We start from the raw sequence: 130,665 nt of genomic DNA on the forward strand, positions 1-130,665 counted from the left end.
TCAGGGTCTTTTCGGAACTATTAGGTGATCATTTGAGGACATTTCCGGCATCATTTCTGGATAGTTTTCGGGATCCTTTCGGGGTCCAGTCAGGGTAATTTCGGGACTTTTTCGGGATCGTTTAGAGATGGCTTTCAAGATTCGTCCGGGACCCGTCAGGGTAATTTCTGAACTTTTCCGAGACTATTTCGGGATAATTTTGGGACCTTCCCAAGATCATTTCTGGATGGATTTTGGGATCAGTCCGGGATGCCGTCAGGGTCATTTTGGTATTAGGTGATCATTTGAGGACCTTTCCGGCATCGCTTCTGGATGGTTTTCGGTATCCGATCAGGATCCCCTCGGAATCATTGCGGGACTTTTTCGGGATCATTTGGGGTCCCTCCCAAGATCATTTCTGGATGGATTTCGGTATCTGTCCGGGATCCCGTCAGGGTCATTTAGGGGTGCGTTCGAGATCCCGTCAGGGTCATTTCGGGACTTCTTCGGGACTATATCGGGATCATTTCTGGATGGTTTATGGGATCCGTCCATGACCCCTTAAGGGTCATTTCGGGACTATTAGGTGATCATTTGAGGACCTTTCCGGCATCACTTCTGGATGATTTTCTGTATCCGTTCGGGATCCCGTCGGAATCAATGCGGGACTTTTACGGAATCATTTGGGATTCCTTCCGGCATCATTTCTGGATGGTTTTCGGGGTTTGTCCGGGATCCCGTCGGGGTTATTTCGGGACCTTTTCGGGGCTAATACGGGATCATTTGGGGATCCTCTAGGGGTCGTTTCGTGACTTTTTCTGTATTATTTCGGGATCATTTTGGGACCCTTTCGGCATAATTTCTTAATGGTTTGCCGGATCCATCAGGGTCATTTCGGGACCATTTTGGGATCATTTGGGGACCCTTCCGAGATCATTTCTGGATCCGTCCGGGATGCCGTAGGAGCCATTTCGGGATTTTTTGTTACTTTTCCGGGATAGTTTTTGCACCCTTCCGGGATCATTTCTGGATCTGTGCGGGATCCCATCTGGGTCAATTCCGTACTATTTCGGGATCATTTTGGAATCCTTCCGGAATCATTTCTGTATGGTTTTCGCGATCCATCGTGGATCCCCTCGGAGCCATTTCGGAACTTTTTCTGGAGTTAGTCGGGATAATTTAGGGACCCTTCCTGGATATTTTCTGGATGGTTTTTGAGATCCGCCCGGGAGCCCGTCAGGGTCATTTTTTCGGGATCATTTTGGAACACCTTCAGGGATCATTTCTGTGTGGTTCTCTGGATACGTCTAGAATCGTGTCGCTCTCATTTCGAGTTTTTTTGGGACTATTCGGGGAACTTTTGGAGACCCTTTCGGGGCATTTATGGATGGTTTTCGGGATCCGTCCGCGATAGCGTTGGCGTCATATCGTAGCTTTTTCTGGATAATTTCGGGATCATTTGGGATCCTATCAGGTTATCAGCTCATTTAGTTCTTTTTTTTACTCAATTACAAAAATAAAATGCATTAGACAGAAAACAAAATTTTAAACAGATAATAAGCAGGCTAACGCGAATAGCCCATATATTTAAAATTTTCCTTGCGGACGGGGCCGCGGGTAAAGGCTAGTACTATATATATATACTATATATACCACGATATATATACTATATATACCACCGACCTTTATGATTTTTTCAGACAACAATATATGCTATATATGTAAGCATTCATTGAAATTTGAAGCCTCTAGCTCTTAAAATGGGGCAGTAATTACGAAAAGTTCCTTATCTGAACAATCGGTTGTGGGGGATATATACTATATATACGACCGATCTCATACATTTTTTCAGGCAACAATATGTGCAATATACGAAAGTATATGGTGAAGTTTGAAGCTTCAATCTGTTAAATTGGGTAAGATATTACAAAAATCCTCTTTTTCTGAAAAATCGGTTGTATGGAGGATATATGCTATAGTGGTCCGATCCGGTCGGTTCCGACAAATGTCTAATCGGACACCCAAATACACCCGCTCACCAAATTTTATCAAGATATTTAAAAAATTGAGGGACTAGTTTGCATACAAACAGACAGACGGACAGACGGACATGGCTAAATCAACTCAGCTCTTCAACCTGATTATTTCGGTATACTTAATGGTGGGTCTATCTATTTTCCTTTAAGGACTTACAATTTTCGGTTTCGTGACGAAATTAATATACCATTTCATTTTCATGAAAGGTATAAAAAGTAACGAATAGAAAGTCATTAAAAATTTTGTCTACTCAAAATTAATAGCTCAGTTGGGTTGAGGCAAGACAGCAACTAAAAGTGTGAGGTGATAGGTAGATAGGTATGTATAAGAGCTGTGACCCTGGTCAGCTCCAAGTGGGGACGCTCCTACAAGTAGCTGTTAAAGCTCAACAGACATCTCCATCGTGAGGGCCGAACTTGTTAACTGCGTCAATTGGCAGCCGATAGCAATTTTGGAATTCGAACATCTTATACTACTTTCGCTCTAGCGATCAGACGAATTTATCATTTTCATTACGCATTTTCATAAACTTCAAAAATGGAAAGTGGGAAAATTACAAAAAATGTACAGACAACCGCTTTGCTGGCCTCCCAAACCCGGCTGATGCCCTTAAATGGAAGCGTGCTTTCCGTAAAATCATTAAATTCGCGTCGGCTCATTTTATTCCCGTTGGACGAATGCCAGCAATGCAGCCACACTTTCCAGCAGAGACCCCAACTTAAGCGAGAGAGCGTGACAGCAGGATGCTGGCAACTTCCAAATAAGGGACATAAACCAGCGCATCACACAGCTTGTAGATAAACACAAGAGGGTGCAATGGGAGAAGCATTTAATTAATTGTAACATCTCTGACGGGGTAGGTAAACGATGGCCTACGGTTAAGTTCCTAATTAAACCCGATTATGCACAACGACAAAATATCCATCGCCGTTGTGATAAAGTACTGTCGTATGCGAGAAAATGCGTAAGCGCTTTCTGCCTACAATACGTTATAGAATGCAGTACACAAAGCTAGATGGCGGGCCAACACACGTGCACACAAGTATTAACACAGCACGTCCCTTATTACCATCAACGCCAAAGAGGTTGCTAAATCATCTAAGGCAGTTGGCTCAGGCGGTATAGCCATGCCGTTGCTTGAAGACCTGGGCAAAGAAGGGTTTGAATATCTAGCACATGTCTTCAACCTGTATTTGTTAACCTTCATGATACCCGAAAAATGTAAAATAGTGAGTAGAAAATTATCTGTCTGTTCGGTAGGCATCGGTGCAACGCAGGAACGTAACATCTAAACACAGAAGTATTGAACAAGGGGTACCACAGGGTAGTGTCCTATCCCCGCGTATGCATATCGAAGCTGCCTTCGCCACCTGAAAGATTCACCATTGTATCCTACTCCGATGACTACGCGATAATGGCTGTTTCCAATTTGATATCGCCGTATTATCGATAACGCATCTGTAACCCGTCGATAAGAAAGCAATAATGTGTCGATGACTCAGCGATAACAAGCCGATAACTAACTGAATACTCATGATGGTAATTCGCAATTCAGGCGCATACTTGTATGTGTACTCAACAAAATTTACGAGTACTTAGTACTCGCTCCTCTTTTTCAAGCACGTTTGCCAGCCTTTCATTAAAATTCTGCAATGTGAGTACATAAAACCGCAGAAACTCAGTTCTAGATACGAAAAATTTGTGAAATACCAGAAAATATTTCTAGTTTATGTAATTCCAATTAATTTTGGGCTCTCCTACATATTACGTTTCTTTTAAAGTATGCTCACACGAACATAAAAGCAAATTACAGCATACTTACTGGAATACTTAAATGAAATACGAATCAAAAATAGGGGGGTAGGTAGGTATCTAAAGCAAAGTCAGCCACAGCAGCGTCGTAAGAGCACTTCACTCATACTTGACACATATGACAAATGGTTGAAGTGCATTATGCGATTTATGCAGTGATGGGCACAAGCACACATATAAAAAGGATGAATGTGATAACAGCTCCCGAAATATTCCTTTTGATACTTCTCTCAAAATTTTTTAGTGAGTAAACAAACATCTTTGCTCCCGGTATGGGGTACTCCAGAACTGCGAGTTATGGATAAGTAATTTATTTGTTATCGTAAACAAAGGGTTTCTATGACTTATAAATTAATAATCGAACTTATTTGTTTGTGATCGATAAGTTATCGAAAAGCTTTCGATACGTTACGAGAATGTTATCGATTTATAATCGGAGTGTTACTAATTAGTTACCGACGTGCACTGGCTATATTTGGGAAATTTTATCGATTTTTTATCAAAATTTATAGATTTGTTATCGAAAGGTTATACATTTGCTAACAAAACGTTGTACATTTCCGGTCGATAAGATACCGACTTATAATCCAAAAGTTATAGGTTTGTTAATAAAAATCTCTCGATGTTTTATTAAAAATATATCGATTTGTTATTAAAAAAGTGATCGATATGTTATGGACTTGGTAACGAAAAGTTATCGATTTCTTATAAGAGTGACACCAATTTTTTCGGGGCATGTTATCTATATGTTAAAGACGGCGCATTGTGTTCTTATGAAACAGACATCAATAAAAATCCATAAAAAAATTGGTGCAACTTCTGTAAATTGACGAAAATAAGCCGATAAAAACGAGCCAAAACAAACCGATAACCCACTGATCCTAATTCCTTATCGAATATAAGACAGTCTCTTGTCGGTATTGGTCAATAAGCCTAAAGCTATTTTACTCACCGGACTTCATGGGTTTTAGAATTCACGTCTTATTTTTCGGATGGGCTGAGATATGGCTCGACCTCCAAGTAAAAGAAGGACTGTGCAAAGGAAGTCGGTAATCAGAAATTTTCAAACAAATAAGCCTCTGATCCATACCTTCAACGAACAATGTTTACAGATTTGTACGTCTTACAGATAATGGCCTAGCCAAATATTTAGAAAGGGATGCTTTGGTATATGAAGAAATTTGGAGGGGCGTCTTCCATATAAAATCATGTATAAATCTCTTGTGGTACACCAGGTAGACAGGAGTAAATTATGAGGAGATAACACTATAAGTCCATTCAAAAGTTCCTCGGCAAACCAGAGCGAATAGATGATGGAATTCGTTTAAGACAACCATGATGTGAATTGGGCATTATTGGCTGAAGGGACTTTTCTTTACGGAAGGCGTAAGGCGAAAATCGATGCTGCTTGCTCTAGCTGGTATCAGGAGGTGCTAGTACTAGTGCGTACCGTATCCAGATAAGAAATTTCCACATCCTTAAAATTGACGTTAACCCTGTGGGAGGCTTAAGGTGTCGAAGCGGCAGGTAGTCATTTGAAGTAGAGATTGCTGGCAGCAAAATGAATTTTTCGAGACAGACTCATGTCTTCAGAGAGGCAGAGCTGTATGTTAGGAACCTGGAATTGTATTGGATAACAATTTTCGGTCGTTGAACAAAGGAAGGTAGGGTTAATCACATTGTTGACGAAGATCAAGACATACAGTCGTTCAAAGAAAATGATCTCAATATAGCACTGCTTAGCATAAAGCAGTTGAAGGTACTACGATATGGCGGAATATCTGCAGAACTAATTAAGCTTACTGCATACTTGAAATATGATGACATATATGCCAAACAACGCCCGATATCAGCTAAATAAGATAGTTTGACTAGTATCATCGACACATTTTTGGACCCAACCCACTCAGTATCAACCCAGAGAGCATTAGCCCCAATCAAGAGCGATGGTCTTAAAGGTTGCGCATCACGTTTAAAATGTCTTCCATTTTCTCAGATCGGATGTACTGCACAGCGGAAAAAGCACTTTTTATATTATATTAACTTTGATTGGATAACGGTTGATTGTACAGGTATAATGGAATCGAGATAGATATAGACTTCCATATATCAAAATCATCAGTATCGAAAAAAAATTTGATTGAGCCATGTCCGTCCGTCCGTTACACGATAACTTGAGTAAATTTTGAGGTATCTTGACGAAATTTGGTATGTATGTTCCTGGGCACTCATCTCAGATCGCTATTTAAAAGGAATTATATCGCACTATAACCACGCCCACTTTTTCGATATCGAAAATTCCGAAAAATCGAAAAAGTGCGATAAATTATTACCAAAGACGGATAAAGCGATGAAACTTGGTAGGTGGGTTGAACTTATGACGCAGAATTGAAAATAAGTAAAATTTTGGACAATGGGCGTGGCACCGCCCACTTTTAAAAGATGGTAATTTAGAAGTTTTGCAAGCTGTAATTTGGCAGTCGTTGAAGATATCATGATGAAATTTGGCAGGAACGTTACTTGTATTACTATATAAAATTACCAAAATCGGAGAACGAACACGCCCACTTAAAAAAAATGTTTAAAGTGAAATTTTTACAAAAAATTTTATATCTTTACAGTATATAAGTAAATTATGTCAACATTCAACTCCAGTAATGATGTGGTGCGAAAAAGTACAAAAACAAAAGAAAATTTCAAAATGGGCGTGGCTCCGCCCTTTTTCATTTGATTTGTCAAGGATACATTTAATGCCATAAGTCGAACAAATATTTAGCAATCCTTGTGAAATTTGGTAGGCGCTTAGATACTAAGACGATAACTGTTTTCTGTGAAAAAGGGCGAAATCGGTTGAAGCCACGCCCAGTTTTTATACACAGTAGATCGTCTGTCCTTCCGCTTGGCCGTTAACACGATAACTTGAGCAAAAATCGATATATCTTTACCAAACTCAGTTCACATAATTACCTGAACACACTTTGTATTCGTATAAAAAATGGCCGAAATCCAACTATGACCACGCCCACTTTTTCGATTTCGAAAATTACGAAAAATGAAAAAATTCCATAATTCTATACCAAATACGAAAAAAGGGATGAAACAGGGTAATTGCATTGGTTTATTGACGCAAAATATAACTTTAGAAATAAACTTTGTAAAATGGGTGTGATACCTACCATATTAAGTAGAAGAAAATGAAGAAGTTCTGCAGGGTGAAATCGAAAGCCCTTGGAATCATGGCAGGAATACTGTTCGTGGTATTACATATATACATAAAGTAGCGGTACCCGACAGATGATATTCTGGGTCACCCTGGTCCACATTTTGTTCGAAATCTCGAAAACTCCTTCACATATACAACTACCACAATTCCCTTTTAAAATTCTTATTAATAATTTTAATTTGACACCCATATTTTACAAACACATTACAGAGTCACCCCTGGTCCACCTTTATGGCGATATATCGAAAAGGCGCCCACCTATAGAACTAAGGGCCACTCCCTTTTAAAATACTCATTATCACCTTTCGTTTGATACTCATAATGTACAAACGCAGTCTAGAGTCAACCCTGGTCCACCTTTATAACGATATCCCGAAAAGGCGTCCACCTATAGAACTAAGGCCCACTCCCTTTTAAAATACTCATTAACACCTTTAATTTGATACCCATATCGTAAACAAATTCTAAAGTCACCCCTGGTCCACCTTTATGGCGATATCTCGAAAAGGCGTCCACCTATAGAACTAAGGACCACTCCCTTTTAAAATACTCATTAACACCTTTCATTTGATACCCATATTGTATAAACGCATTCTAGAGTCATCCCTGGTCCACCTTTATGGCGATATCTCGAAAAGGCGTCCACCTATAAAACTAAGGCCCACTCCCTTTTAAAATACTCATTAACACCTTTCATTTGGTACCCATATCGTACAAACAAATTCTAAAGTCACCCCTGGTCCACCTTTATGGCGATATCTCGAAAATGCGTTCACCTATAGAGCTAAGGCCCACTCCCTTTTAAAATACTCATTAACACCTTTCATTTGATACCCATATCGTACAAACAAATTCTAGAGTCACCCCTGGTCCACCTTTATGGCGATATCTCGAAAATGCGTCCACCTATAGAACTAAGGCCCACTCCCTTTTAAAACACTCATTAGCACCTTTCATTTGATACCCATATAGTACAAACAAATTCTAGTGTGACCCCTGGTCCACCTTTATGGCGATATCTCGAAAAGACGTTAACCTATAGAACTAAGGCCCACCCCTTTTAAAATACTCATTAACACGTTTCATTTGATACCCATATTGTACAAACAAATTCTAGAGTCACCCCTGGTCCACCTTTATGGCGATTTATCGAAAATGCGTCCACCTATAGAACAAAGGCCCACTCCCTTTTAAAACACCCATTATCACCTTTCATTTGATACCCATATCGTACAAACAAATTCTAGTGTGGCCCCTGGTCCACCTTTATGGCGATATCTCGAAAAGGCGTCCACCTATAGAGCTAAGGCCAACCCCCTTTTAAAATACTCATTAACGCCTTTCATTTGATACCCATATCGTACAAACAACACATTCCAGGGTTACCCTAGGTTCATTTTCCTACATGGTGATTTTCCCTATTTTGTCTACATAGCTCTCAACTGAGTATGTAATGTTCGGTTACACCCGAACTTAGCCTTCCTTACTTGTTCAAGGTTGTTTTATTGTAGCTTTGCAGAGATCAAGGCAGGGGTAAAAGCGAAGCACATCGAGAACAACTGCCGAGGACCAAAAAGCATACATAAAAGCAGCTACCTTATATGCCTAGTAATAAAATGTTTTGGGTATTATTTAACGAAGTTGGTGGTCCATAGCGCGCTTCAGATCCGGTACCTCCCGGAAATGTCCACTTTGAGTTTTCTAGGTCATCAAACCCCTCCTTCCGAGAGGAATTTGGTGTTGACAGAGCATCGCATGCTAAATGCACAAGATTCTCTAACTGAAGTTGACAATTGAGTTGGAGAAGCTACAATTGCTCGCAGAACCCCTTGTAAGGGTTACTCTACACACTCTTTTGAATCACTCGGTTCGCGTACCAGTATAATTTCTACCATAACGGTTCCCACCACTGAACTGGCGCTTATTAAATTATTTTGTAGACCCGATTAAAACAATGCTTAATTGGCTTATATATACCCTCATCTGTAGGTGTTTTTGTTTTTATTAAACAAGTATAAAATGCACCTTTCCCAATAGCAGGAGCGAAGTCGCTAACAGCTCGTCAAAAAATGCAATCAATTCATACGTGACGTGATTATTATACGTTTAAATTGACGCGACGATGAGTCGCAATTCATTGTATGTATGTGTATATGTAGGTATATATAGTTGGATTTTGGGTAAAGCCTGCAAGGCCAATTTTATTCTATCTGGCTTATAAAGTTGTTGAAACTTCAGTAGTGCTCGATGGTAAAAGTGCGTTATATCCAATCCCCTTAAACATACAAACATACGTTCATACATAGTATATACGAATAGCTACAGCTGCGTACAGGAAAATAGCAGTGTCATTTTTTTAAAATTAAATTTCCTTAATTAATTTCTTATTTAGTTTTCGTTAATTTAAAAGAAAGTTTCATAAATTCTTGAATTGAAACTATGTGAACCAATCTCAAAAACATTTTCGAAAAAGTTCGAAATAGTTATACGAAAATTGCGAAATATTTATTTAGAGTTGTCTGAATCTTTTTAAAAATCATGCAATCCAGGCTCAACCACGTTTTTAAAAAAATACTAAGAAAAAAATTTCGAACTTTTGATTTGGAGTTTTCTGAAGTTTTTGAGAATGCAGGTTTATAGCCCAATCAATTTTAGTGTAGCGAAATACTATTTTAATTTTTGACAGTTTTTTCCGAAGGGTGTTTTAAAGTTTCCTCGCTGCGAAAGGCGCATTAATAGCTCTATTTTCTACAAATCTGAAGCACGAGTTTTGAGAGACTTATAACTCGTATTTTGTTAGATTGATTAGGCTATAAATCTGCATTCTCAAAACTTCAGAAAATTCCAAATTAAAAGCTCGAAATTTCGAAATTTTTTTATGGACTTTTTCGAAAACGTTTTTGAAATTGGGGTTTTTTTTGAATAACAAAGTTCATGGACGTTTTTTGTTTAAATAACCGAAAATAAAAAGAGCGTGAGGGCCAAATACTCGTGAATTTCGATATGTTAAGATTCAGGTAACAGAAGTAATTTACCCAGAAATATATAACTTCGGGCTTTTTGAGAAGAGCTTCAGTCGGCTTCTTATCGGTAACACCGATTGCCTTATTATTGAAAACGAATTATTGACGTCGAGCAATCGGCTTCTTATCGGCTTGTTATCTAGAGGTAAAAGATGTGCTATCGATTTTATATGGATGCCATACCGGCCTCTGTTTTATAAAAAGTCGACGAGTCGTCGGTAACAAATACTAAGACGATAACTGTTTTCTGTGAAAAAGGGCGAAATCGGTTGAAGCCACGCCCAGTTTTTATACACAGTAGATCGTCTGTCCTTCCGCTTGGCCGTTAACACGATAACTTGAGCAAAAATCGATATATCTTTACCAAACTCAGTTCACATAATTACCTGAACACACTTTGTATTCGTATAAAAAATGGCCGAAATCCATCTATGACCACGCCCACTTTTTCGATTTCGAAAATTACGAAAAATGAAAAAATTCCATAATTCTATACCAAATACGAAAAAAGGGATGAAACAGGGTAATTGCATTGGTTTATTGACGCAAAATATAACTTTAGAAATAAACTTTGTAAAATGGGTGTGATACCTACCATATTAAGTAGAAGAAAATGAAGAAGTTCTGCAGGGTGAAATCGAAAGCCCTTGGAATCATGGCAGGAATACTGTTCGTGGTATTACATATATACATAAAGTAGCGGTACCCGACAGATGATATTCTGGGTCACCCTGGTCCACATTTTGTTCGAAATCTCGAAAACTCCTTCACATATACAACTACCACAATTCCCTTTTAAAATTCTTATTAATAATTTTAATTTGACACCCATATTTTACAAACACATTACAGAGTCACCCCTGGTCCACCTTTATGGCGATATATCGAAAAGGCGCCCACCTATAGAACTAAGGGCCACTCCCTTTTAAAATACTCATTATCACCTTTCGTTTGATACTCATAATGTACAAACGCAGTCTAGAGTCAACCCTGGTCCACCTTTATAACGATATCCCGAAAAGGCGTCCACCTATAGAACTAAGGCCCACTCCCTTTTAAAATACTCATTAACACCTTTAATTTGATACCCATATCGTAAACAAATTCTAAAGTCACCCCTGGTCCACCTTTATGGCGATATCTCGAAAAGGCGTTCACCTATAGAACTAAGGACCACTCCCTTTTAAAATACTCATTAACACCTTTCATTTGATACCCATATTGTATAAACGCATTCTAGAGTCATCCCTGGTCCACCTTTATGGCGATATCTCGAAAAGGCGTCCACCTATAAAACTAAGGCCCACTCCCTTTTAAAATACTCATTAACACCTTTCATTTGGTACCCATATCGTACAAACAAATTCTAAAGTCACCCCTGGTCCACCTTTATGGCGATATCTCGAAAATGCGTCCACCTATAGAGCTAAGGCCCACTCCCTGTTAAAATACTCATTAACACCTTTCATTTGATACCCATATCGTACAAACAAATTCTAGAGTCACCCCTGGTCCACCTTTATGGCGATATCTCGAAAATGCGTCCACCTATAGAACTAAGGCCCACTCCCTTTTAAAATACTCATTAGCACCTTTCATTTGATACCCATATAGTACAAACAAATTCTAGTGTGACCCCTGGTCCACCTTTATGGCGATATCTCGAAAAGGCGTTAACCTATAGAACTAAGGCCCACCCCTTTTAAAATACTCATTAACACGTTTCATTTGATACCCATATTGTACAAACAAATTCTAGAGTCACCCCTGGTCCACCTTTATGGCGATTTATCGAAAATGCGTCCACCTATAGAACAAAGGCCCACTCCCTTTTAAAACACTCATTATCACCTTTCATTTGATACCCATATCGTACAAACAAATTCTAGTGTGGCCCCTGGTCCACCTTTATGGCGATATCTCGAAAAGGCGTCCACCTATAGAGCTAAGGCCAACCCCCTTTTAAAATACTCATTAACACCTTTCATTTGATACCCATATCGTACAAACAACACATTCCAGGGTTACCCTAGGTTCATTTTCCTACATGGTGATTTTCCCTATTTTGTCTACATAGCTCTCAACTGAGTATGTAATGTTCGGTTACACCCGAACTTAGCCTTCCTTACTTGTTCAAGGTTGTTTTATTGTAGCTTTGCAGAGATCAAGGCAGGGGTAAAAGCGAAGCACATCGAGAACAACTGCCGAGGACCAAAAAGCATACATAAAAGCAGCTACCTTATATGCCTAGTAATAAAATGTTTTGGGTATTATTTAACGAAGTTGGTGGTCCATAGCGCGCTTCAGATCCGGTACCTCCCGGAAATGTCCACTTTGAGTTTTCTAGGTCATCAAACCCCTCCTTCCGAGAGGAATTTGGTGTTGACAGAGCATCGCATGCTAAATGCACAAGATTCTCTAACTGAAGTTGACAATTGAGTTGGAGAAGCTACAATTGCTCGCAGAACCCCTTGTAAGGGTTACTCTACACACTCTTTTGAATCACTCGGTTCGCGTACCAGTATAATTTCTACCATAACGGTTCCCACCACTGAACTGGCGCTTATTAAATTATTTTGTAGACCCGATTAAAACAATGCTTAATTGGCTTATATATACCCTCATCTGTAGGTGTTTTTGTTTTTATTAAACAAGTATAAAATGCACCTTTCCCAATAGCAGGAGCGAAGTCGCTAACAGCTCGTCAGAAACACACAAAAAATGCAATCAATTCATACGTGACGTGATTATTATACGTTTAAATTGACGCGACGATGAGTCGCAATTCATTGTATGTATGTGTATATGTAGGTATATATAGTTGGATTTTGGGTAAAGCCTGCAAGGCCAATTTTATTCTATCTGGCTTATAAAGTTGTTGAAACTTCAGTAGTGCTCGATGGTAAAAGTGCGTTATATCCAATCCCCTTAAACATACAAACATACGTTTATACATAGTATATACGAATAGCTACAGCTGCGTACAGGAAAATAGCAGTGTCATTTTTTTAAAATAAAATTTCCTTAATTAATTTCTTATTTAGTTTTCGTTAATTTAAAAGAAAGTTTCATAAATTCTTGAATTGAAACTATGTGAACCAATCTCAAAAACATTTTCGAAAAAGTTCGAAATAGTTATACGAAAATTGCGAAATATTTATTTAGAGTTGTCTGAATCTTTTTAAAAATCATGCAATCCAGGCTCAACCACGTTTTTAAAAAAATACTAAGAAAAAAATTTCGAACTTTTGATTTGGAGTTTTCTGAAGTTTTTGAGAATGCAGGTTTATAGCCCAATCAATTTTAGTGTAGCGAAATACCATTTTAATTTTTGACAGTTTTTTCCGAAGGGTGTTTTAAAGTTTCCTCGCTGCGAAAGGCGCATTAATAGCTCTATTTTCTACAAATCTGAAGCACGAGTTTTGAGAGACTTATAACTCGTATTTTGTTAGATTGATTAGGCTATAAATCTGCATTCTCAAAACTTCAGAAAATTCCAAATTAAAAGCTCGAAATTTCGAAATTTTTTTATGGACTTTTTCGAAAACGTTTTTGAAATTGGGGTTTTTTTTGAATAACAAAGTTCATGGACGTTTTTTGTTTAAATAACCGAAAATAAAAAGAGCGTGAGGGCCAAATACTCGTGAATTTCGATATGTTAAGATTCAGGTAACAGAAGTAATTTACCCAGAAATATATAACTTCGGGCTTTTTGAGAAGAGCTTCAGTCGGCTTCTTATCGGTAACACCGATTGCCTTATTATTGAAAACGAATTATTGACGTCGAGCAATCGGCTTCTTATCGGCTTGTTATCTAGAGGTAAAAGATGTGCTATCGATTTTATATGGATGCCATACCGGCCTCTGTTTTATAAAAAGTCGACGAGTCGTCGGTAACAAATCGTTGGCAACAGTCCGATAGCAAATTGATAACTTTCCACAACAAATCGAGAACTTTTTAATAGAAAACCGATAATTTTTCGACAAAAAATTATATTTTTTCGGAACCAAACAAATTGATAATAAATCGATATTTACGATAAATAATCTATATCTTTTTGATAGTGTGTCTATAAACTTTTCAATGCAAGTCGATAACTTTGCGAAAATAAATCGATATGTTTTATATCAGAAATCGATATCTTTTTGATAACAAAACGATAATACTGTGTAAACAAACGGGTAAAACCCCGATAATAAATCGACAAATTTTCGATAGAAAATCGATAACTGTTTGATGATATATTGATAACTTTTCCATAAATAGTCGGTCTCTTTTCGATAACATGACGGTTTTTTTGTTATCATATCGACAACTTTTTGATAACAAATTGATAACTTTTTAATAAAACATCTGTAAGTTTTCAATAAAAATCGATTAATTTTTCACAGCATATGGATATATTTTAGACTACCAACTGATAACTCGTCTATGAAAAATCGGTAACTCCTTGATAACCTTTTCTATAGATAGCAAGTTTAAACACTTCGATAATAAATCGATAACTCATCTTTACCTCCCAAGTAACACACATATATTTATATGTACATATGTTGATAAACTCGATCATGTACATTGTTGCCACATTATGCTACAGCGAGCATACTGACTACATTTAAGCTTAAATCCTATATTCGGAGATAATTCCTACGTTTACACTTGCCCTGTGCTTACATTCTGGATTTTTGAATACCGTTAGAAAGAAAAAGGAAGAATTTAAGAGACGAAATTTGATAAAACTTTGATAAAACTTCATACTGCTTTTTTCGTGCTCGCAACTGCGTATAAGGGCAGCACATAAATGCTAACAACGTTGACAACACTTAGGTGGGCTTTAAATGTGCCCGGTTAACTTACAAATGGATTTTGCCTGCATATGTATGTGTTTTAATACACACATATATATAGGTAGAGTTGTACATTGTTGAATGTGTAAGTACGTGCCACTTCGCCATCATGCACCTCCATTTACAATTCAATTTCATCTACATAGCCATAGTGTACCTCACCACAATTCGTCCCCACCATAAGCACCAGCACCCTCTTTATTTTAAGCATCCAGGCGGCATTGTAGCTTTACGTTGCTAGGAAAAGTTTCTTTTCGTGTATTAAGCTTTTATAGTTTTGCGGAATATTCTTTGTCAATGCAAGGGGCATTTATTCAATTCAATTTGAAATTTACGACTGTGCAAATAATTTTATTCATTGTCTGTTGGCTTTAAAAAAATTTTTACTCTTTTACATTTGCATTACTGCAAAAACGTCACATGCACTTAAATCTTTATATGGGTAATATGCAAGTGAAAGTTGTGTGTGTGTGTGGGTGCGCGAATGGAAATTAAATCTGTTTTTTTAACGTTCTTGCATTCCACCTCCCTTTTTGATAATGAAGTCAAATCAGTTTTAGTTCGCATTTCGCCTCAGATTTGGGGTAGGTTGAACTGCAATGGGGGCAGACATTCACAATCATATGGGGACCACCGAATCAGCGTTTTATTATTGTTTTCGGAATGAGTTCGGACGATTTCTGGATTATATCAAGATTATTTCGCGATATTTGAAGAAGAATTTCCAGATATTTTCTCGATCGTTTAGATGCAGTCTCAGGATATTTCGGGATATTTGCGAGCTTATTTCCGAATTGTTTTCACGAATTATTAGGGACTTTTTCCGAATCATTTTAGAACTATATTCAGTACCTTTTCGCGATTGTTTTGGGGCATTTCGTTTGAATTCATTATGAAACTTTTCTGTAATTATTTCAATATTACCTTGTAGTTGATTACGGGTTAGTTTCGGGACTACTTTTGAGCTATTTCGGAACAATCGCCGAATCGTTTCGGAATCATATGGGCACCACATGTCTTTTCGGATTGAGTTGCGAGACTAAATCCAGATCATTTTCGAAAAGCTTGCCAAACTATTTCCAGATACATTTTTTTTGCAACCTCTCAATAGTTCTAATGTTATATCAGTATATCTGCGGGAAATTTGTTTGATAATTTGGAGATCATTTTGCGATTGTTTTCGGATTCTACTCTGAATTGCTCCACCTTTTATGGGCGGCAGAGTTGCCAGATCTCGAGGCAGCTAGGTAATAAAAAACTTCTAGTATTTGGCAAGTGCACGGAGTTTTACTATAACATAAGCTTTGGCACCTGATTGGGGTTCTTCTGTTTGGTCGTCAAACGAATTATAGTAACAATATGGACACATTCAGTTTATGTGAGATCTTATTGAATGGCCGGCTCAAACTAACCTAAGCTATTCTGTAGAACTTCGGAACCGTTTCTAACTTATTTTGAAATTGTTTTCAGAATCATTACGGAATTAATATCGGATCGCTTAGGGGTTATGTGTGGATTTTTACGTCATTATTTTTTACTGTTTTCACTGTCATTACTGAACATTCCACTACAGTTAATTGATCATACACTTTTTGATTTCAGGACTCAGCCTGCATTAAAAACAAGTAAGGAAGGCTAAGTTCGGTTGTAACCGAACATTACATACTCAGCTGAGACCTTTGGAGACTTATGGCATTAAAAGTATTCTAGAACAATTAAATTTAAAAGGGCGGAGCCACGCCCATTTTGAAATTTTCTTTTATTTTTGTGTTTTGTTGCACCATATCCTTACTGGAGTTGAATTTTGGCATAATTTACTAATATACTGTAGAGATTTTAAATTTTTTGTTAAAATTTGTCTTAAAAAAATTTTTTTTAAAAGTGGGCGTGTTCGTCATCTGATTTTGCTAATTATTATTTGGCACACATATAGTATTACGAGTAACGTGCCTACCAAATTTCATCATGATTTCTTCAACGACTGCCAAATTACAGCTTACAAAAGTTTTAAATTATCTTCTTTTAAAAGTGGGCGTTGCCACGCCCATTGTCCACAATTTTTCTAGTTTTCTATTTTGCGTCATAAGGTCAACGCACCTACCAAGTTTCAAGGCTTTATCCATCTTTGGTAATGAATTATCGCACTTTTTCTGTTGTTCGAAATTTTCGATATCGAAAAAGTGGGCGTGGTTGTAGTCCGATTTCGTTAATTTTAAATAGCGATCTGAGATTTCATCAAGAAACCTCAAAACTTACTCAAGTTATCGTGTTTATAGACGGACGGACAGACGGACATGGCTAAATGAATTTCTTTTTTCACCCAGATCATTTTAATATATAGAACTCTATGTCTATCTCGATTAGTTTATGCCGTTACGGATTACAGTTATGCGAACAAAGTTAATATACTCTGTGAGCTCTGCTCAGCTGAGTAAAAAAAAAATTGGTATATATACAATGATTTCGCGATTGCTTTAAGGAATATTTCGAAATAGTTTTTAAATTATCTCGGGATCACTTAAAGGAATTTGGGGACTAAATCTTTTTACATGAACATATCTTAAAATCTTCAAGATATTTTTGAGAGGAATTTCAGGGTCACTTTAAAAACTAGGTTGTTTTTTAAACAAATTTTGACGTGGGGCGTTATTCAAAGTTTTCTGAGATAGGATGTTTTCGATACTGCAGCCGATATAGTTTGATATTCCACTTAGCAGTCGCTTTATTGCTAGCAGCTATTAAATATTAAGTTACTTTATCTATTTTTCACATATACATACTCTTATATATGTACGCATGTGTGGCTTTAACAGCAACTGTGCTTCATTGCTTCACTTAAATCACATGATTAAGCTAATATTAAATTACAGACCTTAGCAAATAGTGACATATGTCAACGTTTGTATTAATGTCGAAGCAGCCAAAGGCAATATGTAAACTGCATTTGATATCTAAATGACAAGTTCGACGTAAAAGTGTCTTTGAACCATCTACATATGTATGTATATATGACAGCTGAGCAAAGGAAATTTTATGAAATTTGAATGTCACTTATCTTTTTTTCTTACCCCAAATAACTGTGAAACTACAAAAGTAAACTTGTGTGCTCTTGATATAAAATAGTGTATGTTCTTATTGCATATCACTTTGGCGCATAGTACCTGTACAAGTGCTGTTTTCCAAGCATTTTATTTGGTATATATCTATTACGTATTTTGTTTATTAGATTTGAGCGGAAATTGAATACGAAATTTCCGGTAGACTTTGTTGCTTTGAAATTGAAAGTTATTAGCGATCAAGTAGAGAAACATTTTGCATACAATATGAGTTTTAGTTGTATGTAATTCTTCATGATTTTTAATAGGACGTCAGGAAGATATATAGGTTTTATTTATAAAGAATTCAGTGACAGCAGATCTAGCAAGTGCGGGTTTGAGGAGGAAAGGATAGAGCATGTTTTGTGGTCGTGTTCTGCGCTCACAAAGAGTATAACTCCGTCCGTACGTTATAACACGGGTCCTGGATGACGAAATATTTGAGTTTACAGCTCTATCCAGCCAGAACTCGTAGGCAAATTTGTACGAGATTAGAAACACATCAGCCAGTTGGTTTTAAGGATCTACTTTATATACTTGGTTTCCCACTCAAACGAGAAACAAAAATTTGTTGTTGATTGATCTAGATGGGAAAACAGCAAGTATTTGCCAAGACGACGGAGTTATTATATAAGATATGTCCTGGCACCTGATTGCGATTCCTCCGTTTGGTGATCAAACAAATTCTGGTAACCATATGGACACATTAAATCTATGTGAGGTCTTTATCGACTGGCCAGTTCAACCTAACCAAACCTAGATGAATGAAATTGAGAAAAGTAGACGGTGGCTGCCTCTCCCCCTGAAAAAACTGTTTTAATCCAATAACGCTAAGAAAATTTAACACAGTCCAAAACACCAACTCACCAGACCTTGATCATATAGATCGATATCGAATTAATTTGTTGAAAAGTAACCAAGTCATACAGACTATGTACTCATTCAGCATATATAAGGTCCTTACACACCATCCAATTCAATCTAACCAAAATTATTCACGTTTTTTTCGTTTTATAGTTGAAATAGAAGCACTGCCGGATTAACTAGAGAAAAAGCTCTAGCTCCAAATAAATAGAAAAATTTGGTTGTTTTAGGCCTGTAGATCTGAGGATGACGAAATGCTTGAGTTTATAGCTATATCCAACCAGAACTCGTAGACAAATTTGCACGAGATTAGAAACACATCAGCCAATTGGTTTTAAGGATCTACTTTATATACTTGGGTTCCCACTCAAACGAGAAACAAAAATTTGTTGTTGATTGATCTAGATGGGAAAACAGCAAGTATTTGCCAAGAGGACGGAGTTATTATATAGGATATGTCCTGGCACCTGATTGCGATTCTTCCGTTTGGTGGTCAAACAAATTCTGGTAACACTATGGACACAGTAAGTCTATGTGAGGTCTTTATTGACTGACCAGTTCAACCTAACCAAACCTAGATGAATGAAATTGAGTAAAGTAGACGGTGGCTGCCTCTCCCCCTGAGAAAACTGTTTTAATCCAATAACGCTAAGAAAATTTAACACACCAAACAATTCACCAGACCTTGATCATATAGACCAATATCGAATTAATTTGTTGAAAAGTAACCAAGTCATATAGACCGAGGTCTAAAAATTTTTATAATGTCAGGATTTAATTGTCAGGTTTTAATTGGGTTTCAGTTCTTGTGGGTGAGGAAGTATGCAGAAACTATTTAAGTGAACTCATGGGCTTACACCGTAACTGTTTCAAGTTCATTATGAAAAGTACTTGAGCTCACTTCAAGATCACTTCAAAATAGTTTTCGGTATAATTTCAGTACTATCTCTATATCATTTTAAGATTTTATGGAACCATTTCGTAATTATTTCGCAATAAACTCGGCCTATTTCGGCACTATCTCTGGAGTATATCGGGATTGTGTCGGCTAAAATTTTGATATAATTTTGGTACGTTACTATTTTAACTTCAGGATCATTTCGAATCTGTGTTTGGTAGATTTTTGCGATGATGTGGAGACCATTTTGAGGTCAAGTTGAGACCATTTCGGGCTTCATTCGACATTATTTTCAATATATGTAATTCGAGATTGTATTCAGCATCTATTTAATAATTTTGGGAAAATTTAAACAACGCGACATCAGGACGGACAAGGCTACAGCTGTTTCGATTATACCTTGTAAATCTCTTCAAATCCTTTCTCCCGGGAGTGGGATTCGACCACCCACTCCTATGATGGTTGAAGTGTAACATACACATTCAGCCATGTCATGCCTTGGTTATTGTAAACTTATCCCAATTGCCTTCCTTGCATGTTTTATTTTTGTACAGTATATACTTTATCGTGTTCAGAATCGTTTTGGAGTTGTTTTCGAATAATTTGGGGCTATTTTTGCAATATCTTTTGACTATTTCTAGAGAAGCTATTGACCAATTCTGGACGACTTGAGGATCGTTTTTCTATTGCTTCGAGATTTTTTCCGTACTATCGCTGAATAATATATAGGGATCATTACATCGTGTATAACTGCGCATGAATGCAGGATTGTTTTTGGATACGTTCGAGATTGATTCGGGGCAATTTCCAGATTGCTTCGAAGCTACCGACGAAATGTTGTGAGAGACATATTGAAACAATTTCCTGTTTGATTTCTGGGTCTTTAGACGACCTCTTCGTGTCAGCTCGGGATCTCTTCTGGCGTCTTTAGTACCGAGTTATATCAGGCTGTTATGTGGATAGCCTCGAGATTGGTTTAAAGACCACGATTTGGTCAGCCAATATTCCGCGTTTGATTTACCAGAAACTTTTTTAATATATGGGGCTTGTGTTCAGGATCAGCTCGATAATATTTTAGAGGTTTTTACGAAACTAATTCGAAACATTTTAAGATAATTTGGAAATGAATGTTGGATCGTTTCTGGAGTAATTTTGGAAACATTTCTTTACTGTCTTTGCATAGCCTCGAAAATGTGTTTGGTCCCATTAAGCTACTATTTCGAGTAATTTTGTAACATTGAATATATCCCCGGATCATTTGTGGGACTATACCTACAAAATATTTGGTTACTTGTGAGGTTGGGTCGGTATCGTTTCGAGATTGTTGTTGGGTACTTACGTGATTATTCTGGGATACTATCGGCATTGTTTAGGATTCATTTTGATAGTAGTCCTGTATCATTGCGGGATAAAATTGAACTGGCCAGTCCATGAGGACCGCACATAGACTGAATGAGTCCTAAAAGTCCTTAATGACTGCTTTGGGATTGCGTTTAGGTGCATTTTCGAAAACGTTTTAGAGATTATTGATATTAGCTAAAAATTACAAAATTTGCACACGGCGATGGTACTGGAACATGTGTCCGCATTTCGCTTCTTCATCAGCTATCTTTTCGGATGCTGACTTCCTCCATCCACTCAACAATTTTAAGATAGATTTTGTATAGTTTCTCTCAGGGCATATGAGAATAGATGGGAATGAAAAAGCGGATAAAGTAGCTAAAAAGGGCGCATCCCTTGAAGCTTGCTCCATGGACGTCCCAATTAGACTGGGCGAAATTAAGCGAAGGCGGGAGGTGCACATGATCGACCAAGCAGGAAAGGCGTGGGTTCAAGCGCGGGGCTGTAAAGTGTCGAAGGTTATGTGCAGGTCTTACAATCTAAGACTAACAAAGTTGCTTCTATCATTAAAAAGAGAGGACTGTAGACTCACGACGAGTATTCTGACTGGACAGACTGGACTGTCAGATCTAGAAGCAGCAAATGACTTAAATCCTAGGAAGCTTCTAGTATTTGCCAAAAGGACGGAGTTATTTTATAACATAGGTCCTGGTTTTTGATAGGATTTTTCAGTTTGGTCGTTAAAACAAACTTCTGGTAACACTACGGGCTTATTGAGTCTATGTGAGGTCCTCATGGACCGGCCAGTTCAACCTAACCTAACCTTCCATAGTTTCAGTTACAAAATTCATAAAAGTTTGCTGCTGTTTCTCTGTCCTTCTACATCTTTTTATCTAACTCGCTCCCGTTTATATACCAAACATCGCACACTTGCTCACAGTAAAAAATTAATTATACATTAAAAATCAATTATTTTGCAATAACTCATAACTTTTATCGTTAAAATGATACAATCATTTCGGCTCTAAGTATCAATGACGATGCTGAAATTGTTTCATATTTCATATTTCAAAGTTGTGTTGCCAACTCGAAGGTGTATTTCCTTGCGCCACCAGGTCGTATACGTAACTAATAACTTATTTATGTTTTTCGCTTATGCTCAAAGCGCGTGGCTGCCCAAATGTTGCTCATACGCCGTGGTGTCAATGCTGCAGACATGAAAATAGAAATAAAGAGAAAATATGTAATTGCATTGCCCTTGAGACATTGGACGGATGTTGTGTGCTTAGGAACACAGTTTTTTTGCCTATTCAAGAGTTTATTACTTAACTTAATGGAAAAATATCGATACATTTTTTAGAGTTTTATTTCAATTTCATTAATTTGAGTAAAAGTCTTTTAATATGGCTTTGTTTTTATTTTGTGCAATATCATTCACTACCGCTCTTCAGCAGAAAAAACGAGAGACAGTAATTGAAAGTAACAGCTCGCGCTTACAAATTAAGACTACCACCAAACTGACGCTAATCACGCACATTGAGTCAGTTGGCGGCAAAAATTCATCAAAAATTCCTGATAATTATGCACCTTCTGCTAACTTTCGAGTCGCTGAACCGTCGAATAAGTAACTCCAATATTCAGTATTAAAAATGGTCTTTGTTTGGACTACTTTGCGAGTACTTCACAATTACAATTATGTTTCAATACTAGCGTGTTTAAATCAGGCGTCAGCAAATAGTGAAACAATTGTTCGCACTCAATTCACACGTATTCTTATTCTCTTTAGTTTATTAGTCGCTGAACATTTGGCGCAGTAACATCGATTGTGCGCATCACTCGCAATGTTGACGAACGTTGTCCAGCTGTATATTTCGAGGTGTTTATTCTGCAAAATAATGTATCTTGGGATAAAGGATTATTTTACTGAGTTGAATTGGCAAAATTGCAAAAAAAAAAGAAAAATAATAAACGTTTTCCTTTGTTGCTTGCTAATTAGCGAATGAGCAACGCAACGCGCTCGCACTAACATATCTGCATTTTCATTTTTCCGACGTCTGGTTTAAATCAAACTGTTAAGTTATTCCTCAGCTTGCGCTGCTTTTATACTCTCTGTTTCCTCCCTCACATATTTCCCCTAAACGAGGTCTAGACTTTTGGAACAGTTGTATCTCATACTTGGTTATTTAGCTATTTGCGTGTTTATGTGTGAGTAACAACTTCTACTCTTAGTTGATGGCTACATGTGAGATAAACTCTTTTTGCTTTAAGCTGCTTGTTATGTGTGTGAAATATTCTTCCATGCAAATACGTGTAAGAGTATGCCAAAATGGGTGTAACCGAGACATAATTTAGAATTTAGTAGAAATATTTTCTAGATAGGGTTGCCACCTTACCTTATTATATTATTTATATATCCACTCCATTTTCAGAAACGGCTTAATTGATTACGATCGCGTTTAGTACATGGAAATTGTATAAAAATCTGAAACTTTTTACCTAGGTGTTGTTATAACAAATATGCCAAAAAGATTTCCACTTATTTCGAACAAAAGGTACTTTACTCCGTATTTAAATAAAAATAATTTCAAAGAAGATTCAGCGGTTGTGTAGCGTAATCATTTCAGGCGGTTGACATGCAACTTATAGCTTCTTCAACCTTACCTACACGTGACGCATCCTGTTTATTTAGCAGATTAAGTTGATAATGCAACGTGCTCAAGTCACACCGTTTCCGAGATGGTAAGGTCAGTAAAGTCGTTCAAATTCGCCAAAACCTCCAAAAAGAAGAAGAAGAGAAACATAATTTCAGTTATCATTTTCACCAGCTGTCGATTTTCTTAGAAAATTTCGAAATCGGCTAGTATAGCTATATTATCCAGGTACCATACTAAATTTTAGTTCAAATTCTTTTTTAAACGTCACTTGAAGTAAAAGCAGTGACCATCTCAGAATCCCCTACATCTGAGACAGTTAAGGATGCCATATATACATACGTGGTTGGTCCTTTTCCTTGTCCTTATCCTTATCCTTATCATTATCCATATCCTTATTCTTATCCTTATTCTTATCCTTATCCTTATCCTTATCCTTATCCTTATCCTTATCCTTATCCTTATCCTTATCCTTATCCTTATCCTTATCCTTATCCTTATCCTTATCCATATCCTTATCCTTATCCTTATCCTTATTCTTATCCTTATCCTCAGCCTCATCCTTATCCTTATCCTTATTCTTATCCTTATCCTTATCCCTATCCTTATCCCTATCATTATCCTTATCCCTATCCTTATCCTTATCATTATCCTTATCCTTATCCTTATCCTTATCCTTATCCTTATCCTTATCCTTATCCTTATCCTTATCCTTATCCTTATCCTTATCCTTATCCTTATCCTTATCCTTATCCTTATCCTTATCCTTCTCCTTATCCTTATCCTTATCCCTATCCCTATCCCTATCCTTATCCCTATCCTTACCCCTATCATTATCCTTATCCCTATCCTTATCCTTATTCTTATCCTTACCCTTATCCTTATCCTTATCCTTATCCTTATCCTTATCCTTATCCTTATCCTTATCCTTATCCTTATCCTTATCCTTATCCTTATCCTTATCCTTATCCTTATCCTTATCCTTATCCTTATCCTTATCCTTATCCTTATCCTTATCTGCATCCTTATCCTTATCCTTATCCTTATCCTTATCCTTATTCTTATTCTTATTCTTATCCTTATCCTTATCCTTATCCTTATTCTTATCCTTATCCTTATCCTTATCCTTATCCTTAACATTAACCTTACCTTCTCCTTATCCTTAGCCTCATCCTAATCCTTATCCGTATCCTTATCCTTATCCTTATCCTTATCCTTATCTTTATCCTTATCCTTATCCTTATCCTTATCCTTATCCTTATCATTATCCTTATCCTTATCCTTATCCTTATCCCTAACCTTATCCTTATCCCTGTCCTTATCCTTATCATTATCCTTATCCTTATCTTTATCCTTATCGTTATCCTTATCTTTATCCTTATCCTTATCCTTGTCATTATCCTTATCCTAATCCTAATCCTAATCCTAATCCTAATCCTTATCCTTATCCTTATCCTTATTCTTATCCTTATCCTTATCCTTATACTTATCTTTATACTTATCCTTATTCTTATCCCTATCCTTATCCTTATCCTTAGCCTCATCCTTATCCTTATCCTTATCCTTATCCTTATCCTTATCCTTATCCTTATCCTTATCCTTATCCTTATCCTTATCCTTATCCTTATCCTTATCCTTCTCCTTATCCTTATCCTTATCCTTATCCTTATCCTTATCCCTATCCTTATCCTTATCCTTATCCTTATCCTTATCCTTACCCCTATCATTATCCTTATCCTTATCCTTATCCTTATCCTTATCCTTATCCTTATCCTTATCCTTACCCCTATCCTTATCCTTATCCTTATCCTGAGTTGGCAACACTCGTACTTGTCAGACGTGTTTTCTTTCATATCCAAAGTCGAGATAAAATTTCTAAAGTTTAAAAAGTTTACAAGGTGTAAAAAGTGATTTTGTTACATATATCGAGACTGTTCTTGTCCCAGCTCTAGTGGTAAGCGAATTCAACTAAATAAGTGCAAAATAAAACATTTCTATAAAAAGAAGCCCATATAAAAGTCACATTTATACAAACAACAACACAAATTGTCGCCCACATATTTTTACGCGCCTTCGCCAAATCAGCTGATAGAGTTAGCCATGGAACAGGAAAACTGTCAGAAATAGAAGTGTGGAGGCTCTGTTTCGCGTCAGCTGGAAAGGGTGTAGAAGTTAAGTTCAGCTTTTCAAGTTCGCCGAGATCGATGTGGAACGTAAGCTTATTTATTTTAGCTAGATAGTAGTGTTGTGGAAAGTAAGCTCGTTACTTGCAGACAACAAGAACACAATCCAAAATTATGAGTTCCACAGCAACTATAATAAGAGCTATCAGCGACATCTCAAAGGAAATACAGCGTCTAATTCAAGATTCCGGCAATGTTAAGAGAGAAATAAAAACTGGCGTAATCAATCAAACAACGAAACTCATGGCTCTCATCCCCAACATTGAAGCACTTTTGCTAAATGAAAAAAATGATGATCCTGCTAACACCTCGGTCAATATACGTGCCACAATAAGAGAGGAGTTCTCTCTGCTAATACAATCTTTGAATTCAAACAATGAGTCCCCTAATGCAAGTTATGCAAATGTAGCCAAATCAGGAGATAAAAAATGCAATCCAGCAATTGTAATCAGCTCAACTAAGAATAATCAAAATCACTCGGCTTTGTTAAATAGTTTTAAAAAAAGTGTATCATTTAAAGATACCAATTTTGCTCCATTAAAAATAGCCCCTGTGTCAAATAACAAAGTTAGAATCGAGTTCGACAACTTAGAGCAACGCGATACAACAATGAATAAGTTATCAAATGTATCTGACATTAGAGCAGAGAATGCAAAAACTAGAAGGCCATTAGTGATTATAAAAGGAATATCGAAAGAAGTGCAAGTAGAGGAACTCGTGCCGATTATCAGAAACCAAAACCCCAATGTAGGCTCAGCCATGATGGAAGACAGCGATATAAAACTGCGCTTTGTGAAGCGAAATCGCCGAAACCCAGATTTTATGTTCAATGCTGTCCTTGAAGTAAGTCCCCTAGTCCGGAAAACAATGCTTGTGTCTGAGCGGCTTAACATAGACTATCAGCGTGTTAACGTATCCGACTTTAGTGCCTTTCTGCAATGTTTCCAATGTCTCCAATTTGGACACACCAAGAGTAAATGTACTTCTCAAAGCGCACCCTGCTCCCACTGCGCAAGCAAGGAACACCAATTCGGGAATTGCCCCTTTAAAAAAGATTGCGAAAAGCTAAAGTGTTTCAATTGCTTAGAGCGAAATGAATCATCAAACACAAAAGTCGATGTAAAGCATTCCGCGACCAGCGTTAAATACTGCCCGCAACTTAAAGCAATTCAACAGCGTATTAACGCACGGACCGAGTATGGGTGTTAAGCCCCTAAAATGCATACAAGTCAATGTTAACCACTGCTATACTGCATACAAAGAGCTACTACAATATTTTACGTCCCACTCTATAGATATAGCATTATGTAGCGAACCGCCAATGTACAAAGATACTACAATTAGCTCCACAAGTGGTATCTTAACTTTCCAATTTCCTGCAGAGAACAGAAGAGTCAAAGCTTGCATTTTAGTTAAAGAGTCTATAGGTACATCTTTGGGCATGTCACAGTTTTCAACGCCAAATTTAAGTGTCATAAGGCTTCATATTGACAATCGCCAGTTATTCGTTGGTACTTTGTTAGCAAGCATGATTTCGTCTAGAAGTATGGCAGTCTGTAACGAGGGTAACGTAGCCACATTCAACGCTATCCGTCATGGCATATCTGCCACGTCAATTGTAGACATAACCATTGCCTCAGAGAGCCTTGTACAGCGTATTGTTGACTGGCGCGTCGATGTCGAAGCAATGCAAAATTCAGACCACAACGCCATAACATTTAAAATCATAAAAAATTATAAGACTCAAGCATCAACAAGCAATTCGACTTATAAGTATAATACTAAATCCGCCCATTGGGATCAATTTAATGCCACCTTGAAAAGTTGCGTTGAAGAATCAAATATACTTAACACCGATTTTCAAAACTGCACCTACCACGTAATAGATAACGTTGTAACAAGTCTAACCAATAGTATAAAATTTGCATGCGATAACTCAATGAAGATAAGGCGCGGTTCTAAACCATACAACCCTTGGTGGAACAAAGACCTACAAGCGCTTAAAGAAAAGTGCATAAAACTTCACCACAGACTGAATAGGCTGTCCAAGCAAGGTAGGCCATTAGAAGAAACTGCTAAAATGCACTCCGATGCAAAGCGCGAGTATGCAGCAACACTGAAGGCAGCTTCAATACAACATTTCAGGGATTTTTGCAAAAACCAGGGTAAAGAAGATGTTTGGTCGGTCACAAATAGAATTATAAAAGATGCACCCGTACAGCGTCCGCCCACGACACTTCACCATGCAGGAAGTACCACAGAGACCAGTATCGAAACAGCAAATGTTCTACTGCAGCACTTCTACCCAGACGATTGTGAAGACATAACCATAAGCCAGCGTGAAATCCGCAGTCAGGTAAAAAATAGCATAAGTGCACCTGACGACAAAGACTTCACAGAAGCCGAGGTCGTCGAGGCTATTAATACAATGAACCCTAATAGAGCTCCTGGATTAGATCACCTGACATCGGATATATGCTTGGAGGTAATCAAAGATTATCCTGGTTTAATAACTAAACTATACAACGCTTGTTTAAAAATTGGTTACTTTCCGAAGGCATGGAAAGAAGCGTATGTCAAAGTGATACCAAAAACCAATAAAGTGGCTGGAGATGTATCATCATATAGGCCAATAGGGCTTTTACCAATATTAGGCAAAGTGTTGGAAAAACTACTCACTAAGCGTTTAAATTTCCACTTAGAAAGCAATAATTTGTGGTCTAATAAGCAATTTGGCTTTAAACAGCAAACGTCGACAACCGACGCGTTATACAACGCAATCCATCATATAAAAGAAAGAAGAAGCAGGAAATACCAGGTGATTTGCGTCTCTCTTGATATTAAAGCCACTTTTGATAATGCTTGGTGGCCCATACTTTTTAAACAGCTGGAATGCCAACGTACTCCATCAAATATTTATAACTTAATTAAAAGCTATCTAGATAACGGATCGGTTAGATTAGAATATGCTGATGCTACTGCTAAAAAATCAATGTCAAAAGGGTGTATCCAAGGTTCCATATGTGGCCCTACATTTTGGAACATAATTTTAGATAGCCTATTTACCATGCCACTACCAAATGGATGCCAAATTCAAGCATTTGCCGATGATGTGCTCCTTACCGTGGCCGCAAAAACACGCGCGGAGCTCGAATGTATAGCTAATGCTGCTTTATGCCAAATACATCAATGGGGAAACGATGTCAAACTACAATTTGGTGATGATAAAACGAAGGCAATAGCGTTTACACAAAAATCAAGAATAGCAAAAATTTACTTAAATGGAACTAACTTGCCGTTCGTAGAGTCTATAAAACTTCTCGGAGTTATAATAGATAACAATTTAAATTTTATCAGCCATGCACGCTATATCATTGGAAAAACGCAACGAATTTTTAATAATATATGCAAATATGTGAGACCTACATGGGGAATTCATGCCAAAAATGTTGCGATAATATACAGACAAGTTGTCGAGCCCATGATTACTTACGCATCAAGTGTCTGGGGAGGAGCAACTAACTACTACTGCGTCCGTAAGCTTCTCCGATCTTTTCAAAGAAATTTTGCTATAAGAGCGATACGTGGCTTTCACACTGTGTCTGCAACTTCTGCACTAGCACTAGCTGCGTTCACGTCACTCCATCTTAAAGTTGCAGAAATAAGAGGTCAGAAAACAAGGCGGAAAACCTGGGTTACCAGTAGAAGTTGATTTAGATAGAGATATACATCCGAAAGACTTGCTACACCCAGCCCATCGACAAACCATTGAATATAGCAAAATCAGTAGACAGGTCGAAATTGATAGCTTAATAGCACATCATACCACACAGATCTTTACAGACGGAAGCAAACTAGAAACGGGAGAATGCGGATCGGCCTTTGTTATCATCCATCCAGATGGAACTTCTGAAAAAGAAATATTTAAGCTTCACAATGTATGCAGCGTGTTCCAAGCTGAAGCGTACGCAATCGATTCTGCGCTGTTCTGGGCTCAAAGGTACTTGGCAACACAAAACCTACACATTATTAGTGATAGCCAATCATGTCTTGAAGCTATCAAAAATAGAAGCAGTACGACGCCATTAATAGTGTCAATACATAAGCGGTTGTTCTTTCTACGTCAAAAAAAACAAAATTAATTTCTCTTGGGTAAAAGCTCATACCGGTATTGACGGAAATGAGCAAGCAGATAAAGCAGCCAAAGAAGCGGGAGGTCTGACAACAAGTCCTGTTTACAAAAAGTTTCCAATGAGATATACTAAAGCAATTATACAACAAGAAACGTAAGAAGCATGGCGTCGTGAATACACAGATGAATCGACAGGCAGTACCACAAAAATGTTCTTCAAGGTGCCAAAAGAAGCAGAGATATATAGTGAAAGATTTGGAATTTCATTCGAAATGACGCAGTGCTTAACTGGTCACAGTTTCTGCAAAGCCTACTTGAAGCGCTTCCATATTATTGATACAGACTTATGTCCATGCAACGAAGGAGAAGCACAGTCAATTAGTCACTTAATCTACTCGTGTCCCAGGTACCAGAATGCGAGAAGAATTCATGAAACCCTTTGCAAGGAGCTCAACATACAACCATACAACATAATAGATATTTCACGGAATCAAGAATTGATCGAGCCTTTCAAGAAATTTATTAGTAATATATTTAGTACACTAAAAATCTTTAATTCATTGCAATAACAAGTATTCATTACTGTATGCTAAGTTAAATACCTGAAATTTAAACTCACGTCTGTATCCAGTTGCAGACAGTATTGTTTCATAAAATCATATCACCAACTATACTCACATGCATGTATATATTAAGTTATAATAATTTTAAATTCAAGTTATGTACATGAAAAGATACAAGAAAAGAAATAATACATTTGCTCGAAGCGCGGCTAGCGTGTAGAGACCTAGGAAAAAAAAAAAAAACCTTACCTTATCCTTATCCTTATCCCTATACTTATCCTTATCCCTATCCTTATCCTTATCCTTATCCGTATCCTTATCCTTATCGTTATCGTTATCCTTATCCTTATCCTTATCCTTATCTTTATGCTTATAATTATCCTTATCGTAATCCTAATCCTAATCCTAATCCTAATCCTTATCCTTATCCTTATTCTTATCCTTATCCTTATCCTTATCCTTATACTTATCTTTATACTTATCCTTATTCTTATCCCTATCCTTATCCTTATCCTTATCTTTATCCTTATACTTATTCTTTTCCTTATCCTTATCCTTATCCTTATCCTTAGCCTCATCCTTATCCTTATCCTTATCCTTATCCTTATCCTTATCCTTCTCCTTATCTTTATCCTTATCCTTATCCTTATCCTTATTCTTATCCTTATTATTATCCTTATCCTTATCCTTATCCCTATCCTTACCCCTATCATTATCCTTATCCTTATCCTTATCCTTATCCTTATTCTTATCCTTATCCTTATCCTTATCCTTAACCTTAACCTTACCTTATCCTTATCCTTAGCCTCATCCTTATCCTTATCCTTATCCTTATCCTTATCCTTATCCTTATCCTTATCCTTATCCCTGTCCTTATCCTTATCCTTATCCTTATCCTTATACTTATCCTTATTCGTATCCTTATCCTTATCGTTATCCTTATACTTATCCTTATCCTTATCCTTATCTTTATCCTTATCATTATCCTTATCCTAATCCTAATCCTTATCCTAATCCTTATCCTCATCCTTATCCTTATCCGTATTCTTATCCTTTTCCTTATCCTAATCCTTATCCTATATCTTTATACTTATCCTTATTCTTATCCCTATCCTTATTCTTATCCTTATCCTTATACTTATTCTTATCCTTATCCTTATCCTTATCCTTATCCTTATCCTTATCCTTATCCTTATCCCTATCCTTATCCTTATCCTTATCGAGAGTCTTCGTGCTCTCCATCTCCCTTATTCTATCCTTCTACTTCCCGTCCTATAAAGCGCGATTTTCTGTAGCGTATCTCACATTGTTTACTCACTAGGCAATCATCTTCAAATGCAAAATTCCTTCTATTATAAACCCATCCAACTTGTAGCTTGTTAAGACTTTTACCTTTTCTTAGTTATTCTTTGATTGAATTACCTGCATAGTTTCCGAAGAAATAAAGTAAGGCAAAGGTTGTGAAAATTAACATGTATGTTTACACAGAAACATTTACATATGCATGTTAGCTTATTGATAAATGTACAAAGATCTTAGTTCTGTGGACACTCTCATAAAACTTTTTAATTGAAATATAAAATAACATTTAGTCCTTGAATGCTTTACTTGGAATTTTTGTGAGTAATATCGTTATGTTTTTGATTATTAGCAAGAGAAATTTTCTGTTAGCAATATAAGCTGTAGTAAAGTTGATAGTGTACTATTGGACAATTGTATCAGTTTTGAAGGATACTGGGACGACACTTTTATAACTGTGCACAGAGCATACGGTCTAGTGAGCCTTGTACGAATAGCTTTAATTAGCGTAATGCTTGTCAAAGCTTTGACTTCAATTTATTATCGGTAAAAAAGGTTTAATGTGGTCATATTAAATCGTTCCCGAGCTGGTCTGGTTAGTACTTTAACGGTGGTTCTTACCGGAGCGTATCGGATCTATATCTGGCAAAAGACCATCAACATTGATAGCACTCCTTATCGCTACAAAAAACACAACAACATGCTACTGGTCGTACAAATAAACCCTAAAGTCACATGTAATCAACTACACCTCCATGGCTTTTGTCGGCAGGAAAATTTTCTGGGTTCATAGTGAGAGTATTTTTGATACTCTTTTGAGAAGAAGTCCCGTGTATCAGGTCATTCTTCGCTTCCTTTTCAACGGGTTACTTTCTAAGAACAGGGTAAGATTTCCGGATACTTTTTTTTAGAACTAGGTACTTATTAGCGCCGGGTACTTTTAAGAAACCCGGAATTTTTAATATCCGTTTTTTTATAACCGGCTACTTGTTTGATCCACCTACCTTTATAAATCGGGTTATTCTACAGAACCGGGTGCTTTTTTTTAAAACCGCCCACTTTTTCTAACCTAGCACTGTTTTAGAATCGGGATATTTTTTTAAAAGTACATATATATATTATCTTAAACCGGTACTTTTATAGAGCCAGGACCAACAAAAAAAGTATAGGGTACTTTTAGAGACGGTGTACTCCTCCAGAGCCGGATACCTCTAAGTAACCAGGTACTTTTCCATGCGAAGTCCTTTTTTGAGCTGGATGCTTCATTAGAACCAGATACTTTTTAATATGGCACCGTGTTCAGATCCGTTTCCAGATCGGGTTTTATTGAACTAGGTATTTTTTTGCATGGGGTAGTTTTTTGAACAGGTTTTCTTTATAAACCTGGTACCTTCTAATAACCGGATCTTTTTTTAAAACCGGCTATTTTTGTGAACCGGATAATTTTTTCGAATCGAGTACTTTTTTAAACTGATAGGAGTTAGGTACTTTTTTCCATGGTGCACTGTTTTGAATAGGTTACTTTTTAATCCGGATACTCTTTCCAGAAGCGGGAACTTTTTAAAGGCGTTACTTTGTGCATCTCAAGTATCTTTAAGAACTAGATCTGTTTTTATAACTGGGTACTATTAAGAAAGGGTAGCTTTTTGAACCAGATGCTTTTTTTAAAATCTGGTACTTTTTGGGCCTGTTACATTTTCAGAACAGCGGTTTTTAAGAACCGGGTAGTTTCTAGAGTAGGGCACTTTTTCAGAAGTGGGTCCACTTTAAGTACCGGGAGATTTTTTGAAACCGCTAATTTTTCAAACGGGTAATTTTTTAGAACCAGGTAAATTTGTAGAACAGCGTACTTTCCAAAAAGGGATAACTTTTTGAACAGAGGCCTTTTTTACAACCGTGTGCTTTGTTAAGAGCCAAGTTTTATTTTAGAACCGGGTACTTTTTTCAGCGGGTACTTTTTTTAAAACTCGGCAATTTTTGAGACGGTTACTTTTTTAGAACCGGGTACCTTCAAGAACTGGGTACTTCTTAGAGCAGGGTACTTTTTCATGAGTGGGTTCAATTTGGGTACCGAGTACTTTATTGAAAGGGGACTTTTTCAAACGGGTACCTTTTTAGAACCAAGTAAATTTGTAGAACGGTGTACTTTTTAAAAACGAATAGTTTTTTGAACCTGGTCCTCTTTTTACAACCGTGTCCTTTGTTGAGAGCCGAGTTTTATTTTAGAACCTGGTAATTTTTTAAGCGGGTATTTTTATTAGAACCCGGTACTTTTTAAAAACGGGTGAACCAAGTTCTTTTTTGAATCGCACACTTTCCTAAAGCTTGGTGTCCCACACGAACGCATCTAAAGTGGTTTTACTGTATACCAACAGTAGTAACAGTTACCACTAACTTTTAGTGTTACATGCAAAGATACAAGTGAAGCTAATATGTATAGGTGTGCTAAAAAGGGTTCTAAAAGGAAACTTTTGTTACTCTTTTAACCAATAATTAAGAGGAGCCACAGGCGTTGCTTTAATAGTAAAAAATCAATCGCTAATCGGAGCAGTAACGTAAGAGATCATATCACAAGGATAAAGTATTTATGCGCATGAAAGTAGAACAAGGCAAAATTTAAATTCTTTGCAAAAATGAATTGAACGATGTTAACATAAGAAATTGAAAATAAAATATATCATGGCTAATTCAATAAATTTTTTTGTTGAGGTTGAATTCCAAACCAAACTGGGGGTCCCGCAAAATTTAACTGGCGTCTCAAGTGATGCTTAGGGTTCAAGTGGGTGATAAGGTCATTGGTTGCTTGAGTGAACGTAAGGACCTTTTTCCCTACAATAATGTTTCGTATTTTTCCTCGCTTTTGTGAGTTTTATGTTGTCGTACCTGCTGGTGTTCTAAATGTTTTGTTGGCAATAATTTAGTCGTCAATAAAATTTTACAATCAAAAAATAAACGAGAAAGTAAACAAATTTCAAAATTGAAAATACATTCACGTAATTGTAATAGCAGTGACCGGCAGCAGTTGTCGCAAATGTGACTATAAATACCAGAAATGATGCTGATTTTTTGTTTAAGTATTTGTACCTTTGATAGCGCCTCAAGGGATTCGTTTAGCAAAAAAGCTTAAAGCGTGTTTTAAACAAACTACACGAAAAAGGTGAATGCCGTGGTGTGTTGGTAGCATGTTCCGTCTACCACACCGAAGATCCTGGGTTCACGCCCCGGGCAAAGCAACATCAAAATTTTAGAAACAACTTTTTCAATTAGAAGACAATTTTTCTAAGCGGTGTTGCTCCTCAGTGTTTGGCAAGCACTCCGATTGTATTTCTGCAATGAAAAGCTTTTCAGTGAAAACTCATCTGTCTTGCAGATGCCCTTCGGAGTCGGCATACAACAAGTAGGTGCCGTTCCGCCAATTTGTAGACAAAAAGCAAGTTGTAGGCAAAAGGAGCACGACGCAAATCGGAAGAGAAGTTCGGCCTTAAATCTCTTGGGAGATTATCGCGCTTTTTATTAATTTTTTTTTTTTTTTATACAAAAAAAACAAAAAAAAAAAAAAAAATGTGCTGAAAAAGGTACCTAATAGCTACTATATTTAGGGTTATTGGAAATGCTTTTCAATTTCATTTGAATTGGTCAATAGGTCAATAGACTTCATGGCCATTTAAGGTTGTTATAATTAATTGACCTTATGGCCGTTGACCTTATATCACAAGCAAAATATTTATCAGATGAAAGAAAATTAGTGTAACGCTTTTGTTCTTCCAATAAATATTTTGCTTGTGACGTAAGGTCAACGGCCATAAGGTCAATTAAATTTACAACAATCTTAAACGGCTATAAGGTCAATTGGCTTTATGATACAGTCTATTGACTTTAAGACCTTTTTTTTTTAAATTTGACGTGATTACCACTTAAGAAATTTCCGTTTGATCTTGCGACCATTTCGAGTTAGGGGGATTAGAAGAAAACACATGACAGGTATGCCTGTTGTAAGAGGCGACCAAAACATCCAAATGATTCAAAGGGATCCGGCTCGATGGATCAAAAAATGTTGAGGCGGTTTACCTGATGCAGTGGACTGTATGCGGGTAGCGGCTTTCCAATTCCAATTGAATAAAATAAATGCGGAAATGAACTTGATGTGCATTTAATTGTACTAACTAATTATATTTATTAAGATTTATCAAAACTGGTTAGAGCACAGAATTTTCGCTGGCGGTAGTTGCACGGATGTAAGAAGTAATAATAATGACAACGAACAAAGATATAAAGCAAATGTCAAACATATGATTTCATGCTTGCGCATTAACCCCTGTAGGAACTAAAATATAACATTATAGATATGCAGTTATGAACTCAACAGGTTGTGTAGCGCAACCCTTTGAAGGGGCTGCCGTCGCAGTTTATTGTTTCTCCAAATCAACTCTCAACCTTACCTATCCGTGGCAAATCCTAATGAAAGTAGGGGGTGGGGGCGGGATGGCTAAAAGATTCAATGTGGTCATACTAAATCGTTCCTGAGATGGTCAGTATTCTACCTTTATGGTGCTTGTTACCATAACCTAACGGATCTATATTCAGCAAATGTCCATCAACATCGATAACACTCTCCAAACCTTCCGAAAGTGTCTTTATCGCTACAACAACAAAAATTTCGTGAAACATGCCATAACCATATTTTAACTGTGTTACGGCGGCAAGACCACAGATAGGGCGCGCTCGCAATAATGGTGGGGAGAAAAGAAAGGAGAAAACACAAACGAATTCGTTATAAAAAGATACACAAGAATGTTTATCGAAGTGAAAGTAAATGCAATTGTAGAATTAATCCAATTAGTAACAATTCAAGATTTCCGATTGCGGATTGTATAATGAATTTTATAATTTTGATTGACAAAGGACTTACCTTCGGTGGCTTGGCTGCTGGCGTTTCTTAAACGTTCGCAAAAGAAGTGAAAGAGGTAAAAAAGACTTTAGTTCGCGGTCACCGCAGAATCCTAGGCTTACCTATTATCCGGCGGGGTAAACGGTTATCGGTATAAACCGATATGAATAAATGAAAAAGAAAAGTAAAGCGATACGAGGGTGCACCCCCATATTTAGGCCTGTGGCCTAAACATGCCGGCCCCCTTGCGGCGAGCAACTTCGAAACGATCGTAACACCCCCAACAACCAAGTTCCAAAGGGCTCGCGAGAATCTCAGCTTAAAATTAACGAATCTCAACTTAAATTTAGACCCTGCAGTAAATGCGTATGGAAGAAAAAATAGTATGACCAGGATACATAATTCAACCGACGCCAGACGCTTCCTGTGAATAAAGAGATGTTAATAGAAATAGACGTGGGTTGATTTTAGTGCACTTTACTTATTGAATGGACAGGTGCATGATTATTGCTGGTGGGCTCCAGACACTACCAACCCGAATATGGTGGCTTGAGCCAGCAGCCCGCCTACGTTCGACGGTGGTGTGCCGCTAACCATTAGGCTGGCGTAGACATCGGCACCTAGTGTGAGCCGGACAGGTGTAGACCGGTGGAAAGCTGGATCCGCCAGCTTCATAAATTGGAATGGCGTGGCTACCGATGGATCCAGAGTTCCTGTCGGACTAAGCCGTGAATATCGTGACACCACTGTGGTTTGGGTCGTCACTGCTCCCGTTACCCCGTATTTCCCTAGCAGAACAAGCGTGCACTTCACGTGATAGGACGTGCCGGTACGCTTTAACCCGAGGTCCCTTGCGAGGTTTGCATCGATGATGGAATTCGGAGCGCACGGATCGATAAGGGCGCGTACTGAGTGAAGCTTCCCTCCTGCTGCTATCCGAACGACCGCCGTTGGAGCTATGGCTACAAATGCGCATGTAATGATCGTTGCTAGAGGCGTTTCCCGGAGGCGTCCCGTTCTGAAGCCGGCTGGCGTTGTTGGTTGGCGCGCGAGCGTGGTTACTTGGGCACGAGCGTTATACGGGGCCGCCCTACCAACTGAGCGTCGTGACGAGCGGGACGGACACGGTTCCACGTCGTCACGGCGCCCCCTGGTAGAGCAGTGCGATGGGGGAAAGGACGTGTCTCCCCGCCACGTCCTTTCATAATAGTTACTGACTGAATTGTCTGTCGGGTGGACACACCGTGACACGATGCACTAGCCAATTCAATTGCAGCACGTGCCACGCAAGGCACAACACCTTGCTCCATCTTCCGACAGCACAACCAAAGACAACTCCTCAAAGGTGGACTCAAAACGCCACCGACAATACACCTGCAACCTCACAGCAGGCTAGGGCAAGGATGGAGTCTGAAAAAAGACAAGATAATGCTAATAACCTTAAGCCTGTGGCCTAAACAAACTGAATTAAGATTAGCACAAGCACAAAAAGCTCCAAAGAATGATTAAGAAGATAAGATAATATAATAATAATAAATAATCCTTATTTCAAAATAATCTTCGCCGGACCAGTTTCTGTTCTTCTACTTCTACTGGAATGAAACTATTTTTATAAGAAAAAGCCGCTGCAAATTTACTCTGCTGTCCGACTACTATAGTATCGAGCCCAAGTAGCTCACGGGTGTCATTTTGATAATTCTTCTCTTGAAAAAATTGTTGATGTTTTAAGTAGGGGTAGTCTGTCGTATCCGTTCAAACCATTCGGTTCGGTCCATGAAACTGCTGATACCTTTAAAGAGTATTTGGCAACTTTCTGAAGTTCTGATAGTATTCATAAGAGCCCTTCTTTACAGATAGTGTGTAACAGTATGTTTGCTGCCCCCTTCGCCACAGTTACTGCAAATGTTGTTAAAAGGGATTCCGTGATTGTGATAGTGATTTTAAAGATTTCTTTTTTTTACCTCTTTAGAAGGTCATATGTTTTCCTATTATCATAATTCGTCCAAGTTTGCTTTGTTATCTTGCAAGTTTCCGAGGAGTGTCAGCTGGAAGCGGCCATCTCCTGGAAACTGCTATATACATACATTAATATTGATTGATGTGAGTTGATGATGCATCTCGATCGTCTCCGTGGCATCGAAAGTATCTTCTGCCTTTGGAAGTGCGTCTGCCTTCTTGTTGCCCTTAATAATCCTGTAACCCATACAAATAAGCTGCGACATGAAGCGCCCTAATGCAGCTAGTAGACAAAGTGATGGGGAATCTTAGCACCATGAATGCTGTTTGACTATATGAGAAAATGCATACATCGCGATTTTTCACCGAGTCTGCCGAAAGGAGTTCTAAACCCAGAACTTTCGCTTGTAACATAATAGCTGAGACAGGAAACGGAATGACAGTGAGACCCAAAGTTGCTCACAAAAAACACCATATCTCATACCGCAGTCCATTTTGGACCATTGTAAAGCAAAATTGCGTCTCCCCTATTGAAGCTACCTTGAACTTTTCAAAATTTAGCGTTTTGATATTCTGATGATGGCTCAGAGTCAGACTCACGAAGCTTACTGCAGAACAAGTTAAGGTTTGACACACACGAACGTTCTGAGGTGGTTGGTTAAAGAGTAAACTTCGTGCGTAAATTGGACACGACCTTAACGCACCTGTTACTCCTCCGAAGGCTGTTCACTCTATTCATCACTTTAATACTGTATTGTTGCATTGTCGCAACTGTCCGTTTTTTTTGTTGAAATGAAGCATGTAGATAGAAAAAAGGTGGGGTGACATAAGGTCAATGGCCAGAAGGTCAATTGACGGTATGGCCAATTTCTGAGCTTTTAGTTGCACAAGTTCTTCTAATCTCAGTGAGTCTCATTGGGCCAGTTTTTTTATCCGATTTTACTTTGGAATTGGAAAAAATATAGGAGAAGGGCGCAGCATCCGAAAACTTTAAATAAAAAAATAAATTTTTTCATTCGACGTAACTGTAATTCAACACTTGTTAACAGTTTAATACGTGTAGTTGCGAAACAAAATAATTGACCTTATGGCCACTTGAGAAAAAATAGTTGATTTTATTACCTTGTCGAAAAAGCAAGAGGGTCATAATGTCAGTATCGTTTAAATTATAACCAATTGAATGTTGAAATGGTCATAACTTCAATTTATTTTGTTTCATTTGAAGTAGTCATAAGGTCAATTGACGTTATGGTCGTTGCCCTTATGACACCCTTCCAAGATTTTCGCTCCCCTAATTAGTATTTTGTTTGTGACATACTCCTCCAAGCTTTCCGTTCTTCTAATTAACTTTTTGTTTGTGACATAAGGTCAACGCCAAGAAATCAATTGACCTTCTGGCCACTGCAAAAGACCATAAGACCAATGGGCTTCTTCACCATTTCAAATAGCGATAAGGTCCATTGACTTTATTACTTTTAATCTGACGTAATGAGCACAACGGCAATAATGTCAATCATTGACAATGTAAATGTAAAATTTGACGTTGTGACCACTTTATATGGCCATCACTTCAATTGATCTTTTGACCATTTGAAGTGGCCATAAGGTCAATAGACATTAAAGCCGCGGACCCTATGCCACTTCTCTTTATTTAATATTGTAAAAGCGGAATTACTTGAAAAGAGCTCCCATTTGAAACAACACTACACAATTACTACAATCGCCACTTAGCTATAGCCTGATTTTTGTATTAAAAGTAACCATGCGGCTGCTGGTGACGTTTGTCAATCAATTCAGCCAAAACGCTACAATAACTCAGCCACAGCTGCACAAATGATTTTATTAATTCGTTGGGAAGGCAACCAAAATAATTCCGTACTGTATATACACACATACATACAAAAAGTTGGTAAGCCGCAAGGGGCGGCGGAATAAAAAGTAGCTATTGGAATTGGTTAAAATGTACTTCCTGGCAATTTGTTGCCAACTAATGAATGGAGAAAGCACGACAGCTTTTTCGAACAATCGGTTTATGCAAATAAATTTGTTGGTTGTGGTGATGAGTGGCATGTGGTGCGGTGCAATTAGCTCTGTGCTCTGTTCGAGTACGAACTACTTCATATTTTGTGATGGGATTGTTAAAAGTAGAGTTGAGCACAGTACAACAAGAAGCATGTTCTTCAAACAGATCTGTTTGATAAAACTGTGGACGATATATGAATTTGGTGAGCTTTTCGATTTTTTTCATAATCACGAACTTTATGGAAAAAGAGACAGCAATATAACTCGAATTGGAAATGCCCTCTATTTAGTTTAAAACATCATAACGACTTAGCGTTTAACTCGCCTAGGCAATTGTGGAGATATTCACATCAGTCCTCTCTACTTCGCTTTAACTGACGAGCACCACTGAAGATTAAGTCTTCTTTCACTTATCTCCCAAAACTCAGTGAATACCGCTTCTCTCTTCTGCTGTTAGGTACCCACGTTGGTAGGAATACTTACTAGGTAGGAGCACCTTCATTCATTCACACATGATGAATATGTGTGGACTGTCTTCGCTAGTACCCGATGGGGATTCAAATTAAAATAAGCGGCCTCGAACCATCTAAACAGCCTTGGTTTATCCCTAGAATCAAACATATCTCCTTTGTGAAAGCTCAAACCAATTGTTTAAAATTTAGTCAAACTTCTTTTTTTTTTCCAACGCTCTACGAGTTTCACCAACAGGATCGTTTCTCTCTATTCGCAGATATCGTAGCCAACGTAGTAGTTGAGCTTTTATTCGCTGCACTATGCTCATGTCAGTATAAAGCTCACTACACCTCTTTCAATACAAGTTGTTGGCATACCAGGCAAATTCACAAATCTTGCCCTAAATTTTTCACTTGAAATCTCTAACGCTCGTCCTATTTTGGAAAGGTACAGTATCAGACTTGTAGAATGTGATTTCAGTTCGCTGAAAGAGGATTCTTATTCTCATTTGATCTGAGAGAATTTACATGACTCTTGGTTGGAAAGAGACTCCTGTAATTGCTTCACATATGTAGTGATCAGTCAGTGGTATGTTGTATATCGTAATGAGAGCCTCTGCTAGAAAAGATCTTATCGTCTTTATGATCTGACCGCAGGCAGCTCGTTGAATTCTCCTCGTCTTTTATTGTTGTCTCGTCAAAATGCGTAGACAGTTTGGTGTTTTTTAAGGGATTTAAGAGATCTCCGTCCACCCTCTCGGCTTCCTCAGTTCTCTTTCCGCTATCCCGTTTATCATGTTAGGGCATAGACCAAATGACAGCACTAAAAGCTACACTTCTGCTACCGGTAACCTTTTTGTAGCTGGTTATTTTTTTTGGAAATTTTACTTTTTGGAACTGGTTTTTGTTTAAAAAAATAAAAATGTAAGCCGCGATAACCTCCGAAGAGATTTTAGGCCGAGCCTCTCTTCCAATTTGCGTCGTGCTCCTCTTGATTTCTCCTACAAATTGGCCGGACCTGTAGGTCCCAGGTTTTATGCCGACTCCGAACGGCATCTGCAAGGCAGATGAGTTTTCACTGAGAGCTTTTCATGCAGAAATACACTCGGAGCGCTTGCCAAACACTGCCGAGGGGCGACCCCGCTTAGAAAAATTTGATTCTAATTGAAAAACCTTATTTCTAAAATTTTTATGTTGCTCTGCCCGGGGTGTGAACCCAGGGCATTCGGTGTGGTAGGCGGAGCGCGCTACCATCACACCACAGTGGTGGTTTTTTTTAGTACCGGTTATTTCACTGAAAGTGGTTACTCTTTCCAAATCGGCTAAAATGTTTGAACGGGTTACTTTCAAAGAGTCCGTTGCTTTTTTTAAACCGGTTAGTTCTTTGAAACCCCAAACCCATAACTTCTTGCAAACCGTCCAAACTACTACTTTAGGGTTACTTTACTTGAAACGGTTACTCTACTGGAAAAGGTAACTTTATGGTAACGTTTACCTTACTGAAAGCGGGTACTTTCTTAGCAACTGTGCTTTACTGGAAAGGGTAACTTTACTGGACACGATTACGTTGCTGAAAACGATTACTTTAATGTAATGGCTATTTTACTAAAAACGGTTAATAACTGAAATGTTTACTTTACTGGAAACAATTACTTTATTGGAAACGGCTATTTTAGTAGAGGTGGTTACTTTGCTGAGAACGGCAACTTTCCTAAAAATGGTTACGTTACTTGAAGTGATTACTTTTCATGAAACGGTAACTTTACTACAAAGTGTTGCTTCATTGGAGAGGGTTACTTTGCCGGAAAGGGTTACTTTTTGGTAACCTGCTACCTTATTGGAAATTGTTACTTTACTGGAAAGAGTTCCTTTATTGGAAGCGATTATTTGCTAGTCAATATTATTCTTCTTTAACCGGTTGCTTTACTAGAAATGGAAATAGTTCGAATCATTTGTTTCACTAGCTTTACTAGACAGTTATTTTTTTGAAACCGCTCTAGCTCAACTAGAAACAGTTATTTTTTTGATATCGATAGCTTCACTAGAACCTGTTATTTTTTTTTTTTTTAGAAATTGGCACTTTTTATACTCAGTTGAGCAGAGCTCACAGAGTATATTAAATTTGATTGGATAACGGTTGGTTGTACAGGTATAAAGGAATCAGATAGATATAGACTTCCATATATCAAAATCATCAGGATCGAAAAAAAATTTGATTGAGCCATGTCCGTCCGTCCGTCTGTTAACACGATAACTTGAGTAAATTTTGAGGTATCTTGATGAAATTTGGTAGGTAGGTTCCTGAGCACTCATCTCAGATCGCTATTTAAAATGAACGATATCAGACTATAACCACGCCCACTTTTTCGATATCGAAAATTTCGAAAAACCGAAAAAGTGCGATAGTTCATTACCAAAGACGGATAAAGCGATGGAACTTGGTAGGTGAGTTGAACTTATGGCGCAGATAAGAAAATTTTTAAAATTTTGGACAGTGGACGTGGCACCGCCCCAGTTTTGCAAGCTGTAATATGGCAGTCGTTGAAGATATCATGATGAAATTTGGCAGGAACTATATGTATGCTTAATAAAGATTAGTAAAATCGGAGAAGGACCACGACCACTTTTTAAAAAAAAATTTTTTTAAAGTCAAATTTTAAAGGAAAAGTTAATATCTTTACAGTATATAAGTAAATTATGTCAACATTCAACTCCAGTAATGATAAGGTGCAACAAAATACGAAAATAAAAGAAATTTTCAAAATGGGCGTGGCTCCGCCCTTTTTCATTTAATTTGTCTAGGATACTTTTAATACCATATGTCGAACAAAACATTACCAATCCTTGTGAAATTTGGTAGAGGCTTAGATTCTAGGACGATAACTGTTTTCTGTGAAAAAGAGCGAAATCGGTTGAAGCCACGCCCAGTTTTTATACACAGTCGACCGTCTGTCCTTCCGCTCGGCCGTTAACATGATAACTTGAGCAAAAATCGATATATCTTTACTAAACTCAGTTCACGTACTTATCTGAACTCACTTTATATTGGTGTAAAAAATGGCCGAAATCCGACTTTGACCACGCCCACTTTTTCGATATCGAAAACTACTAAAAATGAAAAAAATGCCTTAATTCTATAGCAAATACGAAAAAAGGGATGAAACATGGTAATTGGATTGGTCTATTGACGCAAAATATAACTTTAGAAAAAAACTTTGTAAAATGGGTGTGACACCTACCATATTAAGTAGAAGAAAATGAAAAAGTTTTGCAGGGCGAAATCAAAAGCCCTTGGAATCTTGGAAGGATAATTGTTCGTGGTATTACATATAGAAATAAATTAGCGGTACCCGACAGATGAAGTTCTGGGTCACCCTTGTCCACATTTTGTCGATATCTCGAAAACTCCTTCACATATACAACTACCACCACTCCCTTTTAAAACCCTCATTAATACCTTTAATTTGATACCCATATCTTACAAACAAATTCTAGAGTCACCCCTGGTCCATCTTTATGGCGATATCTCGAAAAGGCGACCACCTATAGAGCTAAGCCCCACTCCCTTTTAAAATACTTATTAACACCTTTCATTTGATACCCATATCTTACAAACAAATTCTAGAGTCACCCGTGGTCCACCTTTATTGCGATATCTCGAAAAGGCGTCCTCCTATAGAACTTAGGCCTACTCCCTTTTAAAATACTCTTTAATGCCTTCCATTTGATACACATGTCATACAAAGGCATTCCAGGGTTACCCTAGATTCATTTTACTACGAGGTGATTTTCCCTTATTTTGTCCCCATAGCTCTCAACTGAGTATGTAATGTTCGGTTACACCCGAACTTAGCCTTCCTTACTTGTTAAGAATCAGTTACGTTTTGAAATCAGTAACATTGAGAAAATTGTTTTTTTTTTTTTGCATTCAGGATTGATGAATGTTGTTAAAATTACAATCAGTGAGAGAAACATTTTCTGAAATCTGCTTCCTTTGAGATTAGTAGTTTTTTTAAACGGATTTTTTTTTGATTGAGTCCGGTTCCGCTTTAGATACGAATTTCCTGGCAGGTTCCAGTTACTATTTTAGAAGTTTTTGTTTAGATAAACGATTACGCTTTTTGGTTTCGACTCCTTCTTTGGAACTAATTTCCGTTTCAAAGTGGTCGTGGCTACGTTTCGGGAAAAGGTCACTCCTTAGGAACAGGTGAGGTTTTCAGAACAGGATACTTTGTTGGCAGCGGTTCTGCTTTTGGAACGTGTAACTCTTCTGCAGCCTGTTATCTTTTCGGAACAGGTAATTTTTTTCGGAGCTACGTTATACTTTCATTTAATTCAATTGTTCGGATTTCATCACCACCTCCTCTCGTTCGGGATGAATAGTTATATAACTTCGGGATCAGCATCGTTATTAAATTAATAAGTATTTAACATTTCGTCACAGCTGTCACTTTTGTATATTATGATTGGCTTATGGATTGTCTCTGTTTGTCGTAGATAGCTTGATTTTTCTTGTTGCTATTTTACTTTGTTTGTATGTATTTGTACGTGTATGCCGCACACTTGACTCGCTTGACGCGTGTCTTTAATGGCTCAATAATTTGTTAGTTACTACTTAAATGTTATGAATGCATTAAAAATTATGGCTTTTTCGCTCGAAATTAAGTAAATTCATTAGTAATAGCTGTCATGCTTTTGATCTGGCAAGACCTCATTTATTTCAATTTATTTAATTCTCCAAAGTTTCTTAGCCCAATTTGAGAAGCCATGAATGGCAGCGGTTTTTGGCTCACTGTACGCAAAATAACTTTCAATTGTCAATTCATCCACTTTAAATTGCTGTTGGTACACCAATGTTTATTCACTTTCCTTTTGCGTTTTCTCTTGTGGTTTACTTAATTATTTTAAAATGTGAATATTACATCGTCTATAAATTTAAGTTGTGAATATAAGCGAGCTTTGAGGGTGGTGGTGAGGTAATGAAATTTTAAGTTATTTATTACGTGTTCTGACTTTGTTTGAATTTCAACGCAAAAATAATTTTCAATTAATTCCGCTCTACAAGAGATAGTACAATCTGTTGGGCTAGATTGGCTCTGGGAAAAAATTCTGTTCACTTAAGTGTAATCGGAAGCTTAGTAGGGATATTTCGAAATCATCAGCGATTATAGGACATAGAAACGAGGAGTAAATAATCAACTATTCGGGAAAGCTATTCGCGAAAAGTCTAGACCGTGGGACAAAAAAAAAAAAACTACGAACCAACTTATGGTTAGCAGCGAAGTCTAATAGTAAATCAGTATGATTTTAACACATTGTAAGTGTAGTACGAGAGTACTTTGAATTCTGAAGTTCTACTACCATAGTAGTGCTGTGAGTAAAAAGTATTTGAATATACCTAATATTGGAGTCTCTTTTAATTTAGGGTTCAATGATTCGAGCCGATAACAGAATGCCACGAATAATCGAGAATTGTCAAGCAACTTTATCGTTGGTGATTCTTTCCCCGGCTCAGGGTACTTTTATTGTAGTGGTGATTTTTGGAACGAATTGAATTTATGAATCACACTTTTTCAATTAATATTGATGTGCTTTTTCAATACCACTTTGAAATAAAGGCTATTTCTTCTATACTGGCTTCTCTTTCAATTACAGTTACTTCTTCAATAGCGGTTTAGCACCCGTTACATTTTTAGTACGATTTTTCTATTCCAGTTAATACTTCAATAGCTGTATTTCTTTCAATATCGGTTATTTCTTTGAAGGGCTCAATAGACCAATGGTCGCAGTGCAATGCTCAATACATTTTCTACTTCTTGGAAATAGGTTAGATTTTCAATACCAAGTTTTTTTTAATATTGAAGGGGAAGGCTATTCGCGAAAAGTCTAGACCGTGGAAGAAAAAAAAAACTATGAACCAACTTATGGTAAGCAGCGAAGTATAATAGTCAATCAGTATGATTTTAACACATTGTAATTGTAGTACGAGAATACTTTGAATTCTGAACTTCTACTACCATAGTAGTGCTGTGAGTAAAAAGTATTTGAATATACTTAGTATTGGAGTCTCTTTTAATTGAGGGTTCAATGTCTCGAGCCGATAACAGAATGCTACGAATAATCGAGAATTGTCAAGCAACTCTATCGTTGGTGATTCTTTCCCCGGCTCAGGGTACTTTTATTGTAGTGGTGATTTTTGGAACGAATTGTATTTATGAATTACAATTTTTTCAATTAATATTTATGTGCTTTTTCAATACCACTTTTAAATAAAGGCTATTTCTTCTATACTGGCTTTTCTTTCAATTACAGTTACTTCTTCAATAGCGGTTTACTACCCGTTACATTTTCAGTACGAGTTTTCAACTCCAGTTACTATTTCAATAGCTGTTACTTTTTCAATATCGGTTATTTCTTTGAAGGGCACAAAAGACCAATGGTCGCAGTGCAATGCTCAATACATTTTCTACTTCTTGGAAATAGGTTAGATTTTCAATACCAAGTTTTCTTTAAATATTGGTTTCATTCTTAATATTGGTTACTTTTCCAATACCGGTTCCTTTTTTAATACCGTTTATTTTCTAAAATCTCTTTAATTTTTAATACTGGTTACCTGTTCAATATCGGTCCTTTTTTTAATCCGGTTACACCGGCAAGTTTTCCAACATCAACGTTCAATTCTTTTATACAAGCTACTTTTTCAATACGGTTTATTTTCTTAACACCGGTTTCTTTTTTAATGCCATTAGGGTAGCAGGTTGGACTCTTTTACGTTTATGAAAGGGGTAGCGGTAATTTTTCGAAACGATTACTTTATCGGTATAGAAATAGCATCACATAATTTTCAGTACCGTTGACATTTGCTACCAAAAAGTCTTGGAACTGATTACTTTTCCATTACGAACTTTTTAATTAATTTATTGAAAATATTACTTAAATGAAAACTGTTATTTTTGAAGATGATTAATCATTTTATAAGAAGCGGTGACAATTTTTAAAACAGCTACATAATCGAATATGATTTCTTTTCGAAAACGTTAACTTTTCTGAAGGCGTTACTTTACCGAAAGCGGTTACTTTATTGAAGACGGCCACATTTTCGTAAGCGGTGACGTTAACGAAGGCGGCTACTTTTTCGAAAACGGTTACATTTGAAAAGCGACTATTTTTTCGAAAACCGTTACTTTTTCCAAAACGGTTACTTTTTCAAAAATGGTTACTATTGCGCAAACGGTTACTTTTTCGAATACGATAACTTTTTTCGAAACCGGTTACCTTTTCGAAAAGGTTTACATTTGCGTAAACGGTTACATTTTCCAAAGCGATTACTTTTTCGAAAATGGTTACTTTTTCGAAAACGGTTACTTTTTCGAAAATGGTTATTTTTTTGAAAATTGTTACTTTTTCGATAACGTTTACTTTTTCGAATACGGTTATATTTTAAAGACGGCTACTTTCTCGAAAACGGTTACTTTTTCAAACAAGATTATTTTTTTTAGATAAAATTTTTGAAAACGGTTACCTTTTTGAATTGGTTCCCATTTGCGAAACGGTTACATTTTCAAACACGGTTACTTTTTCGAAAATGGTTACTATTTTGAAAACGGTTACTTTTTCTGTAACGCTTACTTTTTGGAAAATGATTATATTTTAAGGACGGTTACTTTCTCGAAAACGGTTACTTTTTCAAACAAGGTTCCTTTTTTTAGATTACTGGTTACCGTTTTGAATTGGTTTACATTTTCCAAAACGGTTAGTTAGATAAATGAAAATATGGTGGATTTCACATTACAAAAGTAAGTACGCAGGCAGTTAAAACTTAGAAAAAAGTGTGTTTAATATTTTGTTGGGTATACTTTTGATTTCTTAACTGCGTGAAGTCGGGCTGGCATTGATTTCACTAGGTTTTTAGTCGTCTCTGAGGTAATTTTGTTCCACTCTTCCTTAAGCACTCGCTGTAAATCCGTTTTGTTCCTATTTTCATGTTTGCGTATTTGCCGGTCTAAATGCTCCCACAAGTGCTCGATGGGGTTGAGGTCAGGCTATTGGGGTGGAGTTTTGAGCTGTTTTGGCACATTATATAGAAGCCATTCACGAACAGTAAGGGCAGTGTGTTTGGGGTCGTTATCCTGCTGAAATATAAACGATACTTCAATGTCCAACTTTACAGCACTTTGCTTTAAATTTTCTTTCAAAATACGCAAATATGCATACTTGTCCATTATCCCTTCAATTATGACCAAGTTCCCCACTCCATTTGCCGCCATACATCCCCAAACCATCACACAACCACCACCATGTTTAACCGTACCAGCCATGTTGTTTGGATTCAGCTCTTCATTCTTTTTTCTCCCAACTTTTGCGCGCCCATCAGACCCACAGATGTTAAATTTGCTTTCGTCAGTAAAAATAACATTATTACAAAAGCTTTCGTCATATTTTTGGTGGTTTGTTGCAAACTCTATACGTTTGCGTCGATTGATTTCATTCACATATGGCTTTTTTCGTATTTTTCGGCAATGATAACCAGCATCATATAGAATGCGGCGGATGGTTTGGGGGTTAAAATCTTTTCCAAACTGATTTTGAACTTCGGTCTTAATTTTAGGAACACTTTTCTTCGGATCTTGCTGTATTTTTCGAACAATTAAGCGACTTTCAGTGTTCGTAAATATTTTTGGGCGACCAAAACGCTCCTTATTAGTAACTGAACCCCATGATTCAATCAGAAGAGGTTTGCTCGACAGACGAATTTTTTGACAATTGCAGCCATTTTGCTCCCAAATCGAATTGACATCCGTTAACAGTGTTGTTTCTTTGCAATTTTTCGAAAAATATTAGTATTAGACATAGGAAGCAATCAGTTTACAAATTCCCGATAAGTACTGAAGTGCATAATTCCTTAGAACATTTATTTTAATTTTATGATGAATTTATTAACTATGCCATGATCTATTAGTGTGGCTGAACATAGGTAATTTTTTGAAAAGTACGGACATCAAGGAATCGTGCACTTTCGTAAACCTATGAACAGACGAAGCCTAAACCACCTCAAAATTCATCGTTCAACGTCAAAAACTCGACTAGTAAATCGTTTTACGTAAAAATGTAATTAGTAAATATCGGAGATGCTATAACGAAATGTACTCATTGAGCATGTTAACTTATTCATTCCGTACGTTCGGAAAATTCGTCACCATTTAAGAATTTGGGGAATCGGTTTATATTTGGAATATTATGTAGTATATACTTATTTGATATATTCGGACTTCGTGAGGTAGTATGAAACGAACGTGTTCCGAATATTCTAAATTAACGGAAGACATGAATACTCAACGTAAAGGAGCTTTCCGAAATTTCAGAGTAAAAAGGTGAATACTCCCTGTGCAGCAGGACCGCATAAAAGCTGAACTCTTCTGTCAAAGTCAAGACCGGAATATAAAGTTCTAAGAGAATAAGCCATTTTCTTTTACATTTTTTTTTGGCAGACCATGTCGGCTGCCTTTTAAATATAGTCCTATCTCAAAACATTTTTCAAAAACTTCCCATTTCATGATTTGTCACAAAAACGCCCTATTTTAGAATTAGATTGAAGAACGCCTTAGAATGATTTTCATAACTCCCCCTTATGTTAAAATGCATTGAACTTATGCTCACATAGGGAGTTTTTGAAACAAATTGTGATAGTGTATTTTTGAATAAAATTCTAAACCAACATAGCTCTTTATAAATTCATGAAATATTTAGTAGAAAATTAATTATTTCCTCCAAAACCTGTTGCCATTCACAAATTTTTTATCACTACTAATATACTACTAAAGGTACTTTTGTACTACAATTTTCGCTAAAGGGTATTGAATTATTACCCGTTTTCCTTACTTCGTAAAAGCAACCCGTCCAGATTTTTCAATTTGGGAGTGTCAAAGTTCTCCCGTCATTGAAGAACAAACCTCTAGTAATTGAATCATGACTGAACCCGACGTTTTATATTTTTTTATTATTTTTTGCACTGTCTTGTGACTTTTTTCAACAATTCTGCCAATTTCTCTAACAGATTTATTGTTTTTATAATATTTTATAATAACTTCTTTCATTTCTCTTGAAATTTCTTTTCCTCTCGGAGTCATTATCAAAATATGTATTTGCCTATCTTCAATAGCGGTTTACTACCCGTTACATTTTCAGTAGGAGTTTTCAACTCCAGTTACTATTTCAATAGCTGTTACTCTTTCAATATCAGTTATTTCTTTGAAGGACACAATAGATCAATGGTCACAGTGCAATGCTCAATACATTTTCTACTTCTTGGAAATAGGTTAGATTTTCAATACCAAGTTTTTTTTAATATTGGTTTCATTTTTAATATTGGTTACTTTTCCAATACCGGTTCCTTTTTTAATACCGTTTATTTTCTAAAATCTCTTTAATTTTTAATACTGGTTACCTGTTCAATACCGGTTCCTTTTTTTAATCCGGTTACTTTTTCAATACCGGTTCTTTATTTTTATGCAAGTTACTTTTTCAATACAAGTTACTTTCTTAAAACCAGTTTCCTATTTTTTGTTACATTTTAAATACTGGTTACTTCTTAAACACCGTTTAGTTTTCTAACACCAGCTACTTTTTCATTAAACTTCACTTCTTCTATACGAGCCATCAGCGGTTACTTTTTAGTACCCGTTACTTTTTCAATACGAGTTACTCTTTCAATTCCAGTTAATTTTTCAATAGCTGTTACTTTTTCAGTGTCGGTTAATTCTTTGATATGGGTTAGATTTTTAATGCCGGTTTCTTTTTCAATACTGGTTACTTTTACAAAACCGGTTTCCTTTTTATAACGTTTACTTTATACCAATGGTTACTTTTTCGGTACCGATTTCTCTTTAAATTGCTGTTTCATTTTTAAACACCGGCAAATTTTCCAACATCAACGTTCACTTCTTTTATACCAGCTATTTTTTCAATACGGCTTATTTTTTTAACACTCTTTTACGTTTATGAAATAAGTAGCGGTAATATTTCGAAACGATTACTGCATCGGTATAGAAATAGCATCACATAATTTTCAGCAGTGTTGACATTTGGTACCAAAAAGTCTTGGAACTGATTACTTTCCCATTACTTGCGAACTTTTTAATTAATTTATTGAAAATATTACTCAAATGAAAACTGTTATTTTTGAAAATGATTAATCATTTTATAAGAAGCGGTGACAATTTTTAAAACGGCTACATAATCGAATATGATTTCTTTTCGAAAACGTTAACTTTTCTGAAGGCGTTACTTTACCGAAATCGGTTACTTTATTGAAGACGGCCACCTTTCCGTAAGCGGTGACGTTAACGAAGGCGGTTACATTTGAAAAGCGACTATTTTTTCGAAAACCGTTAGTTTTTCGAAAACGCTTCCATTTTCGAAAACGGTGGGATTTTTTAAAAGGTTTACATTTTCGAGAACGGTTACATTTTCCAAAACGATTACTTTTTTCAAAACGGTTACTTTTTCAAAAACGATTACTTTTTTCAAAACGGTTACATTTCAAAAATAATTACTTTTTTCAAAACGGTAACTTTTTCAAAAGTGGTTACTATTGCGCAAACGGTTACTTTTTCGAATACGATAACTTTTTCGAAACCGGTTACCTTTTCGAAAAGGTTTACATTTGCGTAAACAGTTACATGTTCCAAAACGCTTACTTTACTTTACTGTTACTTTTTCGAAAATGGTTACTTTTTTGAAAATTGTTACTTTTTCGATAACGTTTACTTTTACGAATACGGTTATATTTTAAAGACGGCTACTTTCTCGAAAACGGTTACTTTTTCAAACAAGATTACTTTTTTTAGATAAAATTTTTGAAAACGGTTACCTTTTTGAATTGGTTTCCATTTTCGAAAACGGTTACATTTTCAAAAATGGTTACTTTTTCGAAAATGGTTACTATTTTGAAAATGGGTACTATTTTGAAAACGTTTACTTTTTCTGTAACGCTTACTTTTTCGAAAATGATTATATTTTAAGGACGGTTACTTTCTCGAAAACGGTTACTTTTTCAAACAAGGTTACTTTTTTTAGATTACCTTTTTTTAGATTACTGGTTACCTTTTTGAATTGGTTTACATTTTCCAAAACGGTTACTTTTTCGAAAACGGTGACATTTTCCAAAACGACAACTTCTTACGGTTACTACTTTTAAAAAAGTTAGTTTTTCAAAAACGGTTACTTCTTGATTATTTGTTCACAATCGTTTATTAACTCGGGTGTAATTGGGATGTAAACCCGTAAACTGTGTTTGAAACAAAGGAGAGAGCGATCCTAAGTAAATCCACTGTTGAGAAAGCAATAGCATATTCCCGGCCCTGGTGCCAAGATCTAGCCTGGCTTAATAACATCTGTCGTGAAGTTGCCATCTCACTGATTTCAACATTAGTTATAACAGAGCATACCGGTAAGGATGTACCTAACTAGATTTGTGAGGTATATACTGTTAGTTAAAAGTAAAAAATTTGCGATACTTCCTGTCCCAAAATATTTGTATTTGATTTTTTAAATATACACAATCCAAAAAGATTGTTAGGTTTAAACAAACCCCTGTCATCGACCTACTAAAAAGGTCTTCATATAAACGCACTGATGTTCGCAAGTGGAGCAAGAGCAATTCACTCAAATACAATTTGTGTGTGTGTCATAAACGAAAGTGAGTTGGAAATTTTGTAATTTAGATGCAAATCGACGGACAAATAACAAACATGATAATTAATGTGAAAATGCATGGATAGACGGTGCGTGGGTGTGTGTACGAGACTGTGTAGGCGTAGTTTACAAATGGAAAAGCAGCAGGTAATTTTCTTGATGATGACTAAAACTTGTCCGACATTTGTGTTGGGTGACAAGTTGAGTTCATCCATTTGTTTAAGTGCTTGACTAACATAACACGAAAAACGATTGAAGAAAAAAATTTAATTAAATCAACAGAATGAATAAGTGCTGAAACTCAGCCGAAGCTGGAGTAATGTGGCACATATGGAGATATTGTAATACAGATGAAACCAAGTATCGCACATCACTATAAAATTTTAACTCCCATTGGTATATAACGCTGCTGCAACAACAACGACAATGCAAGCAAAAGATAACGAAAGCCACGCTTACATATTTCTGCCTTCTGACTAGTTCTGACCTATTCAGTGTAGCCTTTGGGCTTTTATTCGTTGCAGTATCTTCATATCTGTGTGAAACCCATACAACTGATTATTTTACCTACGTCGAAACTCATCATCGGCATCACGGGCAGAACCATAAATAGTTCAAAAACTTTTCTCGCGGACACTCCAAGAGCCAACTCATCTTCTATCGACACCGGAGCCCGAGCCATACATCTGTACAGATATCATGAGGACTTGTAGCGCATGAGTTTTGTTCGTCGAGCGTGGACCTTGCATTTCCATTGCCTGCTCACTACAAATTAGCACTTGTTGGCTAGAGTTATTATTCATTTGATATCTTGAGTTCGCAGACGATTCACATATTATTTATATTTTTGCCAGTAAGCCATATTCTATACTATGGAGTTCTTGTCAGGTGGAAAGCCAGACAAAAAACAACATACCTCAAAAAATTAGAGGGGGTGTGCAGACTATCGATGCTTAGCATTACGGGAGCCCTGAAAACAACCCCGACGGCTGCACTATATGCCATTTTGCACTTCCCACCTGTAGACCTAGTAGCAAAGAACAAAGCGTTAACGACCGCAACCAGGCTCGGTGCTTCGGGGCAGCTTGAGCGCCGACCATATGGCCATAGTAGTATAGCGTCATCAATCACAAGACGAACATACTACCTGATTCCATATCTGCGCTTCGAGAGCGATCTTAAGGCCACAATAGAGGTGGACGGTTGGCTCAAGGGTGCTCAAATAGCGGGAAGGGGTATAGTGTGCGGTAAACTGTGCTGATCCGGAAATAAACAGATCCTACAGGCTGCCGGATTACTGTTGTTTTTTCGAAGCGGAAACAGTAGCCGTAACCAAAGCGGTAGAAACCCTTAACTTAAGCTGCAACCGTGTTAACTTTTATATTGACAGTCAAGCAGCAATAAAGGCAATAATCTCGCATAATACAGCATCTAAATGCGTGTTAGAGTGTAAGCAGTCCCTGGAGAGAATCGGGACAGGGAGAAGCATACATCTATATTGGGTCCCAGGGCATATGGGAATAGATGGGAATGAAAAAGCGGATGTACTAGCTAAAAAGGGCGCATCTCTTGAAGCTTGCTCCGTAGACGTCCCAATTAGCCTGGCCGAATTAAGCGAAGGCGAGAGGTGCACATAATCGACCAAGCAGGAAAGGCGTGGGTTCAAGCGCGGGCCTGTAAATTGTCGAAGATTATGTTCAGGTCTTACAACCTTAGTCTAACAAAGTTGCTTCTGTCATTAAAAAGAGAGGACTGCAGACCCATGATGGGTATTCTGACTGAACACTGCCTTCTGGCGTCACATGCCTTTAAATTAGGCTTGGTCAGTGATAGCAGATGTAGGAAGTGCGGGGTGGAGGAGGAAGCGATCGTGCACGTTCTGTGCTCGTGCCCTGCGCTTGCCAGGCTAAGAATTCAGCTATTAGGAGTGATACAGCTGTCAGACCTAGAAGCAGCAAGTGGCTTAAGTCCTAGGAAGCTTCTAGTATTTGCCAAGAGAACGGAGTTATTTTTTAGCATAGGTCCTAGTTTCTGATAGGGGTTTTCAGTTTGGTCGTTGCAAACTTCTGGTAACACTACGGACTCATTCAGTATATGTGGGGTCCTCATGGACCGGCTAGTTCAACCTAACCTAACCTAACCAATATTTTTGCAAAAACTATGGACTTACTTTGCCATGAGCGCGGGCTCCCTCCGACAAGTGCGAAGCTAAACTCTAATGACGGCTCTGTTTTCGTTCCCAAAATGCTATTGTTTTAGCGACGAAGACACTCGCCGAAGTTGTTGGGGAGTGTCACCGATATTGATGGCACTTTGCCGGATATAGATCCGGTACGTAGCGGTAGCAAGCACCATTAAGGTATAACCTTGACCAAATCAGAAATGATTTTATACGACCACATTTATTCTTCTAGGCCCTCCACCTCCTAATTCCATGAGGAACTTGAAGTCACCAGAACTTCGGCTGCTAAAGAAACATGATTAGTTACGCGTAGATGAGGTGAAAAATTTCGTTGGAGAAACTATGAATTTCGCTGGCACTCTCTTAAAGGGTTGCGCTACAAAACCTGGAAACAGTTGGGTATATTCTAAGCCCCCTAGCACGTTGGGGGTATAGATTACGTATCGTACTCATCGAATATTATCATATGCGCTTGTGGGATTATTTAAATTTCACTTTGCATTGTTTTGAACAAATCGATGTATATGAAAATCCTGACTACACTTGCTGACTTTGATGTAACGAGGCGCTTGAGCATTTTTTGTATATGGCCCCGTTCTAATCAATACTATATACTAGGCTATTAATATAGTGGTGTTAGGGGACGAACTTCCTTTTCTCTTAGTAAGCTATCTATCTAATGAAATGGCTCCATTGAGTTGAAGAGTTAAAATGAAGACGAAATTTAGTTTGTGCACCAGATAATTTCCTTGGTCATATGAAATAATCACCTAAGTCATATATAAAATAATATGGCTTAAGCTATTACTCCACATTTCGACAATCACACCTTTATTGTTAACAAATATTTCAGACAGGAGTTCCATATGACCATCAAGCTGGAAAGTCGTGTACAAAAGCGCCGTGCTGCAAAATTTCTAAGACAAAGGGGCTCATATGTCTAAAGAGAGAAGACTTGAGGGTCACGATGAGCATACTAACTAGATACTGCCATCTGGTGTCACATACTTATAAGTAAGGCCTCGTCAGTAAAAGCAGATGTAGAAATTTCGAGCTGCAGGAGGAAACGTTTGAGCACGTTTTGTGTTCATAACCTGCGCACGCCCGGTCAAGGCTCCTGCTATTCGGGGCGGCAGAGTTGCCAGGTCTCGAGGAAGCAATTAAGGTGGGTCCTAGAATACTTTTATTATTTACCAAGAGGACGGCGTTAATTTATAACATAGGTCCTGGCACCTGAGTGGGGTTATTACGTTTGGTCTCCAAACAATTAATGGTAACACTATGAAAACAATCAGTCTATGTGCGGTCTTTATTGACCGGCTAGTTCAACCTTACTTAAGCTGTGTTACACAGCCTTACAAAGGCCAGTGCCGAGTACGAGGACTTGATATCAAATACTCATCACTTTGATGTGTCATGGGCTTATTTTGGTTTAGGCAAACATAACCCGTTCTATTAGAAATATTTCCTGCTATAAAGAAATTATCCCCAACTTTATTACGATATCTTAATATTTCTTCAAGTTATGGCTCCCAAACATAGAAAATTTTTTAGTCAAAAAAAGGGGCAGTGCCACGCCCATTTTCAAAAATTTTAAATTTTTCTAACTTTTTGTTATAACTCCACTTGGGAAAAGAAATGCAATTGTTATAAAGCTCGTTTGTGCAAAGATATAGCTTATTTTATTCGTCCACGACCCTTTCAAAAATCTTTTATAAAAAAGTGGGCGTGGTTCTAGACCGATTCTTTTAATTTTTTTAAAACATTCCTTACAACCTCTGCCGAATTTTGTTTCGACAGGCTTTACGTTTTTTGATTTATATTTATGAATATTTGTAAATTTGATTTTATCAGAAGTGGGCGGTGCCACGCCCGTTTTCAAATTTCTTTTCGAATCAAGAGTATCAATTTCAGTCTAACATTCCAGGAGTATTACCTACTAAATAAAAAGTGTTTATGTTTTCCAAAATGTTATAGTACCTGGGTGACCGAGCTTTGCTCGGCAACGTTTCGTTGTGCTGGCAATGTTTCCTTTTTTAATTCCGAATAGGTGGCAACCTTAAATGTCAACCCTACTCACAAATGTCCCTATTGTAATGCGGAGTGAAATACCTTGCGTTTGATACCCATATCGGCATATCTCATGCAATTTTTTTTAATTTCGAATAGGTGGCAACCCTAAATTGCAACCCTACTCAAAAATGTTCTTATTGTAATGCGGAGTAAAATACCTTTCGTTTGATACCCATATCGGCAATCTCATGCAATTTTTTTAATTTCGAATAGGTGGCAACCCCAAAAGGCAACCCTGCTAAAAAATGTCCCTATTGCAATGCGGAATGAAATACCTTTCGTTTGATACCCATATCGGCATATCTCATGCAATTTTTTTTTTTAATTTAGAATAGGAAGCAATCCTAAATGGCAACCCTAACCAAAAATGCCCCTATTGTAGTGCGGAGTGAAATACCTTTCGTTTGATGCTCATATCGGCATATCTCATGCAATTGTTTTTAAATTTAAAATAGGTGGCAACCATAAATGGCAACCCTACTCAAAAATGTCCTTTTTGTAATGCGGAGTGAAATACCTTTCGTTTGATACCCATATCGGCATATCTCATTCAATTTTTTTTATTTCGAATAGGTAACAACCTTAAAGGACAACCCTACTCTATTGTAGTGCGGAGTGAAATACCTTTCGTTTGAGACCCATATCAGTATATCTTATGCAATTGCTTTTAATTTGGAATAGTTGGCAACCCCAAATGGCAACCCTACTCAAAAATATCCCTATTGTAATGCGGAGTGAAATACCTTTCGTTTGATACTCATATCGGCATATCCCATGCAATTTTTTTTAAATTTCGAATATGTGGCAACCCCAAATGGCAACCTTACTCAAAAATGTCCCTATTGTAATGCGGAGTGAAATACCTTTCGTCTGATGCTCATATCGGCATATCTCATGAATTTTTTTTATTTGGAATAGGTGGCAACCCTAAATGGCAACCCTACTCAAAAATGTCCCTATTGTAATGCGGAGTGAAATGCCTTTCGTTTGATACCCATATCGGCATATCTCATGCAATTTTTTTTTAATTTCGAATAGGTGGCAACCTTGTGAAACATTCTGAGTGGCAATACCTAGGTAGATAGTCTTAGAAGGTGATACATTATCTCTGTGCAAATTTCATTTAAATCGGTTGAGCCGTTCCCGAGATCGTTCGGCTATACAAACAAGCAAGAATTGCTCGTTTAATGTTATAAGATATGTAAAAAGTGGACGTGGTTATCATCCGATTTCACTCATTTTAAGTTGCGATGGGAGATAAGTGCCAAGGAACCAATATACCAAACTTCAATAAGATGTCTCAATATTTAATCGTTATAGTTATCGTGACGACGCATAGACGGACATGGCTTAATCAATTCCATTTTTCATCCTGGGCATTTATATATGCGGAAGTCTTTATATTCTCCATTCGTTTATGCCGTTACGATCAACCGCTATGTGCAAGGCACACTGAGTATAAAAATATATGTTCACATGTACGTACAAATGTATATACGTATTTTTGAGGGATTTAGATAATGACTTTAATCGATGGGCTCGTATGGAACCTAACAATAAATTTTTGAGAGACTTGCCATTGTGATAAAAGTTTAATCCTTTAGAGTAGTTGAAAACCAGATCAAATAACTTTAAGAAGAGGGAGAGGTTTTCATAAGTGCTGCCAGGGGCAGGATATTTGTAAACTTTGTACCATACGGAGGAATCTCATGATCAAATTTTAAGAAACCTGTCCTTTCAAGCTACAAATTTACAACCCCCCACATAGAGCAGAGGACTGCCACAATGCAGGAACATGAGAAAAGATTCGGCTAAGTGGCGCCAAAGGGAGTGCAGCAGCTCTTGCAAAAAGTTTAGCTGGGAGGTGCAAGGAACAAGGTATTAAGAAAAATCGTACCGCATAGGAAGAAAATTCTGCTATTAACTTTTAAAAGAATTAACACTTAAATAAAAAGATGATAAAAAAATTTGAAGGACTACCTTTATATAAATGGACAAAAAAATAGAAGGCAATTTTTCCTTTAATACAGACATAGTCTTGTTATACCTTTCATGAAAATGAAATGGTATATTAATTTCGTTACGAAACCGAAAATTGTAAGTCCTTAAAGGAAAATAGATAGACCCACCATTAAGTATACCGAAATAATCAGGTTGAAGAGCTGAGTTGATTTAGCCATGTCCGTCTGTCCGTCCGTCTGTTTGTATGCAAACTAGTCCCTCAATTTTTGAGATATCTTGATAAAATTTGGTGAGCGGATGTATTTGGGTGTCCGATTAGACATTTGTCGGAACCGACCGGATCGGATCACTATAGCATATATCCTCCATACAACCGATTTTTCAGAAAAAGAGGATTTTTGTAATATCTTACCCAATTTAACAGATTGAAGCTTCAAACTTCACCATATACTTTCGTATATTGCACATATTGTTGCCTGAAAAAATTGATGAGATCGGTCGTATATATAGTATATATCCCCCACAACCGATTGTTCAGATAAGGAACTTTTCGTAATTACTGCCCCATTTTAAGAGCTAGAGGCTTCAAATTTCAACGAATGCTTAGGTATATAGCATATATTGTTGTCTGAAAAAATCATAAAGATCGGTGGTATATATAGTATATATATGGTGGTATATATAGTATATATATATATGTAGTATATATATATATATATATTTTCGCAAAATTTAGCCCCATTTTAACAGCTAGAAGCTTCAAATTTCACCGAATACTTACGTATATAGCATATATTGTTGTCTGAAAAAATCATAGAGATCGGTTGTATATATAGTATATATCTCATACAACCGATTGTTCAGATAAGAAACTATTCGCAATATCTACCCCATTTTAACAGCTATAAGCTTCAAATTTCACCGATTGCTTTCGTATATATCATATATTGTTGTCTGAAAAAATCATAGAGATCGGTTGTATATATAGTATATATCTCATACAACCGATTGTTCAGATAAGAAACTTTTCGCAATTTCTCCCCATTTTAACAGCTATAAGCTTCAAATTTCACCGATTGCTTACGTATATAGCATATATTGTTGTCTGAAAAAATCATAGAGATCGGTTATATATATAGTATATATCTCATACAACCGATTGTTCAGATAAGAAACTTTTCGCAATTTCTACCCCATTTTAACAGCTATAAGCTTCAAATTTCACCGATTGCTTACGTATATAGCATATATTGTTGTCTGAAAAAATCATAGAGATCGGTTGTATATATAGTATATATCTCATACAACCGATTGTTCAGATAAGAAACTTTTCGCAATTTCTACCCCATTTTAACAGCTATAAGCTTCAAATTTCACCGATTGCTTACGCATATAGCATATATTGTTGTCTGAAAAACTCAAAGAGATCGGTTGTATATATAGTATATATCTCATACAACCGATTGTTCAGATAAGAAACTTTTCGCAATTTCTCCCCATTTTAACAGCTATAAGCTTCAAATTTCACCGATTGCTTACGTATATAGCATATATTGTTGTCTGAAAAAATCATAGAGATCGGTTGTATATATAGTATATATCTCATACAACCGATTGTTCAGATAAGAAACTTTTCGCAATTTCTCCCCATTTTAACAGCTATAAGCTTCAAATTTCACCGATTGCTTACGTATATAGCATATATTGTTGTCTGAAAAAATCATAGAGATCGGTTGTATATATAGTATATATCTCATACAACCGATTGTTCAGATAAGAAACTTTTCGCAATATCTACCCCATTTTAACAGCTATAGGCTTCAAATTTCACCGATTGCTTTCGTATATAGCATATATTGTTGTCTGAAAAAATCATAGAGATCGGTTGTATATATAGTATATATCTCATACAACCGATTGTTCAGATAAGAAACTGTTCGCAATTTCTACCCCATTTTAACAGCTATAAGCTTCAAATTTCACCGACTGCTTACGTATATAGGATATATTGTTGCCTGAAAAAATCATAGAGATCGGTTGTATATATAGTATATATCTCATACAACCGATTGTTCAGATAAGAAACTTTTCGCAATATCTACCCCATTTTAACAGCTATAAGCTTCAAATTTCACCGATTGCTTACGTATATAGCATATATTGTTGTTTGAAAAAATCATAGAGATCGGTTGTATATATAGTATATATCTCATACAACCGATTGTTCAGATAAGAAACTTTTCGCAATATCTACCCCATTTTAACAGCTATAAGCTTCAAATTTCACCGATTGCTTACGTATACAGCATATATTGTTGTTTGAAAAAATCATAGAGATCGGTTGTATATATAGTATATATCTCATACAACCGATTGTTCAGATAAGAAACTTTTCGCAATATCTACCCCATTTTAACAGCTATAAGCTTCAAATTTCACCGATTGCTTACGTATATAGCATATATTGTTGTTTGAAAAAATCATAGAGATCGGTTGTATATATAGTATATATCTCATACAACCGATTGTTCAGATAAGAAACTGTTCGCAATTTCTACCCCATTTTAACAGCTATAAGCTTCAAATTTCACCGATTGCTTTCGTATACAGCATATATTGTTGTCTGAAAAAATCATAGATATCGGTTGTATATATAGTATATATCTCATACAACCGATTGTTCAGATAAGAAACTTTGCGCAATTTCTGCCCCGTTTTAACAAAAATTTCACAAAATGCTTACGTATATAGCATATATTGTTGTCTGAAAAAATCATAGGGATCGGTGGTATATATATTATATACTTCATATAAACTGTCATTTTTGCCCCTTTTTTACGGCTAGAAGCTTCAAAATTCATCAAATTTCATCAAATAGTTACGTTTACGTCATATATTTTTGAAATACGTGATTCGTAGTCATAGTTTTTACATGCAGACCACAAAAAACGTGAAGCTTTGCATCCTCACACAGATTACCTACCTATTGTCACGGATATTAGCATCACTAAATTATCCCATCACTAAGGCGATGCTAAGGCCATGCCAAGCAGTATTTACGTTAATAATCAAATCAAGTATACACATATATAGGCAGCCCAGAGAGATGTCACACACAGATGCATTTACTTATATGCCTATGTGCGCGCGAGAGACTGTAAACTACAAACATTCACATCAATAATTCAATCTTTATGTATCTACATAAACGAATAAATAATTGCCTCTACACATATGTACGTATACGAGCAGCGGAGCGGCAATGCACAAACACATGCATATATCTTATCTGAGTTGTCACAAGAGTGAGCAATAATTTGTGCACGTAGTTGTGGCTGGCGATTTTGTAGCCGAAACAACTAGTAAGTTCTGGAAATCGAAGAGCCTAGAAGTATGCAGCGTAAACTATAAAAGCGGCGCCAGCGAGTAAGAAGTAATTCAGTTTGATTTGAATTGTCAAGCAGTTACGAGTAAGACGATATCTAGCGAGCAATAGCACTATTATTTTGAAAGTCAGTTTCCTTTAAGATATCAGTTTGGTTATTAAGCTATTCGTTGCACAGTTTGAGTGTTATTGTGAAGTACTTAATAAAGGCCATTTTTCCATCATTCAATATTGGAGTTATTTATTCAACAGTTTAGTGATTCGAACTTAGCAGAGGATTGCAAATAAGAGGATTTGCAAGTAAATTCGTTACAATTGGTGTCAGAAGAGGAATTGTTGAATAAATTCCGAAGATTGGGAATACAACTTGGACATGGCAAAGTTCAGTGAATTGAAGATCCAGCAACTGAAAAAGGAGTTGGAAAACCGTGGATTAAATACAACTGGCAATAAGATCGAACTTCAAGCACGGCTACGAGAGGTAATGGAGTCGCAAGGAATTGATGTCGACGAGTTTGTCTTTTATCCTGATGGGGACGAAACAACAACAAAAATGGAAGAGAAAAACGAAACATCGCAGACAGTTACGAGCACAGACTTGAACATGATATTGGCTGCAATAACTGCTCAAACATCGACAGTGGCATCTCAGCTGGAATCGCAGGAGACACGTTTAACATCCAAGATGGAAGAACAGAAAACGTATATGTCATCTCAACTAGAAGAACAGAAAACGTATATGTCATCTCAACTAGAAGAACAGAAAACGTATATGTCATCACAGATGGAATCCCAAGAGACACGTATAACATCAAAGATTGAAGCACAAGAAACGCGTATTTCGGAAATGTCAGCACAAATTTCAGCACAGATATCATCTCAGATCTCCACACAACTAGAAGAGCAGGAAGCCCGTATATCATCTAAACTGGAAGCGCATATGGAAGAAAAACTAACCCAGTTTCATGAAGGCTTCAGTGGTCGACAGGATAAAATCGAGGCCGAGGTGGATGCTTTGAGAGGACGTATCGAGCAGTTACAACTAAATCGTCCAGCAGTTTCAGCGAGTAATCCAAAGGTAAAAACACCATCCTTTGACGGTTCTGTTCCTTTCCAGGTCTTTAAGCTACAGTTTGAGAAGACCGCAGCAGTGAACAACTGGAATGTGGAAGATAAAGTTGCAGCTCTGTTCGTGGCATTGAAAGGGCCAGCAGCCGAAATCCTACAGACGATTCCCGAAGGAGAGCGGAACAACTATGAAGCATTGATGGCTGCTGTAGAACGACGTTACGGAAGCGAGCATAGAAAACAGATATTCCAAATTGAGTTGCAAAACCGCTACCAAAAAGCAAATGAGACATTGCAGGAGTTTGCTTCAGATGTTGAAAGGTTGGCTCATCTCGCAAATGCGGACGCACCCGTGGAATACACCGAGAGGGTAAAAATCCAGAGTTTTATAAATGGCATACGAGACGTGGAAACGAAGCGAGCTACATACGCGAACCCAAAACTGACATTTGCTGAAACGGTATCACATGCATTGACTCAGGAAACTGCCGCCCTATTGAGTAAACCAGCATATAAGGCTCATCGTGTAGAAGTAGAAAGGCCAGAATGGGTAGACACAATTTTGGAAGCACTGAAGGGATCACAACAGAAAAATGCCGGAGTTATTAAATGTTTCAAGTGCGGCAACCCAGGTCATATTGCACGACATTGCAGCACCGGTGCCAATAGCTCCAACAATGTGGGTGGCCGTAAACGCAGAGCTGAAGGAGATGAGCAAATCTCCAAGTCCACTCAATCGTTAAACTAAAGCGAGTCAGCCGCAAGGGGCGACAGCTGGCTCCCTCAATTGAATGCCCCATAATCTCTATCTCACAAATTGGAAGAAGGTCAAACAATCTTACGGTCGGAGGACATGTGGATGGAAAGAAACGTTTACTGACTGTAGATACGGGTGCATCTCATTCCATCATTCGAGCGGATTTAGTCAACAAGGAGATAACACCATTGCATGGAGCAAGATTGCGTACAGCCACTGGAGAAGACAGCACGGTTCTAGGAAAAGTATCATGTGAAGTCGCAATTGGGAACGCCACGGTAGTACACAATTTTATAGTGGCAGAGATTGTTGACGAAATCATAATTGGAGTGGACTTCTTAATCGACCAGGGCATCAAGATCGACATGCAAAGCAAGACGATGCGATATAAGAACATGGATGTATCACTTAATTTCGGCTACGAGAGAGGCTACAGCAGTAAACGAGTGCTGGTAGAAGAGAGTCAGCGAATACCACCAAAATCCGAAGCAGTCATCTGGGCAAAGGTTGATGGAGATTGTGGGACAAACAAATTGTGGGTTGTCGAAGCAGCAAACAAATCAGCACTGAACATACTTGTAGGAAAAACCCTGGCTATGACAAAACAAGATGGACGTATTCCGGTAAGAGTACTCAATGAGTTCAATTCACCACTCAAACTGACTAAAGGAGCTATTTTGGGAAGATGCCAAGAGGCTGAAGTAGTTATTAACTGTGAACAGCTCCAGGAACACGTTTCAGCTAGTAATACTAATCTTTCAAATGACATCACGGCATGGACGCAGGGGCTAGGGGAAGCATATCAGAGTAAGGCAAAGCAACTGCTCCTAAAGTACGCGAACATATTTGACCAGGATGGTTCTAAACCAGGCCGCACCAACGTTGTGAAACATCAAATTGACACTGGAGATGCGAGGCCGATCCGTCAAGCTCCACGTAGTGTTCCACTGGCGAAGCGGGAAGTTGTGAGTCAAATTATACAAGAATTGAGCGACAGCGGCGTCATCGAACCATCAGCTAGTCCCTGGAGCTCACCGGTAGTACTTGTAAAGAAAAAGGATGGAAAAATGAGGTTTTGCGTGGACTACCGGAAGTTGAATGACGTTACGAAAAAGGATAGCTACCCATTGCCAAGAATTGACGACACTCTGGACTCGCTCTCTGGTACGAAATGGTTTTCCACACTGGACTTGAAAAGCGGCTACTGGCAAGTGGAGGTAAATGAGGAAGACAAAGAGAAAACAGCCTTCAGCGTCGGAGATGGTCTTTGGCAATTTACAGTAATGCCCTTTGGACTATGTAATGCACCAGCTACTTTCGAGAGACTCATGGATCAGGTATTGAAAGGACTACATTGGAAAACATGCTTGGTGTACCTGGACGACATCATCGTATTGGGCAAGAATTTCGATGAACATCTTAAGAACTTGGAGGAAGTTTTCCAAAGAATAGCTGGCGCTGGTCTGAAGTTAAGTCCCAAAAAGTGTGCGCTGTTTAAAAAGGAAGTAAATTATTTGGGTCACACGGTAACGACAGAGGGCATATGCACTGCGAACGAAAAGATAGAGGCTGTAAAGGATTGGCCAAGACCACAGAACCTACATGAATTAAGAAGTTTCCTTGGGCTGTGCACATATTACCGCCGATTTGTACAAAATTTTTCCAGCGTAGCCCATAGCCTCCATGAGCTTACAAGAAAAAATAAAGCTTTTGAATGGAAGAAGGAGCAAGAAGTGGCTTTCCAAACATTGAAGGAGCGTTTGTGCACTGCCCCAATGTTAGCATATCCGATTCCAGGAGCAACATTTATTCTAGATACAGATGCGAGTGGATATGCTATAGGAGGCGTTTTATCACAACTGGTCGATGGACAGGAGAAGGTAGTTGCATATTACAGCCGTTCGATTGGAAAACCAGAGAGGAACTACTGCGTTACGCGGAGAGAGCTGTTGGCATTGGTAGAGTGCGTTAAACATTTTCACAAATACCTCTACGGCCAGCGATTCCGTGTCAGGACAGATCACGCAGCTTTAAAATGGCTACTGCAGTTCCGTAATCCGGAAGGACAATTGGCACGGTGGATCGAGCGACTACAAAGCTATAACTTTTCCATTGAGCATCGAAAAGGTAGTACCCATGGAAATGCCGATGCAATGTCACGAAGACCATGTAGTTTGGAATGCAAGCACTGTTCAAAAGCCGAGGCTAAAGAAGAAATTATAGACGTCCGGCTAATGACTATAACATGTACAGATGAATGGGACAAGGAACAGCTAAGAAAGTGCCAGCTAGAAGATGCAGATCTGTCACGTGTTATGCAAGGTCTCGAACGAAATGAAAGACCAAACAGAGAAGAGATGTCAGCAGAGAGTCCCATTGCGAAGTCATATTGGGCACAGTGGAACAGTTTAGAATTGATATCCGGTTGCCTTCATCGAGTATGGGAGAGTGAGGATGGTAAATACAATAATAAACTGATTGTTGTTCCCAGAAAGAGGATTCCTGATGTGCTCAGCGAGCTGCATAATGGTCCAAGCGGAGGTCATCTTGGAATCACGAAGACGCTCGAGAAGATTAAACAGAGATTCTATTGGGTTGGTTGCCGTCAGTCGGTCACTGAGTGGATTGCGAACTGCGAGGTTTGCAGCAGAGCGAAAGGGCCCAGAACACGAAGTCATGGCCAGATGAAGCAATATAACTCAGGCGCGCCATTTGAAAGGATCGCCATGGATGTCGCAAGTCCATTTCCTACTAGCAACCGCGGAAACAAATACGTACTGGTGGTTATGGATTATTTCAGTAAATGGCCAGAGGTATACCCAATCCCAAACCAAGAAGCAGAAACAGTAGCAGAAGTGGTTAAAAACGAATGGGTTGCAAGGTATGGTGTACCAATGGAGTTACATTCTGACCAAGGCAGGAATTTTGAATCAGCTGTGTTCCAAGAAATGTGCAAGAAGCTGGGCATTCGGAAAACACGGACAACTGCATTGCATCCTCAGTCCGATGGTATGGTGGAACGTTTCAATAGAACATTGGAGGAGCATTTAAGGAAAGTAGTAGACAAGTACCATAAGGACTGGGATACACACATATCATTATTCTTGATGGCCTACCGATCGGCAGTACATGACACAACGGGCCAAACTCCCGCAAAGGTAATTTTTGGCAATGACCTTCGACTGCCAGCTGATTTGAAGTATGGGATAGATGTCGATGCGGAGAGGAATGTCAAGAAATCCACTGGTGTTTTGGAAGAAGAGCTGAGAGAGATACACAATCTGGTAAGGCAACGAGCAAAGATTATGAGTGACAAGATGAAAGCAAGGTACGATAAAGCAATTAATTCGGAAGGGTTTCAGGAAGGAGATTTGGTGCTGCTATACAACCCACAACGAAAAAAAGGTTTGTCCCCAAAATTGCAGTGTAACTGGGAAGGTCCATACAAAGTTGTAAAACGAATCAACGATGTAGTGTACCGCATACAAACCATCGGTAAACCACGAACCAAAATGAAGGTGGTCCATTTGGAAAGGCTAGCAACGTTTAGATCGAGAGATTTGTCTGATCGGGACGATCAGACTTAGGTGGAGGGCAGTGTCACGGATATTAGCATCACTAAATTATCCCATCACTAAGGCGATGCTAAGGCCATGCCAAGCAGTATTTACGTTAATAATCAAATCAAGTATACACATATATAGGCAGCCCAGAGAGATGTCACACACAGATGCATTTACTTATATGCCTATGTGCGCGCGAGAGACTGTAAACTACAAACATTCACATCAATAATTCAATCTTTATGTATCTACATAAACGAATAAATAATTGCCTCTACACATATGTACGTATACGAGCAGCGGAGCGGCAATGCACAAACACATGCATATATCTTATCTGAGTTGTCACAAGAGTGAGCAATAATTTGTGCACGTAGTTGTGGCTGGCGATTTTGTAGCCGAAACAACTAGTAAGTTCTGGAAATCGAAGAGCCTAGAAGTATGCAGCGTAAACTATAAAAGCGGCGCCAGCGAGTAAGAAGTAATTCAGTTTGATTTGAATTGTCAAGCAGTTACGAGTAAGACGATATCTAGCGAGCAATAGCACTATTATTTTGAAAGTCAGTTTCCTTTAAGATATCAGTTTGGTTATTAAGCTATTCGTTGCACAGTTTGAGTGTTATTGTGAAGTACTTAATAAAGGCCATTTTTCCATCATTCAATATTGGAGTTATTTATTCAACAGTTTAGTGATTCGAACTTAGCAGAGGATTGCAAATAAGAGGATTTGCAAGTAAATTCGTTACACTATTTTTATACCTTTCATGAAAATGAAATGGTATATTAATTTCGTCACGAAACCGAAAATTGTAAGTCCTTAAAGGAAAATAGATAGACCCACCATTAAGTATACCGAAATAATCAGGTTGAAGAGCAGAGTTGATTTAGCCATGTCCGTCTGTCCGTCTGTCCGTCTGTCTGTTTGTATGCAAACTAGTCCCTCAATTTTTGAGATATCTTGATAAAATTTGGTGAGCGGATGTATTTGGGTGTCCGATTAGACATTTGTCGGAACCGACCGGATCGGACCACTATATCATATATCCTCCATACAACCGATTTTTCAGAAAAAGAGGAGTTTTGTAATATCTTACCCAATTTAACAGATTGAAGCTTCAAACTGCACCATATATTTTCGTATATTGCACATATTGTTGCCTGAAAAAATTGATGAGATCGGTCGTATATATAGTATATATCCCCCACAACTGATTGTTCAGATAAGGAACTTTTCGTAATTACTGCCCCATTTTAAGAGCTAGAGGCTTCAAATTTCAACGAATGCTTAGGTATATAGCATTTATTGTTGTCTGAAAAAATCATAAAGATCGGTGGTATATATAGTATATATATGGTGGTATATATAGTATATATATATAGTATATATATATATATTTTCGCAAATTTTAGCCCCATTTTAACAGCTAGAAGCTTCAAATTTCACCGAATACTTACGTATATAGCATATATTGTTGTCTGAAAAAATCATAGAGATCGGTTGTATATATAGTATATATCTCATACAACCGATTGTTCAGATAAGAAACTTTTCGCAATATCTACCCCATTTTAACAGCTATAAGCTTCAAATTTCACCGATTGCTTACGTATATAGCATATATTGTTGTTTGAAAAATCATAGAGATCGGTTGTATATATAGTATATATCTCATACAACCGATTGTTCAGATAAGAAACTCTTCGCAAATTCTACCCCATTTTAAAAGCTAGAAGCTTCAAATTTCACCAAATGCTTACGTATATAGCATATATTGTTGTCTGAAAAAATCATAGAGATCGGTTGTATATATAGTATATATCTCATACAACCGATTGTTCAGATAAGAAACTTTTCGCAATATCTACCCCATTTTAACAGCTATAAGCTTCAAATTTCACCGATTGCTTACGTATATAGCATATATTGTTGTTTGAAAAAATCATAGAGATCGGTTGTATATATAGTATATATCTCATACAACCGATTGTTCAGATAAGAAACTTTTCGCAATTTCTCCCCATTTTAACAGCTATAAGCTTCAAATTTCACCGATTGCTTACGTATATAGCATATATTGTTGTCTGAAAAAATCATAGAGATCGGTTGTATATATAGTATATATCTCATACAACCGATTGTTCAGATAAGAAACTTTTCGCAATATCTACCCCATTTTAACAGCTATAAGCTTCAAATTTCACCGATTGCTCTCGTATATAGAATATATTGTTGTCTGAAAAAATCATAGAGATCGGTTGTATATATAGTATATATCTCATACAACCGATTGTTCAGATAAGAAACTGTTCGCAATTTCTACCCCATTTTAACAGCTATAAGCTTCAAATTTCACCGATTGCTTACGTATATAGCATATATTGTTGTCTGAAAAAATCATAGAGATCGGTTGTATATATAGTATATATCTCATACAACCGATTGTTCAGATAAGAAACTTTTCGCAATATCTACCCCATTTTAACAGCTATAAGCTTCAAATTTCACCGATTGCTTTCGTATATAGCATATATTGTTGTCTGAAAAAATCATAGAGATCGGTTGTATATATAGTATATATCTCATACAACCGATTGTTCAGATAAGAAACTGTTCGCAATTTCTACCCCATTTTAACAGCTATAAGCTTCAAATTTCACCGATTGCTTACGTATATAGCATATATTGTTGTCTGAAAAAATCATAGAGATCGGTTGTATATATAGTATATATCTCATACAACCGATTGTTCAGATAAGAAACTTTTCGCAATATCTACCCCATTTTAACAGCTATAAGCTTCAAATTTCACCGATTGCTTTCGTATATAGCATATATTGTTGTCTGAAAAAATCATAGAGATCGGTTGTATATATAGTATATATCTCATACAACCGATTGTTCAGATAAGAAACTGTTCGCAATTTCTACCCCATTTTAACAGCTATAAGCTTCAAATTTCACCGATTGCTTACGTATATAGCATATATTGTTGTCTGAAAAAATCATAGAGATCGGTTGTATATATAGTATATATCTCATACAACCGATTGTTCAGATAAGAAACTTTTCGCAATATCTACCCCATTTTAACAGCTATAAGCTTCAAATTTCACCGATTGCTTTCGTATATAGCATATATTGTTGTCTGAAAAAATCATAGAGATCGGTTGTATATATAGTATATATCTCATACAACCGATTGTTCAGATAAGAAACTGTTCGCAATTTCTACCCCATTTTAACAGCTATAAGCTTCAAATTTCACCGATTGCTTACGTATATAGCATATATTGTTGTCTGAAAAAATCATAGAGATCGGTTGTATATATAGTATATATCTCATACAACCGATTGTTCAGATAAGAAACTTTTCGCAATATCTACCCCATTTTAACAGCTAGAAGCTTCAAATTTCACCGAATACTTACGTATATAGCATATATTGTTGTCTGAAAAAATCATAGAGATCGGTTGTATATATAGTATATATCTCATACAACCGATTGTTCAGATAAGAAACTGTTCGCAATATCTACCCCATTTTAACAGCTATAAGCTTCAAATTTCACCGATTGCTTTCGTATATAGCATATATTGTTGTCTGAAAAAATCATAGAGATCGGTTATATATATTATTATATATCTCATACAACCCATTGTTCAGATAAGAAACTTTGCGCAATATCTACCCCATTTTAACAGCTATAAGCTTCAAATTTCACCGATTGCTTTCGTATATAGCATATATTGTTGTCTGAAAAAATCATAGAGATCGGTTGTATATATAGTATATATCTCATACAACCGATTGTTCAGATAAAAAACTGTTCGCAAAATCTAATATATATATTATGGGGTAGATTTTAACAGCTATAAGCTTCAAATTTCACCGATTGCTTTCGTATACAGCATATATTGTTGTCTGAAAAAATCATAGAGATCGGTTGTATATATAGTATATATCTCATACAACCGATTGTTCAGATAAGAAACTTTGCGCAATTTCTGCCCCGTTTTAACAAAAATTTCACAAAATGCTTACGTATATAGCATATATTGTTGTCTGAAAAAATCATAGGGATCGGTGGTATATATATTATATACTTCATATAAACTGTCATTTTTGCCCCTTTTTTACGGCTAGAAGCTTCAAAATTCATCAAATTTCATCAAATAGTTACGTTTACGTCATATATTTTTGAAATACGTGATTCGTAGTCATAGTTTTTACATGCAGACCACAAAAAACGTGAAGCTTTGCATCCTCACACAGATTACCTACCTATTTTTATACCTTTCATGAAAATGAAATGGTATATTAATTTCGTCACGAAACCGAAAATTGTAAGTCCTTAAAGGAAAATAGATAGACCCACTATTAAGTATACCGAAATAATCAGGTTGAAGAGCAGAGTTGATTTAGCCATGTCCGTCTGTCCGTCTGTCTGTTTGTATGCAAACTAGTCCCTCAATTTTTGAGATATCTTGATAAAATTTGGTGAGCGGATGTATTTGGGTGTCCGATTAGACATTTGTCGGAACCGACCGGATCGGACCACTATATCATATATCCTCCATACAACCGATTTTTCAGAAAAAGAGGAGTTTTGTAATATCTTACCCAATTTAACAGATTGAAGCTTCAAACTGCACCATATATTTTCGTATATTGCACATATTGTTGCCTGAAAAAATTGATGAGATCGGTCGTATATATAGTATATATCCCCCACAACTGATTGTTCAGATAAGGAACTTTTCGTAATTACTGCCCCATTTTAAGAGCTAGAGGCTTCAAATTTCAACGAATGCTTAGGTATATAGCATTTATTGTTGTCTGAAAAAATCATAAAGATCGGTGGTATATATAGTATATATATGGTGGTATATATAGTATATATATATAGTATATATATATATATTTTCGCAAATTTTAGCCCCATTTTAACAGCTAGAAGCTTCAAATTTCACCGAATACTTACGTATATAGCATATATTGTTGTCTGAAAAAATCATAGAGATCGGTTGTATATATAGTATATATCTCATACAACCGATTGTTCAGATAAGAAACTTTTCGCAATATCTACCCCATTTTAACAGCTATAAGCTTCAAATTTCACCGATTGCTTACGTATATAGCATATATTGTTGTTTGAAAAAATCATAGAGATCGGTTGTATATATAGTATATATCTCATACAACCGATTGTTCAGATAAGAAACTTTTCGCAAATTCTACCCCATTTTAAAAGCTAGAAGCTTCAAATTTCACCAAATGCTTACGTATATAGCATATATTGTTGTCTGAAAAAATCATAGAGATCGGTTGTATATATAGTATATATCTCATACAACCGATTGTTCAGATAAGAAACTTTTCGCAATATCTACCCCATTTTAACAGCTATAAGCTTCAAATTTCACCGATTGCTTACGTATATAGCATATATTGTTGTTTGAAAAAATCATAGAGATCGGTTGTATATATAGTATATATCTCATACAACCGATTGTTCAGATAAGAAACTTTTCGCAATTTCTCCCCATTTTAACAGCTATAAGCTTCAAATTTCACCGATTGCTTACGTATATAGCATATATTGTTGTCTGAAAAAATCATAGAGATCGGTTGTATATATAGTATATATCTCATACAACCGATTGTTCAGATAAGAAACTTTTCGCAATATCTACCCCATTTTAACAGCTATAAGCTTCAAATTTCACCGATTGCTCTCGTATATAGAATATATTGTTGTCTGAAAAAATCATAGAGATCGGTTGTATATATAGTATATATCTCATACAACCGATTGTTCAGATAAGAAACTGTTCGCAATTTCTACCCCATTTTAACAGCTATAAGCTTCAAATTTCACCGATTGCTTACGTATATAGCATATATTGTTGTCTGAAAAAATAATAGAGATCGGTTGTATATATAGTATATATCTCATACAACCGATTGTTCAGATAAGAAACTTTTCGCAATATCTACCCCATTTTAACAGCTATAAGCTTCAAATTTCACCGATTGCTTTCGTATATAGCATATATTGTTGTCTGAAAAAATCATAGAGATCGGTTGTATATATAGTATATATCTCATACAACCGATTGTTCAGATAAGAAACTGTTCGCAATTTCTACCCCATTTTAACAGCTATAAGCTTCAAATTTCACCGATTGCTTACGTATATAGCATATATTGTTGTCTGAAAAAATCATAGAGATCGGTTGTATATATAGTATATATCTCATACAACCGATTGTTCAGATAAGAAACTTTTCGCAATATCTACCCCATTTTAACAGCTATAAGCTTCAAATTTCACCGATTGCTTTCGTATATAGCATATATTGTTGTCTGAAAAAATCATAGAGATCGGTTGTATATATAGTATATATCTCATACAACCGATTGTTCAGATAAGAAACTGTTCGCAATTTCTACCCCATTTTAACAGCTATAAGCTTCAAATTTCACCGATTGCTTACGTATATAGCATATATTGTTGTCTGAAAAAATCATAGAGATCGGTTGTATATATAGTATATATCTCATACAACCGATTGTTCAGATAAGAAACTTTTCGCAATATCTACCCCATTTTAACAGCTATAAGCTTCAAATTTCACCGATTGCTTTCGTATATAGCATATATTGTTGTCTGAAAAAATCATAGAGATCGGTTGTATATATAGTATATATCTCATACAACCGATTGTTCAGATAAGAAACTGTTCGCAATTTCTACCCCATTTTAACAGCTATAAGCTTCAAATTTCACCGATTGCTTACGTATATAGCATATATTGTTGTCTGAAAAAATCATAGAGATCGGTTGTATATATAGTATATATCTCATACAACCGATTGTTCAGATAAGAAACTTTTCGCAATATCTACCCCATTTTAACAGCTAGAAGCTTCAAATTTCACCGAATACTTACGTATATAGCATATATTGTTGTCTGAAAAAATCATAGAGATCGGTTGTATATATAGTATATATCTCATACAACCGATTGTTCAGATAAGAAACTTTGCGCAATATCTTCCCCATTTTAACAGCTATAAGCTTCAAATTTCACCGATTGCTTTCGCATATAGCATATATTGTTGTCTGAAAAAATCATAGAGATCGGTTGTATATATAGTATATATCTCATACAACCGATTGTTCAGATAAGAAACTTTGCGCAATATCTACCCCATTTTAACAGCTATAAGCTTCAAATTTCACCGATTGCTTTCGTATATAGCATATATTGTTGTCTGAAAAAATCATAGAGATCGGTTGTATATATAGTATATATCTCATACAACCGATTGTTCAGATAAGAAACTGTTCGCAATATCTACCCCATTTTAACAGCTATAAGCTTCAAATTTCACCGATTGCTTTCGTATATAGCATATATTGTTGTCTGAAAAAATCATAGAGATCGGTTATATATATATTATATATCTCATACAACCGATTGTTCAGATAAGAAACTTTGCGCAATATCTACCCCATTTTAACAGCTATAAGCTTCAAATTTCACCGATTGCTTTCGTATATAGCATATATTGTTGTCTGAAAAAATCATAGAGATCGGTTGTATATATAGTATATATCTCTAACAACCGATTGTTCAGATAAGAAACTGTTCGCAAAATCTACCCCATTTTAACAGCTATAAGCTTCAAATTTCACCGATTGCTTTCGTATATAGCATATATTGTTGTCTGAAAAAATCATAGAGATCGGTTGTATATATAGTATATATCTCATACAACCGATTGTTCAGATAAGAAACTTTGCGCAATATCTACCCCATTTTAACAGCTATAAGCTTCAAATTTCACCGATTGCTTTCGTATATAGCATATATTGTTGTCTGAAAAAATCATAGAGATCGGTTGTATATATAGTATATATCTCATACAACCGATTGTTCAGATAAGAAACTTTGCGCAATATCTACCCTATTTTAACAGCTATAAGCTTCAAATTTCACCGATTGCTTTCGTATATAGCATATATTGTTGTCTGAAAAAATCATAGAGATCGGTTGTATATATAGTATATATCTCTTACAACCGATTGTTCAGATAAGAAACTGTTCGCAAAATCTACCCCATTTTAACAGCTATAAGCTTCAAATTTCACCGATTGCTTTCGTATATAGCATATATTGTTGTCTGAAAAAATCATAGAGATCGGTTGTATATATAGTATATATCTCATACAACCGATTGTTCAGATAAGAAACTTTGCGCAATATCTACCCCATTTTAACAGCTATAAGCTTCAAATTTCACCGATTGCTTTCGTATATAGCATATATTGTTGTCTGAAAAAATCATAGAGATCGGTTGTATATATAGTATATATCTCATACAACCGATTGTTCAGATAAGAAACTTTGCGCAATTTCTGCCCCGTTTTAACAGCTAGAAGCTTCAAATTTCACAAAATGCTTAAGTATATAGGATATATTGTTGTCTGAAAAAATCATAGGGATCGGTGGTATATATATTATATACTTCATATAAACTGTCATTTTTGCCCCTTTTTTACGGCTAGAAGCTTCAAAATTCATCAAATTTCATCAAATAGTTACGTTTACGTCATATATTTTTGAAATACGTGATTCGTAGTCATAGTTTTTACATGCAGACCACAAAAAACGTGAAGCTTTGCATCCTCACACAGATTACCTACCTATTTTTATACCTTTCATGAAAATGAAATGGTATATTAATTTCGTCACGAAACCGAAAATTGTAAGTCCTTAAAGGAAAATAGATAGACCCACCATTAAGTATACCGAAATAATCAGGTTGAAGAGCAGAGTTGATTTAGCCATGTCCGTCTGTCCGTCTGTCTGTTTGTATGCAAACTAGTCCCTCAATTTTTGAGATATCTTGATAAAATTTGGTGAGCGGATGTATTTGGGTGTCCGATTAGACATTTGTCGGAACCGACCGGATCGGACCACTATATCATATATCCTCCATACAACCGATTTTTCAGAAAAAGAGGAGTTTTGTAATATCTTACCCAATTTAACAGATTGAAGCTTCAAACTGCACCATATATTTTCGTATATTGCACATATTGTTGCCTGAAAAAATTGATGAGATCGGTCGTATATATAGTATATATCCCCCACAACTGATTGTTCAGATAAGGAACTTTTCGTAATTACTGCCCCATTTTAAGAGCTAGAGGCTTCAAATTTCAACGAATGCTTAGGTATATAGCATTTATTGTTGTCTGAAAAAATCATAAAGATCGGTGGTATATATAGTATATATATGGTGGTATATATAGTATATATATATAGTATATATATATATATTTTCGCAAATTTTAGCCCCATTTTAACAGCTAGAAGCTTCAAATTTCACCGAATACTTACGTATATAGCATATATTGTTGTCTGAAAAAATCATAGAGATCGGTTGTATATATAGTATATATCTCATACAACCGATTGTTCAGATAAGAAACTTTTCGCAATATCTACCCCATTTTAACAGCTATAAGCTTCAAATTTCACCGATTGCTTACGTATATAGCATATATTGTTGTTTGAAAAAATCATAGAGATCGGTTGTATATATAGTATATATCTCATACAACCGATTGTTCAGATAAGAAACTTTTCGCAAATTCTACCCCATTTTAAAAGCTAGAAGCTTCAAATTTCACCAAATGCTTACGTATATAGCATATATTGTTGTCTGAAAAAATCATAGAGATCGGTTGTATATATAGTATATATCTCATACAACCGATTGTTCAGATAAGAAACTTTTCGCAATATCTACCCCATTTTAACAGCTATAAGCTTCAAATTTCACCGATTGCTTACGTATATAGCATATATTGTTGTTTGAAAAAATCATAGAGATCGGTTGTATATATAGTATATATCTCATACAACCGATTGTTCAGATAAGAAACTTTTCGCAATTTCTCCCCATTTTAACAGCTATAAGCTTCAAATTTCACCGATTGCTTACGTATATAGCATATATTGTTGTCTGAAAAAATCATAGAGATCGGTTGTATATATAGTATATATCTCATACAACCGATTGTTCAGATAAGAAACTTTTCGCAATATCTACCCCATTTTAACAGCTATAAGCTTCAAATTTCACCGATTGCTCTCGTATATAGAATATATTGTTGTCTGAAAAAAACATAGAGATCGGTTGTATATATAGTATATATCTCATACAACCGATTGTTCAGATAAGAAACTGTTCGCAATTTCTACCCCATTTTAACAGCTATAAGCTTCAAATTTCACCGATTGCTTACGTATATAGCATATATTGTTGTCTGAAAAAATAATAGAGATCGGTTGTATATATAGTATATATCTCATACAACCGATTGTTCAGATAAGAAACTTTTCGCAATATCTACCCCATTTTAACAGCTATAAGCTTCAAATTTCACCGATTGCTTTCGTATATAGCATATATTGTTGTCTGAAAAAATCATAGAGATCGGTTGTATATATAGTATATATCTCATACAACCGATTGTTCAGATAAGAAACTGTTCGCAATTTCTACCCCATTTTAACAGCTATAAGCTTCAAATTTCACCGATTGCTTACGTATATAGCATATATTGTTGTCTGAAAAAATCATAGAGATCGGTTGTATATATAGTATATATCTCATACAACCGATTGTTCAGATAAGAAACTTTTCGCAATATCTACCCCATTTTAACAGCTATAAGCTTCAAGTTTCACCGATTGCTTTCGTATATAGCATATATTGTTGTCTGAAAAAATCATAGAGATCGGTTGTATATATAGTATATATCTCATACAACCGATTGTTCAGATAAGAAACTGTTCGCAATTTCTACCCCATTTTAACAGCTATAAGCTTCAAATTTCACCGATTGCTTACGTATATAGCATATATTGTTGTCTGAAAAAATCATAGAGATCGGTTGTATATATAGTATATATCTCATACAACCGATTGTTCAGATAAGAAACTTTTCGCAATATCTACCCCATTTTAACAGCTATAAGCTTCAAATTTCACCGATTGCTTTCGTATATAGCATGTATTGTTGTCTGAAAAAATCATAGGGATCGGTTGTATATATAGTATATATCTCATACAACCGATTGTTCAGATAAGAAACTGTTCGCAATTTCTACCCCATTTTAACAGCTATAAGCTTCAAATTTCACCGATTGCTTACGTATATAGCATATATTGTTGTCTGAAAAAATCATAGAGATCGGTTGTATATATAGTATATATCTCATACAACCGATTGTTCAGATAAGAAACTTTTCGCAATATCTACCCCATTTTAACAGCTAGAAGCTTCAAATTTCACCGAATACTTACGTATATAGCATATATTGTTGTCTGAAAAAATCATAGAGATCGGTTGTATATATAGTATATATCTCATACAACCGATTGTTCAGATAAGAAACTTTGCGCAATATCTTCCCCATTTTAACAGCTATAAGCTTCAAATTTCACCGATTGCTTTCGTATATAGCATATATTGTTGTCTGAAAAAATCATAGAGATCGGTTGTATATATAGTATATATCTCATACAACCGATTGTTCAGATAAGAAACTTTGCGCAATATCTACCCCATTTTAACAGCTATAAGCTTCAAATTTCACCGATTGCTTTCGTATATAGCATATATTGTTGTCTGAAAAAATCATAGAGATCGGTTGTATATATAGTATATATCTCATACAACCGATTGTTCAGATAAGAAACTGTTCGCAATATCTACCCCATTTTAACAGCTATAAGCTTCAAATTTCACCGATTGCTTTCGTATATAGCATATATTGTTGTCTGAAAAAATCATAGAGATCGGTTATATATATATTATATATCTCATACAACCGATTGTTCAGATAAGAAACTTTGCGCAATATCTACCCCATTTTAACAGCTATAAGCTTCAAATTTCACCGATTGCTTTCGTATATAGCATATATTGTTGTCTGAAAAAATCATAGAGATCGGTTGTATATATAGTATATATCTCTTACAACCGATTGTTCAGATAAGAAACTGTTCGCAATATCTACCCCATTTTAACAGCTATAAGCTTCAAATTTCACCGATTGCTTTCGTATATAGCATATATTGTTGTCTGAAAAAATCATAGAGATCGGTTGTATATATAGTATATATCTCATACAACCGATTGTTCAGATAAGAAACTTTGCGCAATATCTACCCCATTTTAACAGCTATAAGCTTCAAATTTCACCGATTGCTTTCGTATACAGCATATATTGTTGTCTGAAAAAATCATAGAGATCTGTTGTATATATAGTATATATCTCATACAACCGATTGTTCAGATAAGAAACTTTGCGCAATATCTACCCTATTTTAACAGCTATAAGCTTCAAATTTCACCGATTGCTTTCGTATATAGCATATATTGTTGTCTGAAAAAATCATAGAGATCGGTTGTATATATAGTATATATCTCTTACAACCGATTGTTCAGATAAAAAACTGTTCGCAAAATCTACCCCATTTTAACAGCTATAAGCTTCAAATTTCACCGATTGCTTTCGTATATAGCATATATTGTTGTCTGAAAAAATCATAGAGATCGGTTGTATATATAGTATATATCTCATACAACCGATTGTTCAGATAAGAAACTTTGCGCAATATCTACCCCATTTTAACAGCTATAAGCTTCAAATTTCACCGATTGCTTTCGTATATAGCATATATTGTTGTCTGAAAAAATCATAGAGATCGGTTGTATATATAGTATATATCTCATACAACCGATTGTTCAGATAAGAAACTTTGCGCAATTTCTGCCCCGTTTTAACAGCTAGAAGCTTCAAATTTCACAAAATGCTTAAGTATATAGCATATATTGTTGTCTGAAAAAATCATAGGGATCGGTGGTATATATATTATATACTTCATATAAACTGTCATTTTTGCCCCTTTTTTACGGCTAGAAGCTTCAAAATTCATCAAATTTCATCAAATAGTTACGTTTACGTCATATATTTTTGAAATACGTGATTCGTAGTCATAGTTTTTACATGCAGACCACAAAAAACGTGCAGCTTTGCATCCTCACACAGATTACCTACCTATTTTTATACCTTTCATGAAAATGAAATGGTATATTAATTTCGTCACGAAACCGAAAATTGTAAGTCCTTAAAGGAAAATAGATAGACCCACCATTAAGTATACCGAAATAATCAGGTTGAAGAGCAGAGTTGATTTAGCCATGTCCCTCTGTCCGTCTGTCCGTCTGTCTGTTTGTATGCAAACTAGTCCCTCAATTTTTGAGATATCTTGATAAAATTTGGTGAGCGGATGTATTTGGGTGTCCGATTAGACATTTGTCGGAACCGACCGGATCGGACCACTATATCATATATCCTCCATACAACCGATTTTTCAGAAAAAGAGGATTTTTGTAATATCTTACCCAATTTAACAGATTGAAGCTTCAAACTTCACCATATATTTTCGTATATTGTAATAGACCGCATAGACAAACTCCGACTCGTGCGTACTGAGTTGGCCAAGAACATACAAAACGCTTTTGAGAAATCAGCTCAACGCTACAACCTCCGAAGCAGAGTAAAACCATTCAGTGTAGGTGAAAATGTATATCGGCGCAATTTCGTTCTGAGCGACAAAGCGAATAAGTTTAACGCCAAGCTAGCACCCGTTTTTGTAAAAGCTACAGTTCTCGCCACAAAAGGAAACTCCATGTATCAATTGCAAGACATACATGGTAAGATAGGGTGGTACCACGGAAAAGCTATTAAGGAATGCAAGGGTTAAAACACAAGTTACCGTCAGATAATGTCCTATAAAACAACTAAAAAAGGACAAACCTATATAAATATCTATCTCCATCCCTATTTAATTATCTCCGTTTCGCATCACGCCACCTTTTTTTTACTTGTTTTTCCGTGCCTATAAAAGCCTCGGATTTAGGATAGCGGGGTCTTTTGCTGGATAAAGTTTGCCTAAAATGTATATTCGCGCGATGAAGCTAATACCGGTCAAAAAGGTAAAAATCGTGCCGAATTAAATTCCGCAAGTAAAGCGGAAAGTTAAATGTGCGCTAACCCTCTCTAGAGGAACAATAATCCATTTTTTTCGGGAACTTAAACGCGCAAAACCGTCATCTAAATAAAACCATAAAAGTTTAAAAGGGAATCAATGTCCGGATTGGGACTTGCAATGACAAGGACTGGGGCTACATCATCATCAACTTCAGCATGGAAAACTCGCAGGCTCTGTTGCAGTGACGAAATGTGGAGTGTTAAAATAGTTTCATAAGTGCATTTTACTTAAAACCTTTTCAAGAAAAAAAAAAAAAAAACATATACATAAGTAAATGCAGTCAAGAGTTAGGAGAAATAGAGAAATTCCAAGTTCCTCTTGACTTCCAGTATGCAACTAGTTTTGTCGCGGTACAGCCGTAATAGTCTGACTAAAAATATTTTCGGGGTGGAAATCGAGAAAAAAAAAATATACAATAGAAAAATTTAAGTTAAACAAATATGGGATGTTCAAAAAAGAAGGGGAAAAATCCGGAAACAATTTTTAACATAAAAAATTGTAAAAATTAAATCTTTCGAATAAAAGTAAAAATATACGAATATGTATACTTACTTCTGTAAAATAACTTAAAGACACAAGTATATACATACTAAATATGAAAGAGAGAGAAAAATATAATGTAGGTGACATAATTTTATTAAATTAAATGTGTGCGAAGGTTTTCAATGATTTTCCTTTGAATTTAACAAAGAAAATTATAATATTTTTGGAATTTCATGGTTCATGATAGTTAAAGTAAAATCAGAATAATAATATAGGTTATTATAATTAAATGTTCAAGTTAGAAAAGGAGAGAGTGATAATTTTTTAAGTGATTGGAGAGAGAGAGTTTCCAATGTCTTATTGGCGTTCCAATAAGAATGAGAAAACAAAAATCTGATTGCAACTCGAAGCAATCGCAATATCAAATTCTAATTACAATATTTACATACATATGTGCTAAAGTACCATTTTACAGCAAAGCAGAAGCATCGTAGAAGGCCTTCATCGAGTTCCTGCAACATCAATGCACGTAAGTTTATAATAAAATTTTTATATTTTCATACCATTTGGTTCTTTTGCATATGTACATATAGTTTTTTTATTTAACTACCGTGTTAATGATCATTAAGTATGATCAGTGAATCGTGAGAGAACGACAGAATCAACGAAACGAGTTGGTATTAGAAATGTCTTTAAATTGTTTGAGATTAATATTTACTAATACTGAATTCGTAACATACTTCAAAACCGCGGAAATTTCAATCAAATAACTTATATTTGATTTAATATGATTCGTTTCTCTGTGTTAATAATATTTCACCTGTTTAAATATCACACACTCTTTAGTAAGTTCGTAAGATTTTTTTTTGCATATAGTTTCGATTCCATGCCGTTCCTATAGGTGTTCGGTCTTAAGCCCAATAGTAAAAATTGGTACTTTCTTTGCTTTAGTACTAAATTTAGTATGAAATCAAATTCTGATCTTTTTCTTTTTAGTTGATTAGTCTTATTATTAAATAAAACATGAATTGTTAAGTTTGTAATAATGGTCTGAAATTCGTTGTTGTTGTTGCTTTACATTGGGACATCTCATTAACATCTGAGAAGTCATGGTTGGGTGGGATAAGAGCGGTAAGTAATTGGTAGAAGAACCGCTAGGCAAAAGACAAAGTCTTGTGTCGCTTTCTAAAAAGGTTAATCAACGGTCCTATTGAGTGATGAGGTAAGAAATTCCTTAACCCTTACGTGTGCGTAAACTTTTTCTTGTTAGGCCTTGGGTTTGTCGTAACTGGTGGTTTGGTCGGTCGTTTGGTCAACGAACCCACATAAGTGGCTGAAGCTCCGGGACAGCTAGACGCACACGGGCAGACGCCGATCATCTTCTTCGTGCCACCAGGTAAACTTGGTACAACTGCGAAACAATTGTCAACCCAGAGTAAGTATGCTTGTCAAAGGTCCCATAACAGAAAATGGCGCCCAACAGTGTGGGGCCCCAGCGTAGAAGAAAGCCAAAAATAATTTTTAACTTTAATTAGGGGTTTCACAAACCATTGTCCTATACGAATTTTGTTTCTCTTCATTTATTTTTATTTTTGTAGTACCGGTTTCATAGCCATTGGTATTTGGAATTTAGTTTGAAACGATGAGATAAATTAACGTCGTACTAACCATATCAGTAGCTTTGACCACATAATTGCAAATAAAACTGACGTATAATTCGTTATTTCTTTTTTCATCTTGGATTTATTTTGAATTTGGCTATATGCATATTTTAAATACCACTTGAATGTAGAATCTCGTTATTGTATGTTTAAAGGATCAAGATTTAGTTCCATTAATTTTTGTTGCAAGTTGGAATGCGTGTGTTGTACGTACCGCAATAACAAAAATTCTTACACCACATGAAAGTGAAAAAGCACACAAATGTCTTAGGCCGTATAACAACAAAACGAACAGCAACAATTGAAGAGTAAGACCATATTTGATTTGAGTTTGCTTTAACAAAAAATTTTTTTTCTGTATTTTGAATAAATACACACGCATATACATTTTTTAATATCCTTACATATATATATATATACATCTATATACCTTTTTGCAATTTTTTTAATATACGCACAATGCCGTTACGTCACAATGATGAGTATGCACCTCCGCCACTAACCCCAAGGCGTTTGTGCACAATTTGCCGCGAAAACTTTACCTTGACTTCTGATGCTGTGCGTACTGCATGCAATCACAAATTCCATCGGTCTTGTCTTTTGAATTGGCTAAGGAATAATACAACTTGTCCTCAGTGTAGAGCACAATGCAATCCCAATAACTTTCGACCAAATCCATACCCTCTTCGTTCACAAGCTAGATCGGTAACTAGTCCCACTGTTCAAGAGCGACAGTCTACCTCACAGGCCGCACAACAGCAGCAGCAACCGGCAGAAACTAGTGTTGAAACACAAGCTTCAGCTCAAGCAGCCGCAGGAAATTCGGGTCTTCAACAATCCCAACAGTCACAACAATCACCAGCAAGAACCATGGAACAAAACAACAGCAACGACATATCTGTTACGCCACCGGAAGACACTAGAATCCGAAATATTGTCAGCGCCGTTATCTCCGCGCGACAAGCTAATTTATTACAAGACTTCGAAACCCGATTTGCTCAATTGGAGCAGCGGTTAGATCAATCCGTTAATAATATTGTCTCTAGATTGCAAAACGTAAACTTGCAACCTCCACAAAACAATGATTTACCACCATTAGTTGATTGGCCACAAGATCCACCGGATTTTGTTAATGGCCTTAGTCAACATGGTGGCGCGCCTTTAAATATGCATGCACAAGGAAATCCTTACAGGAATTCTAATGTGGGTTTTCCGCGCAGTAGTGACATATCACACGTCACTAATTCTGGCAAAATTGCCAACCTTATTTCAAACTGGGACATCAAATTTGATGGCTCAAATCGTCTATCGGTAGAAAATTTTATTTATAGAGTCGAGTCACAGGTGATCGATACACTCGGAGGAAATTTCACTTTGTTCTGCGAACATGTCCAAAGCGTGTTTACTAAGGAGGCCAAAGATTGGTACTGGCGTTACAGACGCTCAGTAGATCGTGTTGTTTGGCCTAATCTTTGTCAAGCTCTCCGCACCCATTTTGCCGCACACCGTACTGATACGGATATTAAAGAGGCAATACGTATGCGCAAGCAAAATATGTCCGAAACCTTTGATGAATACCGCAATGCTATTTTTAAAATCGCAGAAAACTTGAGCATTCCTATCCCAGAGGCAGAACTTGTAGAAATACTACAGAGAGGGTTAAGACCTCGCTTGAGGCAACAACTTTTATACGTTTCCATTCCTTCGGTAGCTAAATTGCGCGAGTTATGCATTAAACACGAAAGCTTACTTCAAGAAATCGCTAGACAGTCGTCTTCAAGTAATACTGCTTTGTCCACCCCTTATCGAAATACGCCTGTTCGTAAGCAAGTTAACGAAGTTGCATTGTCGATGAAATAGAAGAAGAACGCGGCGAAGACGCTATTGAAGTTGACGAGGTGACACGGCGTAGGAACAACAATCAGCTGATGTGCTGGAATTGCCGCAAAGAAGGGCATCGTTACTTCGACTGCTTGGCAGAGCGAACGATATTTTGCTATGGTTGTGGTAGTGTAGGCATGTACAAACCTACGTGTGTAAAGTGTAAGTCGGGAAACTTGCAAGCGAGCGAGGACTCGAAAACGGTTCCTCGCCAGAAGTAATTAAGCCCAATCTTGAAACTAAGAATTTTTATAAACCAGAATTAAGACATTTAGTACCGTACCAAGATCGTTTGAAATTTTACCAAGAAAAACGAAAAGAAATTTTCAATAATATCGAAAAGGGCACACCATCTAAATCACGTTCGGCAATACGGGCAAGTAAATTTTGGAGAAAAGTTAAAGCAGGTAGAAAAGGGCTAACCAATTTAATATGTTCTTTGCAAAAGCATTCGTCAGACCTTCGACCATATGCCGAAATAGAGATTATTAACGAAACTCATCTAGCTTTGCTCGATAGTGGAGCGCAAGTTTCTTGTGTAGGCAGCAACTTGGCTGAAAAGATCTGCGCGGATAAAAATATTAAAACCAATCATTGTTCATCGATACGAACTGCTGATGGCAATGACCAATTTGTATTTGGTACCTCTTTATTTGAAATTACCTATAAAGGCAAAACATCAAAACTACTTTTTTATATTGTCCCTAACTTGAAGCAAAATTTGATTTTGGGCGTAGATTTCTGGATCGCATTCCAAATAGCTCCCCATCTGATAAGCCAAATCGATTGTGTAAGCACCGATAATAATAATAGTGATGTTTTAAATAATATGCACACCCTGACAACTGAGCAACAAAAACGTTTGCAAATCACAAAAGATTTATTTCCGTCATATGCTAAGGAAGGTCTTGGCAAAACCAACCTTATTGAGCACGTAATTGAGTTAGAGCTAAATGTCCGTCCGTTGAAACAACGATATTTTCCTATTTCACCTGCTATAGAAAAGTTAGTTCACAGGGAAATAGATGAAATGCTGAAGTTGGGAATAATCGAGGAGTCACCCAACAGTCCGTGGTCGAGTCCGGTTGTTTTAGTCCGTAAAGGTGAAAAAGTTCGTCTGTGTTTAGATTCACGCAAAGTAAACAGCGTAACTATTAAAGACGCTTACCCCTTACCCCACATAGATGGGATACTCAGTCGCTTACCAAAAGCTGAGTTTATATCTTCGCTCGATTTAAGGCGAGCATTTTTGGCAAATTCCCTTATCGGAAAAATGCAGAGATTTGACTTGTTTTACGGTACCAAACCGTCCTTTGTATAGATACCGCGTAATGCCTTTTGGCTTATGCAATGCCCCTCAGGCCCTATGTAGATTAATGGATCGCGTGATTCCATCGAATTTAAGAGAGAGCGTATTCGTATATCTTGACGATTTACTCATCGTATCAGAAAGTTTTGATGCTCACATGAAGACGATGTCGGAAGTTGCATATCATTTAAGAAACGCGGGCTTAACAATCAATATTGAGAAAAGCAAATTTTGTCTGCGAGAAGTGAAGTACTTAGGGTATATTGTAGGGAACGGTACACTCCGTACTGACCCGGATAAAATATCTGCGGTTACACAATATCCCCAACCAACCACTATCAAGCAATTACGCCGATTTCTTGGCATGGCTGGTTGGTATAGGCGATTTGTACCGAACTTCGCTGCAGTTACTGCACCAATGACAAATTTGCTGAAAAAGGCCAAAGTTTTTAAATGGACTGAAGATGCCCAAACCGCATTTGAGTTGCTTAAAACCCTGTTATCGTCAGCACCAATACTGGCTAATGCTAACTATAGTAAACCTTTTCTTATTCAATGTGACGCTAGCAAACTAGGTGTAGGAGCAGTTTTGGCTCAAGTTAATGACGATGGTATAGAAGTTCCCGTCGCATATTTTTCGCAAAAACTAAATAAGGCACAGAGCAATTACAGCGTAACCGAGCTTGAGTGCCTAGCAGCTATTCTTAGCTTGAAAAAATTCCGTGCTTACGTCGAAGGCCAAGATTTCACGATAGTGACTGACCATGCCAGTTTGCAGTGGCTAATGAAGCAAAACGACTTAAGTGGTAGATTAGCACGCTGGTCACTCAAACTACAGGGTTATCGGTTTAAAATTGAGCACCGACGTGGTTCTCAGAATATCGTTCCCGACGCGTTGTCGAGGCAAAACTTTGATGAGCTAGGGGAAATTTCTGTCTGTCCAGCAGTCAATTTAGATTCGGAAGCTTTCAACTCCGACGAGTACAATAAATTAAAACAGAAAATTCAAGAATCTCAGAGTAGTTTACCAGACCTGCAAGTCAAAGCCGATAAAGTGTATAAACGAACAGAATACGCGAATGGAAATGAAGAAAGAGAACTCTTATGTTGGAAACTGTGGATTCCAAAGGAACTAGTCCAGGATACTATCGAAAAGGCCCATTGTCCTCCAAACAAATGCCATGGTGGTATGGCAAAAACGTTAGAACGCCTTCGTTTAAATTTCTACTGGCCATCGATGGTAAATGATGTTAAAAGTTTCATTTCTCGCTGTGATATTTGCCAGCAGAGTAAATCTACAAATATAATTCTTCGTCCACCTATGAAAGCAAACTTAAATTCTGTACGTCCATGCCAAAGGTTATACGTTGATCTTTTAGGTCCTTATCCGCGCTCTAAGCAGGGAAATATTGGCATTTTTATAGTTCTCGACCATCTGACGAAATTTCCATTTATCGAAGCTGTAAAAAAGTTTACTGCCACTCCAATTTGCGACTTTTTAGAAAAACAAATTTTCCCAATTTTTGGTGCACCTGAATGCATTGTATCTGACAACGGAAGTCAGTTCAAGTCCGTCAAATTTAAAAATTGTTTATCTTCCAGGGGTATTAAACATTCGTTTACAGCCGTATATAGTCCCCAAGCTAACGCGAGCGAGAGGGTCAATCGCTCCGTTATCGCTGGTATCAGGTCATATCTCCAATCTGATCAAACCAATTGGGACAAAAATCTTCAAATGATAGCTGAAGCACTTCGGTCTTCATTTCACCAAACTATTGGCTGCACGCCATACTATGCGATGTTCGGTCAGCAGATGTTAAGTCATGCAGATGATTATAGTCTGCTGCGTACGCTCGAGTCTTTGGGAGGGGATGTTGTAATAGACCGCATAGACAAACTCCGACTCGTGCGTACTGAGTTGGCCAAGAACATACAAAATGCTTTTGAGAAATCAGCTCAACGCTACAACCTCCGAAGCAGAGTAAAACCATTCAGTGTAGGTGAAAATGTATATCGGCGCAATTTCGTTCTGAGCGACAAAGCGAATAAGTTTAACGCCAAGCTAGCACCCGTTTTTGTAAAAGCTACAGTTCTCGCCACAAAAGGAAACTCCATGTATCAATTGCAAGACATACATGGTAAGATAGGGTGGTACCACGGAAAAGCTATTAAGGAATGCAAGGGTTAAAACACAAGTTACCGTCAGATAATGTCCTATAAAACAACTAAAAAAGGACAAACCTATATAAATATCTATCTCCATCCCGATTTAATTATCTCCGTTTCGCATCACGCCACCTTTTTTTTACTTGTTTTTCCGTGCCTATAAAAGCCTCGGATTTAGGATAGCGGGGTCTTTTGCTGGATAAAGTTTGCCTAAAATGTATATTCGCGCGATGAAGCTAATACCGGTCAAAAAGGTAAAAATCGTGCCGAATTAAATTCCGCAAGTAAAGCGGAAAGTTAAATGTGCGCTAACCCTCTCTAGAGGAACAATAATCCATTTTTTTCGGGAACTTAAACGCGCAAAACCGTCATCTAAATAAAACCATAAAAGTTTAAAAGGGAATCAATGTCCGGATTGGGACTTGCAATGACAAGGACTGGGGCTACATCATCATCAACTTCAGCATGGAAAACTCGCAGGCTCTGTTGCAGTGACGAAATGTGGAGTGTTAAAATAGTTTCATAAGTGCATTTTACTTAAAACCTTTTCAAGAAAAAAAAAAAAAAAAAAAAACATATACATAAGTAAATGCAGTCAAGAGTTAGGAGAAATAGAGAAATTCCAAGTTCCTCTTGACTTCCAGTATGCAACTAGTTTTGTCGCGGTACAGCCGTAATAGTCTGACTAAAAATATTTTCGGGGTGGAAATCGAGAAAAAAAAAATATACAATAGAAAAATTTAAGTTAAACAAATATGGGATGTTCAAAAAAGAAGGGGAAAAATCCGGAAACAATTTTTAACATAAAAAATTGTAAAAATTAAATCTTTCGAATAAAAGTAAAAATATACGAATATGTATACTTACTTCTGTAAAATAACTTAAAGACACAAGTATATACATACTAAATATGAAAGAGAGAGAAAAATATAATGTAGGTGACATAATTTTATTAAATTAAATGTGTGCGAAGGTTTTCAATGATTTTCCTTTGAATTTAACAAAGAAAATTATAATATTTTTGGAATTTCATGGTTCATGATAGTTAAAGTAAAATCAGAATAATAATATAGGTTATTATAATTAAATGTTCAAGTTAGAAAAGGAGAGAGTGATAATTTTTTAAGTGATTGGAGAGAGAGAGTTTCCAATGTCTTATTGGCGTTCCAATAAGAATGAGAAAACAAAAATCTGATTGCAACTCGAAGCAATCGCAATATCAAATTCTAATTACAATATTTACATACATATGTGCTAAAGTACCATTTTACAGCAAAGCAGAAGCATCGTAGAAGGCCTTCATCGAGTTCCTGCAACATCAATGCACGTAAGTTTATAATAAAACTTTTATATTTTCATACCATTTGGTTCTTTTGCATATGTACATATAGTTTTTTTATTTAACTACCGTGTTAATGATCATTAAGTATGATCAGTGAATCGTGAGAGAACGACAGAATCAACGAAACGAGTTGGTATTAGAAATGTCTTTAAATTGTTTGAGATTAATATTTACTAATACTGAATTCGTAACATACTTCAAAACCGCGGAAATTTCAATCAAATAACTTATATTTGATTTAATATGATTCGTTTCTCTGTGTTAATAATATTTCACCTGTTTAAATATCACACACTCTTTAGTAAGTTCGTAAGATTTTTTTTTGCATATAGTTTCGATTCCATGCCGTTCCTATAGGTGTTCGGTCTTAAGCCCAATAGTAAAAATTGGTACTTTTTTTGCTTTAGTACTAAATTTAGTATGAAATCAAATTCTGATCTTTTTCTTTTTAGTTGATTAGTCTTATTATTAAATAAAACATGAATTGTTAAGTTTGTAATAATGGTCTGAAATTCGTTGTTGTTGTTGCTTTACATTGGGACATCTCATTAACATCTGAGAAGTCATGGTTGGGTGGGATAAGAGCGGTAAGTAATTGGTAGAAGAACCGCTAGGCAAAAGACAAAGTCTTGTGTCGCTTTCTAAAAAGGTTAATCAACGGTCCTATTGAGTGATGAGGTAAGAAATTCCTTAACCCTTACGTGTGCGTAAACTTTTTCTTGTTAGGCCTTGGGTTTGTCGTAACTGGTGGTTTGGTCGGTCGTTTGGTCAACGAACCCACATAAGTGGCTGAAGCTCCGGGACAGCTAGACGCACACGGGCAGACGCCGATCATCTTCTTCGTGCCACCAGGTAAACTTGGTACAACTGCGAAACAATTGTCAACCCAGAGTAAGTATGCTTGTCAAAGGTCCCATAACAATATTGCACATATTGTTGCCTGAAAAAATTGATGAGATCGGTCGTATATATAGTATATATCCCCCACAACTGATTGTTCAGATAAGGAACTTTTCGTAATTACTGCCCCATTTTAAGAGCTAGAGGCTTCAAATTTCAACGAATGCTTAGGTATATAGCATTTATTGTTGTCTGAAAAATCATAGGGATCGGTGGTATATATATTATATACTTCATATAAACTGTCATTTTTGCCCCTTTTTTACGGCTAGAAGCTTCAAAATTCATCAAATTTCATCAAATAGTTACGTTTACGTCATATATTTTTGAAATACGTGATTCGTAGTCATAGTTTTTACATGCAGACCACAAAAAACGTGAAGCTTTGCATCCTCACACAAAGTACCTACCTGTTTTTTATTTTATATTTATCTTAAAAATCGTTAAGGTATGCAGATCTGTTCACTATATATTTCTTATATTATACATCCGAATATTCGGAGATTACGAACGGGATAAGATTATTGTTCAGCCCCATTCATGAAAGGTATGAAGTCTTCGGCACAGCCGAAGACAGTCCCGTTCTTACTTGTTGAATTTAATTTTGACTAAAAAACTTTAGCAATAGCTCTTGTAAAAGAATTTTGGGATTTAAAACTATAAAGGTGGAGCGCAATCTTTCCATTTAAGCAAACCACGTACCTGGGATTAACTAATTGATTATTTAAAATTTAAACACGCGCTCTACCTCAAAATTACCTTTGAAAAATCAATTTTCTGTACATCTCGATCCGTGCGCCACCTAGCGGATTTTTTTCACTTACATTGTAATGTCCCCCAGATCTGAACTATGTTCTAAGTATCAAGTGTGTAGCTCAACGGGAAGTTACCGAAAAAGACTTTTCCGTTGGTCAAAAATTCGTATGGAAATGAGGGGACAAACATCAAAGGGACTTAATATAAAGGTAGTAAAAAGAACATGAGTTGGTTTTTGTCCAAGGCTGAAATTACTTACATACTTAATTGGCGCTTAACCGTTTAAACGGTTATGGCCATCCAACAAGGCGCGCCAGTCGCTCCTTCTCTCTGCCAACCGGTGCCTATTGGTCACACCAAGCTGAAATAGGACGCAGGAAATCCAAGACCATGTAGAATTCTCACAAAACCGCCACTGAAAAACAACGCCGTATTAAAGTGTTAAGCTCGAATACATATACAAACATGACTTCAGGTGTTAAGAGGGCAACAGCTTTTTGTACCAGGAGTTGAGTAGCGATGACTTCGTTGTCGGTTAACGATGGCCGGATTAGAGCGAATAGCGTCGAAGATTACTTCTAAGGCAGGATAATGGGTGACCGACAACAGATGGGCGTGATAGTAGGGGGCGACGTAAAGAAGCGTATAGAAACGGCTGAATAGCGGAGAGACTAACCGTAGCAGCGAGACGATAGCAAAAGAATGGCGGTATAATAGCGGGCGACCAATGGTTGAGCGGAGGAAAGTAGAGGAGGCGGCATCGGTGGAGTAGCAGGGAACCAACAGCAAGTTGCGTGGTCAGAAAGATAGGTGCGTCTGGAGTTGCACCAATGGGGCAACGTAAGCCAACGCGTTTGCTTCAGGAAAACATGCACTTTAAAGGCATACCGATGGTAGCACCAGTATACAGCCAGAGCTAGAGACGCTCAGGAGATCGGCATCCCCTTCGGGTGCTGAGCTTAGACTGACCTCGCTTTTATCCACATTAGCATTGTACATGTCCACGAGTAGGCAGTGGAGTGCCAACTCTTCCTATGCGCCCGCGCACCAATAGATAATTCGTCCGACGTTGATAAGAACTACAAAGAGTTTAGAAACTAAAAAAACAAACGACGACTGTCCCAACGTGACCTCAAAATAATGCTTGACGACTTTACAACCAAGCTGGAAAATTGTAAAGAAATTCAGCTTACACGATACAACATCTCCTTACGGGTTGAGGTTAACCTGTACGTACGTGCTTAACCGTGCTGCGAAGTATGACAATCTGTGCTCTCAGATTGCAGAATAAAAGATACGCAAAGCCGAATAGCTGTATTTTCATTGAATTACTAATGTTCTCCATGTATGCAGACTACGTGCAAAATATTTAGACTTGTTCCATCACCAAGATACGTACCCGCCTCTGGCCACAAAAGGGAAAATTGAATGTGTTCTCTACTCGTCTGTCACAACTGTTGACTGAAAGAAATCTCCGACAGCAACAGCAAAGGTTTCCTACTGGTATACAAAAACAATTTGTACAATAAGGAAATACGCTGCATAAAGGATTCAAGGGATTGTGTAGCGCAACCCTGTCAAGGGGTTGCCAGCGCAATATACAGCTTCTCCAGCTCAATTGTCAACCTCACCTACCCGTGGTGAATTTTTTTCATTAACAGCCAAGGCTCTGCGACCCTGAACTGCTGATCGATCTAGGGGATGGGAGGGCGGTTTGGCCTAGAAGTTTTAATGTGGTCATACCAAATCGTTCCCGAGATGGTCAGGCTAGTACCTTTATGGTGCTTGTTACCGGAACGTACCGAATCTGCATCCGGCAAAGGACCATTAACATCTATAACACTCCACAAGGCCTTCAGGGAGTGTCCTTACCGCTACAACAATAACAACAACAACGCTGAAAACGAGTGCAGTAACATGTGGTGTATATGTGCGTTATTTTATTACTTCTTCTCATTGTTAGCGAGAGAGTTCACGAGACCGATACCCCCATTCTAGGCAATGGAAAATACATTCCATCGCTAAAACATGATGATCTTAGAATGGTAATACCCCGTCGAAAGCTTCTGTGGATCCAGCTCGCTTACTATAGCATAATGGTCTTTATCTACCGTAAATTTGATTATTTTATCAGTGTGACTTCAGTTCTGGTATATACATTTTCGACCCTAAAGGCTGAGACAAGCAAGGGATGACGGAACATCGTTCCTGTCCACCTACCAGAAAATTAACAAAATAAAGCCTTCAGGTCTTACCAAATCCTGAAGAATTATTATTATGATAGGAGGGACGGTGTATATCATTAGTTTGTCTGACTCTGCTGACTCTAAGCGCCATTATCAGCTCCCTCAGGTTTATGTTGGAATTAAGTGGACCAGGCAAATTATCTTCCTGTGACGCCAGGAGTGTGTAGCAAGAGAGGCTCAATAATGAACTATGTAGGTCATGCAACGCGAATAGCTGTGGCTAGGAGAGTTTTCCTATAGACACCTGTATTTAGTAGCACAGGAAGTAGAGGAAATCATTGTGTTGGGAGAAAGAAATTGAAAAAAAATAGGCCTCCTACATACATGGCCTGACATACATAACTTCTAATGGCCCATCATAAACGTCTTGCACCATATCAACTCTACATCTCCATGCATGAAGAGCTCATAAACATATCATTTTGTCACATGCCCTTCCCAAAAATCTCTACAGATTCAATGGATCAGCTCAACAGGCCATCCAATTATTACTATTATTTTCACGTTCACTTAACACAACCAGCCTAATTATTGTTATTGCTTTAGTTTATTGCGGAACGTTTTGTGTCCATTTTGCACTGCTTTGATAAGCTGTGATAAAGTGCCAAGAGGAAGTATATAGTGAAAGTTCAACTAACGCACAAAAAATTTTATAGAAAAAAAGGAAAAAAAAAGGTATTCAAAGTGACCAAAAGGACTAATTATGTTAATTAATGACAGTCAAAGGGACAGTTGAGGGAGTTATTAAGACGATGAGGACAATGCAAGCAATACTTGAGAGCTCTTAACACTGCATAGTGTTATAGCAGTATTGCCAACAGTTTGAGTGAAAAAGAGGACAGGAAATAAAATCAAAATGAAATGATAGAAACAGAGAAATAATGAACACAAGTACAGCAAAGGACTATTTTGGCTTTGACAAACACAAAGGTTAGCGAAGGTAGGTAGGTTGAACTGGCCGGTCCATGAGGACCTCACATAGACTGATTGAGTCCGTAGTGTTACCAGAAGTTTGTTTTAATGACCAAACTGAAAAACCCTATCAAAAACCAGGACCTATGTTATAAAATAACTCCGTCCTCTTGGCAAATACTAGAAGCTTCCTAGGACTTAAGCCACTTGCTGCTTCTAGATCTGACAGCTGTATCACTCCTAATAGCTGGAGTCTTAGCCTGGCAAGTGCAGGGTACGAGCACAGAACGTGCTCGATCGTTTCCTCCTCCAACCCGCACTTCCTACATCTGCTATCACTGACCAAGCCTAGTTTAAAGGCATGTGACGCCAGAAGGCAGTGTCCAGTCAGAATACCCGTCATGAGTCCACAGTCCTCTCTTTTTAATGATAGGAGAAACTGTGTTAGTCTAAGGTTGTAAGACCTACACATAATCTTCGACACTTTACAGCCCCGCGCTTGAACCCACGCCTTTCCCGCTTGGTCGATCATGTGCACATTTCGCCTTCACTTAATCTCGCCCAATCTAATTGGGACATCTACGGAGCAAGCATCAAGGGATGCGCCCTTTTTAGCTAGTTCGTCCGCTTTTTCATTCCCATCTATTCCCATATGCCCTGGGACCCAATGTAGATGTATGCTTCTCCCTGTCCCGATTCTCTCCAGAGAGTGCTTACACTCTAACGTGCATTTAGATGGTGTGCTATGCGATATTATTGCCTTAAGTGCTGCTTGACTGTCAATATAAAAGCTAACACGGTTGCAGCTTAAGCTATTCTCTTCCAGGGTTTCTACTGCTTTGGTTACGGCTAATATTTCCGCTTGGAAAACGCTACAGTAATCCGGCAGCCTGTAGGATCTGCTTAATTCCGGATCAGCGCAGTATACCGCAGACCCTACTCCTTCCACTATTTTGGAACCATCGGTGTACACATGTATCGCCTCGTCCGCCATTTTGCACCCTTGCGCCAACCGTCCACCTCTATTGTGGCCTTAAGATCTCTCTCAAAGTGCAGGTAGGGAATCATGTAGTCTGTTCGTATTGTGACTGAGGACGCTATACTACTATGGCCATATGGTCGGCGCTCAAGCTGCCCCGAAGCACCGAGCCTGGTTGCGGTCGTTAACGCTTTGATCTTTGCTACCAAGTCTACAGGTGGGATGTGCAAAATGGCATAACGTGCAGCCGTCGGGGTTGTTTTCAGGGCTCCCGTAATGCTAAGCATCGATAGTCTGCACACCCCCTCTAATTTTTTGAGGTATGTTGTTTTTTGTGTGGCTTTCCACCAAACAAGAACTCCATAGTATAGAATAGGGCTTACAATCGCTATAAAAACCCAATGAAAAAGAGAGGGCGATAGGCCCCACGTACACCCCAACATGCTTTTATATGCATAGAGTGCCGTTGAGGCCTTCTTGACCATCTCCTCCACGTTGAGTTTCCATGACAGCTTACTGTCTAGGATGATTCCTAAATATTTTGTGCAAGGTTTTTCCTGTAAGGTCACCCCCCTAACTTAGGCCTGGTCCAATTTGGGACCTTGTACCTCTTTGTAAACAAGACCATATCCGTCTTCTCCGCATTGACTTTCAACCCGACATTAGATGCCCAAGAAAAAAGAAAAAGAAAAGAAAGGTTAGCGAAAGTACGTACATAATTTACGTGTATAGCTTTCAAAGAAATCAAGTAGATTAAAGTAGTGTAATTTTTGGTGTGGAATGTATGTGGATTGTAAGTGGATCATAAAAGAAATTTGCAATAAATGTTCAAAGAGTCGCATGTTTAGGCGCGTCCTTACATACGTACTGCATTTGAGAGATTTATAAGATGTGGAACGCAAGTGCCCTTAAAACTCGTACGTTTATATGTATGTGATTGCTCTACATTTGAGCTGAAAAACGGTGTAGAGCTTATGAGTAAATACCATACTAATTTATAATAGCGCCGTAGAGCGTACTAAAATGGTTTGTGGAACGCATTCGAATTTCCATGCCGACATTGCGAGCAGCGAGTTTGCGCAATTGAAAATTTCATTTTTTTGCAATAATTTGTAACTCAACTTCCATTTGTGCACATTTTCATTTTTGAGTGTAGCACATCTACTCAAGGCTGTGGAACTTATTTGTGGAAAGCTGAACTATATTTATATGTATGTGTATCTCTCACACAAGCCTTTTTGTATAACATGTGGGAAGGTTATATTGAGCGACTTAATTTGACTTTCTCTACATTGCTGACTGATAGTATTTACTCAGTTTTGACAATTGTTTTTGTTTTTATATTTTCTTTTGCTCTAAGGACCGTGAATACGCCAGTGATTGACCCACAAAGAGAGCGGCATACAAATGAAACTTTGTTGACAGACAGTATTGGTCTCTTAGGATGAGGTTAAAGGGCACCTATTGCATTTGAGCATTCGTAACTAGCGGTTGTAAGTATGTGTGTAGGATTCAATAAGTGTGCATGTATGTATTCGTAAGTAGGAATGCATTTAAGTGCTGATGTTTATAAATGTGTAATTTCTAACTATTCATGTTACGGATGTGAACTCTGAGTACTTTCAGTTGTTTTAGCCGATGTGTATGCTTAGAAGCTTCTGAATGGAATGAACTAATGGTGATAGGTTAGACACATTGTCGTTACAGAAAGCATTGTGGTCTATTTGGGTGGAGCGAATCGACTCTCTGCAAGGCAGCGATATCTAAAGGTAGGAATAAGGTAGGTACACATCGATCTTGAAAACTTCTTCCGCAAAGGCTGGACCGTTGAGTTTAAATTGACTTTATGGTATGGCGTCTGAGTAGAAATAAAATCCCCAGCAGTCGTCAACCTCACTGTGGCCATCCGTGCTCACAGCCTGGAATCGTCCAAGAGAATGTTCACCAGACACCAATTCCATTTTAATTCCCCACTTCATTCCTCCTTTCAGGGAATATGAGTATTTAATGTGGCGACAGGGGCGGAAGCCAGCGCAGAGTAGTTCGTTTTTCCAGAGAATAAGCCGAATATGGTCAGAATGGTTGATGGGGCGTAATTATTAAGCTTATATCCTGCGTCATGAAACCGTATTGCAGGTCAATGCTGCGGCGCTTATTTCAACCATCGCCATTCGCTGCACTGCCACCAGCGCTCTTCACCAGAACGCCATAGAAGATAGTTAGCTTGACCAGCATATAGAACAGCCAATGTAACATCCTTGGAGTGAGTTTTCGACTTTTGCCAATTGCCAATTGAAAGCAGTACATGGCAACTAAACTCTTCGTAGCCATGTCCTCAGCAACAAGCTTCCAAGACAGTTTGCTGATAAGAATAGTTTCTTAACCCTGTAAGACAACACCTGCGTACTCCCCCAACAAAATCTCTGACGTAAAAGAACGAGCTCTGTTTTCCTGGGGTTGACAGCTAATAAGCATGTTATGGACTTCATGATCAGGACATACAGGCAGCACTGTAAAATGTTCTTCTGTGTATTCAAAAATTTACCTCTGATAATAATTACCAGATCATCGGCATTAGCGACCAGTTGGCAGCCTGTACTCGAAAGGTCCTGAAGCAGGGGAGAAAGAACACACATTTGTAAACCCCTTCTCACCTTTACCTGTGTTGTCGCTCCGCGCTACAGATACCCTTTAATTCTTGGCCCTACAGTGAAACGAGTCGGTGTATACTTGTTACATTAACTTCGTTGTTAACCGAACTTTGATGTGCAAAGTGTTTTGCTACTTTGATATTCGTTTAAACTACAAATTAATTTTTTTTTTGTAAAATTTGTAATTGAAATTTTCTGCCATATTGTCAGTAGCGATAATCTATCTTTAAATAACATTTGCAAACTATGTGGCTTCCCTTTATATAAATTTTAATTGTTTTAGATACAAATGTTTTATGTAAAGATCGTATTGCTTTCAAACGTACCTACCCAGCAGTCAATCGTACTAGTTGCATATAAACTGAATTCAAAGTGGTTTAACACACAGCTTAATTAGTCTGAGTTCTGTTTGATGAGAACCTCACATAGATTGAATGAGTGCGTAGCATGATAAAATAACTTCGTCCTCTTGGAAAATACTAGAAGCTTTCACGGACCTATGCCACTTGCTGCTTCAAGATCTGGCAGGAGTGATACATCCAATAGCTGGAGTCTTAGCCTGCCAAGCGCAGCGCATGAGCCTAAAACGTATCGATCGTTTCCTCCTCCAACCCGCACTTTCTACATCTGCCATTACTGACCAAGCCTAATTTAAAGGGATGTGACGGCAGAAGGCAGTGTCCAATCAGAATACCCATCATGAGTCTGAATTCCTCTATTTTAGATGACAGGAGTAACTTTGTTAGTCTAAGATGCTAAGCCATTCAAGCATTTTCGTCACTTTTACAGCCCCCTTGATCGATGATGTGCATTTCTCACCTACTCTTAATCTCGCCCAATCTAATTGGGATGCCCACGTAGCCAGCATCGAGGGATGCACTTTTTTAGCTGGTTCGTCCGCTTATTAATTTCCATCTATTCAAATATGCATTGATACTCAATATAGATGTATATTTCTCCTTATCCGAATTCTTTCCAGGAACCGCTTACACTCTAGCACACTTTTAGATGCCGTGCTTTGCGAGATTATTGCTTTAACTGCTGTTTGGCTGTCACTATAAAAGTTGACACGGCTGTAGTTTAAGCTATTTTCTTCCAGTATTTTTCTATTGCTTTGGTTACGGCTAATACTTCCGCTTTTACTTCCGTCCGAAAAAAGTTGTAGTGATCTGGCAGCTGTTTCTGGTTGGTGGTCAAGCTTTGTTAACGGCGTCTGAACTTATATTGTTGAATGCTCCTTCAATGTCTATGAAGGCCACAAGGCAATAATCGTTTTCGAACAAGGGTGTTTCGATAGTAGGTACTAGGCTGTGTATCGTAGTCTCCGCAGGTTTCCCTTTGGTGTACGCGTATTGATAGTCAGAAATGCGGTTCCTATCAATATTGTTAGTGAGGAAATCGCTTGTTATCGTCTCTAGGGTCGATGTACGCAGGATGAAAGATTGATATGTCTGTAGTCCTTCGGCTCGTATTGAGAGGGTATGCCTGCTTTGGAATGAATATGACAGTGGCGCTCCTCCATGCACACGGAATATAGTTTAGAGCCAAGCAAGCGGTATATATGCCACAGCCATTTGGCTGATAACTCCAAAGAGTAAATAAGTCGAGCGGAGATATTCCCGTCTGGTCCAGCAGCCTTAAAATGTTTAAAACTTTTAACTGACCACCTAACCCTTTCCTCAGTGATGGGAATATTTACAGCCTGGTTTGCTGCAGGTACTTCAGTTACATTGACCATGTTTCCCGGGAAATGTGTGTCCAATAGCAGCTAGGGTTTCCCTTTATGTGTTGGTTCAGGTACCATTTGGTCTCCACAGAAAACTAATAGCTGTTTGCGTCTTAGAAAACATGCACCGTAGCCTTGATGTGTCGCCGACACTTTCGACTCCGGTGGAGAAATTTCTCCACGAAGTTCTCTTCGCTTGTTCCAGGACTTTTTTGTAGGTCCTTTGAGGCATTTGGCTTTGTTAAACTGTTCTCTACGGGACTTACGAAGAAAGTCTAAATCATGGGACCACCAATGAGGTTTACGCTTACCGCGTGGTTTTGGCATTAGACAAGCCTGTTCCAGGGCATTTGAGAGTGCCAATGAGAATTTGGTGGCTACCGTGTTGTGACGGTAGCGTGCTCCGTCTACCACACCGTATGCCCTGGGTTCACACCCCGGGCAAAACAACATCAAAATTTTAGAAATAAGGTTTTTCAATTAGAAGAACATTTTTCTAAGCCATTCGGCAGTGTTTGGAAAGCGCTTCGGGTGTATATCTGCCATGAAAAGCTCTCAGTGAAATCTCATCTGCCTTGCAGATGCCGTTCGGAGTCGGCATAAAATATGTAGGTCCCGTCCGGCCAATTTGTAGGGAAAATCAAGAGGAGCACGACGCAAATTGGAAGACAAGCTCGGCCTTAGATCTCTTCGGAGGTTATCGCGCCTTACATTTATTTATTTTTAATGAGAATTTGCTACCAGAACCTCCAGCTCCTCCGTTGATGAGGGACTTTGTGAGGGCAGTGCTGGTAGTTCTCTTCCTAAAAGCTCATTACGTTGTTCCTATTTTGTATTACGTGGGTTACGTTTCGCAATGGACTGCTCAACGAAAAGCTCTAACATTACTTCAATCTACCGGTGGTCTGAGAAAGAATGTTCCTCAAGAACATGCAATTTTTTGACCCACCCATAAACGCTTTCGCTACAAATATTGAGGCCAGTAACCTATTAATGGTTTTTGGTAATAAAAGTTGGTTTATTACCTACATCTGCATCGTACTACATGGCGTAGTCCCGTGGTCAGCGACTAAGCTCTCGTATGTGCGAGCGTTTCGAGCTTGAAATGAAACTTGATAGTCTTCCATGGCACCAGAGAGATATGCAGTCAGAAGAAGAAACAGCAAAGCGAGTACGGAAAAGTTTTGAACAAAAATACAGAAACTTAGCAATGTAAATATCATAAAATACAACTTTCTGACTAATTGATTAAAGGTCGCCTAAACCCTGTTTGATTTTATTAGTTTTCTAGTAAAGTTGCTACAAATTCTGTTCACATTACTACACTAAAAGTTGAACTACTCACCCCTTTTCATTTTACTACATGCAATATTTCCCAACTGTATATACGTTATAACGGTAGTTATTGAGCTGTTAACATATGTGGTATGCTCGCTCGTTATACATACATATATACCTACATATACATGTACATGTATGTTATATGTGTGTACGAAAGGTAAATGACAGAAAATTTGCTAAAGATTTTATTAATGTCGAGGAAAGGTGGCAACAACCTGGAGTTTGAGCGCTAAAAGGCGAAACAAGTTATACGCGCGCTCACTGCCAATAGCAGCTGCTTATGTTACATTTTAGTGTGGCTATTAAATTTTATAAAACGAAATTAAATAAAATGAAATCATAACATTGGAAGGATTTTGCTATTGACAGCGTAGACAACATCAAAGGAGCGATAGAGGAAAAAGGTAAAATAAACCGACACAACTTCATGCGAAAAAGGCAAGGGAAGCATACGATAAAATGGTGGGGGAAATGGTAAAAAAATGAAAAGACGTCAGTGCGTAAAGGTATTAGAGATATACGCCGCCGCCGCCGCCGATTTTGGTCGTTTTTTGCACGCCGCCGCCGAATGTTAAAAATATCGGCGCGGCGGCGCGGCGTCCGGCGCGTTACTATATTTTCTACTCGTTTAAGTTTGTTTAGGCCATTTATTGTTTATGTCGAAAATTGGTTGGATATGGTCGAAAGTGGTATCAACGGATACGCATCACTGCCAGTTATAAGCAACTAATTGCGAAATTTAACTCTTTATAACTATTCAAAAGTTATTTAAAATAACAGGCGCTTTCGATGTCAGCTTAATACGGACTTTGCATCACCCAATTCAGCAAGTTATTAAAACAAAACACTAAAAGAAAAGTTATATAATAAATATATGCTCACATTGCATTTTTGAAAAAATTAATAATGAACAATTAATTCAAATCAAATGACCCAAGGCGAACATGTTTTTAAATTGTCCTCAAGAATAAGCGAAATCAGTGATGAAAAATCCTTTAGTAGGTTCTAGGGGCATAAACACTCCTTTGAAATTATTCTTACCTCATACTTATGTTGAGGATATATGTACTTATGAGAACGGTTTGAAAAATCAGTAAGTTTTGCATTCTAACATTTGTTGTTTATTTGCGAAACTATACAATAGCGTCTGAAATGTTAATTTTGATTTTCACACTTCTTCCTTCAACACCCAAGTCTCCCGGTTTGATATTCCCTAAAGTTGGCGGCCCTATCCAAAACTAGTCCCTTGGAGTGAATCACATTGATTATAGCCAACCAAGTTTAAATATCACCTACACGTTACGGCTCCTTTTACAAATGTGAATACGTAGGCACATATATCTATCAGGTGAGGCTTTGTCCTTCGCAAGAACACTCAAAGTGCTGAAGCAAAAGCTTTCCCAAGACAGTGGAACTAATGACCGTGTGTGATACTACCCTAACGTAGTGGACAGTCGAACTTGTCTGAAAACTGAAGCTACGCGGTTATCCATAATGAGCTCCTATATCGTAAGGCCGGAAAACAGTAGTTAACAACTTTCAACTTAAAATCCGTCGACTTTCGTTCTAAATTTGATTTAACGAAGACTATTGAAATCAATGTTGTGAACACAAACGTCTGCAATTTTTGGTCTACATTTTAAAAATTTTATCCAGGATCCTTGTAAAATTTTTATTATGTAGATGCGCCGAGGATTATACGATTTTCACCCATATTTTAGGCAATGACATCCACTTAGACTGCTTATGATTTCGAGGGCGGCATCCTTGGCCGAATAGTCACTCCCTAACGTTTCAAGGTGTTTCTCTTGTTAGCTCGGCAGCATAGCGCGACAAAAGCATCCGTTGGAAAGTCTGCGGAGCCACACCTAGAGCTTTTAGGAAAGTGACGTCGACGAAGGTATGAGCGCGAAGTCGCAGTCCTATAGCTTCTGTACTGGCATATGGTGTGAGGCTTAGGAGACGTGGTAGCGACTGGTGGTAGGGATTCCTACTGTTCGGACATCGGGAATCGTAGCTCTTAAAAACAGCCGAGAAAACTGGAGGCTCCCTGTGCCACGAGAGTCATGAGTATTAATAGACCATTAATAGCAACCCTAAGTCGCCTTTATGATTTAAAGAAATTGTGTTCGCGACGATTATTAGGAGTTAACTGTAGGTGAAACTACGCTTTGCACGAGATATACAAGCAAAAGTGTGACTATTTTATGTATCTCTATTTCTTTTCAGCAGACGTTGCAGTACCAATTCCAAAGACCGGGATTAGGTTCGAAGCCTCTCTGGAGCAAGCGAACGAGGGACAATCCCTTTGCAGGGAGCTAGTCCTGAAAATTTTTGAACGGTCTGCGAGATTTTGATGCAAAAACCCCAGATCTTTCCGAAATGTCCAACACGTTGATTTCCTTAAATACATATAAACAAAACCTTTCCTAAATATTATTTTTTTAAATAGAAAAATCAAGCTTTTCAAGTCAGAACACCGGCGTACACCGGTGCGCCGCCTACGCCGCCGCCGCCGATAAAGTGATCGGCGTAAACCTCTAAAAGGTATATACATATATAAATGAAGCCCAAGAACTACACAACAACCCCTACATGCAAGAACAGCGTAAATTACGTAAACTAGTTGTAAAAACGCGTTAAAGTGGCGAATGAAGGAACAGTAAATTGTTAACGAGGATGCAAGGAAACTTCATTGGCAGAGCGTCACGTTAATGCAAGGCTTGAAATTTGTATCACAGGCACTTTCTGACTTCTGGCTACCGTTATAACGCATCCGGAATTTTTATACTCAGCGTGCTTTGCGCACAGAGTTTATTAACTTTAGTAACGGTTGATCGTGAACGAATCGAAATTTATATAGACTTCCATGCATCAAAATGCGTAAATATTAAAATATCTTATTGGAATTTGGTATATGGGTTCCTTGGCACTCATCTCCCATCGCTCTTCAAAACGAGCGAAATCGGATGATTGCCACGTACATATTTTACATATTGTGACGAATATTAGTAACACTAAGGGATACTATCATCTCTAAGCCGATACTAAGCAGTGACTCGTATGCACATCAAAAAATAAATCATTATGTCTACCCATATGTCCATACGAGCAGCGGAGAATAACGCACAAACACATGCATATATCTGAGATACTCCCAAAAGTATGCAATCATTTGTGCAAGTATCACTCACATATACACTCGCATGGGCTATGAGAGAAGTTATAAAATCGTGCATCTGTAATTATAGCTGAGAAATTTATAGCTGATAACTAACTAGTAAATTCTAGAAATAGAAGCGCCTAGAAATATTTCAACGAGGAAACCAAACAATATAAAAAGCAGCAACAGTTGAGGCACGACAATCAGTTTGGTTTAAGCAAGCTATCAGTTGCGAAGTATAAGTGCTATTTTCAAGTAGTCTAATAAAGACCATTTTTGCATTATTTAATATTGGAGTTATTTATTCAACAGTTTAGTGATTTGAACGTTAGTAGAAGGTTGCAAATAAGAGGAATTGCACTAAATTCGTTACAATATGTACAAAAGGAAACCTGATTATTTAGTAAATAATAACCCTAGGGTCTTGAAATTTGATGTGTGGACTGATATTGGAACTCTTGATCCAAATTTTAAAAATTTTTTAGAATGGGCGTGGCACTGCCCACTTGTGATAAAATCAATTTTACAAATATTATTAATCATAGATTAAAAACCGTAAAGCCTACATCAAAAAATTCGACAGAGAGGTGCCTCTACTATAAAAAATGTTTCGAAAGAAATATTAGCGAAATAAGTTAAGGACCACGCCCTCTTTTATAAAAAAGATTTTTAAAAGAGTCGTGGATGATGCAAAAAAGAGCTTTATATGAATGGTGTTTCCTTTTTCAAGTGTAGCTATAGCAGGGTGGAGCCGTGTGTAGAAGTCCACGAAAGTGGGGAAAGCTTCTGACCGCCATTCACCTGGGAATGTCCAGAGCGATTCTTTTGAACGCGGTTCAAGTAGCTCACTACTGCCGGTCTCTTGCGGCCAAGTATCCTCTGGGTAGCCGCTAAACATCCGTTTAGCGGTGAGCTAATGTAAGAAGGCGACAACTTGGCTAGGCCACTCTGACATAATCGGTTTAAGGGCTAGCCGGGGGAGATTTCATCGGGAGCGTCTGTACACCTCTAGGTGCGGCTGCAAGCGGGCGTCTGTCTTGGAGCAAGCGGCTCGCTATATAAACGTGCAAGTAATATTTTCACCCTCGCGGAGCTGTGCGCTGGGCTTGGGACCCGCCACGTAAAACCATACTCCAATGAAATATAACAACAAGCCTCGGATAAATACACCCTCTATTGATGATGACCATGGCAAACGTTTGAAGGACAATGAATTGAGGGCATGCACCTGGAACGTCCGATCCCTGAATGGGATTGGTGCAGATACCCGGCTGGTTGATGTCTTCGTCAAAGCAAAATCTGACATCACCGCCATCCAAGAAATGCGTTGGACGAAGCAAGGAAGAAAGAAGATCAAAAATTGTGACATCTATTGGAGTGGCCATACGAATAAGCGCAGTTTCGGCGTCGGATTCGTGGTGGGAGAGAGACTTTGTCGCCAAGTGCTCGCGTTCACGCCTGTGGACGAGCGTCTCGCCGCTATCCGAATAAAAGCAAAATTTTTTAATATATCATCCATCTTCGCCCATGGGCCGACAGAGGAGAAAGAGGATGAGGTGAAAGACACTTTTTATAAAAAATTAGAACGCATATACGAGCGCTGCCCCCGTCATGATATACAAGTCGTGATTGGCGACTTTAACGCCAGGGTGGGCAAAGAAGGTGTTTTTAGCCCTAAAGTCGGAAAGTTCAGCCTACGCAATGAAACTTCTCCTAACGGACTGAGGCTGATTGACTTTGCCGGTGCTCGAAACATGGTCATATCCAGCACAAAGTTCATGCATAAAAAGATACATCAAATTACATGGCTGCCTCCTGATCGAAATACTCGCAATCAGATCGATAACGTTGTGATGGACGGACGGCATGCCTCCAGTGTTTTAGATGTGCGCACGATCCGAGGACCTAACATCGACTTGGACCATTATCTCGTTGCAGCCAATATATGCACCCGCCTCAACGCGGCTAAAACCAAGGAACAAAAAACACGAGGAAAGCTAGACGTCGAAAAGCTTCAATCACAACAGACTGTCAATGATTTCGCAACTCGACTCTCACACCTGCTCTCTGAGAGCACAACTCATCCTTAGGGAATACAGGAGCAGTGCGAGCATATCTCCATAGCACTTCGTACTGCCGCCGAGGAAAAAATTGGTTACAGGCGGCCATGAAAAAAAAAACTGGTACGATGAAGAATGCCGCGTTGCAACCGAAAGAAAAGACGCTGCCTACAGGGCTACGTTAAAAGCGAGTGCGACAAGAGGTGTGTGTGAACGCTATCGTGAGTTGAAAAGGGAAGCGAGACGCCTTTTCAGGAAGAAAAAAGTAGAAGCAGAAAGGCGTGAGTGCGAGGAGCTTGAGCTGCTAGCCACCAGGAGTAACGGCCGAAAATTCTACCAAAAAATACGGCGACAAACGGAAGGTTTTAAGACCGGGGCAAACTCCTGTAGGAATGAAAACGGCGACCTTGTAACTGATGTCCAGAGAGTGCTTAGATTATGGAGGGAATACTTCTCTGCTCTCCTAAATTGGGGTAGCAATTCACCGCGCAGAGATGAAGAACACGATCCCGCAATCGATGATGATGGAATATATGTCCCCCCGCCCGATAATGACGAAGTTAGAGTTGCAATAACCAGATGGAGAAACAACAAGGCCGTGGGCGCTGATCGATTGCCTGCGGAGTTATTCAAGTACGGCGAGGAGTTGGTAAGGCGCATGCAGCAGCTTCTTGGCAAAATATGGGCGGACGAGTGCATGCCCGACGGTTGGAATTTAAGTGTTCTTTTCCCAGTCCACAAGAAGGGGGATACTGCAAAATGCACCAACTATCGTGGAATCAGCCTTCTTAATGTCGCATATAAGGTCCTTTCAAGTGTATTGTGCGAAAGATTGAAGCCCACCGTGAACCGGCTGATTGGACCTTATCAGTGCGGCTTCAGACCTGGTAATTCTACCATCGACCAGATTTTCACAATGCGCCAAATCTTGGAAAAAGCCCGTGAAAAGAGAATCGACGCACATCACCTCTTCGTCGACTTTAAAGCCGCCTCCGACAGCACGAAAAGGAGCTGCCTATATGCCGCTATGTCTGAATTTGGTTTCCCCGCAAAACTTATACGGCTGTGCAAAATAACGTTGAGCAACACCACCAGTTCAGTCACAATTGGGAAGGACCTCTCCGAGCCGTTCGAAACTAAACGAGGTTTCAGACAGGGTAACCTCCTATCGTGCGATTTCTTTAATTTGATGCTGGAGAAAATTATACTACAGAACTGCAGAACTTAACCGCACTGGAACTATATTCTATAAAAGCGTGCAATTACTGGCATATGCTGATGACATTGATATCATCGGCCTAAACACTCGCGCTGTTAGTTATGCTTACTCCAAACTGAAAAAAGAAGCGGTAAAGATGGGTTTGATGGTGAATGACGACAAAACGATGTACCTGCTGTCATCGAGCAAAGATTCAGCGCATACGCGCCTTGGCAACCACGCTACTGTTGGCAAGCATTATTTCGAAATAGTAAAAGAATTCGTTTATTTGGGAACCAGCATCAACACTAGCAACAACATCAGCACTGAAATCCAGCGAAGAATCAATCTTGCCAATAAATAAAGTCCTCTCTTGGCGAACGAAAATCATACTCTACAAGTCACTTATCGTACCCGTCCCGCTATATGGGGCAGAAGCATGGACCATGACAACAGCAGATGAAGCGGCTTTGGGAGTGTTCGAGAGAAAAGTTTTTCGAAAGATTTATGGACCTCTACGCGTTGGCGATGACGAGTACCGAAGAAGATTTAATGATGAGCTGTACGAGCTATACGCAGACATCAACATAGTCCAGCAAATTAAAACGCAGGGGCTGCGCTGGCAAGGCCATGTTATGCGAATGAATGATGATGCTCCGGCCAAGAAAGTGTTTCTATCGGAACCCGCCTATGGAAGCAGAGGTAGGGAGCGGCCCCACTCCGTTGGAAGGACCAGGTGGAAAACGGTTTAAAATCCCTTGATGTGACCAATTGGCGCCTGTTGGCGGAGCGAAGGAGCGACTGGCGCGCCTTTTTGGACGGCCATAACCGTTTAGACGGTTAAGCGCCAATTAAGTAAGTAAGTAAGTAAGCTATAACAAAAAAATAAAAATTTAAAATATTTGAAAATGGGCGTGGCACCGCCATTTTATGACCAAGCAATTTTCTATGTTTCGGGAGCCATAAGAAGAAAAATTAACATATCGTAATAAAATAGGGGATGCATACTTTCCTTATAGCAGGAAATATTTCTAGTGAAAATGTGCTGGATCGGCTAAAGGCCACGCCCACTTTTTACTAAAGATGTCTAAAAGGATCGTAGACTAGAATAATAAGCTATATTCTAGCGAAAAATAATTTTATATCAATAATATTTCACATACCAAATTTCATTGTAAGAGGAAAGTGGGAGATTTTTTTTTAAATGTGGTGACACGCCTCTATTTCGATCAAGCATTACACAATATTTCTAGAGCATTAAAAAAAAAGAAATCCCTCCTAACACTATTCGAAAAAGTAATTTATCTGATATGAACTGTAAAATTGAAACTCACGCTGAGTATATAATGTTCGGTTATAACCGAACTTAGACACCCTTACTTGTTTCATCTCACGCCCTTGCATTTTTAGATGAAGCAATGAAAGGATTTTTATCAACGTTCTACTGATCGAAAGTGAGTAAAAGCGATATGGTTAAGGTGATGTGCCTTTTAAGCCGAGCACTAAGGTACGTACTGGACTGTTAAAAGGAAGATGAATGTGTGATTTCAAAGCTGGATGGTTGGTTGAAGAATGTGCAAAATAAGTGCTGGAAAATGAGGGCAACTAGACGCGCGTGAAGGCAGTTAAGTGTAAACGAATATCGTTCCTTAGGCTTATATTGGCTATATTTATAGATATAAGAGTGTATGTGCTGGTTGTTAAACCTGACCTATAAAACTAATTGAATATGTATGCCTATTAAAAAATATGCGCGGAGATAGAGATGCCATTTTGAGAGAAATCAGACTATTTTAGCATTGCGGCGCGCCGCCTTATATGCATAAAGATGGCAAAACTAAATGGGGTGGGAATCCATTCCCGTCAAAATAAACATGTATGTATTTACAGCATGTGAGCAAAAATTCAATAATTATTATATAAAATATGAGAACTATCGTTTTAGTGATGATTTTCTGAAGTTTTCTCTCAAGACTACAGATTCATATACCTATGGGCTTAAGGCTGAGGATACCACTCAGATAGTCCAGGGTCAAGCAGAGCCTACATTCAGGAAACTGCACCCTTCCCTTTCCCCCAGATAGCTGCGACGAGCAGTTAAATATGCCCTAAATATCCCATACAGCCGGCTTACTAAAAGTACTGGCTTCGACGCTGGGTACTACCGCCTCCAGAAATTGCATGCTACTTTTCCGAGCTGAAGGTGCCATTGCGCCAGCTCGAGCGTGTAAGCCAGTACGGATGAGTGTGATCAAAAAGCCCAACAATCCCCACTAATTGACACAAACCGGCCTACTGCTGAAGCCAGAGCTCAGGGAGGGAAACCTGGTAGTTTCAGACGCAAGTAGAAACTGAGATAGCACTGTATTTCTATTGCAAAGATGCGTTAAAAGCCTTAACTCTACGACACTAAATATAATTGTAAAGCTTTTGGAAATCCAAATAAGGTCGATCCTATCTAGACCCAAACTTTCTGTGGAACAACATTCTCACATGTGCGGTAGGTCAGGCGAAATTGGTATCCATGTCCTCATAGGTACAAGAGAGAGATCCACAAGTAACAAGTAAAAGATATCAGCAGATTCATCAACTAATCCAAGTGACTTGACTATGGTATCAAGTAATCTGACAGCGGCCATTAACAACTAGTTCCGGAAGAAACTGCATGAAAATGGCACTCGGAGCGTTACCTGGGCAAGGGAGAAAAGTTAAATCCAAAAGTCTGACGCTGAAAACAAGGCGCCTGCAAAAAACTATCCCAAGTTAATCTTTTGTTTGCCCTATGAGAACATTTTGCAATTTTACTCGCCACAACTCAAAACCAGCTTCTCTTGCATCTCAGCGAAAGAAAAACAGCCTGCCACAAGGCTCGTGGCGATAAGAGGGGATTTTGCCTGCATCTATGGAATGAAGGGTGAGAAGGGAAAGCTGTAGGTAGGTGTACTTTCTCCCTCCTCTGGGCTGTGGTCATATACGAACTATTTCAATACCTCAAATGCAATGACTGAAATGTCGTTGTCCTCGCCGTCTTCTTCGTAGTCAAATATTTAAAAACGAAATGAAGGTGTTCCAAGTCCTCCGGAATAGCTGTAAACTCACGTGGATGTACAAAACCCTGTATCCAAAAAGATTGACGTTAAAGTTTCATACAGAAGACAGAGATAACAAAGCTTGTGCTGGCTTGTGTTGCCGCTGTCAAAAACTGGGGGCCCAGCTATAACAATATCAATAGATATTTTCACGCGGTTGATGCTCATTGAAATTTTGTAACTCCGCTGAACCCTGGTAGCTTGCTTTTGAAAATATAAGCTTTCGACGAGATACAGCAATGAAAAAATGAGGTGATGGCTAGTCAAACTGTTATTTTAACGCTGAGCTTTAAAACTGAACGACATCAATGGAAATTTTCAAGCTGATCTCTTAACTTGAGCAGGAACTTGCGAGATAGCGTTGAATGCTGATTGTGATGTAGTTCTGCTGACACCGCCCTTGTCAGGTTTATATCTCCTTTACGTAGGGTTTTCATTACAAAACTCTGGTCCATCAATGGTGTTTCGAGCGTTGACAGAGCATTGCCCACTTTGAATCTTTGTGGTGCAGCTACATATTATGGGCAACGCCAGCTACCCTAGTTTCATGGAGGGTTACAAGATATCAGATATACGTGAGCTACATCCAATTAGCTTAGCACAGCTGCCACCGATTCCAACCTAACCAAACCCAGCGATACTTTCCGCTGCGTTTGAAGATATTAACACATTTATGAAATTTGAAACAGTTTAATCACCATTTAACAACTTACTAAATTTTTGATTACAACAGCTTTCTTAGAACTTTAATATGCGCTATAAGACCCACAAATATTGTGGCATTGGACAACAAACGCACGACAAACTAGGAAACATACAACGCTTGGAAATAAAAAAAAGTGAAACGAAAACATATTTAAGGGAACACAATGCCTGCAGCAGATGCATAAAACTTTTCCCATTATTATGTACCACAAACTTTATGTTGCACAACAAATGCGCCGGTAACAGATGCACCACACTTACTCACTCACTCACCACTAACTTTCGATTATGGCGCTAAATTCACTTCAGGTTGTATGCTATGCGATGCACTGCACTGCTCGCATCGTTCATTTAAAAGTTTTCCGCTGAACTTCTTATTTGCTTTGCAATGTTGGTTTTCTTTAACATTATTACTGTTATTATTGTTTGTTATGTTGTCGCTTTTTTGCTTCTTTTTTATTTACTTCTGATTCTTTACAGCTCACACTTGCATGCTTCGGCACTTCATTTCGTTTTAGGTAACTTATCGCGTTACAGCATTACGATTGCGGTGACGCTTAACTTCTTCAAGTAGTAAAATATGGCAACACCATTAATGGCGTCAACACCTAAGATGATTACGATTGCACGCAACAACTGTCTTATTCAACTATTTTATAGCATTTTGTTGGTTGGTGGGTAGTGAGCACAGCTCATATAATATTAAATAACAAAAGCAGCGACATCTACATACTTAAATAGAGCAGGGATCGAATAAAAGAACTGTTTTCGCAATTTCGTGTTCTTTTTTTTTTAAATGAAATGACATTTCTAATGTATAGACATTTTTTATATGACAGTTATTGGTAGGAATTTAATTTTTAAGTTCTAAAACATTATTTTTATATATTTCATGTCGAAGTGCATCTAAATTATGTCGGACAGCTAGGCGGCCCTACGTGCCTTGCAATCCTACACAGTTACAAGCCAACCTAATAAAACCGCACTGCGTTTTTTAGCGCACGCAAATAACCGGCGTTTTTTACCCTAACCGAAACAAGCATGCGTTGCGACAATGTAAAACATGTATGCAAACGTCAAACCTAAAATGTCACGCAGAAAAAAAATTGGAAATCGAGTTAGGTTTTCAAGCAGCAAATTCAATTTCGGTTGCTCTCATACAAGTTGTACGTGCATGAGACATTTTTGACAGAAAATGACTTGCGTGTGTTTACATTAGGTTGACTTCTTACATCCAAACTAGTGGATGACTGAAATGAAATCCTTAATGACCAGGAAGCCAAAAACAAGATTTTGTTAGGATTGGTTCCACGACATCAGGGACATGAAGGTAATGAATACGCAGATTAACTAGCAAAGCATGGTACTATAGCAGAATTCTATGCTCCAGAGCCCTTTCGTGGGCTCACAAAAGTACACACAAAGCGTTAGTACTTCTATATCTTTTGTAATTTATTTATGTTTATTTAAATAATATCGGCCGGCACCATTTAACTGATGACGGCCGTGGATTTTTCCAATATTCTGAAGCTTCATCTTTTAAACGGAGGGGAACAATAGAAGCCATAAATATATTACCACCTGTAATCGTTCCATCGTCTACATTTATTCTTTTTATACTCAGTTGAGCAGAGCTCACAGAGTATATTAAGTTTGATTGGATAACGGTTGGTTGTACATATATAAAGGAATCGAGATAGATATAGACTTCCATATATCAAAATAATCAGGATCGAAAAAAAATTTGATTGAGCCATGTCCGTCCGTCCGTCCGTCCGTCCGTTAACACGATAACTTGAGTAAATTTTGAGGTATCTTGATGAAATTTGGTATGTAGGTTCCTGAGCACTCATCTCAGATCGCTATTTAAAATGAACGATATCGGACTATAACCACGCCCACTTTTTCGATATCGAAAATTTCGAAAACCGAAAAAGTACGATAATTCATTACAAAAGACAGATAAAGCGACGAAACTTGGTAGATGAGTTGAACGTATGACGCAGAATAGAAAATTAGTAAAATTTTGGACAATGGGCGTGGCACCGCCCTCTTTTAAAAGAAGGTAATTTAAAATTTGTGCAAGCTGTAATTTGGCAGTCGTTGAAGATATCATGATGAAATTTGGCAGGAACGTTACTGCTATTACTATATGTACGCTTATTAAAAATTTGCAAAATCGGAGAAGGACCACGCCCACTTTTAAAAAAAAAATTTTTTTAAAGTAAAATTTTAACAAAAAATTTAATATCTTTGCAGTATATAAGTAAATTATGTCAACATTCAACTCCAGTAATGATGTGGTGCAACAAAATACAAAAATAAAATAAAATTTAAAAATGGGCGTGGCTCCGCCCTTTTTCATTTAAATTGTCTAGGATACTTTTAACGTCATAAGTCGAACAAAAATTAACCAATCCTTTTGAAATTTGGCAGGTGCATAGATTTTATGACGTTAACTGTTTTCTGTGAAAATGGGCGGAATCGGTTAATGCCACGCCCAGTTTTTATACACAGTCGTCCGTCTGTCCTTCCGCATGGCGTTTAACACGATAACTTGAGCAAAAATCGACATATCTTTAATGAACTGAGTTCACGTGATTACTTGAACTCACTTTATCTTGGTATGAAAAATGAACGAAATCCGACTATGACCACGCCCACTTTTTCGATATAGAAAATTACGAAAAATGAAAAAAATGCCATAATTCTATACCAAATACGAAAAAAGGGATGAAACATGGTAAGGTAATTGGATTGTTTTATAGACGCGAAATATAAGTTTAGAAAATACCTTATAAAATGGTTGTGACACCTACCATATTATGTAGAAGAAAATGAAAAATTTCTGCAGGGCGAAATAAAAAACCCTTAATATCTTGGCAGGTATTACATATATAAATAAATTAGCGGTATCCAACAGATAATGTTCTGGGTCACCCTGGTCCACATTTTGGTCGATATCTGGAAAACGCCTTCACATATACAACTACCACCACCCCCTTTTAAAACTCTCATTAATGCCTTTAATTTGATACCCATATCGTACAAACTCATTCTAGAGTCACCCTGGTCCACCGTTATGGCGATATATCGAAAAGGCGTCCACCTATAGAACTAAGCCCCACGCCCTTTTAAAATACTCATTAACACCTTTCATTTGATACCCATATCGTACAAACATATTCTAAAGTCACCCCTGGTCCACCTTTATGGCGATATCTCGAAAAGGCGAACACCTATAGAACGAAGGCCCACTCCCTTTTAAAAGTACTCATTAGCACCTTTCATTTGATGCCCATATCGCACAAACAAAGTCTAGAGTCACCCCTGGCCCACCTTTATGGCGATATCTCGAAAGGGCGTCCACCTATAGAACTAAGGCCCACTCCCTTTTAAAATAACACCTTTCGTTTGATGCCCATATTGTACAAACATATTCTAGGGTCACCCCTGGTCCACCTTTATGGCGATATCTCAAAACGGCGTCCACCTATGGAACTAAGGATTACTCCCTTTTAAAATACTCATTAACACCTTTCTTTTGATACCCATGTTGTACAAACAAATTCTAGGGTCACCCCTGGTCCATATTTATGGCGATATCTCGAAAATGCGACCACCAATACAACAACCACCACTCCCTTTTAAAACCCTTATTAATACCTTTAATTTGATACCCATATCGTACAAACACATTCTATAGTCACCCCTGGTCCACCTTTGTGGCGATATTTCGAAACGGTGTCCACCTATAGAACTAAGGCCCACTCCCTTTTAAAATAACACCTTTCGTTTGATGCCCATATTGTACAAACATATTCTAGGGTCACCCCTGGTCCACCTTTATGGCGATATCTCAAAACGGCGTCCACCTATGGAACTAAGGATTACTCCCTTTTAAAATACTCATTAACACCTTTCTTTTGATACCCGTATTGTACAAACAAATTCTAGGGTCACCCCTGGTCCACCTTTATGGCGATATCTGGAAAAGGCGACCACCTATACAACAACCACCACTCCCTTTTAAACCCTCATTAATACCTTTAATTTGATACCCATATCGTACAAACACATTCTAGAGTCACCCCTGGTCCACTTTTATGGCGATATTTCGAAACGGCATCCACCTATAGAACTAAGGCCCACTCCCTTTTAAAATACTCATTAACACCATGCGTTTGATGCCCATATTGTACAAACAAATTCTAGGGTCACCCCTGGTCCACCTTTATGGCGATATCTCGAAACGGCGTCCACCTATGGAACTAAGGATTACTCCCTTTTAAAATACTCATTAACACCTTTCATTTCATACCCGTATCGTACAAACGCATTCTAGAGTCAACCCTGATCCACCTTTATGGCGATATCTCGAAACGGCGTCCACCTATAGAACTATGGCCCACTCCCTCTTAAAATACTCTTTAATACCTTCCATTTGATACGCATGTCACCATAGCTCTCAACTGAGTATGTAATGTTCGGTTACACCCGAACTTAACCTTCCTTACTTGTTTTATACGCGCTTTATCATGATGATCCATCACAGCCCCATTTATTTATCAATGTTAGGTTTTTTGGCAGTGATTTCAACTTCTCTTCAGAAAAAACTTTTCAAGAGTCGCATAGACGTATGATCCATTAAGTTTTGGAGCTCAACTTCAGCTGATACTTCGGTTATTTTGGCTCCTGGAGGAACTGCTTCTTTCTTGGCTTGAGTGATTTGTTTGTATCCAGGGAAAATATCGGCATTATGTTGCAATAATGACTCACGCAATATATTATATATATCCTTCGATAACCCGAGATCTATAACAGCGCCAAAGACTCTTCAGGAGTGTATCTCCTAGGTAGCGCATTTGGGGATGTGGGAATGCCGTTTTTGATCCCTCTAAGTCGCACTGGAATTGCTAACGCAACTGCTCCTATGACATGAGACTTGGTGTTTCCTTCGTTCTTTTTATATTTAATAGCCAATGCTTCTGAAAGATGAGTCGTGGCGATAGTTCTAGAGTAATTTGACAACTTTGTTTTGCTTGTGTAGGTCGAACATTCTTCTATGGGTTTTGTTGGTCTTCCTCTAGTTCGATTGGTTGATGTGCTAGGCATTTCTTCGTCCAAAAAACATTTAGCAGCTAGCCAGCTTTCATGCTTACTTATAAACATTGAAGTAGAACGACCGATTGTTTGCCATTTTCTTTGTATTGGAATGCAGAGGAAGCCAATTTTTCTTTCAAGTCTTCGTCTTCTTTGTTGCATGCTTCATTTGGTAATTTTGTCATAATAGCCTCAACGAACTACGCTTTTGTCTTTGCAGCTTTGAACACGTCAACAAGTTTGGAGTTTTCTAGAGACATATTAATATTTGCCATTGAGTATATCTTACTAAAAAAATATGTGAGTTATATTTATGTTTATTTAAATAAACAGAATACTTTATTCTATAGACTCCAAAAACCTACTCATTTTGGGCGTTGTATTAAACATTGCTTTATATACTCAAATTATGGAAATGAGTTCCACGTATATTATGCAGCTTCTAATCGAAAAATTGGTTTTATTAACAAATTCCAACAACAAAAGTGACCGTACTAAATTCGCCTCCTTCTTACCTATACCTGCTCAGGCGCGTATTTATACCCAAGGTTGCTTCACTTAATTTGATGTAAAAAGTGAAATCGCAGCTGGACGCAGGTGGACTATATGAACTCAGGTAACTGAATATTTAGCAAATACCTACTGTAAATTTCACGGAGACCTTTTTTGTCCTTTTTTTATTTCCCATCAAATTTCGAAAAAGGTCCTAAAAATAGGCTTTTCGAAAAACATGTAGATCTGACAACTTAAAAAAAACAAATTTTATGTTTTGCTTCAACCTAGAATTAATTATTCTTTCGTTATAATACAAGAAAGCAGTAGCAGGCCGTTTGTTTAGAGACAAAACAATTCTTAATACAAAAAAAAAAAAAAACAAAAACCACACATTTTCTATGTGTTAAAAATTAATCAACTTTGAGCGGTTCTACGTCCTAAAATATCACTTTTTGTTTAATAGGAGTTATAGATTCGCAATACCTGGAAAATTCTCCATTAAATACATGTATCATGTTAATCGAACGCTTTCAAGAAATTTTTGATTTTTGCCAGGCTTTTCGGGCAAAGGCGCCATAGTGCGACGGTTCACATTCTCTGGCGAATGTGTCGCTCTGGCAAGGCAGAGACTCTCCCATCTAGGTGGTGTGACTCTTAATCCTTATGTGATATGGAGTAAAAAGTCTGAAGTGGTACTTAGATACATTAAAGGCCTCCACATACAAAATTAGGCTGAAAGGTTATGCAAAATATATTTACACAAAGGTCGCAGTACTTTCAGGCCTAGTAATAATAATAATGCCTTCATTATTTGGCGTTCCGCCTAACAATTGTCAAACAACAGGACTTTAAAGGTTCGCTTTGTGGGCACTTATAATTTCTTATTGCTATTGCTTCATATACTGCTCGTTTACTTCTTATAAATCTTAAATCTTTAGAGGCCAGGAGATCGATTCTCTTTTGACTTTTTTGTTGTGCATTCACCATGAGGGGATGTTGACTACGCTGCCCTACTTGAGAAAATAATTTTCTATATTCTAAGAAGAGCACTTCGTAACGTTTGCTGTTAAGATGGCATCAATATTAGAACAAGTTTTGGAGAAATGCACCAATTGCACCCGCTTTGAACAAATTTAACAAGATTTAATTTTTACCGATCTTTTTAAGTTAGTTATTTAATTGTTTTTATAACTTCCATGAAAATGAAATGGTATATTAACTTCATCATGGCATCTCAAAATTGTAATTCCTTAAAGGAAAATAGATAGACTCGCCATGTCCTTTTGTCCGTCTGTCTGTTTGTATGCAAACTAGTCCCTCAATTTTTGAGATATCTTGATAAAATTTGGTGAACGGGTATATTTAGGTGTCCGATTAGATATTTGTCAGCACCGGCCGGATCGGACCACTATAGCATATATCCCCCATATAACCGATTTTTCAGAAAGAGGATTTTAGTCATATCTTCATCAATTTATCAGATTGAAGCTTCAAACTTTTCACCCTATGCTTTCGTATATTGCACATATTTTTGTTCGAAAAAATGGATGAGATCGGTCGTATATATAGCATATATCCCATAAGGCTTAAAATTTCACCAAGTGCTTACATATATAGCATATATTTTTAAAAGATATAACTGGAGAAGTCATATTATTATACTTAAAAAATCCCTTATCATAGCTTAAAGATAGTAAAATTCCTCTCCAGCAATAGTTATAACTGTAATCTACTAAACCTCATAGGTATAATAAATGCATTACTGATGTTAAAGATTGATTATTCTTTATTTGTATATGGTTATGAAGTATCTTCTTCTCTTAGACAGGTCAAATCAATATATCATTTAGCTATAAGAATGGCACTTGGAACCTACCGCACAACAAATATAAGCAATTTAATGTTTGAATCAAAAATATCACCAATAGAAAACGTGTATTATTTTCAAAAACGAAACTCTTTAAAATATTACTGCAAAACAATAAACTTCTTTCAAATATTGCCAAGAGAATAGATTCCTCAAAAAAAATCCAAAATATAAGTCCGCTATACAAAAATCTATTGAGTTATGTAAAAAGATAGATATACCATATATAGCTTCAAAATCAGTTACTGAAATATACTCTTGGTGGTTTTTAAATGACTAATGCATTTACGACAGCCTAAGATATTTTATGACATTAGACATAGCCCCAGAGATCAACCGCATTAAATTCAAATTTATTCGGAATAGATACAAAAACTATAGTTTACATACACTGATGGTTCAAAGTCTAATTAGAGCATTACATTCAGCATTAAAACAAGCAAAACCATTTTAAAAGTAGGCTACTTCCTGAGTATAGTTCTGTCTACTCGGCTGAAATAGTAGCTATTCTCGAAGAATTATTGTTACTAGAAAATTACAATAGTAACTATGTTATTTGTACTGATTTATTTGGAGCTATTAGTTCTGTTAAAAATGCAAATAACACAAATTTTTATTCGAATCAAATACAGAACTATTTTAATCAATAATTTCCGAAAATATATTCTATTTTGGGTACCCGGGCATGTAAAAATTATTGGTAATGAATTCGCCGAAAAGATCGCTAAAGAAGCTCACAGAACACCTACCTTCTTAAATAAAAACATTAACAAAGCAGATATTATAAGATTACTGAAAACAAAACTGCAAAAGTCCACATTTCTAGTTGCAATAAAATTTCAAACTAGTAACAAAAGATCTAACCCTCATAAAAACAACGTAATAAATAAAATTTCCCGTATAGGACAACATAATTTAAAACGACTAGATTTGATCAAATATATCCGATTAAGATTAGGGCTTATTCGAGTGACACATCAACACCTTATGGATAGAAGTTATTCAAATTTATGTAAATTTTGTAATTGTTCAACAATAGAAGGTGTTCAATCCTTCTTTTAGATGGTACTAAATTCAGATACGTTAGACAAATATTAAAATAAAAATATTTACGAATCATAATATATTGGATTCTTTATCTGATCTGTAATTGAATTCTTAAAAGAACTCATCTTTATTTAAATATATAATACTTCTTTTAGCTTAGCATAAAATAGACCTTAAAATTAATCATTATTATTAGCTTAAAAAGCTTGTAAAATATAGATTAAGCATTAGCAATAAGCACTACGTATTAATTAGCCTAAGACTCTTGCTGCTATGGCTTTATAAGCATAAGTAAATAAATAGCATATATTGTTTTCTGAAAAAATCATACACTGAAAGCAAAAGACTAGTAAAATCAACCGAAATACGGGTCAATTCAATCGAAATTTCTGTCAATTTTTATCCATCGGAACAAGATGTTGAATCAACGGCGCATAAATCGTTCATTCGTAATTGACCGTTTTAGTAGTCAAATGAACAAAAAAAAGTTGTTGCGACAGCTTTGTACGGAAGTACCTATGTTGCCATATACATACGTAAATATGTGAATACATAAATACGCATGCTTGCTACATATACGGGGGAGATCTCATCGGCAGCGTCTGTACACCTCTAGGTGCGGCTGCAAGCGGGCGTCTGTCTTGGAGCAAGCGGCTCGCTATATAAACGTGCCAAGTAATATTTTCACCCCCGCTGAGCGGATAAATACACTCTCTATTGATGACGACCATGGCAAACGTTTGAATGACAATGAATTGAGGGCATGCACCTGGAACGTCCGCTCCCTGAATGGGATTGGTGCAGATGCCCGGCTGGTTGATGTCCTCGTCAAAGCAAAATCTGACATCACCGCCATCCAAGAAATGCGTTGGACGAAGCAAGGAAGAAAAAAGATCAAAAATTGTGACATATATTGGAGTGGCCATGCGAATAAGCGCAGTTTCGGCGTCGGATTCGTGGTGGGAGAGAGACTTTGTCGCCAAGTGCTGGCGTTCACGCCTGTGGACGAGCGTCTCGCCGCTATCCGAATAAAAGCAAAATTTTTTAATATATCATTCATCTGCGCACATGCGCCGACAGAGGAGAAAGACGATGAGGTGAAAGACACTTTTTATGAACAATTAGAACGCACATACGAGCACTGCCCCCGTCATGATATAAAAGTCGTGCTTGGCGACTTTAACGCCAGGGTGGGCAAAGAAGGTGTTTTTGGCCCTACAGTCGGAAAGTTCAGCCTACACAATGAAACTACTCCTAACGGACTGAGGCTGATTGACTTTGCCGGTGCTCGAAACATATCAAGCACGAGGTTCATGCATAAAAAGATACATCAAGCTACATGGCTGTCTCCTGATCGAAATACTCGCAATCAGATCGATCACGTTGTGATAGACGGACGGCATGCCTCCAGTGTTTTAGATGTGCGCACGATCCGAGGACCTAACATCGATTCGGACCATTATCTCGTTGCAGCCAAAATACGCACCCACCTCAACGCGGCTAAAAACAAGGAACAAAAAACACAAGGAAAGCTAGACGTCGAAAAGCTTCAATCATAACTCATCCTGAAGGAATACAGGAGCAGTGGGAGCATATCTCCAAAGCACTTCGTACCGCCGCCGAGGATAAAATTGGTTACCGGCGGCCACGAAAAAACAACTGGTATGATGAAGAATGCCGCGTTGCAACCGAAAGAAAAGACGCTGCCTACAGGGCTACGTTAAAAGCGAGCGCGACAAGAGGAGTGTGTGAGCGCTATCGTGAGTTGAAAAGGGAAGCGAGACGCCTTTTCAGGAAGAAAAAAGCAGAAGCAGAAAGGCGTGAGTGCGAGGAGCTTGAGCTGCTAGCCATCAGGAATAACGCCCGAAAATTCTACCAAAAAATACGGCGACAGACGGAAGGTTTTAAGACCGGGGCAAACTCCTGTAGGAATGAAAACGGCGACCTCGTAACTGATGTCCAGAGAGTGCTTAGATTATGGAGGGAACACTTCTCTGCTCTCCTAAATGGAGGCAGCAATTCACCGCGCCGAGATGAAGAACCCGATCCCGCAATCGATGATGATGGAATATATGTCCACCCGCCCGATTATGACGAAGTTAGAATAGCAATAACCAGATTGAAAAACAACAAGGCCGTGGGCGCTGATGGATTGCCTGCGGAGTTATTCAAGTTCGGCGGCGAGGAGTTGGTAAAACGCATGCAGCAGCTTCTTAGCAAAATATGGGCGGACGAAAGCATGCCCGACGGTTGGAATCTAAGTGTTCTTTGCCCAGTCCACAAGAAGGGGGATACTGCAAAATGCACCAACTATCGTGGAATCAGCCTTCTTAATATCGCATATAAGGTCCTTTCAAGTGTATTGTGCAAAAGATTGAAGCCCACCGTGAACCGGCTGATTGGACCTTATGAGTGCGGCTTCAGACCTGGTAAATCTACCATCGACCAGATTTTCACAATGCGCCAAATCTTGGAAAAAACCCGTGAAAAGAGAATCGACACACATCACCTCTTCGTCGACTTTAAAGACGCCTTCGACAGCACGAAAAGGAGCTGCCTATATGCCGCTATGTCTGAATTTGGTTTCCCCGAAAAACTTATACGGCTGTGCAAAATGACGTTGAGCAACACCATCAGCTCAGTCAGAATTGGGTAGGACCTCTCCGAGCCGTTCGAAACTAAACGAGGTTTCAGACAAGGTGACCCCCTATCGTGCGATTTCTTTAATTTGATGCTGGAGAAAATTATACTAGCTGCAGATCTTAACCGCACTGGAACAATCTACTATAAAAGCGTGCAATTACTGGCATATGCTGATTACATTGATATCATCGGCCTAAACACCCGCGCTGTTAGTTCTGCTTGCTCCAAGCTGGAAAAAGAAGCGGTAAAGATGGGTTTGATGGTGAATGAGGACAAAACGAAGTACCTGCTGTCATCGAGCAAAGAGTCAGCGCATATGAGCCTTGGCAACCACGCTACTGTTGGCAGCCATAATTTCGAAATAGTAAAAGACTTCGTTTATTTGGGAACCAGCATCAACACTAGCAACAACATCAGCACTGAAATCCAGCGAAGAATCAATCTTGCCAATAAATGCTACTTTGGACTAGGTAGGCAATTGAAAAGTAAAGTCCTCTCTCAGCGAACGAAAATCATACTCTACAAGTCACTTATTGTACCCGTCCTGCTATATGGGGCAGAAGCATGGACCATGACAACAGCGGATGAAGCGGCTTTGGGAGTGTTCGAGAGAAAAGTTCTTCGAAAGATTTATGGACCTCTACGCGTTGGCGATGGCGAGTACCGAAGAAGATTTAATGATGAGCTGTACGAGCTATACGCAGACATCAACATAGTCCAGCGAATTAAAACGCAGCGGCTGCGCTGGCTAGGCCATGTTATGCGAATGAAAGATGATGCTCCGGCCAAGAAAGTGTTTCTATCGGAACCCGCCTACGGAAGCAGAGGTAGAGGGCGGCCCCCACTCCGTTGGAAGGACCAAGTGGAAAACGATTTAAACTCCCTTGGTGTGACCAATTGGCGCCGGTTGGCGGAGCGAAGGAGCGACTGGCGCGCCTTGTTGGACGGCCATAACCGTTTAGATGGTTAAGCGCCAATTAAGTAAGTAAGTAGGTTGCTACATATACATACATATGTACGCACTTACTAACCGAACTTCAATTGGGCTTACATCAAATATGCTAGCACACATTAAACATTATACAATTTACTTTATAATTTTTTTTATTAAACGCACTTTCACCAAATTTTATATTTTATAATTTATTTAATTTATAGTTTTGAACTTCGCTTTGCAAATAGAAATGAAAATAGTAGTCACAAAACTGATTTTCAATTCTTTCGGTTGCAGCTCAGCTCATTCTCAATTTCTTTTCTCGAATGTAGTTGCCACACTTGATTGTTTCGAACAAAACTTGTATAAATCTTTGACATAACATTTTAAATAGAGAACTTGTATATTATAGAAAAGTAAAGAATCAAATCGCTAGAGGGTAATTCACCACTGGAGTAAGTTTACATGCAATTTGGCAAGTTTAATTTTCGTAACACTTTAAGTTGAAACGATTCCAAAACAACTCACACTTTTATGTTGTCGGAAACATCAACATTAAAAAAGGATGTTTTTTATTATCTTATTAAATTCGTTCGCGTGAGTGAAAATTCGTAAAAACTTGAACAAAATGTTACTAATTTTGGACAAATCCTGTTCGTTCAAACAAAGCTTTTGTAACAAGAGGGCGCAATTTTGCCTTTTGCTTGGAGGAGAAGTTGCAAAATTGTACCTCATAAATAGGTGTTCCGGTATCCCATAATTTTTTGCACAGTAAATTCAAAATAGGGTTTTTCGTTTTGTAATGATAAGTGAGAAACTAGTTTTTTGTTGTTTTTCCATTTTGTGTGTTTTTCGATTTGGTGGTTTTCTTATTTTGGTATTTTTTTTTTAAACAAGTGGCACCATCTTCATAAGTATAATGTAGAGAGCGAAATGAGCGTAAAATTCTCTTTGAAATTTGCTCATGTATTGACTGTTGATCGCTGTTGAAATAACCAGTGAGATCAGTTGTATTAACAGAAAAGTCAGTTAGATTGACCAGGAATCTGTCAATTTTACAGAATTTTGTCAACTTAAGAGCGCCAATTTCTCTTCTGTTGAAATAACCAAACTAATTTGTTCGTTTGACAAAAAACTCGATCGAATTAACCGTAATTACATCAATTTCACCGAATCTCCGATAAGTCAAGAACAACAGAACCGATTTGTTGATTTTACTAGCACCATTTCTTTCAGTGTAGAGATCGGTGGTATATATATATATTCCATATAAACTGTCATTGTTGCCCCCTTTTTTACGGCCAGAAGCTTCAAATTTCATCAAATACTTATGTTTACGTTATATGTTGTTAAAATAAGTGATTCCTTGTCATAGCAATTCTTTGCAAACCACAAAAAACTTGAAACTTTGCGTCCTCGCAAAAACTACCTACCTAGTTTTAATTTTATATTTATCTTAAAAATCGCTTAGGTATGCACATCTGTTCACTATATATTTCATATCTTATACAGCCGCTTATTTGGAACGAATGGGATAAGATTATTGTTCAGTCTCATTCAACCCTGTTTAAATTAATATTCTGTGAGACCATTTAACTTACTTTATCTAATAGTAAGAATATATATACACATATATACTTTTTTTCTTAGAATCAGTGGTGAAAATCGCTATGAACTTTTTGTTCATAGACGTTTTCATTATTTGTCTCGTTATTAGCCGTTAGTGTTTAGAAAAACTGACAATTTTTGGTGGAGCTCAAGGCCGGGTTTTCTTAAAGAAAACACTTGGGTGTGTATTTTATTTTGTTTTTATTTTTTAATATTTCGACTTCAGTCTGAGGTCATCCTCAGGACTGGAAATAACATAAAACATAATTATTAAAACCAAAGAAAGGCATCAACAAAAATTCATTACTTACATCTTAAGCTACGCTTTGAAGACTAAAAAAGCTCTACAATAGTTATATGTAACAAGCATACAATTGGTATAGACCGAAAAAGTAAACAAACAAAAGAACAGTAATCGTAAACAAAATTCATAAAAAACAACCATACATAAGACAGCAAACAGATGATCATCCCAAAATGTCATAGTTGTTGTCCAGACGACGAACGTGCATACATACATACATACATATATGTAAATACTTCGATCAGCATTGTTTTTTGTGCCAGGTTGCGGTATGCATATGCACAATCGGCTGTGTCTGATTTGAAATTCATTTTCCTGTTCAAAATATGTAGCATTTCTAATATAAATCGTTTGTTATAGTTTTTCTCTTTTTCTAAGATGATTACATTATCGAAGTCGGGGTAGTGTCCGGTATCCTTACAGTAGGATGATAACGCCGTTTTGTTGTCCGAAAAATTATTCCGTAATTTTATATTTGATTTGTGTGCAGATGTCCTTGTTTTGAGTTTTGATTTTGTAGTACCCACATATACCTTCTGGCATACGTAGGACCCGTCGCCATTACAAGGGATCTTGTATACCACATCGGACTGATCCTGTATGGGTATCTTATCTTTCATGTTACTGAAAATATTACGCAGAGTATTGCCATATGTAAAGGCTAGTCGCACGTTTTCTTTATCATACATATTAGAATATTTTATTCTTTCGGACAATCCTGCGACGTACGTGGCCGATTTATATATTTTATCATTTGAAGGTCTTTCGGTATTTATATCACTGGGCCGATAATTAAAAATCAGTTTCCTTATTAATTTCACGGGAAAATCGTTATCTTGGAGTATATTTTCGATAATCTTCTTATTCTCAGGGTGGAAAATTTTATCGCTTATGGAAAGAACACGTTTTACAAAATTATTGGCAGTATTTATTATTAAACTCTTTTCATGATTTGAGTTGAAGTTTATAAGCCTCCCAGATGCGTTTGGCTTTCTGTACCAATTTATTTTCAACTTGTTGTTCCTCTTAATTATTAGTGTATCTAGAAATGGTATCTGTCCGTCTTTCTCTATCTCTATCGTGAACTTTATAGATTTGTGATAGCTATTAAGAAGATTAAGCATCACGTCTGCGTATTCTGTCTTGATAATAGGAATATGTCATCCACATATTTCGTGAGTAATCGTGGTTTGTTTATCGAGTCCATCTCAAACCTTGTTAACAGATCCTCCATTACAATGTCCGCTACGACAGGTGACGCAGGTGATCCCATCAGCATCCCTGAACGTTGCTCATATATGTTTTCATTGTACTTAAAGTACCTGTTATCTTTTATGCAGAATTTGACCACTGTCATGAAAAGTTCTTTGGTCATGGAGGTGTGTTCCTTAATCTTGTTCCACTTGGACTCTATAATATCGAGAGCCAAATCTACGGGGATACTCGGAAATAACGAAACAACATCAAACGACACTAAACTCTCATCATCATAAACATATGTATCTTTTATTTTATTCTTGAATTCTATCCCGTCTTTAACATTATACTTCGATGATGTAGTCAATTTTTTTAAAATTTGGACAACAAATTGACATAAATTGTGGGACGGAGAATTGACAGAAGACGTTTTCCATAAAAAGTTACACCGTTGGCGGAGTTGTGCCATCTTCAAAAGTCACAATCGTTACTGTCTCTGAGATGCATTTATACATATAATGTATTATTTAATATTTACACACGCAGTAACGATTTTGAACACGCAACTCATCAGCAGCCATCGGCCATCAACCCATCAAGAACTACATATTTCTAGCAAGAAACCAAAATCTTCAAATTAACTTGTTGCTTTTAGCATTGTTGTACGATTGCTTGAGTTTTGACAGATGTTGTTAGTTTTTTGTAGTTTTTAAACTTTCATTATGACCACTTCACTTGAAAATCACCCTTTCTACACTTAATGTTTTATGCTTTTTCTGAGCAAGGGTGCATATTTGAGTTAATACAAAAACTTGACGAATTTACATTGTACGCTACTTTGTGGCTCTTTTCAGGTTCATTTATACTTTATGCAAATTGTTTTAGTTTTTTTTGTTTTTTTTTTTTTAATTTTACAAGTGTATACAAGTATAGAACTAATATAGTATCCAACTATATCGAAACAATAATTGTTAGGGTGAGGATAGGAAAGGACACTGACTTCATACCAACATTGCGTACGAGTGCAAGATCTAGCGTGTGAGAGTTTATGGTAAACAGGCTTAAATGGGAGGTGCAGAAAGTCGAGATGACAGCTAATAAAAATAGCTAACAAGCATTTAAAGAAGAGATCGGCTGGGAACAGAATGACAAGACCGGATCTCATTACGCAGAAGCAATTCCGGCCACCTCGGTGCTCAGAACAGGGATAGAAAAATATTAAATAAATGAAACACATGTCCCCAACCTTCCTTATTCTAAGAAGATCATGAGATAATCTTGAAATATTACGAAAATAGCCCTTAAACGTCTTGTAATACATCAGACCTTGTCCCACTGCTTTAATAATCTCTCATTTAGTAAATTTAGTTGAAGAAAAACAAAAAGTTATGCGTTCCTCGAATATTGGAACAATTTTGCGCGATTTCTTGTCAAATTTGGTTTTGATACAAACCGGTTTCGCCGTTGTGCCGTCTTCAGTGTCACTTTTCTGGTGATCTGTTGTTGCTATTTGTCTTGTACCATTAGTTTGTAGCATGGCGGACATGTGAAGTCAGTAGAACAACAACAAAAATTTGACGGCACTAATAATCTGGTCATGAATTTTAAAGTAGTGAGGAGGGAAAATTGTTGTTGCTACTTTTTTACTACCTTGGTAATTTAATATGCAGGAAAAAACCAAACTCGATATATATTCATGTAAATGAAAAAAATTAGAAAAGAAAACATAGTAAATGGGAAGAAAAAACAGAGGATATCGAATGGTGTCGGAAAAGTAAAGAGAATTTGAGAAAAAGTAGT

At 37.5% G+C, this 130,665-nt stretch overlaps 1 long non-coding RNA gene across 1 annotated transcript; it reads right to left on the bottom strand.

Moving 5' to 3' along the window:
* Positions 1–22,002: 22,002 nt before the first annotated feature.
* LOC137239686 (uncharacterized) lies at positions 22,003–114,162 on the bottom strand. Its single transcript, XR_010949455.1, has 3 exons — positions 113,941–114,162; positions 23,514–23,894; positions 22,003–22,328 (listed from the first exon to the last, which is right to left on the bottom strand). It is a non-coding gene; the product is annotated as an uncharacterized lncRNA (long non-coding RNA).
* Positions 114,163–130,665: the final 16,503 nt, after the last annotated feature.

The sequence above is a fragment of the Eurosta solidaginis genome, chromosome 1 (assembly GCF_040869045.1).
Source record: "Eurosta solidaginis isolate ZX-2024a chromosome 1, ASM4086904v1, whole genome shotgun sequence".
NCBI lineage: Eukaryota > Metazoa > Arthropoda > Insecta > Diptera > Tephritidae > Eurosta > Eurosta solidaginis.